We start from the raw sequence: 115315 nt of genomic DNA, 5'->3' as shown, positions 1-115315 counted from the left end.
TATTTGTGGAGTCTGAGTGTACGAAGTGCTATCAGCTCTAGTTTATCTTGGTATTGAGGCTCTCCAAAGGATATATCTTTCAAAACTTTGAAGGAAACTATTTTATGTAGCAGATGCAATCAGCCACAGCACAAAAATAGCACTTTTCTGAAGCTTATGACAGATTCAAATGCCTTGAATCAAAGATTCAGCTGAAAGACGCTAGAAGTAATTACCTGATATTATACAATTCCATTGATTCACCATTATTTGTATCCCGAAAATAGTTTGAGAGTAGAGATAAGGGGAAAAAGTTATGTTGGCAATTAATAAACAGTAGTAGTAGAAATCCCTAAAGAAGCAGATGTGAGTAAAACTGTGTCTTTATACATTGTAGGTCAGAAAAGAAACAACAACCCAATGCTTAAATTTTCATTCAAACTCGTATCCACAAAGTTTTCTCTGGGCCAACCAAATTCAATTATCTACTGGCCTAAGAGAGTCAAGGATTGAGCAAAAGAATGTCATTGTTAAAAATAGGTTGGTATACAATATAGAGGATTTTTTTTTTTAAGTTCAAGATGTTAGTTGCTTCACAGTTCTTGTCCCCATGGAAACACCATGTGCTTGGTATATAACTAGATGATGAGTGGAACGCAGCCTCGTTGCTGCGGCTGCATCCCTAGGGATGGTTTCACCAAGGAGCTCTCTTGATGGCTGCATTCTGGCTCATCTGTGGTTCTGCTGTTTCATTTTACAAGTTAGGGACTTTGCAATAGGTTTGAAATTGCACTTGAGGATTTCTATTTTTTTTATGTTTAACATCCACCACTCCGTCTGCCTGCCTGTGCTATTTGCTTTTTCTTCCCTGTACTTTTCTTCTCTAGTCTATAACATTCAATCTTTTTGAAGTCCTGTTTTAACACAAGGCTAATTTGTTCTTCTAGCATACATTTTTTGGTTTCCTTTGATTCTTGTCAAATGCACTGTTTAATCACTCCTAGATTTTTAAGATCCACAAGGACCAGAACTGTATCTCTTAAGGCACCTACAGGATTAGGACAATGCTTAACACACAATAAACCCACAATACCGGTTGATTGGTGTGCAAAGGTCTCACATTAGGGCTCCTGTTCTCTGTAATATGTAGGTGTACAGGTCAGCTCTCCTCACTTTTATCCAGCTGAGATTTGGAGATAAGCACTGGTTTCTCTTGATGGATTTTCCCAGATGAGATTGTCTTGCTGTTTGCACTCATCATGACGCCCAGGTGACGGTGAGGAATACTGAAGCCAGAGAGAGGGGTTGCAGTATCTATTATTGGCCCAATCCATAGCTGAACTTGTAGGGAGGACATCACCACTATCACACGGAAATAGTTAACATTAGAGTGAAGCTGAGGCTGTATCCACATAGCAGACTTTCTCAAGAATTCACTTGCCTTATTATATGCTGCTTTGTTTATTTTGTGTCACACAAAAGGGCATTGCCACAGCTGCCAGATTACGTAATGACTCAAAATATCAGTCTTCAAGGCCATACAAACACACTGCTATTCCTTTCTTTGGACAAGCATAAGGATTTTTACTCTGGTAAAATCCCCTATATACTCAAAAACACCCCTATATATACACTTTAATAGCCTTTCCATGGATCATCTCTTCCTCTCAAAAAGCATACTGAAGATATTTTCCTATTTTCTTAAAATTCCTAGCATGTCCCTGCTCTTTGAATTGCTCCACTTGCTAGGTTCTTAAGAACGTTGAGACTGTTTTCTAGATATTAAGCTTAGAACTTTGACTGAAATGAGAGCAAGTGAGGTACAATAAAATATTTGGAACTATGGTACCTTTAAAAATCTAGAATTTCTTAATGGGAATATTTTGAATATGCTAAAAATGTGTTTTAAAAATCTTATAACATTCCACAAGGTAAAGTCTGAAGGCTCCTTGCACTTCCAGTTACTGAATTAGTAATTTGCAATTCTTTACAATTTGGTCCTTTTTACTATTTTAAACTCTCATTAAATTTTTGAGGATTTAATGAGTGAAACTGGTTTTCAAAAGTACCCAGAGAGTCAGTTCTTCCCATGGATAAATACATTATTTCTCTTGTACATTTGAAATAAGATAAGTCTTCAAATATCAAACATACTGGCCTATTTTCACTAGTAGTATCAGTCCCTCTTAGGACATAAACGAGGCAGTAAGGGATTAACTCTTTCAAAACACAAGGGAGCCACTTCCCATACAAAGACATTGACTTACCGTACTGTCCTATATAATAAATGAATTCATAAGGCACCTTCACTGAAATGTAGCTATATAAATAATCCCTAGGCACCTAGTTTATTTTCAGAAGCAAACTTAGATTTTTAGAAAAATACAAACCAATGTAAGAGTACAAAGGAATTATAACCACACATTGTACAGCAAAAAGGGAGTATTAGAGGAGAGGTGGGAAGACAAATTTGGACTAAACTATTTAAACTAGAATTTTCTTATTTCCACCTCCACTTGGACAAAATGGATCTGAGCAATCACTGCCTATTAGGATTTTTGCCTTTGAAGCAAAACTATTGTTCTTCAGCAATAACTACATATATATATATACACACACACACACACACACACACACACACACACACACAAATATATATATATATATTTATAAAGTGTAGACCTGATTGTCAGACCTGATTCTTAGTTCCTTTGAAGGTAGTAAGCCAAGAATTAAAAATGACCCTTATCTTGTGTTAGATAATACCACAGAGAGTATTTCTAACTTCAGCTTTAGCTATTTAATTTTCTAACCTGTTTAATGAGCTCCAAAAATAAATGTATATTATAGAGAAAACTGAAGCACACTCCCTATTTACAGAGAAATGACACAGAGAGGGCATTCATATAGTTTGAGACCTAAATAACCCAAAGCAAATTTAATTCAATACAGGAACCTGGAATTCCACTGGAGCTTTTATCTGGGTCTACTGGTAACTGTAACAGCATCTTTAAAAGGTGGCAGTCTTGGATTGTCTGTGTCCTAACAAAGATTGAGTCCTCTGTGAGAAAAGGAACCGATTTTTTCTTTTTTTCAAATTTCTTAAAAACAAGTTAAGTTCCCTTAATATTTTAGAGCTAATTCTGAATTACAAAATAAGGCAGCAGAAAAATCATGCATTTCTGACAGTGCTCAAAAATAACAGAAAAAAAAATGTTCCTGATGATATCACTTCACTGCGCAGACCTAACACATAGGCTGAGTGGTACCTGGAAAGGCATTCATAGAAGCTTTGATTTTTCTATTACAGATTCATTCTTTAGAAATTCAAGTAATGCTGGTGAAGAGACTCACTGAGAGATACTAGTGCAAATGAGTTTATCCAAGTGATTTTTGGCAGATGATTCAAGGCAGCAAGAGAAAGAGAACAGGGAAAACGGGCTGAAAGGGAGAGGCAGGTAGGAATCATGGCCAGAAAGGAGACACCAGTGACAATTTCATAATAAAAATTCTTTCCTGGGCCAATTGTGGCTGTTCCTCTCACCCACTGCCACTCACTGAGATCTGAGGGTGGCCCTGAACCTGGAGATGAGAGCAATGGGCAGGGGAAGTGGAGCAAAAAGAAAGACTGGTAATGTTTTTTTTCTGATGTTGGACATGGTTAATATCTATCTGTACTATACGTAGTATATTGAAGACAGCATTTGATAGCATAAGAACAAATGTGTTGAGATAACAATGGTCTAAGAGGAGAGAAATTATGGTTCTAAGGAACTCAATATTTTTCATTTGTAATGAATTTTGTTTCTGAGCAATGTGTATAATATTCTCCTAGGAGTTATAGGCCCTGGGGGTTCCTGAGGTGGTTTCAGACACATCCAGGTTTAGATGGAAGAGTTGAATTACTTCTGAAAAGCAGCAAATTGCTCATCTGTCAGCATCCTTCCCCACTTCAATAAAGAATTGCTGTGATGTTGAGGATGTAGCTCATGCTGAAGAATTTGTTTCTTGCAAATTTATTTTTGCTTTTGCAGTGTGGGGAATAAGACTTCTGACAACAATTCTACTTTCAAATAGATGAATCCTTTTATGATATGTCTAGAAATAAGGTCTCGAAGAGATTTCGTAGAGTGTAGGTGGAAGAGATGTTTTCTTGAGGTGAGATCTGGTACAGCACAGTTATATTCCTTGGGTAGATTTTATGAGTGTCCAAAGGAAAGGAGGGAAACTCTAGGTGAACTTGGAGGACCATGTAGTGTCAAAACATTAAGCCCTTTCTTTTCCTCCTTTTTAAACTTTTCCTTCTTTCAGTTATTTTTTCTCTCATTGCCAGAAGTATGCCCCATATCTCTAATCATACCTTGGTAGAGGTCAAGCCATACGGAGGGGATAGAAACACATTTTAAATACTGGGATACCATAGAGTGCATGTGGCAGTGCATCTGGCATACCTTGTTTGAAACTGTCTCAGAGAATTTTGGCAGAGTGGAAAACTATCTAGTTTTCATTTCACATGAAAATTTACATCATTGGTTTCATTTCATAGGTCCATGACTGTATTAAGAGTCATAATTTTTACAAACACAACAATGACTCAACAGAGACATGTTGCAAAGCTGTAATCCAAACACTGACACTAATTTCAGAGGCCTCAATACTATTACGAAAGAAGTTTCATTAGCCAAACAATAGAATGCCCTTAATTGCTTTTCAATTTCTAATTTAGTTCCTGACACTCTGAACAAACCATTTTCTTTCCATAGAGACTATAGAGCTTGCCGGTAAGAACTTTTAATACTAAACTCCCAGGTATGACAAAACATCTCAGAATCAATCATTCCTGTAATTGAATGGTAAAGATTTGAGAATTCATTTAAACACAAAGGGATAAAATGTTCTCTGCAAATGCATCTGCTGTAGTTTTTCAAATCTGACGACTTAGTTTGAACCAACTCCTTTAGTTCTGCTTCTTATCAACACATAAAAATGACAAAAATAAAGGATAAGTTTTAAATCTATAATGAAACTTCTCCACCACCATCTTTATTGGCATATTTTTTAAGAAGTTTCCAGTTATTTTAATTTGTATGAAAATTATTAACAAGCAGTTAATTGTCTATGTGGAACTTATTTGGAGCCTAAATTTTAGAACTTGTATAAAAAGTAAGAAAGGTACTTGTGACTTTTATGAGACAATTGGAAATTTGTACCTTGACCCAGTATTTGATGATATTAAGGAATTTTTAAAATTACTTTTTTAGGAAACTAATATAATGATTTCTTAAAAAAAATAAAGAGTAGATTGTTTAGTATATTTCATTATTGTTTTAATTATCAAACATTTGTTGACCTTCTGTTGTATCTAGAGCTCTGTGCTCAAGATGAAGTATTTGATATTGGGCCATTACCAGGTAGTAATTATTCCACCTATGTTTGAAGATCATGCCCAGGACATTGAATGCTTTAAAATTCATTCTCAAATACTTGCCATTGAATTCCAAGCATTTTCAAATGATAAATGACTCTTTATAAAGTCAGTAAGAGTATGTATTAGCTATTCTGAAGTAATCCACTTGATATGACTATGTTATGTCAACTGTAATTAATCATTGCCAAAGGACATATAGTGAATGTAACATTTGGCCTTAGTTCATTTTTAATATATGAATTTTGTTTATATCAAAGTAAGACATGTATATAGTTTTAAAGAGTCAACTAGTGTGACAACAACTTTTTTAAAGAAAAGCAATAGGACACTGGCTCCCTACCTTTCTTCCCACCCAAGTATCCAAGCATCTGACGATGCCCAACTGCCAAAGGCTACCAGGAATACACCTGTAATTGAACAGGTAGAGCTTATTATGCATTATGGCAGAATGTTCCTATCAACCTGAGAATTACCTAAGTGATGAGAATGACTAGGTGTCTTTTGTTATGGTAATGAAGTGACTTTTGGAAAGCATCTAATGAGGCAGGCTCCTTCCCACAATCACCACCTCCAGAGAGGGAAGAGGAGCTGGAGGTTGAATCAAACACCAATGGCCAATGATGCAAGAAGTCATGCCTATATAATGAGGCCTCCATAAAAACCCAAAGGGACAAGGCCCAGAATTTTCCAGGTCAACAGAAATATGGGCAGAATGGTGGTTTGAAGAGGATATGGAACTTCTTTGTCCTTTCCCCATTCCTTGCATTTCAGTGAGGGAGCCATGGGGCATTTCAGTTTGAGTGTTAAAGGGACTTATTATAGAACTGGGCTTTGGTTATGTGATTTTAGATAAATTTCCTGCTCTGGATTGGATTCTGGCTAAAAGCAGGAACAATTCTACATTCGGTAACTTAGTAGATCTTCTCTATAGGGAGGAAAGACTAGAGAGATGCTAGAGCTACAGTTGGTAAGAAGCAGCTCTCACCATATCAGCTGGAGTTGGGAGATGCTTAATGTTTTGTGGCTTGGACAATGCTTGTGTCTTGTCTGTGTTTAGACATAATTATAGAGTGGTCTTCATTTTTGCCTGATTCAGCATAGTTACAGAGTGCTCTTCAATGATGTTGATGTTCTGTGAAAATCTTAATGTTTAACAGGAGAACACCAAGCTGAGCTTTAAGTATCAGGCCAGTCCTTGGCAAGACCAAGGTCTTGCAGGTGGCACTATAATAGCTCCTAGAGATCAAGAGTTGTTCTGGAGGCTATTAGTATCTCTCTCCTTGGTGCTTTGGATATTTGTGATTATATGACCAGTTAGAATTTTTTTTTTTCACAGGGGGAGGGCATGCATTGTTCTGGGCCCTTTGGGTCTGGAATATCAAGTCATTCAATTCTGGGAAACTTTCTTATATTATTTCTTTCCTGTTGTTTTCTCTCTCTCTAGTTTATTCCTATTAATTGGATCACCTGGATTGAACCATTCATTTTCTTAACCTCATTTATCCCCCCCTATTGCTTCCTTGTCTTTTTGTTTGACCTTCTGGGAGATTTACTCAACTGTGTCTTCCTACCCATCACCAGTGTAAACATTTATTGTTATCCAGTTTTAATTTCTGTAGTTCTTTCTTATTGTCCGAATCCTCCCTTTTTGAGAAATCTTTTCTTGTTTTGTGGGTGCACTATCTTTTCTTATCCCAGACTCAGAGTGTCAATTATACATTTATTTGATATTTTCTTCTCTTCCTTCTGTTGGCTCTATTTTTTTCAAGTTCTTTATTCATGTTTGCTTTTGTCTCCAGCATTATATTAGAATCTTTTCAAATGCCTGACCTTCTTGATTGTTGTTCTATACTTAAAACTGAGGCATTAGGGTCACTGTTTGGAAATTTTAGATGCATAGATAGGCTTATGACTGGATGCTTCATTGTTGATGATCTAGCAGGGGTGGAGCAAAATCTGTGGTCAGGGAGTAGGGAGATAGACACTAAATTTCACTATTGATAGATTTTTTCTTCTGGTGTTCAGTTACTCTACAAAGGAAACATTTAACCTTCTGCCAGAGAGGTAATGCTTGCTGATCCCTGTTCTTATTGCTGAGCAGAGTGGAGAGGGACCTCACTATTTAAACTGGTAGAATTTCACTTATTGTCAGCATGGCACTTTCTTCCAGTTCTCTGTTCAGTGCAGGCCTCCTGCCTTTCTGCTGCAGTTTCTTCATAGAAAATATCTATATCTTATGATGGGTGGAAGAGAGACTTGTCTGGCTGTTTGGGGCAGAGCAGAGAGAACTGGGGAATCTACTTGCTCCCAAAACTAAGTTTCAACAAAATCTTGTTTACAGCCCCAACTTTACTCTCCCTTTCATAGGTACTAGATTTCTCTAATTGCTGGTACCTTCTGAGATACTATGGCAAGAACTGGCCAATTTTCTACCATATAGTTACTCTATTGGATTGATTAAATCATCTATACCTTGTCCATCTGCTTTTGATCTTTCATAAGTTGTTGACATCTTTTATCTGCCTTCTTATCACCCATTCTGTTTTTCCTTTGGAGTTTACATATTGTTTTATCCTTTGCATTTCAGGAGGAAGCAGAGAAAGATGGTGTATCTAATCTATATTGTTAAACCAGAAGTCCTAGCTTTGATTTTTACCACTTGATCTTTCAAAATAGTGTTAAGTTGATAAACACATTGAGAATTCTGATATTCAATTTGTATTTTTCAGTGCAATAATCTACTGGGGAAAACAAAACCAAAACTATTTTTCTTACTCCTTTTACTCACTGTCTAGTTGCATGAACTTATCCTAAACAGGTCAAAGTGATCTGATACTCAGTAAGAGTTTTCATATGGGGCAAAATAGTCTGGGTTGACTGCACCAAAATTTCTGATGTAGGCAACTACAGGAACTTCAAGAAAATAACAAAATCAGGTAACAGAACTAATACTAACAAATAGTACCTCAAACATTTATAGCTCATTTACTTACATCTGACTTTTCCAACACTACTCATCATAAAGTCTATGGAAAGTAACACACTTGGTTACACTTTGAAATTTCATCATCCTTTCCTCCTGTGTAGCATCAGTGGGTTGTCCAGTCTATGGCAGTTTTATTTCTTTGGGGAATTAACAGGTGACTATCCTACTTACTGGAATTTTATCTCTATTTACATTGATACTTTTAATATTAAGAACTGCTGCCTTTTCAACTGAATGTTTTATATGAATTCAAGACCTCATAGTCATCCTTTTCATGTCAGTGGGAATACAGAATTTTCAAGAAGGAAACTAAAAGCAAGTGTTAGTAGTGATAATAACAAGGAGCCACAATGAGGATGTTAATTAACTGTTCAACCCATCAACATGAATTTTTGTAGTTCTGTGGGTGTCACAAATCTTAATGGCAAATATCAGTTCTTACCATGGTTAGTGACATCAAAGAATTGAAAACCAGACTCAGGAACAGGCAGATGCTTGCTTTAACATGTAAATGTAGCATGGCCTCTGGTAGATCTGACTTTGCAAATATTACATGTTCTTGGGAAGCCAGATGGAGAACAAGTTTAGACTTGAGGATAGCAAATGTCAATGAGATTAAGAAGAAATGTTTTGGGGGCTTTTCCCTGCCCTGAGAAAGAATTTTCCCGCATATCTAGAATGAAAAAAAAAAAATGTATATTTATCCAGTGATTCAGTATTTCATTATCAATTTTATTCGATACTTAAATGAGCACAGTGTAAATTCTCTACTGACCTCTTCTACTTCCAGGATTCATTCACCACCTATGTACTGATGACATTCAAATATGCCAGTTTTGTTCTGAATTTCCTTCTAAGTTTCTAATACATTCTAAAGAATTATCCTGAGCTATCTCAAACTCAACACATCCAAAAGTAATCAAATCATCTACCCATCAAAACTAATGCTTTTCCTAAGTACCTTAACTCAGCTCATTAACTCAATTAATTGTTTACCATCTGGTCAGTCACCTAAAGTACAACTTTTGGTCACATTTCATTACCAAGCACAGTTTTACCAAGGGCAAATATTTCTCAAATAAGTCAATGGATGGATTTTTAATACTCTCTGTTCCTCTCCCTCCCCCTGATGAATCAGTAAATTCTATTCATTTCACTTGAAATCTCCTCTGAAGGCATCCCCATGCCTTGCCTGCACTGTTGCTGCTTTACCATAGGCTCTCAAGACTTTGGTGTCTCTACCATCTAAGTATTTAATTTCTCTCTGTTGCAAAAACAAAATTCCAGCTTCTCCTCCAGACTCTCCACAATTATTGGATTCTTTCTTTGTCACTTCCCTTGACTCATTACTGAACCTTCCTAGAGAGAGCAATACTTTCCTATCTTTTATCACTATGTCATTTCATGCCTCCATGATAACATTATTTCCTCTGCTGAACTGTTCTTCCCCTCTATTGTCTAGCCTGCTCAAATCCTGGTTGCCTTTTAGCTCAAAATTCGTACATCTCCCAGGTTTCTCTAATAAGAATTAATTTTTTACCCCTCAGACTTGCATGATATCTTTTGTTCATACTTCTACTCTAGCTCTCAACATAAGTCTAATCTGTGTTTTAATCATCTGTTCTTGTATCTGCCTCTCTCCAAAGTTCTAAAAGGCCCTATTCCCAGCAATTAGATAGTGCCTGGCCTACGGTAAATACTAAAGAAAGTTTTCAGAATTGGCATTGAATTAAAGCCAAATATTCATTATTATTGAGTATTACACATATATTTCAGGAGTTAAAGGGAAAAAATGAATTAAAATGGAACCAGAAAGTGTTTAGTATTGAGAAGAGGCTGAAAAACATTAACAGAGTGTGATCCATGATGTGATACAGACTCAGACCTTAGAAACGGTCGCCTTTTCAGTAAACAGAAGCTTCCCTCGGAGAAGGAGACCCCGCCTCACCCCACCCCAGCCACCGCTCCTCAGGCAGCTCCTTTCCTTTTCCTTCAGTTCCTTCAGCTGCTAGCAGCTTGGGTGGAATTCATTCTTTACTTTATTCACAGGGTTTGTGTTTCTCTATCTCGCCTTCCAGGCGTCAGGAGTGTAGCTCTAAGAACTCCAGTGCTTAAGATGAGATAACGCAGTGCCTGTGGGAGGGAAGCAGTCCAGCCCCACTTTGGAAAGCTTTCATTTCATTCCAGAAGCTCTGAGAGCCCAGGAGCCTCTCTGGAATGCACTTTGCCTTCCCTCTGATGCTGTGCACTCCCTTGTTAGAGGAGGGGGGCTGGAGAGGAGGAGGCAGCCTGTTCTGGGTTCCTCTGCACACACCCAGGCTCCCCCTCCAAGTCCCATATTGCAATGGCTTCTTACATCCTGTGTCAATTGAGGGGCCAGCCGGTGGTAACAACTTGCTGTACCTAATTTTAATTTTACACGGTAGAGACTCCTTGCTAGTTCAGAGGAAGCTACTCCTCAGGTTTGCTTTCTTTTAGTGAATGCACATCTGACCCAATTAAAGAGAAATTAACAGTGAAGAGGCCAAAAGCCTGTCTCAATCTTGCTGCAGACTTGCTAAATAAAAAGGTACCAATTAAATTTACCCAACCAATGGTAGTAAAATCTGCACCAGATATAAAATAAATTATCTCTTTAATAAACTCTTTATTAAAAAATGATAAACATATGCTAATTAGAATTGTAATGACCCCACATGTAATGATATGCTGCTTCAACAATTACTAGTAGCCAATCTTGTTCCAGTTGTTCACCACTCCTACACTCCCAGATTGTTCTGCAGCAGACATATTTCATTCAAAAGTATTTTTAAGTGTCACAAAGGAATCTTCTTAACAATCTTGTTAAAACAGTTTACCTTTGATTAATAAAATTCTCATCCTAACACCTGGTAAGAATCCATATTTTGTTGCCTTTGAAACTTGAAAAATATATGTTGCTTCCATAGCCTCTTGATGTGTAAAACTTACATGGAAAGTGGGATTGTGCGAGCTGACTCTATCCTGTGATTGATCCATTCTGTACACAGTGCACCCAGGGTGCAGGAACGCCCCTCCTTTGGTCACCTAGTAACTTTTCACTGGTCAACAAGAAGCTGAATAAACTATTATGTGGCGAGAAAGTGCTTGGCTAGCCAACTTGGATCAGTTCCTAGATTTTAGGAGAAGTACCATCGCCAAGTTTGAATTTGCTAGACCTTTAGGCGTTGCTGGCAAGAAGATAGCATTCTACTCTTGGAGCATAAAATGGATACAGAAGACATGGGCTCAGGTAAACTGGGCCAGATACTGAAGCAGATTTGGAGACAAAACCTGATGCTGAAGCAGGCACTTCTGGGCAATGACCACTGTGAAGGGGCTGGTGAGGCCACTCGTATAGCCACAGTAGTCTTTCTGGGTCAAGAGCTTAGTAGGGCCCTTCACCAACTCATGGAGCACACAGCTGAGACTCTGCACTCTACCTGCCAGCAGCTGTATGTCCTGCTTGAGAAGGAGAATCAGTGTATCTGGAGACAAGGCAAGTATTTCTTTTATTTATTCTTTCTCTAAGATATATTGACTGGGTAATTACTTTGAGAGGGACTAAAGACCATAAAAAGAAGGCTAAGATAGTCTTTGTCCACAAGGGACTAACAATATAATATGGGAAGTAAAATAATACACATGCACAATAATAATGTGTTAGTTATATTTGTGGAGCTAGAAATTGCAAATCTTAAAAGAGCATTCCAAGCAAAGGTATTACTAACAGGATCCAAGACTTAGAGGTAGGAAAATAAAGCCCTAGTTTGAGGCAGATCAAGAAAATTTTCTATAGTGGAATATGACATTCTATTTTTAGACTTATTTGAGCTTGAACCTATTAATTGCAAAAAATCCTGTAGAGACTGGGATGGGCTGAGATATAGAGCTGGACTGCCTTCATACACTAAAAGGGATGCCAGTTCTTGGGAATATGCCCAGTTATGGATGCTGAGAAGTATGGCAGGAAGAACATGGCATTTGCTGAATATGATCTTTGACAATAGTCACTCTAAATAAGAAGAGGGATGGCATCATTAAATCCCACTCCAAAGAATATAATGTCAAGGAAAGTGGTCAGGTCTCATCAATCAGAATCCAGGGTAGGTAATGTTAAGGAATTCAGTCTAGAGGGCAGATAGTGGACATCAGGGAAATCTGTCCAAAGGCATCATGGCCCGGTGACCATATGCTAGAGCTTATAGCCAGGACTCATCTCCAGAAATAATGAATGTGGCCCGAGGCACATCAAGACAAATACTCATGTAAGATGATAAGGGCACAGCTACCTGAATAGAAGTTCAAGATAAAGACATGGTCTCAGGTACAAGACAAAATCAGGTTGTCAGAGTTGGAACCCAGAGATAAACCCAGACTAGTGAAATGATGATTTAATAATAACTCTAAAAACACTGAGCTATGGGTCTTTAAATTATATATTCCTTAGCTTAGAATTGAATTCTAAAGATTGGAGAGTTGCTAAGGCTGCAGGACGCTACCAAGTGACCCCAGCTATAAGAAGAGGAGAGATAAACAAATAGAAGAATGGTAAGAAATGGAGATGGAGTGAGAGATTATATCAAATCAGATCCTGGTGAGGGTGTACAACAAAGTAAATAGGCTTGACTTAGTTTACTAGTCCTTGAGCAGCCAGTGTGAGTTCTAATCAGAGAATAGGTACAATTAGAGCTGTTCTTTAAAAACACAATTTGAAAATTGCCAATCATCATAGGCTTAACAGGAGGAATAGCGTAAATCTAATCCAATTCTCATAGCATTAAAGTACCCAATGAAATATAGTGCAGTGTCCACATCAGTACAAGTAACATATTGTAGCTTTGATATGCCTGCTACCCTGCTACTATTCATCTGGAATGTGTAGTTAAATTTTAGGCAAATGATTATAAATGGATCATTGATAAAGTGCATAGTACATTCAAAGGAGAAGGAACAATTCTCAAAATCATATGGTGCAAAGAATGATTGAGAAAGATATTGACTCCAATTGAACCAGGTCTTATGGGAAGGAGGGGTCATGACATCTATCTTTAGATATTCAAAGCATTTTCTTGAGCAAGAGGGATTAGATTTACTCTTTGCTACTACATTTAAAAATATGTCACCAACTCCTAGGTGTGTTAAAAAAGTGACAATTGTACACATTATTTCCTTTAAGAGGAAGATAGGTTGAAATACCTGGTAAGCTTTCTTTAAAAAAACTTTATAAGGTAAGGGTCTTTATAGGCCCTTGTCATGCCTCATTACATGTCAATGGAGAAATGTAATTTGGTTTAGTTTTGTATTTATTCTTTTTTATGTGTCTCTGTTGTGTGTGTGTAGAAATCATTATTTTCATAGACTGTCTCATGAAAATAAATGAATATTTGGGGAGCACTGCTACACTTCTAAAGAAAGAAGAAAAAGAGATGAGTAACTTATGCAGCAAGCATGATGAATGTACTCCACTGCAAACAATGTCCACCATTCAAAATATCAAAGCAACAGACATTGCTGCAAGATGGGAACAAAATGTCATAGAAACAGCAACTGTTTCTCCTACAAATGGAGAGGAAAGTCATTACATAAGCCAGGTCCAGTTAAAAAAAAATAAACCACATACAAGTTCAGAATTAGTAGCAAAAGCAAACAATACATCATTGAACGGAGATATAACAGGGCGAGAGGAGTCACAGAACGAAATGTTCCCAGATAATGCAGAAAACGAAGATGATAAACAAAAAGAACACATGACTATTGAGAACATAAATGGAAACAGGGAAGAGATGCATGACATAATCCAGACAACAGAAAGAGAAATTCAAGAGACCTCAGAAAGCCAAAGAGAAGAGATTACTACATCCTCAATAACATGTGATATCTCCAATAAACATATGAATAGTCTTCCCAGTGACTCAGAGAGCTTAAAGCAAAACAATAACATAATGGAAAAGGAGTAAGTAAATGCAATGTGAGAGGCGCTTGTATATACCTACTTATATGGGCGTTTGTAGTTAGTATACACAGTATTTATGCATGAGTAATGTATTGCCATTTCAGGTCTCCAAAAGATATTGTAAATTAATATTTCAGCTTAAATTACTCCCATAAAAATGCATATGGCTGCTATTGCCAAGATTATTTGTTTCTTATAACTTTAGGAAACAATCACTAAATATTTCTTTAAAGAAAAAAGGAATTGATCATACAAGATAGTTAAAATGAACAATTGTCCAGAACGTGGACACTTTTCTAAAACACTCCTGTTTCAAGGACAATAAAAAACTAGGAGGCTGCACATTCAAACATCAGGAGAGAATTTTCTTGCCTCAGATTTATCTTATTTATATCCTCAATTAAATTCTCAGATTTATTTTATTTGTAAATCATCATGAATACTTAACCTGTGTCTGTAGAACACAGGTGGCTCATGGATAAACTTTTGAAAGTTCTTATAATTGATATGTATTTTTCTATTTATTTTATCTTATTAGAGATGGTCCAGAGATTTCATCAGATTTTCAAAGACCACATGACTTAAACACAATATATTGAAATTGATCTATTTTATGAGTTATTTCTCCTATATACAGGGATAATAACCCTATTTGTCCAAACAAAATAAAATATTCACAAGCCATATTTTCCCAGCAAGCATAACACCTTTAGAAGGCAATGGGGAATTATGAAAAAAAAAAAATTGGTTTGGGAGTCAGACTTAAATTTTATCTCCTGTTTTGTTACAAAATAGTTCTGTGACGCTGGGCAACTTGCTTCATTTCTTAGCCCCATTTTCTTTTTTTTTTTTTTGTGGAAATGGCATATAGTTTCTGGGATTATTGGTAAAGTCAAATGAGAAAATCATGTGAATGGCTTCAACACCATGCCATTTTGCAGATGTTTAAGCTCAGCTAAATGTTAGTAGTATGTTAATTTGTAGCCCCAAACCCCTCACTTCCTTCACTTCCCACACACTTCCAACTTTCACTTACCCCTCTCCGCCATGAAGTGTGATGCTTTCAGATGTACAACGCCATTCCTAGGACAACACAACTGCATCTGTGCTCTCGAGCAAGTCATTTTTCTCACGTTTACCTTACTTGGTGCATCTGTACAGTGAAGAGGTTGAGATAGTTTAGCTTTGAAGTCCCTATCGGTCTGAGAATCTAGTGGATTCTGTAGATGTCATAGAGTATGTTCAATGCATGAAAAACCTCCTTGGTGTGAAACAATACTGCCCCTGTAAAACGACTTTAAAGTAGTCAATATGTGGTTGCCCACTGCACTTGAGAAAACATTCATACTTCACATCTTCCCATTCAGAAATGACTCAAAGCATCAACCAGTTAGTCACTGCTGAACCACTCCCTCTAACACCTCCCTTAGGTGTTCCCTAGTTAGTGATTTCCTCTCTGTGGCACCCAAACAAATTTTGCTTGGCTTGCATATTTAAGAAGATGACTATTCATTTCAGCCTCTCAGGCTAGGAAGCCATCATACCGCATAAAAGACATGTGTCAAAAACAAAACCTCCTCAGAATCTGTTGTGATTCCTCCCTGGATAGCTTTCTGAGGGAAGTCTATCTCTTCTTGTGCAGTTGCCCTAGTGTGTATAGATTTAGAGGGAAACAAGACTAAAGTGAGCCAGTATGATTATTTCAGCTGCTGGACTAGGTCAATTGGATTAGGGCTGGGGGAAATGGAAGCATTTACAGGTCCTCTTGCGCTACTTCATCTGTCAGTGTTTTGGAAAAAAGTGTATTCAGATGGGTTCCAGGGCATAGAAGACAATTGTTCTTGATGTTATATAATGTAGGGTCAATGTTTTTTCTCTTAAACAATGTTTCTCCTTTTTCTAAAGTACCATTATCATGATCAGAGAATACACAAACAGGCCAATGTGCTGGGGAATTTTCTATTCTTTCTAACTTTATGGGTTCAGAATTATAAATAAATAACCCACTATTCAATTTCAACATTTTTTTTTTAGATTTCTGTGTTAAAGGTCACTATAAAATTCCATTTGCTAGTAATTGAAAAATATTTCAGACCTAATTATTCTAGAACTGGGTATTAATGCTGGATTTTATATAGATCCTCGTATTTCTTTTCTGACATTGCCTGTATTTCAATCACTTTGCTGGTATGAAATGAGAAGTAGACAGAAGAGGAGAAACTCAGGCTGATAATTTTAATGTAAGGATCTAACATTTACTGGCCATCCATTTTATGCTAACCCACTATTATACGAAGTTTGAATGTTTTGTCTCAATCAATCTTCACATTATTGTGGAGTAGCTGTTAGTTTCAGTTTGTAATGGATAAAGAAAGCAGTGCTTAGGAATGATTTGAGGAAGTATGGTATTATATAAGAAAGTCTGGGGCTTTTGTGCTAAAGAATGACTCAATTATTATAATTCTATGACTTAGCATTGGTGTGATCTACAGCAAATTAAATTTTCTAAGCCTATTTCCTTATCTGCAAAGTGGTAATGACAGTAATACCTGCCTGACCTCATGGTATGATGATTAAATGAAATAATGTATAGCCTAAAACCTGGTCCATAGGAAGAACTAAAATATTGGCTTTTTAAATAATAGTTGTTTATGTTTAAGCCAAACAAGTAGTGACTGATTTCAAATTGGAATTCAAATCTGTAAGACTAAAATCTTTTTCAAGTTTGTATAAAAAGCAAGACTAAACTTAATGGTTAAAATAAGCTTTTGGATTGATTCTTTGAGTATTGTAAATATTATGTTTCTAATTACTTTGATTAATCACAAGTTCAAGGTTAATGTGTACCTATTTCAGTTTTTCTAAAAAATGTAGTAAACATCATCATTTGATGTAATGTGTTTAGACAATTACAGTCCTAGATATATATTCACTTCCTTTACTCAAAATTTAGTAAACTATTCAAGTATTAATTAATACTTGGTTTCTCAAGAAACTTCAACAATCTTCAGATTCATATTGTGAAGTGAACAAAACTGAAGAATGAATCAATCACTTAACTAATAATAGTTTGAACAACAATAACAACGATACTAATGTATATAATACACATTGTGTTCCAGGCACAGCTTTTTAGTTACTTATACATTCCATTTGTGAAATATAAGACATATATTTTATAGTTCATTCATTTCTCATAGCCTTCCTGCAAGATAATTTTATCATCATTTTATAGTTGAGGAAACTGATACACAGAGAGGCTGAGTATCTTGCCGGAGGTCAGAGAGTCAGTAAGTGGAAGAACTGGGATTCACACCAACACAATGTGTCTCTAGAGCTTGTGCTGTTGTGCATTTAGTTACATAGTTTATAAATCAAGTAATTGGAAAAATGATGTCCCTTTTTTTTTCCTGCAGGTATCTTGATGTGCAGAATGATGATACTAGCCCCCAAGTGTCTTGCTACATTACAGCACCATCATGTATTCTACAACATCTAGAATGCCGAATAGTTAATAGCATGAGTTCTTTAGTAGTGAGCGATAATGAAGAGTTGGTCAGTAATGTCATCATCGTTGAGTGCTCAACTATGGAAAAGAGAATTCCATTTCCAATATGCATTGCCATTCCATTTACTGCACGTTACAGGGGAAATTACAGGGACATTCTGGTGAAAGTGTCTGATGTAAACCTTCAATCGAGTTACCTAATCCCAAATTCACTGGAAGGAATGAGAGGAAGTTACAAGGTGGATAAATCTTTGGCTACATCTACATTTCTATTTAGCTCCTCTTCTAAATATTACTCAGACTACCAGATTGTAGTGTAGATGTAACTGCTCCATCAGCAACAGAGTGTTGATAAGCTTAGTGCCAGGAAATTGACTTCCTTTTGTCATCCACGAAGATCTAGTATTTGAAATTATTGGTTAAATTTAGGAAGGGAGAATTTGGGACCAGGACCCAGCAAATGTTTTATTTTCACCTGGTAAATAAAACCAACATCATAGCTTAATTAGCTTTAGACTGACTGTAGACTTTAGACTAACTTTTAATGTAATGAAACTGACTAAATTTAAGAATGTCAGAATCCCCAGATGACAGTAGCTTTACTTCTATCATTCATGGGTTGGGAAAAATCCATTAAAAAAACACAAGCAATTGGGTGTGTATGCATGTGAGTGTGCATGTGTGTGTGTTGCATTAGCAGGTAAGTCTATAAATTGTTTTGTTTGTACACACAAGACAGTATATGAGGTAGGAGGTTGTGGGATGTGGAGGAAGATTGGTTGGGTTTGAAATCTCGTTCCTACACTTTCTTGCTATGTGAACTTGAGTAAATTATGTAACCTTGCTGTGATTCACTTTCATCATCCGAAAAATGCACATAATAATAGTGTCTACTGGCTGGATTATAAGGATTAAATGAGAAAATACACTACAGATGATTAAAAGAAGCTGATAAATACATGTTAGTAGTAAATTATCATTTTTCATGGTAGACCTTATTATAATAAATCTGAGGTCCTCTGAGATCACAAATTTACATGTTTAAAGAGAATATACACAATTATTTAATTTAGCCTAGAGTTGATTGGAACTAAGGTTTAACATAGTTCTGTGAGTCACTCAACTTATTTTTAAACAAAATACTTGTCTTTTTAGCTTTACTTAAGTTGTCATTATTTGAAGAGGAGAGCAAGGAATTCATGTTTAAAAATTCTATGCATACAAAAAATTCTTTATAATACATTTTTCCCTTTTCTGATTTGGGTCTTTTCTGAATTACAAAGTTATACTGTTGAATATGAAAACTAAGGCTGTTCTAATTATCTTCTCCAATTCATGAAACTAATACATTTTGCATTTTAGTCTAGGAAGCCTGCAAGTATAATAGTCTGGTCAGCATTGCCCTTGATTGTAGCTTTTTAATCTTGTCCAATCTGTGTGACTATCATAAAAGCAAAAACTGCTCATAGCACATGTGTTTTTCACAAAATGGGCATGCAAGATGTTTAGTAAGTGGATAATCAAGGCAGAAGGAAAAAGGAAAAGAAAAACACTGTCTACTGGAAAAAATATAATTTTATAATGGCAGTTATCTCTATTTTTAGCTCAAGAAAATTTAAATTCTGGATTCCTTCCAAGTTTTTATGTGGTTCATACAACATTTAAGAATTCTAATTCTGGAGTCAGATAAATCGTCATCTGAGTTCTGTTCACGACACTCCCCTGCTTACAAACCCTCCCTGTTCCCTAGTATCTGCCAAATATGCTTGCTCTAAATGCCTGGCAACCGCCATCCGTTCCCAGAAGACCTTCGTTTCTTACCTCCCACCATTTTCCCTCCAGCCAATTACAAACATTCATCATGTCCTGAATTTTCCCAGTGATGGATTCATGCAGTGACATTGTGAAATCTCTTCTTTAGTCAGTCTTCAAATGGTAGATTATTCTCCATTGTGATTGTCCCTGAAAGTTTGTGTGTGTGCCTGCATGATTATCGACTCATGCCAGGGTGGAGGCCAGCTGGTATTTGGGGAAGCATGAATAGACCAAATTACTTTTAAGTCTTCCTCCTCATTTTAAGCTTTGGTGATTATATAAGTAGATAATTTTGTTTTCATTTATGTACTCAGTTCCCTTTTGTGCAATAAAAAAGCTTAAATATGTGCCTGTATAAATGTACTATAAATTTAAATGTCACTGTATAAAAAAGAAACACTAATGTCTTTTAACAGTAATTTGTTCCCATTCTGTGGAGGAGAGAAATAGGTAAAATGTATAAAAGAGTGGGAGCTGTCTGAAGGAAGAATTTGCTGACAGTACAGGTGCTATAGTGTTTGCATAAACTACTGAAATGATAATATTTCAGTCCTGGGAATTCCCTGAAACAGTGTTGAATCTTCTGGATAAAGGTCATTCTGGTAAAGGAGAATAGGACTCCAAAAATAGTTATTACTTCTGGAAACACTAAATGTGGTTGCTCACTATACATATGCATTTTGGAAATTTTTAATTTTAATTTTTTAATTTAAATTTAAAAATACATTTATTTTTCTCTTTTCTATCATATAGTCCAACTCTGAGAAACTAATACTTACTTCTACTTCATCTCATGAAAGGATAATGCATTTGGGGTTAATTCAATCATTCTCAATCGTAGAAGATTACAGGGACAACATACCAATTTTTTTTCAGTCACAGAGTATGCATGTATAGCCTGTATTCGCAGAACAGTGCTGTATTAATGTCCTTGTCTTAATATCCTTCAAAACATACAGGGTACCTGTGCTGAAGTGAAAGTTTACAAGTTGGGCATCTTATCTGTTGTTTCTTGTTTAAAGAAAGAGTCCTTCATAGTAACAAAGAAAGGCCTTTCTCTTAAGCCAAGCATGGATTCCCGACTGTCCTTAAATTACCCTCCAGGGGTTTTCAGCTCGCCAGTGCTTGTGCAATTAAAGGTAAATATGAAAACCTGGTGAGTTCTTTCTCATAGCTTTTGTGGGTCATCAAACATGGTCCTAAAAGGATGAAGAAGAATCAAATGTTTGATATAATAATGGATAATTCTTCTCTTATACTGTTAATGACTGCCTAGAGTGTTATCAGCAATAGAGTAATGATTTGGACCATGTTGAACCTCATTCCAAAACAGATCCCTGCTTTATTTGAAAGGTTTTCCTAGCCAATTTTTGAGTTGTTTTGTTTATGGCATTTACTGACAAAAACCTATGTTGAACATCTGTGATAGAATTACGTCAGACATTGGGACATTCGTGATTCAAAATTTCCACCTGAGGGGATGACAACAAAGAGACTAATCAATTAAAATATTTATAATCATAAATATTTGGTTATATTTTATTATAAAACAGCCCTTTCTTGGGAAGAGGATTTAATATATACAAACACTATTTGCAAGGTGCATAATGATGTACCAATGTACATTTTAGAGACATACTTTGCCAATACTCCCTGTCCTTCAACCATCACTCTCCCCTGTGCTCTCCTGTTTCCCCCAGTGGTTTCCACAGGTGATAAGCAAAGAAGAAAAGTTAGAAGTAAACACACCATGAATAATTCAGTCATAAATATTTTCCATTAATTTTGAAATGTTGGACTCATGCTAGATATTTTTATTAGCTATTCTTATGTGAGAGGAAACAAATAAATATAGTCTTGCTTTTTTAAAGTTTCTGAAGATCACTTGATCTAACAATAGTTCTAATTAGAAATTACATAAAATGTCTATTTTGTTTTCTAGGTCATTTTGTTGCCTACAATTAAGAGTGTTTCTCAGTTATTTATAACATTAGACAGGGAACCTAGATTTTAGAAAGACTTTGTAAGAAGAGGACCAAATGCTGTACCTTTTATAAATTAATGCAGTGTTAATTTCAGCCAACAATGCATAGAGAAAGGTAGAAAACCATGTTCTAACAAATTTTCAGAAAATTGGCTTAGAAATGTGCTGATAGTTTGCATCTTAGGCATGGGTGTATATATATATATATTTTTTTTCTTTGTCTAGGTCCAACCAGTTGACCCATCTCTGGTGGCATATTTAAAAACACAGCAAGATACTTCCTACTTGGTACTATCTACAAGCCCTCTGATTCATGTTCTGCACCCATCAACTCATACTTTCCAGAAGCCAGTCACTATATTCCTACCTTGTTCTCCACACCCTGATAAAAAGAATCTTGGGTCTGAAATAGATCATAAAAGAGCAAATAGTGCCCCAGCAAACAGGATCATACCTTTTAACCTCAACAGGTGAGTTAGACCCTAATATCTCTAACTTGATAGTAAACAAATAAACTTAAATGATTAAAAATGTAATCAGGCAATTTTCCTTTAAATGTCAATGTTAAAATATTATGAAATATGTTTACCATAAAAGTAAAATGCTACAGGTCTGTAAAATTAATGTTTTTAGCTGTAATGGGTCCAAAAGCATGCTATGCGGTAAGACTGATACAAACAAGGTAAAAATAATCCTTGCTTTCACAGAAATTATATTGTTAATTTACAAAGATGTGTTATGGTGATTATAACTTTTATATTTAAGAGTGTTCTGTTAATGTAAAAAAAGATTAAATTGACCTCTTCCAAACAAATTTTCATCTCTATTTGCCACAGGTGGGGTCTTTCTTCTAATAATTTTTAATATTAAATAAAATCCCCACCAATAAGACAAATATGCATATGGAGTTATCAGCCAGAAATGAAATTAGAAATGAAATGCTAACAACAAATAGGGTACACTGAAAAATAGTAATCCTACTTTAATACCTGTCCTTTCATTCAATACTTGTTTTCTTTTCCTAATGAAAAACATAGACGGGAACCATCTATTCTTTGATTCTGAAGGTAAATTTATTTTATTTCAAAAACCAGAAGGGGAGAAACAAACTTTAGACATTTAATTGATATAATAACCACGATCAGCTGAGAAACTACTCTGTGCCAGATCCCTTCTGTGGCTCATCTCATCCAATCTCCCAGCTACCTTCTCTTTGTTTTCTTAGTGAAAAGTGTGGAACTCAGTAACATTAAGAACGTGTGTAGGTACATACACCTACCCAGTGATGCAACCTTGGTGTGGACTCACATACCTCTATTTCTAATCATAACTGTATACAGCTATCATTTATTTAGTTTGAGGCTGCAAGGCAAGAAATAGAGAAGTGGATTATTTGTTCTTTCCCACTACATTTGCAATTTAGAAAGCTGGCAATAGCAGAATGTTGGGTTGTGGCTGGGAGAAGTCAAACTTTCCCTACTGTTAGATAAGTGAGAGGCAACATAGAAATATAGACATGATGATCCAATTATACATACTTTTATTACTTGGGATATACATATATACATATAGAGAGAGGGAGAGAGAGAAAGAGATCCTGAATGGCAATTTAATTAATCCATGATCCTGTATATCATGGAGCTTCCAATTTAAATTGGAGAAATATCTTGGAGCTTCCAATTTAAAAAGTATCAGTCTAATAGATTAAGATATTCACTTTTAAATACCCCCTAAAATAACTATATATATGTACACACACATAAATACACATGCACACACACACATAAATAGATAGATAGATATAAAGATATGAACCCTAATGATTGATTCTGACTGGTAACCTGATGCTAGAATCTAATATTTCTTAGTGTCTACAGGGAGAATGGCAAAAGATTAATACAAATAATTTATGACTAACATGTACTTTATCTAATAAATTAAAACAGCTTCATTTGCCCTAAAGATGGTGGGGAAAAAAAATTTCCCTGTCTCTGATTGCCTAATCCCATAGTCTACATATACCAATGAGAATACAAATTAATCCCTGGAATAGACAGATATTGTTTTGGAAGTGATAGTGTTCCTTTGCCCCCTACCCCTTTGCTATATTTCTGCACCCCTCAGAAAGAACAGAGCAGAATGTAGACAGAAATTGGAGGCAGCCTATTGTATTGTCAAAAATGAAATTCCTACAAGTATAGGGATAAAGGTAGAGGCAATAAGAGCCCTAATAGAAATACATACTAAGGGTGGTACATTTTCATACACTTAATCCATTCAAAACATTGGAAATCCAGTTAGTACAGGAAGGAGGAAGTAACGCCGCAGTACAGATGAATTCTACTCATTAAAAGTAACTGGACACTGAAAATTGGTTTAGAAATTATGCACATGGATCTGCCTTCGAGATCTGGGAAAGAGATTCAAACAGCCACCAAACCGAAAGGGGTGGATGAATGTTCCTTTAAGGATAAGAAGATAAAATCTTACATGGTATCATAAGGAAAAAAACAAGTCAACACAAATCAATACTAAGATTTCAAAAGAAGCACAAAAACAACAAACAACAAACTATAGAAATAAGGAAAGAAAGCAACATCCTGGTGATGCACAGAAATTTTAATAATGAAAATAATTCGAATTTAGAAACTTGTGAGTTTCATAGTATCCAGTAAGCAAAACTTACAAGAAACAAAAAGCTATCAGGATAGACCAGCAAAAGACAAAAGGACAACAGAAAGAAATATAAAAATAACAAACAGATGAAAAGGGACCAAGGTAGGATAAGAAATTATTTGAAGTGATGTGACCTAATAATTATAGGTACCATCAAAACAGAGAGCAAAAAACCCATAAAAGGAGCAATAATCAAAGACACAGTTGAATTGAATTTTCTTATATTGATTAAAACCTTGAATTAGAAAGTGCTGATTGACCACCAGACAAAATTTATGGTGGAAAAAACCCCATACTTAGACAAAACATGGAAAACTGAAATGTACTTTTTCAATAAAACATACTTCTATAAGCATCCATTCAGCAGGAACAAATTAAGTAAAAAGGAATAAAATGAGTCTAGCCTCAGTCTCACTTCTTGCAGCACTAAATATCAAGGGGGAAAAATGGGCTAAAACCTTCGAAGTTTTGAAGTAAAGATGTTGTGGAATTAGGGTTTTCACCAAACAAGGAGTTTTTTTTTTAATATAACAACTCTCAAAAATGTAACACTCACATGTTATTAACAAAATAAACAAATAATATTAATAAACTCATTTGAGAAAGTAAAGTTTAACAGATTAAGGGAACTCATTACTTTTAAAAATCTGGTATTGAATATAATACAAACCAAAAAGAAAAAGGAAAAAGGGAATGTTCTATATGGCGAAGATAACAGAAAACAAGAAAAGAGCATGGTGATATTAAAGGAAAAAAATAAAATCATCAGGTAAATAAATATAAATGGGTTAAACAATTTATATTGTCCATTTTACTGTTACTTTTTAATATTTTTAATAGTTTGTATGATGTATTTGAGGTGATTTTCTTAGATTTATCACATATTTTACCAATTTTCCTATCAGTTGTTTAAATAAACTCTTCATTTTAATCATTGTAATTGTCATTTTCAAAAGGCTCTTGCTGTATTTTAAAGTTCTTTCTTTTTCCAAGCTGCTCTGTTTTTTCACTATGCTTTCTACTTCTCCCTTTGTTCCTTTAATGATTGTAAACATACTCATATATGGTCTCCTACGCGTTATTCTAACATCTGTCTATTAGCATGATGCTTATTACAGTATCTGTTATATTGGTGTGGTCTAGTTCACTGTCTATTATTCTAATTCTGTTATATGAATTCATTTGCAAGTATTAATTGTAATTTTTAAAAATCAAACCACCTATTCTCCCTTCCTTCCCCCCAGAGCAGCTTTTGTGTGTTTCTTTGTTGCTTTCTTGAGCTGATGTGCAAAGAGATTTTGTTTGTTTTTGTTGTTTCTGGTTTCATGGCCAATGCTACCCTTTTGGGATTCCAGTTTTATGACTGAGTTCTTCCAGCTAACAACTGGAGGCTGTATCTAATGCGTTCTGAGTGCACAGTAAACTCCAGCCCCCACACACCTGGCATGTGTGCCTGGCTCGGGGCAGGCAGTGGGGGTGGGGGTAGAGGGGTGGCTGATTAGGCTAGGAGTATCCATGGTATCAGTTCCTCATGTTCCAGAGGGATGGAAGAGAATTCTAGCTTTTCATTCTTTTTTGGTTGTTTACAGATTTAGGGGGTTTTCTTTCCAGCTTCTGTGCTCCTATAACCTATTGGGTGTTTGGGTGAGAGACATTTTGTCCAGCATTCCATGTAGTGGGAAAATAGCCATTTGTCATAAACTCAATTTGCCAAAGTGCCGATTTCTTTTTTTCTTCTCCACTTTTTGGCTTGGTCCATGATCTGTCTGCTGGGAAATCTCTCTTCTATCATGTTTAGGTGAAGAACCCTCATTCATGCTCTGAATCTTTCCGTATCTGTGAAGACATTCTAAGAACTCCAGGAAGGATTAGTTGCTCTTCTCTTTGTGTCAGACTCATTCTTTCTCTTTGTGTCAGCCTCATTCTTTGTGTACATGATTTATTACACTGTCATATGTTATTAAATTCACTTTTCCATTTATCATCACTCAGCACAATTACTGCATAGTAGGTGCTTAATAAATGTTGGGTGAATTAACCTAGTGAGTAAAAATTGTGGAAATGTAAATTCTATTACAAATTCCTCTACACTTTCTGACACTGCTAAATTGTTATTATAATATGTTCTGCTCTTGTTAGTGCTAAATATAGTAGATGCAGTTTCTCTATCCAGTAAAGCATAAAAGAATCAAATGAGAACCTATAGCAAGTGTTTATTTAATATTCTTACTTCAAAGGTGAACGTTGAACGTTTTCTGTGAGAATAGATACACAATGAGCAATTCATGCCTCATTAAAATAAAAAAGATAAAAACTAGTTGAGGCCAAAGCACAGTCTGAGTATGAAGAATTAAAAGTCTTTATTGAATTGTTTCTTCATATCTGAATGATTACTGGGGGGAAAAAATAACAGCTTTTTAATTCTGAGCCAGAGATTTATTGACAGTAAAGAAAAGGGAAATTTCTGAAATAGAAACTTATTCCCTAGATATACAAGAAATATTTTAGAGAGTTAGATGGGAAAATATTTTTGCTAATTAAAAAAATGCCATTTCTACATAATGGCATTTGTTTTAAGATTATCTTGCTCAAATGTAATCTGTGAGCCACACTCAAGAGATTTAAAATATTAATAACATATGTGTCATATCACACAATAATAAAATGGGCAAACTGGTAAAGTTACCACATAGTGCTCTTTGTCCTGGTTCTAAAATACTTCTCTCTTCTGAAATTAAAAAAAAAAAAAAGTTCTTTATTGTCTTATAAATTTTAAAGGTTTGAATTTCAGATATATCTTCAATCTATCTAATTATCTTTTGCAACAGTGTGAGGTAACAGTTTAATTTTTTCCCATGTGGATAACATATTTTCCCAGGATCATTTAGTGAGTGGTTTTCTTTATGAAATAATCTGCTCTATCTTCTCTGTCATACAACAAATGACTTTCTTCTGGCCTTTGCATTGTTAATCTTTGTATCAAGTTTTGAACCAATCTAATCTGTTTTAGTAATCACAGCTCTATAATAAATCAGTATCTGACAGGTAAATCACGTATTCTTCTTCAAGAGAACTTTGTTTTTCCCTTGAAATTTTCTCATTCATGTAAACAATAGAATCAGTCTGTCAAGGTCCATAGAACAAACTGTGTTGGGGTTTTGATTGTGATTTCCTTTGTCCTATAGGTGAATTGGGGAGAAAATGACATCTTTACCATATTGGATATTTTAATCTATTATTGTAATATATGTTTCTATTTGTGTGGCTCTCTAATGTCTTAATTAAGTGTCATAAGAGTCTCTATACATGTGCTACACTTGCTTTATTAGATTTATTCCTAGATACTTTATAATTTAGGCTGCTATTATAAACAGTGTTTCATTTTTTTGTTTTCTATTTGTTGGTAGATAGATATCCATACAGAGAGAAAGAGAGTGAGAGAGGGTGAGTGGGATTTTCTACAACAGAAGCCAGCCACCTTTGTAAACCCTTTCATTATATCGAGTATGTTTTTGAGAATCCCTTCATGTTTTCTAGGTAAACTCTTACATCATCTTCAAGTAATGCCAGTCTTGTTTTTCCTCCCAGTCACCACATTTAAGTCCTTAACCCATTTTGACTTAACTTTGGTATATGGTTTTTGAGAGGAGACCAATTACATTTTTCTGTATGTGGTTATCCAGTTTTCCCAAAACCATTTAGCAAATAGAGTATCCTTTTCCCATTGTGTGTTTCCATCATCTGTGTCAAAGTTCAGCTGATGACAGATAATGTGAATTTTTTTTCTAGGTTCTCTATGCTGTTACGTTGGTCTACATGTTCTTCTGTTTTGTTCTGCTTTGTTTTAGATGCTGGTCCCAACTGTTTTGATTATTCTAGCTTTGTAATATTTTTTTTTAAATCAGGACATGTGAGGCTTGCAGCTTTGTCCTTGTTCAAGATTGCTTTGGCTACACAAGCTTTTTTGGTTCTATATGTATTTTAGAATTGCTTTTCCTATTTTTGTGAAGAATGTCACTGGGATTTTGACAGGGATTGGAAGGAATCTATAGATCACTTTGGATAGTATGGATGTTTCAATAATTTCAACTCTTCCAACCCATGAGCAGGGGATGCCTTTCTGTTTGTCTGTGCCTACTCCCTGAAATTGAATTTTTCTGGGTGTTTTGGTTATCTATTCCTGCATATCAGATGATTGCAAACTACAGCCATTTTATTATTTGTCATGATTCTGTGGATTGTTTGGGGTCTCAGCTGGATGATTCTTCTGTTGATCTTGCTTGGGGTCTGTTATGCATTGCAGTAAGATGGTGTCTGAGGGTGGCCTTATTTACATGTCTGGAGTCTTGGCAGTAATAGCTGGAAGATGGGTACAGCTGGTATGCAGAAACGGTTGGGCCTCATTCCCTATGTGGTCCCAAGGCCTCTTTCTTTCCACCTGAGCTTTCTGTCAGATGGATTTTCCAGAGACTAGCTGGACAACTTACATGGAGCATCAGGACTTCTAAAAGTATAAAACAGATGCTGCCAGGCTTTCTAAATTCTTAAACCTGGAATTACCAGATCACCACTTCTGTAACATTCTTTTGGCTAACCAGTCACAGAGCCGGCTCTGGTTTAATGTGGGAGAGCATTACATAAAGGCATGAATATTGAGACATAAAGTTGGTGTCTTTGGAGACCAGCTACCACACTGGCTAAGATTCTAAATTCACAAAAATTTTGTTTTCTTATTTCTTTGGGGATATTATGCCACTGCTTATTGATTTTATTACTGATGTTGTAAAGACCACAGTGAATTTCATTTTCATAATTTTATGGATGATCTGCTTTATCTTGTTGGCTGCATTTAAGATCTTTCCTTTGTACTTCTCATTCTGCATTTTTCTGTGTCTCTAGATGTGAATTTAAAAATCTTTCTCTGAATGCAATATATTCTGCTTCCTGAATAGTAGATTTAGATGTTTTCACATTTCTGAAAAACTCTTGTGTTTTCTAGTTAAATATTGCCTCTCCTCTATTTTAGCCACTATGCCCTTCTGGATTTCCCATTAGATAGATATTAGGTCATCTCTCTCTAGAAGTCATAATTCTTTTCTTCTCTTTTATGGTTTCCATCTCTCTTCTTCTGGTGCTATGTTCTGTGTAATTTCTTCATATTCCAGTTCAAACACCACAAACATCATACACTTTTAAAATCTACTTTTAAAATCTATCATTGAGTTCTTGTTTTCAACAATTATGTGTTTTATATCTTAAGGTTCTATTTAGCTTTTCTTCAAATCTCCCTAATCATTCTTGATAGTCTCTTGGGGCCTGCTTATTTTCATGATTCTGCCTTTTATCCAGTTAAATTTTTCATATAGAGTTGTTTTCATTCTTTATCTACTAACTCTGACTCCTGCAGTCTTTTAGGGTATTGCTTGTTGTCCCTCTGACTGTCTTTCATGGTGTTTATCCCCTAATTTGTTCAGGGACTTTTGTTTGTGAGCAGCTGTACATGAGAATTTTGCCAGCATGAATGGAGCAGCCTTCCTCAGATGGCATTTGCTTCTGTCTCTGTCGAGAATCACGTGCTACTTACCTGGAACTATTTTTAGCTTCCTCAAGTGTCTTGCTCATGGTCTCAAGTTTAACCTTTTACGGATGGGATCCCAAGGTCACAATTTTTTGTTCTGCTCACTTGATAATCACTTACAGTTTATTCTCTTGCATCTATATTATTGGAAAGGAATTTCTTCTCAAAAGATGTCCATCATTCCTGTCTGGTTGTGCCCTCATCTTCAATCTTGGCTTCACACATGTTGTGGAGGAAAATTTGGGACTTTCTTTTAAGATTCTTCCTGCTTATACAAGCCAAAACATGTATTAAAAAGCATGCTTATCTGAATCTTTTTGTTTGGCATTAGGGAGGGTTCTAATGCCTTAGAGTTCTTATTCTCAGATTTGTTATTTATAATCCTGTATTTTGTATATTAAGTTTATAATATTTTAGAGATTCAATCTAAAATAAATGGTCATTTTATTTATTTGTCAGCTTTTTAATGTATAATTGACAAAGGAAATTATAAGATATTTAAAGTATACAACTTGGTGACATAATATATGTATAGTTTGTGAAAGGATTCCTTTCACCTAGTTAACACATTAGTCACTGCACAAATTTATCTTTTGAAAACTTCTTACTCTCTTGGGAAATTCTTTTATATATTCTACTCAGCAAATTTCAATTATATAAGGCTGTAATCAACTATAGTCACCATGTTTTACATAAAGAAATGGTAATTTTATCAATAGTAAAATTACACATGCCTCTTTTTCCTTTGTCCTGATCATTCTATTGTCAACACAGATTAATCTCATTTAGTATCGTGAAATGGTTTCAGCAAAATTTTGAAACAAATGCTTACTGAGCAAATGTGATTTTCACATTTACTAAACTTGGAGGTACTGGAAATATTTTAAATTTATTATGTACCATTGTACTTATGAGCATGTATTGCTACCTGTGGATTGGAAAGTGAGGTAAGGAAGACTAATTTTTATTTTTCAAATCAAAAAGAAACTGTAACCCAAAATAGCCAACATAATATTGAAGGAGAAGAACACAGTAGGAAGACTGACACTACCTGACTTCAAGACATATGATAAAGCTACAGTAATCAAGACAGTATGGTAGTGGAGGAATAACAGACAGATCAATAAAACAGAATAGAGAGCCCAGAAATAGATCCACATAAATACAGTAAGCTGATCTTTGACAAAGGAGCAAAGGCAATACAATGGAGCAAAGAGAGTCCCTTCAACAAATGCTGCTGGAATAATTGACATCCACCTGCAAAAAGTGAATCTAGACACAGACCTTATACCCTTCACAAAAATTGACTCAAAATATATTATAGACATAAATGTAAACTGTATAACTATAAAACGCTTAGAAAACAACATAGATGAAAATAAAAGTGATTCTGGGTATGGTGGTGACTTTTTCAATACAACACCAAAGGCACAATCCATGAAAGAAATGATTGATATGCTGGGCGTCATAAAATTAAAAGGCTTTTCTACTCTGGGAAATACAATGTTCAGAGAATGAGAAGATGAGCCACAGACTGGGAAAAATTATTTGTAAAAGACATATCTGATAAAGGACTGTTATCCAAAATATAGAAAGAATTCTTAAAACTCAACAGTAAGAAAACAAAAAACCTGCCTAAAAAATGACCTGAAGACCTTAATTTAACAAAGACCTCACCAAAGAAGATGAACAGTTGGCAAATAAGCAAATAAGCATATGAAATGATGCTCCACATCCTACGTCATCAGTGAGATGCAACTTAAACCAACAAGATACCAGTACATACCTACTAGAATGGCCAAAATCCAGAACTTACAATTTAAAATGCTGGTGAGGATGTGGAGCAGCAGTAATTCTCATTCATTGCTGCTGGAAATGCCAGATAGTACAGCCACTTCAGAAAACAGTTTGTTGGTTTCTTACAAAACTAAACATATTCTTCCCATATGATCCAGCATGAGCACTCCTTGGTATTTACCCAAAGATGGTGAAAGCATGTCCACACAAAATCCTACACATGGATGTTATAGATGCTTTATTCATAACTGTCAAAACCTGGAGGCAACCAAGATGTCCTTCAGTAGGTGAATGGATAAATAACAGCCATACAATAGAATATTATCCAACACGCAAAAGAAAGGAGCTATCAAGTCACAAAAAGACATGGAGGAATCTTAAATGCATGTTGCTGAGTGAAAGAAGCCAACGCAAAAAGGCCACATGCTGTGTGATACATACTGAATGACTTCCTGGAAAAGGCAAAACTATGGAGACAGTAAAAAGATCAGTGGCTGCCAGGGATTGGGGTGGGGGAGGCAGCATCCAGAGGATTTTTCTAGTGATGAAAATACTCTGTATGATACTATAATGGGGGATACATGTCTTTATATATTTGTCCAAACCCACAGAATGAACAATACAAAAGATGTACCCTAATGTAAACTATGGACTGTGGATAGATTATGGATTATGATGTGTGTCAATGCAGGTTCAACATGTAGTCAGTGACCCACTCTGGTGGGGGTTACTGATAATGGAGGAGGCTGTGCACATGTGCAGGCAGGAGATACATGGCAAACATCCGTACCATCCTCTCTAAAACTGCCCTAAAATATAAAGTTAAGGAAAAAAAACCTATCCTTGAAAAGTTCCCAGTAATATCTATTTCTACTTGCAGGGACAAAACACTGATGTATCTTGAAATAGATCTTTTTTAACTTGTGAAAAATCTTCTGAGTATCTTTTAATTGTGTGGCATTAAGGCATTTATCTGGAAAAGATGCATCAGGTCACTGTTAAACCTGAGAAAGGCAGCCTGGAGTGGGCACCTATTGCTTTGTTTACCCAGGCACTTTATTTTTGGGGAATTGTACCACAAATTCTGGAAACTGTCCTTTCTATCTACATGGACTAAATGGGAATTTTCACATTCTTCAATGTCCTTTCTCATTTTAATTAAGCACTTGACCTAAAATGAGCCAATTATAATTCCTTTAATGCCTAGAATTTTGGATATGGGAATAGTCTTGGACTCAAAAAATAGCAAGGTCAATTATTCTTGAATGAACAAGTTGACTTAATAAAGGTTGATTATGTTTTATGGAACTTTTAATACATCAAAATGTTATTATGTTTTGTGGAGTATGACTGATTACCATTCAATGCAAGGCAATGCTGGTTGTCAACGTTTGTTAATAGTATATATAAAAGGAAGAGTTTATTTCCAGAGTTGTTTACAAATAACTGGGATAAATAAGAATGCACTAAATAATTTGATTTCAATATTATGTGTATCTATTAACATGGCAAAGTCTAAATTTGAGGTAATGGATGCATTAAGCAACCTTATTATGGTAATCATTTCACAATATATACATATGTTAAATCATCATGTTGTACACTTTAAACTTACACAATATTATATGTCAATTATATCTCAATAATGCTGGAAAAAATGAAATCTAAATTTTATCTTTCCACCATTAAGGGCTATTTTGACTTTAAGTGACCAAAAAGCAAACCTAAAATTTTTAAGAAAAAAAGGAATTCTTTGGTCCTTATAAATAGAAAACTGAAGATACATTTATCTTTTCATTTTTCTGGAGCCAAAAATACCCAGTCTCCCTCTTCTTCCCTTCCTGCCTCCCTCTGTGCCAAATCCATTCACTGACATGCTTGTGCCTCATGCTGGCAACATGGTTACATCTGCATAATTCCAAGTTCAGTGGAAAAAAGAAAACTTCTTTTTCCTATGAATATACTTAAAGGCCTTGAGTCTTACTTTCACTCTAAGTCTGTCACAAACCCATCACTGAACAGAACACTGGGACCAGAACACAGATCTATTATACATGGCAGGCTAGATTAATTTACAGCATGCTAAAAGCAAAACCCTAAAATCTCAAGGACTGATGCCAACAGTCTTTATATCTTACATATGCCATGTTGCCTCAAAGGCAGGCAGGCTGTCGCTTGGCCATCCTCACGTGAAGACTCAGGCTGAAAGGAAACCACTATCCGGTTGCTGTCATGGTGGCAGAAGAAAGAGCTTTGGTAGATCCACATTAGCAATTAAATACGTGGTCTTCAAGGGACACATCTTTCCTTCGTTCATTATTCATTAACCAGAACTAGTCACATGGCCCCATTCAACTTCTAGGAGACAGGAAGTACAATCCTATCAGGTGGTCAGAATGGGGGGAAGTTGGATTTTTGACAAATAGGACCAGTGAATGCCAAATGCACTATTTGTTCAGCTTATACACCCATCTGGGATCTGGGAGAAGGGTCAGGCCCACTATAGTTGAGAACCCCACTACAGTGTTAGAAAATTTAGTCTATTGGTAGAAAAAAGTAAAAGTTTGTCATCAGAAAAAAAAATTCATATTATCGTTCATTAAGTCAGGTTCTAGGGAATGACTGAAGTTTTGGATTCAGTATGAATATATCTTCCTATGTTAATAAATTATTAACTACTCAGCATAACAAAATTTACTGTATTTGTGGTTATAAATGAAAAGCCAAAAACGAAATCTTATTTTTCCATCTCTGCTCCTTATTTGAATCTGGTTGATCCCCTGAAGGAATCAATCAAGTCTAACATTTTCAGATATACAGTTTAAATTGTTCAATTCCTAATTTATGGATCATAGATTAGCCTGTGAAGTAAGGTGGCTTTAAACCCATGACTAATTCTCTTCACACAAAAGACGTGTGATTCACACTTGGGTCTGTATTCTTACTACCAGCCAGAGCGGCTTTGTCCCCTTGTGGGTTGTAGTGTCATTAGACCAAGTTCTTTTTTTTTTTTTTCACCCCTCCAAGATGTTCAATAGCAAGGGTTTTTCTTACATTCATTGTGAGGAACAGATATCCATTTAAGTGAAGTCAAGAAAAGAGGAGTTTATTATAAGGCTACTCCATCTCTAGGACTACATGGATTCTTTTATCTTGATTTTCTCTTTCCTCTCTTAGACTCTGTTCTATTTTTCCTTTCTTAATAATTTCTCTGTTTATTAATTTGTATATCCCAGGGCACTGCAGCCACAGGATAATGACAAGTTCTGAGCTCTAGGCCTTTTACTTAGTTAAATTCCCAAAAAAAAGATCAAATTGGCTGAATGTTGGAAATTGGTCTTCTGTGAATCAAATCAGCTTTTGTCACATGACACATACAGCTGTTTCTTTCAGGACCTTTGGGTGGGACAGGTTAACTGAGAAGGAGAAATATACATGAAAGCTAACTGGTTATGCCTGCTTTAGGAATTATCAGGATGAGAATATTAGTACCATTTATGTTAACTACAATTTAAGTGCTTTACACATACCAGCTCATTTAATCCTACATGTAGATACTATTAGTACTCTCATAATATATATAAGAAAACTGAGATTCAGAGAAAACAAATAAGTTGTTCATGGTTGTACAGTTAGTGAGAGGCAGAGACCTGAAAGATCTGAAAGTAGCTAGTGTTGCTCCAGAGTCAGTGGTCTCACTTCTTATGCTCTACACGAACTCTTAGATATCCTAAAGCATTTTGATTTACACCAGTAAGTTTATTAAGGTTTTGGGTGTTTCTGTAACTCTTTTGCCAGTAATCAAATGCTTCTCTTTCTCCAAAGCTCATCTCAAATATCAGCATTTTCACTTTGCAAGCTTCCCTGAGCACCCTCCTTTCACTGCTAAAGTACCCTGTACATTCCCTTAATCACTATACATATCACCTTGTCCTGTAATTGCATAATACTGTAGTACTGTGATCTTCTGTAGAGCAAGCACCATATATTTCTTATCTTTGTATTCCTGGTGCATAGCATAATTGCTGTCATCTAGTATACAGTTAATGAATTGTTATTGGATTATTAACTTAATGAAAGAATGAAGGCATTAAATATGATTTATGTTATATAAATTTTCCCAATTTCTCTTATGCTACCACTATATAGGACCAAAAGTGCTTCAATACGAAAACCTGGGAACAATGCCTGTGATTCTTTGAAATTACTGGGATTCAGAAGCCGAGACAGTGATTGGTTCGGGCTTGATGATGTTGTGGTGAGAACCGTGCAGAGTGGCTTGATATCGTTTGAACTGTGTGAACATTTAGAGAGGTAATACAATAGTAAACTACAAAAGTTAGTGTCATTACATCTTGATGATTTATTACTGAGGTTTACTGAAATGGAATCGTAGGATTAAACTTTTATTCCTCAAATAGGAACATGAATAGTTCTTTAGGGTGTGCTTAAGATGCAAACCAGAATTGACATAAGTATGCTATCTATAATTTCACTCTTGATAGTTTAATAAGTGCTTTTGGAAACCACTCATAACAGATTTATTTCTACAGGTTTCTTCCAATTCCAAAATAGTGTTAAAATAGCACCTTCTTTTATGAAATTCCATGGAGTTAGTAATTAAGTGTTCATATTATGCTGATCTTGTAACTGTGTATATATAAACTGAATTGATTATTTCAGTGTCCTCATTTTGCTTTCTCATTTCCATGTTTTCTAGACAGCTCATTATGAGAAAAGTTTTAGACAGTTTTAAGCTTCATGCGTAGACATTCAAAGTGAGGGCAAACATATGTCTAAAAATAGACTTTATTTCAAAATGGAAGATCTTAAGTCTGCAGTTATCTTGGGCCAGAAACAGAAGCTAAGATAGGCAAGCAAATGGTTTATTAGAGAGGGTTCTCAGGTGAATTCTGTAAGGGAGTGAAAGACGCAAGTAGGGCAAGGGAAGAAAATGGGAAAACTTCCAGTTTCAACTGAAGTTTTACCTCAGCCTGGTATCTCAGGGGTGCTCTGGACTGTGAATACTAGGGAGGCTGGCTTTGCAGCCAAACATTAGTCAGTCTGTATCCGTGGGTGCTGGGATACTCTTGGTGAAAGGCCCCTGGGGCAGTTCTCTGGAGAAAAGTTGGGCAATGGGTGGTCCAGCTAGGAGCAGGTGTCTGTGTTAGTTTGTCACACTACCAGAACCAAGTACCACAAACAGCATGGTTTATACAACAGAAATTAGTCTCAGAGTTCCAGAGGCTGGAAGTCTAAAATTAAGGTGTTAGCAAAGTTCATTTCTTCTGAGCACTGTGAGGGAAAGATCTGTCTCAGGCTTCCCTCCTTGGCTTGTAGGTGCCTGTTCTTGGCCTCACATGGCATTCTCTCAGTATGTGTATATCTGTGACCAAATTTCACCTTTTTATGACATTAGTCATATTGCATTAGGATGGATGTCAATGACCTACATTAACTTGATTACCTGGGTAAAGATCCTACATCCATATAAAGTCACTTTCTGCAGTACTAGGGTTAGGCTTCCAACATACAAATTTGTCCCTTCAACCCATAAACAGGGTCTCTCATATCAATTCTTACCACCTAATGACATAGATGAATGTTTCAATCCCCACTTCATTATGACATATATTCTGTGTTCTTTTGGTAGTAGATGGATTATCTTGCTAATATTTCTCTCCTATATTTTGCAGTAATATTCTTCAGTAGAAGTACTTGAAATATGATTTAAAATATGCTGTCATATTTACAAGTGATCTGGGACTAGATGATTTCTTTGTCTATGAACAACTGTTTTAGAACTTGGTCTACTTTGAGCTGGTTTCCTGAGTGCCAACAGTTTCATTAAAGTCATCTGTGAGTCTCACCAGTTGGTCACCAGAATGCTTGTTTTTAAAGGATGTTTGGATGATAACAGCTCTTTCCTTGGGTGTTACTAATTATCGGTGATGCATTTGAGGTCGCGTTTTCCCTATGTCACACCTCCTGTCTTCCATGCAGGCTCATCGTGCTTCGGCTTTCCTCTGCTGTGGACAACAGCCACTTGGTGTCTTTTGTGAAGTCTCTAGAGGAAGCCATGCTCAGTACTACTGCCTGCATTGTGCTATATCACCACAAAGACAATCCACACAAAATAGTTCTTTTGGTGGTGCCTTCGAAAGAATTAAACCATGTGCTTAGGAACTTGCGTCTGGAAGCATTCAGCGGTCCTCCAGAGCCATCGCGCCATTTCCAAGTAAAAGAAGGAGAACAACTTCTTTTAAGATTTGCTGGAAACATATTTGCTTCAAGTAAGTATAAGGATATTTTGTATATTCTATGGTCTATAAGCCACACATTTCAGGAGGTCACTAAACTTGTATTAAGGAAAACAGAGAACTTTGGAAGGCTTTTGAAAAGTAGGAAGAAAAAAAGACTTATTTACTTCTTCCTTTCCAGGCTTTTCTCTTATTAGGGGATGCATGTGCCCCTTATAGGCAGACTTCAAGGGAAATTCTTTTAGGAATAGTCTTCTCCATGATTTCCAAATGAATCCAAGCTAAGACCATCTCTTTCCTACACAAACACACTTGCTTCCTAAATGCTCTTCTGCCTCCACCATTAGCCACATGAAACCTATTTCCACACAGTCATGACAATGATCTTTAATTAAATCATACTTTATTATGCCCCTGATTAGAACCTTCTAATTACCTTCTATTCCCAGCTCGTTACAATGTCCTACAAAGAATCCAACCTGGGGTCAGTGGACTCCAAAGAGATACATGGATAGAACTATATTCTCATATATTTGTCTTATTTATAATTCCATTTATTATATTTTGAACATTTAAAAGACTCCTGGGAAGGAATCAATAGGTTTCACCCAACTCCAAAGGGCCCATGGCATAAAAGTATTTAAAAACCTTTGATCTAGATTATGTACCCCTCTTATTTCTCATTCTCTTATCTATCTAGAGCGTTTTTGTTTCCATTATAAATCCTACCACAGTTTGAAACTATTTTACTTATTTATTGGTTTACTTCCTTTTTACTCATATGTTTTGTTCTTCACTGGAATACAAATTTCATGAGGGCAATGATTATCTCTCTCTTGCTACATACTCCTACGTCTAGAATAGTGCCTGGCACATCAAAGGCTTTCAATACATATGTGTACATGAAAATGCTGAGAAAAACAAACAAGGCAAATGAATATGCTATGTGGCAGGAGAGGTGAGAGAAGTGAGGGAATGAATGAGAAGAGATAAAAGGAGATGAGAGAAAGGGGAGCACAGAGTAAACAGCTATGTGAGAAAGGAGATAAAGAGAACTTCACGAGAGTTGCCGTTGCAATGCTTTCTTTTTTTTTTTTAGAAATTTTTTTTTTTTTGAGAGGGCATCTCTCATATTTATTGATCAAATGGTTGTTAACAACAATAAAATTCAGTATAGGGGGGTGAATGCTCAATGTACACAATCATTAATCCATCTCAAGTCTAATTCTCGTCAGTCTCCAATCTTCTGAAGCATAACGAACAAGTTCTTACATGGTGAACAAATTCTTAGATAGTGAATAAATTTTTACATGGTGAACAGTACAAGGGCATTCATCACAGAAACTTTCGGTTTTGATCATGCATTATGACCTATAAACAATCAGGTCAAATATGAATATTCTTTTGATTTTTGTACTTGATTTATATGTTGATCCCACATTTCTCCCTTTATTATTATTATTATTTTTATTTTTAATAAAATGCTGAAGTGATAGGTAGATGCAAGATAAAGGTAGAAAACATAGCTTAGTGCTGTAAGAGGGCAAATGTAGATGATCAGATGATCAGGTGTGTGCCTATGGACTAAGTATTAATCCAGGCTAGACAAGGGCAGCAAAACATCCACGGATGCAGAAGATTTCTCTCAAAGCAGGGGGGGTGAGGTTCTGAGCCTCACCTCTGTTGATCCCCAAATTCTCACCTGATGCCCCCCCTGCGACTGTGCCTGTCTTAGGTTGTTCCTCCCTTGAGGAATCTTACCCGTCTCTGGCTAACCAGTCATCTTCCGGGGCCATACAGGGAAATGTAAAGTTGGTAAGTGAGAGAGAAGCCATATTGTTTGAAAAGGTTAGCTTTTTACTTCTTTGCAGATTTATGCCCTGTGGCTTCTATGCCCAGCACTTGTCTCGAGGTATCTTTACCACCTGGAGGAATTATGATACTCGGTAAATTCGATATGAGGCACGAATTCTATTTAAGGGTTGTAATTAGGAAGAAAGAAGAAAAGCTATAGATGTAGCATATGGAAGGAAACATGGGAGGATTGATTATTTCTTTGACATATCTTCTTGTAGAGTACCTTAAGTATGTATAGGTTTTAAACTACTAACTAATTTGCACACACATATTAACATAATAGGAATACGGTGACATAAACAAAGCAAATCTGTAATTACCATCCATCTCCAGTGAAGCCAAGAAAACCATTTAGGCACCCTAGGCATTTGTGAAAATTTGTCTATGATATGATGGATATTGTTCAACTGTACTTGAACAGTCTGAGAGAAGTCAGACAAATTAAAGCAGCCCATTTCTGGGATCTGTTCACATCCCATATGTTCTTTTAACCTTAGATAGTCTATAGTCATAAGATTTTGGAGTGCTACAACTTGCACCCCTCCCAACTCCTGGTTGAGTTCCAACAGTACAGATCCAGTCAAATTTGTTGTCTCATTGTATGCACATGCCAGCCTAGACATCTCCCTCCTCATTCCTATGGCAAGTCCAGGAGATGGTGGGCTGGATGCAGCCACAACCGCAGCATCGTCCGGATCCCTGTGGAGGCTTTTTGATGATCATCCCCCGGCACAAGTCCTCCAGAGAGTGCTGATGCCGGAAGCTCCTCCTCATATCGTATCTTAGTTCATTTTCTGGGTATCCAAGCTAGGCCTTGATCTTCTGCATAGAAACAAACAGACCCTTTGCCCACACTTTGACATGCCCTCTATACCACTGTGCAGAACTCATTGGAGGTCAGCACACAGTAACTGCTTTTCTTTTTTTTTTTTAAGAGAAAGGAATATTATCAGAAAAGAGTATCTCCATAGCTGATCATCTGACACCCTTTAAGTGATCAACATTAAGGATATTTAAAGCATGTGTTGATCTTTGATTTACTAATAGTTTTATCCTATCAAGGAGTAATCCCCCTTTTCTTTCTTTCTTTCTTTCTTTCTTTCTTTCTTTTTTTTTTTTTTAATTTTTAATCTACACTTACATGAAGAATACTATGTTTACTATGCTCTCCCCTATATCAGGTCCCCCCTAACAACCACATTATGGTTACTGTCCATCAGCTTATGCAATGCTTTCTTTTTTAGTAGTTCAACCTCTCCCCCTCTCCAACTTCTTTCCTTGAGGTGGAGTAGAATCTAACAAGTATGTGTATAAATATGAGGTATGGGGGAGAGTTGAGAGATGGGTTTTATTGGGATTTCTAGCCCACATGTCCTGCCATAGACTTGACTTGAATTAGTATTCTCTGTTCTCTTACGAACTGATACAGATCCCACTGATTTTTAATGATGCCTATTTTCTTTTTGATTCTGAAAATTACTCCAAGCTCCACTGGCTCTATGTTGCTTCAAAAATGATGCAGCTTAAAGCTGAAGCTGTGCTTTCTCTGGTTTCTCAGAAAAAAATGAGACCCAAAAGTGTCCCAATTTGCGGTGTCTCTTCCACTTTCACATGCAGAGTCTCAGTCATCTCAGTCAGCTGACAGGATTTGTGAGTGGGTGACAAGGATGTTGGAGAGAGGGGAAGGGAAAGGAGAGGGAAGGCAGAAAGGAAGGTGGAAGAGATCCCTTCCTACTTGGCGTCCGGAGCAGAAACCACCGGATCCGCCCCAGGACAATTCCTCTAAGAAGATACAGTAAAAACTGGAAGTGTCCCACCCAAACAAATGATGCAAATGATTTTCTTGTCACGCCTGGGACAGCAGCTGTGCGTACCTAAGCAGGAGCGACTGACTGCACTCTTCACAGGCAGTGGTACCGATTGTGTTAGTGCCTGTAATGGGGAGTGGTGAGCAGATGCTAAAATAAGAGTGCTTGAGAACGCCAGTCTACATGCAATTCTTTCATGTAAGGAATGGAGAACTCACCTTCACTCAGGAAAGGGCTCAGGCCAGGTGCCACTTCTGCTTTGCTTTGCCTGGAGGCCTGTACTCAGATCTGGAGCCTCAGTGGATTTTTCTCTAAGTCCCTCAGTAAAGAATTGATACCTCATCCTCCTGTCAGGGCCATCTCTGTGAATCTCAAACATGTGCAGTCAGAGCTGGTCTGCAAGGAGGGTTCTCCTCCCCACCCATCTGCACCTCCACCTCCAGGTACCTCTGTCTGCATTTTCATATCTCACCTTGATGATCATACTGAGAGAAGCCTTCCCTGTCTTTCATGATTATGTCAGTCCTTATTTTGCATTTTCAGATCCTTATGAATTTCTCCTTTGTGGACGTGACCATGGGTACAATCTTCTATTTATTCATTTCATTGTTTGATCAATGTCAGTTTCTCTGACCACAGTCTCATGAGAAAAGGGCCCACCCTACTGGTAGGCAGCATTCAGTCCCTGGTCCCTAGGATGGTGCCTGACAGCTAGGAGTCTTTGTTAGAAAAATGAAGACAAAAGCTTGGGTAAGAACATTATATTATTATGTAATTTAAAGTGCTTAGAACTTTAATTAATACATTTTGGTGACTGCCTTTTGGGAAATGTCAAAGTCTTAATATTCATTTATGTAGAATAGAGAGGAATCTTTTGAGTAAGGTCAAAGGACATGGACTATATTTCTACTTCTAAGAGGAAATAAGACTTATAGGTGCTCCTCTTCATTTTTATATTGGCCTTTGGCATTCTACTGGATATAAGCTGGAGTATGCTTTTATTTTCCAAATTAGAACTATTAATTCAGTACTTAAGCTATCTATTGCAAAACACCTAAGCCCCTAATGCTCACAAAATTCAGAAAGTCCTGGGAAATGGTTAGACAAAATTTTATAAAATGACACCTTATCATCACCCATAACATCCAGTAATTCCCTGAAGAGGTCTGTGTGTGCCAAAGTTGCCCTGAGCACCCTTTGGCCCAGGGAAGAGATTTTCCAAGATATATGCATAGAATGTTAGAATGACCATCCTTTTATTTACCCAACAAAATTTCCCTGTCCCTATGTATGTTATATCCTACCGTGGAGAGACAGAGAAGAGGCAAATAAGTAAATAAAACAGCTTGATGGCAGTGAAAAGGGCCTTAAAGAATAATGAAGCAGGGAAAGGGTATAGAGAGTCTCAGAGGGAGTGGCAGATTTGCAATTTTAAATAGACTTAACCAGGAAAGACCTTTCTGAGAAGGTGGCATTTAAACAGATACTTTAAGAAGGTGAGAGAGCAAGCCATACGCTTAACTCAGGGGAGTTTGTCCCAGGCAGAGGGATAAAAATGCAAATGAATTGAGGCAACACATGTCTGATCAGTTTGAGGAACAGCAAGGAGGCTCAGATGCTTGGATGAGAGGAAGTGAGAGGACATGAGGGGAGTACTGATCATTCCTTGAAGGCCTTGTAAGGACTTTGCCTCTAAGTGAAATGTGTTGAAGGGTGTAAACAGAGGAGCCACATGATCTGATTCAGAGTATAACTAATCTATATCTATCTACCTATAGAATAGAATAGAACATCATCTAGTCGCATCACAGTTATAATCTAATTCATATGCAAAGGAAGAATCAGGGAGACCAGTTAATGAGCCATTGCCATAAACCAAGGGATGATGATGGCTTAGAGTTAGAGGTAGTAGAGATGTGTTAGCCTACAGAAATCCCCTGGGCAAGTGGTTCTCATAGGATTCTTTTGGTTCCCCCATAGCGCTAGCTTTTTACCTTTTCACCTAACTTCTCTAAGTAAGAGCCTATATGTCTTCATTTATATTTTCCATGTTGTCAGTGAAAAATATCCCAATATCTACTGTTGAGAATAAAATGTATTGCTATAAGGAACATTTAGTAACTCACAAAATATAAATTCTGTATTTCTTTGTATGACAAATATTTATCGAAAAGTTACTATTCCAAAGCCCTGCTAAGAATTATATACATAATATATTGAGGAGAAAGAATTTCTCAAAAGGTCAACCAATTGTTGATTTCATAATTTGGGTATTCAATGAATGCCTTTTGCTTTTACTTCGCTAAGTATATCAGTGTGGGGAAAAAAATAGTATCATTTCTTTGTGCTGTTTATTCTTTTTATGGTTTTATTTTTTTCTGTGACAAGGGACCTTTAAAATACAGTGTTAGATCTTGGCAACAATGAAATTCCAATGCTAAAAATCTTCATAATGCTTTCTATTTATAACACTGAGATCATGCTATTTATTACTAGTAAGTCCTCAATAATTTCATCCCTTTCCATATAGAAATGTGACTTATATAGATTTGAATGACAATCTGTATTTATACAAATGAACTGGCAATAAGAGATAGGTAAGTTCCAAATCTAAATGGAGCCAATGTAACTATGCTTCACCCTCAATCCTTATATCCTGTATATAAATTACTCCTTAGGAGTAATTATGTACCTGGCAGGGAGTATCTTTCAGGGATTCTGAAATTTACTGAATTGTATTCTCCTGAGACCAAGGTAGCAACATGTTTCTTGATAATGCTCTAGCGGAAGTAGAAATTTGCCAGGACGTACTCCAGTGATCAAGAAACTCTACCTAATTTACTATTAACTAAATGACATTTCAGTGGCTCCAAATAATTAACCATCTTTTTTTTTTCAGGAGTGAAGCTCTTTTAAGAAGGCAAATCCCAGTTTATCAATCCTGTCCTAGGATGTCATATGCATCTGTTTTGTTCAAATAGCCAGGTTGTCCTTATATATAGACTTACGCAAAGGGACATACTCCTGCACCGTCCATAATCTGGAGTTCTTCTATTTCTAGATTAAATTGTGCTTTAGAAATTCACAACAGGGAGAAAACTATTGATGTCATCTATATCTGTCACTGAATATAGGCAACATAAGAAGATTTTTCATGAGCAACGGCTCTGGGCAGTTAACTCTCAGGCTTCTAGGAGCAGCAGGAAGTTGCAACTTAGATACAAAAGCATCCTATTGACAGGTCTTTGAAAAGTTTATGTGGGTTGCTTTTGGTCGTGTAAATTCAAAACAACGAATCCTGCTTCTTTTTCATCATTTGCTCCATTGCTCATTTAGTGAGCATTTATTATGTGTCAGGCCCTGCGCCAGTCATTTTATCCATATCATTTCATTTCATTCCAGAACAATCCTAGGGGGTAAGTTTTATTTCTCTGGTTTTAAAAATAAGGAAGTCAAGGCTCCAAGAAGTTCAGAGATATGAAAGAAGTGGATAAATATTACAGCCTAGGTAAATAAATGCTCGGGACTGGACTTGGATCTAGATCTTCACATACAGCACATGTTAACCGCTACGCTATAGCTCACTCTTCAGTTTTGCTAAGGGAAATGCAAACATGCCTTAGGAAACATGGCAGTGTCTGTTTTACCACTGCAATAACAAGGCAAAATATCCTGATTGTCACAGTAAAGCCCTGTGAGTGAAAAGTTGTGTTCACTAAAACTCCAGTATTTTCAGTGAGTAGTTGAGAGGACGTATCATTATTTTGGGGGAACTCATCAGATTTTCATAGAAATTTCAGTAACATGAATCCACAACTATTCCATTTGGAAGTTCTAGAACTGCACTATTTCTGTAATGGTGGAAATGTTTGATATCTACAACTTTCATGTGAGATAGGCACTGAACATACGTGGCTATTGCTTGAAATGTGTCTGGAGTGACTAAAGACAAGTGAATTTTTAATTTTGATTGATTTTAACTTCAATTTGAAAAGCTACATGTTGCTAGTGGCTACTATATAGGAGAGTGCAGTTCTAGAATGTCTATTGTAAGTTCATGATAATGTACAATATGATATGAATAATTAGGGAAAAGGAAAATGATGAATATCAAATTATTGAATCTCAATACAGAAAGAGCTGAATGTTTTCAAATTTCTGTAGCAAAATGGAATAAAAAAAGAAAATCAAATATTATTGGATCTACAAGTAGCCAGAGAGCACCTGGTCCGATTACAGATAAGGAATCTTTTTAGTAATCTACACAGTCTCAGCCTATTGCTCCTCTGTCAGGTTATATAGTTTGACAAGAGGCAATGACCTCCAAAAAGCTTTCTTAGCTGTATTTAAAAAAGGAAATGATTATTTGGAATTTTTAAAATTAAGTAGGACAAAGTACTATATCTGAATAGTAACAAATGCATTCTACTACTACTTAGGCAATGGGAAGGATTATGGAAAAGACCACAAGCTTATTTTTCATTTACAAAGAAAACCAAGGCTGGAACTGCAAATCAAAGAGGTGGATGAATTTGGAAACTACAGCTGCCCTCATTATAAGGGGACCATTGCTGTTTATAAAATACCTAAAGAAAAGATAGTCCACAACTTGGATCAACCATTTACACTTGATGGAAACCATAATCAGTTGCCAATTTGCAGATTACCATTGAAATTGCCAAAGGTGAGTCATTTTATTTCCCTAATTAACATATTTTGTTAGTTTTTTTATAATTATCTACCACGGTCAATAGTTCAGACATATGGATAATTAAGGTTTAAAGGAAAGGTAGGAATTAAGTTGCTAAGGAAGTGGGTAGCTACAATTTTGGAGTGGTAGAAAATCAAGATTTTCACTTTTCTTTCATATCAACTTTCTAATAAGAACCATTCAAGTTGATCTGACCTGACAGCATGTTGCTAATGATTATGCAAATAATATCATTCATATTTTGTAACTCTGAGTAATAGGAAATCATTTATGAAAGCATTCAATACATTTCAGAGCACACTTTAAGGAAGAGTCCTATGGTGAGCATGAAAATGACATCAAAACATTTTCACCAAAATTTACCAAATCTTCTATGTTTAAGACTTACTTACTCTTATCTAAAATTCTTATCAGGAAAGTAGGAATGAATTGTTTTTTCAAATATGTCAAACAAATAAATAATTTTATTGCTGTATATACTATTTCAGAAATCCAGGGCCTAATATTTCTTAGCTATATTCTTAAGAGAAATATAACTGAAAATTTTATCACTTCAGAGAAAGAACTTCTTATTCTTTAAAGATGCCAAAATTGCTTTCCCATGTTTTTACTTTTTGTGCTGTGAATAGCAGAAATATGATTTACAATCTAGCAGAATATGCAAAACCTGTTTACAAAATCACCTTGTAAGGTAGTAAATGAGTAGATTAATGGTATAAACAGTGCACTAGTCGTTTTTTAAGTGGCTTTTCTGGAAATGGAAATCAGTAGACATTTCATGGTTATTGTGGCATTTTATCTGAGCTTTGTAAGTTGGCTGTAACTGACCATTGGAAACAAAGAAAAAAGTAGGTTACGAGGAGGAAATCTATGCTATTAGATTTTGAACCAATAATAAATTAGTAAAGCAATTAATTTGACCAATAATCAAAGTTATTAAATAGGGACTATGCTATGATAGGCATTATGATAAATACGGGAAAATACATGCCCTAAAGCTGTGTTGTCCTAAATGATAGTTAGTATCTACATGTGCCTGTGGAACACTTGAAATATGGCTAGGCAAATTGAGATGTGCTCTAAGGATAAAATACACACGAAATTTCAAAGACTCAGTACTAAAGAAAGTCAGTAATCATTTGTTTATATTGATATAATAGTTATAATATTTTAGTTATGGGGTTAAATAAAGTATAGTAGTAAAATTAACTCACTTGCTTTTAAATTTTTTAGTGGCTAACTAAAACATTTTAAATTACTTATGTGTCTCAAACTATATTTCTGGGGGGACTGCTGCTCTAAATGATTTACAATCTAGCAGAATATGCAAAACCTGTTTACAAAATCACCTTGTAAGGTAGTAAATGACTAGACTAATGGTATAAACAGTACATTAGTCGTTTTTTAAATGGCTTCTCTGGAAATGGAAATCAGTAGACATTTCATGGTTATTGTGGCATTTTATCTGAGCTTTGTAAATTGGCTGTAATTTGACCTTTGGTAACAAAGAAAAAAGTAGGTTACGATGAGGAAATGTAATGATTTTGAGTGGGAATGGTGGGCATAGCTGAGCAGGAATTCATGACTCATATCATAACCATTATAAATTCTAATGTACCTAAAGTCTTTCAATGACTTCACGTGCATTGTATCATTAAATCCTCACAAAAATACTATGAGACATTATTATCACTGTTCTTATTTTATAGGAAACTGAGGCAAATAAATTTTATTTAAATTGCCCATGTTCCCATAGTTAAATAAGTGTCAGAGCTAGGATTCAAACCCAGAAAATCTGCTTCCCACATGTGTAACCACCATATGCCCCTGCCTCTTTAGCAGATAGCTAGGATTCTTAGTCATGTATATGGGAAGATTTTAGGACTTCCAGGTTCACCTATGAGTTGTATGACAATTGCATATCTACTATGCTTTAGTGTACAGGTGCTATTAAAGATATCTAACACATGATATGACATGCGTTCTGGTTCATAAAACTGAAATGAGAGCAGAAGACCAGGGTGTAAGGATATTAACTCTTCCTGCTGGATCCTGGGGTTCCAGGGAGACACATATAGGGTAGCAGTCTATTAAACCACAGATACTGAAATTTGCATTTTAAGAACAAGTGCATATAGGTGCATGCCCGCTCTCAGCTTTTCCTCTGCACATTTTCATTTCCATCTCAGGGCCTCTGTGCATTTTGCTCCCTATGCTGAGGCTCTCTTCCCTCAGACAGTCACACAGCTGGGTCTTTATTATTCAGTCACAGCTCAGACATCACCTCCTCTCCTTAATCCTGTCCTTTTCTAAAATTACTTGTTAATTCATTAATTTAAAAAAATTTACTTCATAACACTTAGCCTTAAAAGAAATGATCAGATTTAATTCTTTGTTCATGTATTTCCTATTTGTCATAGGTCCCTGAGAAAGCAGGCTCCGTGAGTGAGGTACCCTGCCTGCCTTGCTCTGTTCTATGGTCAGGGGTTAGAACGGTGCCCGGCATATTGTAGGAACTCTACAATATGTGTGACTGATGAATGCAGAGAGGTTTGTAAGCGTTCCTTGGATTCTAAAAGTTTAAGAGTCATTGACTTGAAGGAATGCTTGAATTCTCTCAGAGCAGTGGTTTAGAGCCTCCCTATAGAAACACATAGTTGGCAAGCTAAGGAGTCGATTTGGTTCAACAGGAAGGTTTGAGAGCAGAGGAGGAATACAGCAGGGGCGCTGTCCAGGTAGTCAATTTCGCACTTGACTTCCTAAGATCACTATGTTCTTCTGCTGCTCTGGGGTGATTAGAGGGAGACAGTAAGGGGCTCCTGGAAGTCTCTGGCAGGAGGTGGTGAGATTATTAGTGACGATGGCAGACAATGGAAAGAAAGGCCCTTACATAAGAAAGGACAGATTTTAGGTCCAAAATGTGACCAACTTCAACTTCCAGTTTTCTCTGTGACCTACCTGACTTCAGGAATTAATTAGCCAAATTAGTCAAGCTAGATAATTTAGGGGTTTATATAGATTTTGCTCAATAGAAGTCTGTGCTAGTGATTCTCCCTGTCTTCTGAATGAACTCTTCCGCCTTGATTCTGACACACCGTTCCCCTCCCGCTTGCCAGAGCAATTCCTAAGGGTCATCCTTCCAGGAGGCCTTCCCTGACCTCCCACTCTGTACCAAGATACGTGTTCCTGGTGTGTTTCCACAACATACTTAATCATTTGTTATATTTTATTATTATCATTTGCTTCTCAACAAATTTTTCTCAATCTTTTTGTTTTTGCTCTCCTAAGGAGTCTCTTTAGATATCTTTTCCCCTTATCATTCCTCCCATCAAATTTTAATATTACAAATATATTGTATGTCTGTCCTGTATGTATATTTGTATCTTAAACATTAAAAGTATATACTATTTTTATCTTGCCCAAGAGCAAATTTCTTACCCCAGTTGGGAATGCATGCAGTCAACTGTGTGAGCCTATATATTGTCCTGCTCAATTTACATTGCCTGTGCCATACAATGTAATTCTATGTATGTATGTATCTATGCTTGAAATTTTTTTGTGAACGTATCTATGCTTGAAATTTTTTGTGAATAATTAAATGAAATCAGTCAATTTCTTCGAACCTTAAAATTGTCCAGCCTTGACACTGATAATCTTAAAACTATATTGGCACATTTTAAACATCTGTTCCCTTTCATATATGAACCTACTGTCAATATCCATCTGTCCTTTCTTTTTCATCCAGGTAGGTTTGTACAGGGCTTTCCAGATTTTGCTCTTTTGGCCTTTTCTCATGCTTCAACAAAGTCTTTACTGCTAAGTTTGTTGGGTTGAGAAAAAAATCTGTGTCTGTAGAAACTTCTTCCCTTTTTCAAACTAACGTACCTAAATGGCAATTAAAACCATGACCTTGGTTTGTGGGGGGGACTTGGTGGTGGGGGGAGTCTAGTAAACATAATGTTCCTCATATAACTGTAGATTAATTATACCAAAAAAAAAAACCATGACCTTTATTTTTGTGAGAACAGGTTTCTTCCATAAAGTTCAGAATTTTTTTGAAAAAAATCACCCTCAGCTAGACAGTTTTAGAATGAGCTATTTTCAGGAAGTGGAAGTAGCCTTATATGGAGCATGACATCAGTGAACACTACATTATGCATGTGTTTATATGTGTAACATAAATTAGGTGAAGGCATTTATCAGAATTAAAAGTGCTTTCCACACAGAATATAAACAGTAAATATTTATATGTATGTGTGGAGATACAAACATACACATATTCAAACACATACCACTGTAAGGTGGGTTCTTAATAAACCACGTCTGATTCCCAAAGGTGTGAAAACACATCACCCATTACTTCATGCCTGTGAGGATTTCTGTGTATCTTTTTCTTCAGTCTCTATATTCCGTTCATTCATATATTAATTCATTCAACAAGCACTTCTCATAACCCTTGGGCCAGGCATATAACGATGTTCCTGTATGTTTATTTGTTTTTCTCTTACCTCTCCACAGACTATTCAGAGGCAGAGTGAGCCTTTAAACCATCAGTCAGATCATCTCTTGCCTCTGCTCCAAACCCTGCATTGGGGCCTGGTTTCACTTAAAGTAAAAGACTCTGTATGAACTTGGTTCCCATTGACTCTAGGACTTTTCTCCTTATATGCTTTTCTTCACTTATTCAACCGCAGCCACAATGCCCCTTACTGTTCTTGGAACTTTCCACACATGCTTCTGCTTTAGGTCTTTGTAGTAGTGGTTCCGCCTGCCTAGAATGCTCTTCCATCCATCAGATGCTTGCATGGCTAACACCTTCACCACCTTCAATTCTTTGATCAAATTTTACCTTCTTTATATTGAGGCCTAATCTGATTCTAATTCTTATCACAATCCACTCCTGACACTGCTGATCCTCCGTAACTTGCTTTCCTTAACTTTCTTCTAAAGCATGGTTACCTTCTAGCATTGATTTCCTGACCTACTGTGTTTGTCATTAGAACACCTTCACTCCACAACTGGAACATAAACTCCTTAAGGGCAGGGATTTTCATCCGTTTGTTCATTGCTGAATCACAAGGACCTAGACTAGTACCTGCATATGTTAGTGCTCAATAATTATTGTTGAATGAATTCATAAATAGATCTTGAATTTAAAGCGCCAAATGTGTGAAGAGGGAAGTGAGAAGTGTCAGGAAGTAAAATAAATTAACCTCAGGAGGTCGACAGAATTGGCAAATGGGATGGCCAGTAATGGCTTCCCTGTGGAGGGTCCTTCTGGGCTGTGGAGCAACAGTGACAGGAAACCCACCTGCCAGGAGAGCACCTCTGTGTGGGAAAAGGAAAATACCAAGAGTGCAGTGGCCATGAGCTTCTAATCAGGACTCAAAACAAGACCATCATGGTGAATGTATATGGGAGGGGCAAAGAAATATGATGAGGTATGAAAGAGAAAGAGGGTCCTGGTGAGAGCTTCCATTTCAATATGATCTTCTGAAATGGGCACAGAACCAACAACTGTGAAACATATTGCTGAAAAGAACAATGATTTATCTCTAAATCTTTCCTAAGCCATGCTTCAAACTCCCTACCAACAATCAACTAAATTCAGTTCACACTACGTCTTCTTGTGCTTTGGCAGAAACAAAGCAAGTTTCAAAAACTCTCAGATGTTTTAAGTGGAAGGAAGTGGTATCGTGTGCGCCTCTGAAATCACGTCACATAGGTGACTATCTGGGCCTTTTGGGTATTTACACCAGCTTGGCTTGTGGCTGCCTGGTGTTCTTCCTGTCTGCTCAGACGCTTTGCCCTGAAGGAGGGAAGGACCAGGTCTGGTGGCTGTGTCTGCAGGAGTCTGTTCCAGGCTGCAGTTACCAGTCATACCTAACCTACATGTTTACGTAAGTCATCTGCTGACCCAAGTTTTGCTTAGCCTGAACTTCCTTTTTTTTATATTGAACTCATGACATGTGATTTCTAGTAAATAATGATACTGCTTCAACACTTAACTTTCTCACCACATTAAATGACTTGTATCAAAGGGAGGAAGCCTGAAGACGCTGGTGTAACCGTCAGTTCATCAGAATTACCACTTTTCACCACCATGTACTTTCGTTGCCTCCTCTCTGCCCTGCCAGGGATGATGTTTTTCTATGTGTTTTTTTTCTCCCCTCTAACCACATTAAATTCTAAAGCACAATCTTGACTAAGTAAATGAGAAGATTCCGAGCTATTGAAAATGTTTACATTCACAGGCACTACCATTCTACTTAGGTTTTTCAGTTTCAATAATTTACAAAATTATATTAAGGTTCAAGAACGACATGGAATTATGATCTTAATGCTAGCTGTTAAGAAAGCAGATTAGAAAAGCTGTGTGCTTTTTTAAAATTAAATCTCTGTAAGAGAAATCAGGTGATTTTTTTGTGTGAGTGTGTTTGTGTGTGTGTGTGTGTGAATAGTGAACCTAATGGTGATTTAAAAATTTTCTGTAATGTAGTTTCATGCTTTCTACATCAGAGTGAATTCCAGTAATATGTATGTTGCCTCATGGTCCACTCCCTACCAACTATAAAAGAAAGTCACTAGAATCTTGGTAAATGGAAGTATCACCACAATTGTCTTTTCACCTACATATATCCCCTTGTGCTCCTACCTCCCAACCCCATATATATTCACTCTGTCACCAAGTCCAGTTGATCCCAAATCTGAAATCTCTCTAAGTGTTTTTTTTTTTAAGCCTTCTCCCTCTTCCCAGTGTTTCCATTCTCCTCTCTTGGGCTCTTCCCTGCCATGCCCTCCAGGCCTGCTGTCTCGCCTTTCCCTAAGTCATTAGAATGACCTTCAAAGATGGTTTTGACCATGTCACTGCAAAACCTACTTTATATTGTACATGAGATGCAAAAGGGAGAAATTGAGCAAACCTAGTTTAGTCAGAAGTAGGATCCCATATTCTTTTCAGAAGAGAATCTTTCCCTTCTCCAGCTCTCTCCTTCCTCTTCATCTACCTGTTCCCTTTTCTTTTTCCTCTCCTTTCTCTGCCTCTTCCCCTTCCTGCTTCTCTGTCCCTTCTCACCCATCTTCTTCCTTCTTCCTTCACTCTCTGTCCACGAAAGGGACACCTTTCTCCGCTCAGCAGGCAGTATAATGAAGTCAGGAACTGTACACTCTGTGGTCATATGGCTTTCCAGGATTCTTTAATACAGGAAGCACATATATTCTTGTCTGTCTGGGAAAATTTCACAAAAAGAGTAATTGGTATGTTTGTATTATATTCTCTTAAAATCATAACATTTAGTAAAAAATGATTTTCATTAATTCAAACATTTTTCTAATTCATGGCCTCCAACTTTTTTCAGTAGTCAACATGTCAATGAACAAATACTGATTAAGTGCCTACTATATATGTAGGGCCTAGAAAAATATTAATACAGGTCCAAGTTATAGCTTTCAATGAAATTACAGTTCAGTTCAAGAAATAAAGCATAAATACTTTGAGTTATAAAACAATGCAAGAGATAAATAAAAATTTAATACAATAATATAGTAATATCTTAAGACAGGAACTGATGATTAACTGCAAATGAATGACCCAGATGATAAGTTCTAGGACATTCCAGAGAAGAGAGTGATTCCCGTGGGCTGAGAGGACACGGGACACTTCACATAGCAAGGGAGATGTAGAGAATGTTTAGGTTCTGGAGAGGACAGGAGAAAGAGGTAGTGGGTTCCACACAAGAGGGTGGGTATGAGCTGGAACTGAAAAAGTAAAGCACAAGGAGTGTTTCAAGAAAGGACAGTGAATAGATCTGTGTGGCTTGAGGGGAAGATTTGAAAAGAAAAATCATATCGGAAATAAGTTGGGGAAAGATTATGGAAGGCTTTGAATGCCCTGTTTAGGCCAGCAAAATGTCTCTGAAATTGTTATAGGTGGAGCCTTTAGTCACAATTTGTTAGAGGAATGTGATTGATTTCATGAGCTAGAGATCATGTGCAAAGATTCAAACCAGAGATCCAGAATGTATAAGTAAACAAACAAAATCTCCCAGCCACTGGTATTCTTGGAATGAATGTGGCTATAACTGAGGATGGAGAAGTAGGTCTCTAGTTCATTTGCAATTATGTTTATTTTTTATCTTATAGGTAATGGCAAGCCATTAACAATTTTAATCAACAGGGGGAAATGATAAAATTTTTTTAGCATATAATTGTGACAGCCTAAAAGGATAAATTAGAAAGAGATGAGCTTAACAACAGTAAAATAAAAGGCTAATGAAGTAGTCCATGGAAAAGATGATGATGGTCTGATGTTAAGACCATATCAGGAAGGCCAGCGATTAAAGAATAGAGCCGGAGAGAGCTGGGATCAACTGGACTTGGTGATAGGATGAATATGTGTGGGGTCAGGACGTAGGGGGATGGTGGGATATTGAGGAGCTGTGGAGAGGGGGCTTCTTGGATGGCTGCCAGGACACTGGTTTGAGCTGTTGTCCTATGATATGACCCAAGGTTTCACTGACATTAGTTTGGAATTGTGTTTAAACTTATGTTTCATCTCTGTTCCCCCTAATATAGTCTGATCCAATAGATGATTGCAACTGCCTCCTAGAGGCCTATCACCAGTCCCCTCATCTACACGAGGCCACACAAGTAATGGTGGTTTATCTCAAAGACAAATATGATCTTGCCACTCTTCTAAAACTTCTCAACTGGCACTTTATTGATCAAAGTCCAAGCCACCTATCCTAGCATATAAGGCCCTTCACAAGCCTACACAACCTCTTCCTGTTGCATTTACCAAACTAATATATTTTGCTCAGGTTCCACTGAGGGTCTCATTTCCATTACATATGATGACCTTAACTGCTACAGAAGCTCCTCCCACAGCTGCCCTTAGGATACTACTGATTCCATACTTAGCTATATTATCATCTCTTTAGCAGAAGTCTAAATTTTTCAGGCAGAATTAGGTAACTAGGCTGTATCTATAATCAGAGAAGTTTGGGCATATACTAATGTACATCTGTTAAAATCTTTATTCATGTGATAACAATGGTAATGATAATAAATACTAATATTTATTAAGTTATTCCCTGCTAGTAATTTGATAAAGCATATAAACACATTTACTAAAGAGGTAAGTGGTTGAAGAAACTGACACACAGAAAGGTTTGCTTAAAGGGAAATAGCTAGAGAATGGCAGAGCCACTGTTTGGATGCAAGTTTGTCTGATTCCAATGGTGGCACCCCTAGTCATTATACCTAGTATTTCCTTTTGTCACTGATGTCCTCAGGGCTGGAGGCACAGCTCATTCAATTTTGTAATCTCATCTCCTAGTATGTATTCAATAATGTTTTGTTGAACTATTTAATGAATAAATGAATGTATGCTGAGAAAATTGATACAACAATTGAAGATGGAGTTTGAATAGCTGGCAAGAGCTTGACCTGTTTCCTTTCCAAGCTACCAGTTACATTTAGCAGAGGCCTTTCATGCCTTCAAAAAGAATGACTAATGAGGAGACTTCACACACTGCGGCCAGACATGGGAAGATGATTGTGGCTATCTGGGCTTTTCCCAGCAACATTCGTATCTCTCTTTCTGTTGGAAAAGCTGTTAGCTTCTATAAGCCAAAATACAAAACAAATCGGGAAAATAAACAGTTTGAATGTTCTAGAAAGAATAATGCTCAAAATTGAAAAAGGTACCTTGACAGGTCTTCAGAACTGACAAAAACTTGTCAGAATTATAATTTAAAAGTGGACTAATAAAGAGAGGAGATAGAAGTTAATGCAAGTTCTAACAATGTTATGTATCTTTGGTTTGTTGAGCTGCTTTTAAAATCAATAGTGTCTCCCACATAGCTGTAGATATGGATCAAAGACATCTGCTTTCGCCTGAATTGCTTGGAATACTGAGCAAAGCTTTCGGCATATTAACAATAGTTAGCATTTATGTAGTGCTTGCCAAGTGCCAGATACGTTTGAAGTGCTCTCTATATATTATGTTATTTAATCCTCACTGAAACTCCATGTGGTATGTCTACTGCTTTGTCCTTTGGTAGATAAAAAATGAAACTAGAGATAAAAATTTAAAATTAGATTTATCTATTCTAGAATGCCCTTGACAACTTTACTTTATGATGTCATGTATATTCCATGTAATTGCCTGCGTTATCCAGAACATTGCTAACTTTATGTCTGCAGTCTTTCCTGAAAGCACTTCCTTTGGTCCCACCTCCTCAGATCAGTTGAGGTTTCTTGAATGGTCTGTGGCTACCAGGGCCCCAAAGCTGTCTCCTTTTGGGACTTCTTCAAGGCTGGGGATATTTAATCCCTACCTCTTGACAAAGGCTTGATCAAACTGAGACATTTTCTAAGAAGGAATTGAAAAAATAATGAAAAAATAAAACATAACTTTGGCAACAGTAAAATGTGAATAGGATTAAAACTAAGAAGAATTTGAACTATACAGAGATATGGATCAGCCTGATTTCATTTCCAAAAGTCTTAATTTCTAGATTTATCTCCACTGAGATCACTCTTGACTTAAACTAAGTACTTGTTTTTTTCCCCCAGTAATCTTACTTCTCTGTGGGTTTAGGCTGGTCGTCAGATATCTCTCTATGTAGAAGCCCTTCCATTTACTCTGTGTGTCAAGCATTTCTCCTCAAGCCTTCAGGAAGTGCTACACTGATTATGCAATTATAACAACATTCATGACGAAAATAACAACAATAGTATATTTATTGACTGATACTGATGTCTTTTAATTTATTTATTTTTATAATTTTTTTTTTTGCATGTGTGGAAGTTTACAAAGGCACACAAATACAGAGAAAATACACAATGAAATTACACGGACCCATTACCTATCATTCTCTGTCATTCTTGTTTCACCCAGTATCAACGGGATTTTTGTTTGAGTATTTTAAAGCAAGTCACAGCTATTTTATCTCTTTACTTATAAATAATTCTGTATATTTTCCTAAAAAGGACTTAAAAAAGCACAATACCATTGCTACACTCAATAAATTAACAATTAGTACTTAATAACATCTACCACCCAGTCTATGTTCTCTCTTCACCTACTAACTCAATTTTCTCTTTTTACAGTTAATTTCTTCAAAAACAAGGTCCAGAAAATGTCCACACATTGTATTTAGTTTGTGTGTCTCTACCACCATTTGTTAAATTTTGAGTGTAGATCATGCCCTTTACAGATATGATTTCCATCTGTCCTTCAGGGGTCTGAACCATCATCTCTGTTTCACTTGTTAGCATAGTAAGAGAATTTAGATGGCTTGCCTCAACTTACATAATTTCACAGGTCCAGAGGCTGTGCTGGGACACAGACTTCAACCTCATTCCTCTTTTCTACTGTGCCCCCACCCCTATCCCACCTCACCATACTCCTTAAGCAAGCCAAACCCTTGCTTTCTTTATGTCTGCCACTTTTGATATTATGTCATGTTGCCTCTCATATCCTTTGCCCCTTCAGGGTGCTTGGCAAATATAGAACTTTCAAAAAGGCAGACTCCATTGCTAGGATGGTAGTTTCTATTGTTATCTGGAATTTTTCAGCTTCTGATGCAGAAGCAGTCTTCCTCTACCATCTTGGTTTAAAATGCATAGTCACTATGAATAGCCAAAATAAGGTCCTCTGCTCTATTCGTGGTGACATCAGCTCAGAGCTCCTTACTCTCAGGGCAGAGATGACTGCCATCCATTTAACATAATGAGGACTCTAGCTTTCTCTGGCTTAGGTTAGGAGTTCCCATTCCTGGCTTTTTGTTAATGACTTACTTGTAACTCTGATGCCCTCAAGATACTCTCTATGGTTTGAAAAGAACAAGAATACTTTCTATGTATGTTTAAAGTAAAACGTATGATTCCTGGGAATAAAAGGGGACATTTAGTTATATTGCTTTTTCCCAAATTTTAAAATTGCAAGTGCTTTTCTTTAGGGCAATAACATATCAGTTTTAAATATGGGTTCATGTGATGTGGAAATTGTTCTCTTTTAATCTTTTCCCTGTTTCTCTGAGTAGATCTCAGGTTTGTGTTACCATGTATTCGTATACAAAAGCACCCCTGTTGACAAGCAGAGAACAATTCTCAGGTTCAGAGATCTTGGCTGGCAAGAGAATTTAATATTGTTTTGTTTTAGTTGTATGTATTTTTAAGGTTTCATGTATTTATACAAATGAAATCATTTTTCTACTTATGATTAAAATACAAGAGTTCCTTTAAAAATATACTTGTGTAGGTTAAAAACTTTAGAAAATATATATATTAAGTAATAACATCTTTTTGAGCGTTCATTGCATAAGATGCCTTGTTCTAATTTACATGATATTAATTCAGTGCTTCCCTCTATGAAGCAGGTACCATTTTGTAAATGAGGAAAGTGAGACACAAAGAGAACACTTTCAGATCACAAGTTTAGTAGGTAGTATGGTTAGCAGTTGAGCTCTTTCCCTCCATTTCATACTGGCTACAAGTCTGCATGCATAAATGGTGAGCTTAATGCAAGACAGACTGGGGTGGCTGAGTGAAAGTCCTGCCTTACAACCTTCACTTTACATACAGGCTTTAACTTACAGGTTTAAATAAAAGGTCATTTTATTGAAATGAAATAACTTGGATAATGCCCTTTAGTTGAAATAAAATGGAATAGCTTAGTTCAGTTCCTTGCACATAGTGGGTACTCAATAAAAGCCACTGAATTATTTTGTTACACATGTCTTGACAGAACTAGCATCTCATTTTGCATGCAAAGAGGCCTTCTACACCTTTCATATTCCAATCCATAGCTGACCATCCAAAGATCCATCTGTCACTAATGCTAATCCTGTAAGTATAGCCTTATGTATAGAAAGATGTGATCTGCATGTTTTTGGACATGATAGCCCTTCCCTATCGTCTCAAGCTGAGTAGGGCTCAGCCTCTGATGACCATCTAGTCTCTCACAAGACCTAGAAAGAAGCAAAATGTTTCAGTCTTTTCCTGGACTCCTCTATATACTAATGCACTTTCACGGAGCGTAGGATGGTGGTGGGTTCAAGTTGACCTCATTCTTGAAACGTACATATGAAAACAAAAGTAAAACACAGTGCAGTGGAAACAACTGTCATTATGGGCTGGCTTTAGGGCTGATTTGTTTGATACCACAACGAGGTCATCTTTGTGCAGAACTCCCCACCGAAGGCCTGAAAGGGCAAACTTAGGTCAAGTCAGGGAATTCAGCAAAGATGATGGGTTGAAATTCCTGCAGGGGTCACCACAATAACCTATAAAAACTAACATGAAAAGTAACAAAAAATGAAGTTAGAAAAATTATAAATCCTTCTATTTCACACATATTTTGAAGTACTAAGTAGAAACAAGGACAGACAATGGTATCTTTAAACTCTATAGCAATATCCTATTTTAAATTGTAGCAGGTGCTCACTCATTCCAAGGGCACCCACAAGAACACTATTGCTATTTGGCAGATGCAGAAATAGCAAGTGGTAGAATTTTCCTCTTTAATTTCTATGTACCTACTAGTTCTTGGGGTCCCAACTGCAGAACCAGTTTTTGTGTAAAGTAACATGCTAAGGACTTTCTGACACTTGAAGCTTCATCTAATGTGATGCCTCAGGTAAACATCATGGCATTACAGGGAAGCGTCAGGGTAATACAACCAATGAAACAATTGAGATGTTAGTGGTATTATTGCTTATCATTTACCCTAAGGCACTTCTGCCTAAAGAGATTTTCACAGGTAATTATTATAGTATCTTGTGGCAACAATTCATCCAGTCTTAACCTCCACACTTCCCAACCGCACACATCTATTATACATTTTTCTGATAAATTGGTCATTTATTTTGCAGTGAAAGTGGTATGAATAATAAAAGCTCAAGGAAATATATTTTAAGTATATTTCTGTGTGCTGTTAGCAAGGATTTTAACAGAAGCCTTGTAAGATACAATCACTAAGTGTGGAGAAAGGGGAACCCTCCTACACTGTGGTGGGAATATAAATTAGTTCAACCATTGTGGAAAGCAATATGTAGGTTCCTCAAGAAACTAAAAAAAGAAATACCATTTAACCCAGGAATTCCACTCCTAGGAATTTACCCAAAGAAAACAAGATCCCTGATTCAAAAAGACATATGCACCCCTGTTCATAGCAGTACTACTTACAATAGCCAAGATACGGAAGCAACCTAGGTGTCCATGAGCAGATGAAAGGATAAAGAAGATGTGGTACATATACACAATGGAATATTTATTCAGACATAAGAAGAAAATAAATCCTACTATTTGCAACAATATGGATGGAGCTAGAGGGTATTATGCTGAGTGAAATAAGCCAGGTGGAAAAAGACAAGTAACCAAATGATTTCACTCATTGGTGGAGTATAACAGCAAAGCTAAACTGAAGGAATAAAACAGCAGCAGACTCACAAACTCCAAGAAGGGACTAGCAGTTAACAAAGGAAAGGGGTTGGGGATGGTGAGTGTGGAAGGAGGAAGAAGGGGATTAAGGGGCGTTATGATTAGCACACATAATGTAGGGGGTCCTGGGGAAGACAGTATAGTGCAGAAAAGACACGTAGTGACTCCATAGCATCTTACTCTGTTAATGGACAGTGACTGCAATGGGATGTGTATGTGGGGGACTTGATAATATGGGTGAATATAATAACCACAATGTTGCTCATGTGAAACCTTCATAAGATTGTATATCAATGATACCTTAATAAAAAAAGATATAATACTAAGTACTAGTTTTTCATATAAACCTCTTCAATTAAGTAAAAGTTGTTTGCTATAGGAGTTCATTTATTATATCATAATAGTATACTGTATATTCTCAGTCTTTATAATGTATGACTCCTATTTCTGAAATTATGAATGGTTTTACATTGTAAACAAGTTAGACAGAATATTGATCCAAGAAGTAATCTGGTACAAAAGATTTATGTTAGTATAAAAGCTTTGTGTGCAGTTAGGAGTCTAGCAAACTACAAATCAAATCAGAGCTTATATCAGTGCTGAGTGAGGACATACAGGTATGAAGAACTGAGGTGGACTTCCAGGTTTTCAGGCAGGCTTGTATGAAGTTGGAAGTTTCTATTCAGTCCTAATACTAAGCAAAGAGTTGAAGAAATAAAAAAATCATCTCTTTTTAGATCTGTCAGAGAAGTGAGGTCACAAAGGTTTGCTTCTGCCTCCTAAATTGAAGAAACTAACTGGTGAATACAAAGAATCATAATTCAGCAGAGCAGGAACCCACCAGCAGAAACCTCCTCCAGGGCACAGGCCAGGGTAAGGAAACCAGAACTGTGATTGACAAACTGGGGGAGGCTCACTGTGGACAAGTCTGAGAGCCGCAAACACCAGGGGACCCAGTCAAGGGGGACTCACATACTGTTACGAATTTTATCTCCAGGAGCTCAACCAGGTCTCACAGTGAATAGTTGAGAAAAATCCCCTTGTACTTCCAGCAGAGAGAGGAAAAAGGAAATATTTTGAAATAGGCCAGAGAGTTTTGTTCTTTTTAACAAAGTCTGTCTTCAAGAGAAACTAATCACAGCCTAACTTGCAGGGGAATTATCAGAGCCTTACTGATCTGGGGAAAGGGAAATACCCAACTGTGGTACCCTCTAACCATCCCTGTCCACAGAATGGGATGTTGGGGAACTGAAAAGCACATGTGAAGTTCACAGTCCAGAACTACAAGCTCACAGAAGACTGAGACCTAATCATAGAACACTTCCCCTCCCCCACAGCTCACCACAGCATAACTAAAAACCTATTTACAACAGTTCCTTTCATGCAGTACATCATGTTTGGCCATCAAGGAAAAATGACAAGACATACAAAAAGGCAAAAAACATAATTTTAAGGAACAGAGCAAGGACAAGGACCAGACATAGATATGGAAGAGATATTGGAATTATCAGACCAGGAACTTTTAAAAAAACAGAAATGAAGAATGCCTTTGATGGGCTTATTAGTTAGATGGACATGGCTGAAGAAAGAATTTGTGAGCTTGAGGATATCTTCACAGAAATCCCAAAATTGAAAAGCAAAGAGGAAAAAGAGAAAAATAGAACAGAACATCCAGGAGCTGCGGAACAACTACAAAACATATGGTGGATAATAGGAATTCCAGAAGGAGAAGAGAGTAAGGAACAGAAGAGGTATTTGAAACAATAATGAGTAAGAATTCCCCCAAATTAACGTCAGACACCACACTGCAGATCCAGGAAGCTCAGAGAACATCAAGCAGGATATATGCCAAGAATTGGGCTAAATGTAACTATATTATTTCATTTCAAACCCATAACAATAGTTTGAAGAATTGTTATCCCCCAGTTGCAGATGTAACTTCTCCAAGGTAAATGGAACTAATCTTGAAATCCAAGTCTGTCTAAAGCCCTAACTTAAAAAATAAATAATATTGCCTCCAAATAATGATTATTAACACTACTTTTAATTACTGACCTTGTTCTGGTATGACTACAGCAACTTGAACTTTATTATATAACTTTGTGCTAGTCTAGTGTATCTATAACCTTGTGAGGTAGTTATTATTACATCTACTTTGCAAATGAGAAAACTGAAGTTTAGAGAGGTGAGATAATTTCACCAAAAACATACATACTAGGTGATAGATTTTGAAAGTAACATTTGTAAGATTCATGACTAAACTAGGGTGTAGATAAGATAATATAGTGTTTTTGTTTTTTTTTTGAGAAGGCATCTCTCATATTTATTGATCAAATAGTTGTTAACAACAATAGAATTCTGTATAGGGGAGTCAATGCTCAATGCACAATCATTAATCCACCCCAAGCCTAATTCTCGTCAGTCTCCAATCTTCTGAAGCATAACGAGCAAATTCTCACATGGTGAACAAATTCTTACATAGTGAATAAGTTCTTACATGGAGAACAGTACAAGGGCAGTCATCACAAAAACTTTCGGTTTTGATCACGCATTATGAACTATAAACAATCAGTTCAAATATGAATATTTGTTTCATTTTTATACTTGATTTATATGTGGATCCCACATTTCTCCTTTTATTATTATTATTATTTTTTTTAAATAAAATGCTGAAGTGGTAGATAGATGTAAGATAAAGGTAGAAAACATAGTTTAGTGTTGTAAGAGAGCAAATGTAGATGATCAGGTGTGTGCCTGTAGACTATGTGTTAATCCAAGCTAGACAAGGGCAATAAAACATCCACGGATGCAGAAGACTTCTCTCAAAACAGGGGGATGAGGTTCTAAGCCTCACCTCTGTTGATCTCCAATTTCTCACATGATGGCCCCCCTGCGACTGTGCCTGTCTTAGGTTGTTCCTCCCTTGAGGAATCTTACCTGTCTCTGGCTAACCAGTCATCTTCCGGGGCCATACAGGGAAATGTAAAGTTGGTAAGTGAGAGAGAAGCCATATTGTTTGAAAAGGTTAGCTTTTTACTTCTTTGCAGATTTATGCCCTGTGGCTTCTATGCCCAGCATTTGTCTTGAGGTATCTTTACCACTTGGAGGAATTATGATACTCGGTAAATTTGATATGAGGCATGAATTCTATTTAAGGGTTGTAATTAGGAAGGAAGAAGAAAAGCTATAGAAATAGCAGACGGAAGAAAACATGGGAAGATTGATGATTTCTTTGACATATATTCTTGTAGAGTAACATAAGCATGTATAGGTTTTAAACTACTAATTAAATTGCGTACATACATTAACATAATAGGAATACAGCTACATAACAAAAGCAGACCTACAATTACCAGCCATCTCCAGTGAAACCAAGAAAACCAGTTAGGTACCCTAGGCATTTGTGAAAACTTATCAATGATATGATGGATATTGTCTAACTGAATTTGAATAGTTTGAGAAAAATCAGACAAATTAAACCAACACATTCCTGGGAACTGTTTACATCCCATATGTTCTTTTAACAGTAGATAGTCTGTAGTTGTAAGATTTTGGAGCACTACAACTTGCACTTCTCCTTATTCTTGATTGAGTTCCAACAGTATAGATTCAGTCAAATGTGTTGTTTTACTGTATGCACAGGCCAGCTTAGATATCTCCTTCTTCATTCCAATGGCAAGTCCAGGAACCAGTGAGATGAATGCAGCTACAACTGCAGCATTGCCTGGATCTCTGTTGAGGTTTTTTTTGATGATCATCTTCTGGTATGACTCTTTCAGAGAGTGCTGATGTTGGAAGTTCTTCATATCATATCTAAGTTCACTTTCTGGGTAGCCAAATTAGGCTTTGGTCGTCTGTATAAACACAAACAGACCCTTTGCCCACACTTCGATCTGCCCTTTATACCATTGTTTAGAACTCATTGGAGGTCACCACACAGGAACCCCTTTTTTTTTGTTTTAAGAGAAAGAAATATTATCAGGAAAGTGTACCTCCGTAGCCCATCATCTGACACCCTTTAAGTGATCAAAATTAAGGATAGTTAAAGCATGCATTAATCATTGATTTACAGTCAGTTTTATCCTATCATGGAGTAATCCCCCTTTTTATTTATTTTTTGTTATCTTTAATCTACACTTACATGAAGAATATTATGTTTACTGGGCTCTCCCCTATACCAGATTCCCGCTATAAAACCCTTTAAAGTCACTGTCTATCAGCATAGCTAAATGTTGTAGAATCACTACTTGTCTTCTCTGTGTTGTACAGCCCTGCCCTTTCTCCCACCCCACCCCATTATGCATGCTAATCATAATACCCCCTTTCTTCTTCCCCTCCTTATCCCTCCCTACCCACCCATCCTCCCCAGTACCTTTCCCTTTGGTACCTGTTAGTCCATTCTTCGGATCTGGGACTCTGCTGCTGTTATGTTCCTTCAGTTTTTCCTTTGTTCTTATACTTCACAGATGAGCGAAATCATTTGGTATTTCTCTTTCTCCACTTGGCTTATTTCACTGAGCATAATACCCTCTAGCTCCATCCATGTTGTTGCAAATGGTAGGATTTGTTTTCTTCTTATGGCTGAGTAGTATTCCATTGTGTATATGTGCCACATCTTCTTTATCCATTCATCTACTGATGGACACTTAGGTTGCTTCCAATTCTTGGCTATTATAAATAGTGCTGTGATAAACATAGGGGTGCATCTGTCTTTTTCAAACTTGAGTGCTGCATTCTTAGGGTAAATTCCTAGGAGTGGAATACCTGGGTCAAATGGTAAGTCTATTTTGAGTATTTTGAGGAACCTCCATACTGCTTTCCACAATGGTTGAACTAATTTACATTCCCACCAGCAGTGCAGGAGGTTTCCCCTTTCTCCACAATCTCACCAACATTTGTTGTTGTTTGTCTTTTGGATGGTAGCCATCCTTACTGGTGTGAGGTGATACCTCATTGTGGTTTTAATTTGCATTTCTCTGATAATGAGCGATATGGAGCATCTTTTAATGTGTCTGTTGGTCATCTGTATTTCTTTTTTGGAGAACTGTCTGTTCAGTTCCTCTGCCCATTTTTTAATAGGATTAAATCCTTTAATAGGATTGTTTTTTGTTTGTTGAGGTGGGTGAGCTCTTTATATATTTTGGACGTCAAGCCTTTGTCAGATCTGTCATTTACAAATATATTCTCCCATACTGTAAGGTTCCTTTTTGTTCTATTGATGGTGTCTTTTGCTGTACAGAAGCTTTTCAGCTTAATATAGTCCCACTTGTTCATTTTTGTTGTTGTTTTCCTTGCCTGGGGAGATATGTTCAAGAAGAGGTCACTCATGTTTATGTCTAAGAGGTTTTTGCCTATGTTTTTTTCCAAGAGTTTAATGGTTTTATGGCTTACATTCAGGTCTTTGATCCATTTTGAATTTACTTTTGTATATGGGGTTAGACAATGGTCCAGATTCATTCTCCTACATGTAGCTGTCCAGTTCTGCCAGCACCATCTGTTGAAGAGCTGTCATTTCCTCATTGTATGTCCATGGCTCCTTTATCAAATATTAATTGACCATATATGTTTGGGTTAATGTCTGGAGACTCTAGTCTGTTCCACTAGCCTGTGGCTCTGTTCTTGTGCCAGTACCAAATTGTCTTGATTACTATGGCTTTGTAGTAGAGCTTGAAATTGGGGAGTGAGATCCCCCCTACTTTATTCTTCTTTCTCAGCATTGCTTTGGCTATTCAGGGTCTTTGGTGTTTCCATATGAATTTTTGAATTATTTGTTCCAGTTCATTGAAGAATGTTGCTGGTAATTTAAGAGGGATTGCATCAAATCTGTATATTGCTTTGGGCAGGATAGCCGTGTTGATGATATTAATTCTTCCTATCCACGAGCATGGGATGAGTTTCCATTTGTTAGTGTCCCCTTTAATTTCTCTTAAGAGTGACTTGTAGTTTTCAGAGTATAGGTCATTCACTTCTTTGGTTACATTTATTCCTAGGTATTTTATTCTTTTTGATGCAATTGTGAATGGAATTGTTTTCCTGATTTTCTTTATACTGGTTCATTGTTAGTGTATAGGAAAGCTACAGATTTCTGTATGTTAATTTTGTATCCTGCAACTTTGCTGAGTTCCGATATTAGCTCTAGTAGTTTCCAGTGGAGTCTTTAGGGTTTTATATGTACAATATCATGTCATCTGCAAATAGCTACAGTTTAACTTCCTCTTTACCAATCTGGATTCCTTGTACTTCTTTGTTTTGTCTGATTGCCATGGCTAGGACACCCAGTACTTTGTTAAATAGCAGTGGGGAGAGTGGGCATCCCTGTCTAGTTCCCGATCTCAGAGGAAAAGCTTTCAGCTTCTCGCTGTTCAGTATAATGTTGGCTGTGGGTTTATGATATATGGCCTTTATTATGTTGAGGTACTTGCCCTCTATACCCATTTTGCTGAGAGTTTTGATCATGAATGGATGTTGAATTTTGTCAAATGCTTTTTCAGCATCTATGGAGATGATCATGTGGTTTTTGTCTTTCTTTTTGTTGATGTGGTGGATGATGTTGATGGATTTTCGAATGTTGTACCATCCTTGCATCCCTGGGATGAATCCCACTTGGTCATGGTGTATGATCCTTTTGATATGCTGTTGAATTCTGTTTGCTAATATTTTATTGAGTATTTTTGCATCTACATTCATTAGGGATATTGGTCTGTAATTTTCTTTTTTGGCGGGGTCTTTGCCTGGTTTTGGTATTAGGGTGATGTTAGCGTCATAGAATGAGTTTGGGAGTATTCCCTCCTCTTCTATTTTTAGGAAAACTTTAAGGAGAATGGGTATTATGTCTTCTCTGTGTGTCTGATAAAATTCCGAGGTAAATCCGTCCGGCCCCCGGGTTTTTGTTCTTGGGTAGTTTTTTGATTACTGTTTCAATTTCTTTGCTCGTAATTGGTTTGTTTAACTTTTGTGTTTCTTCCTTGGTCATTCTTGGAAGGTTGTATTTTTCTAGGAAGTTGTCCATTTCTTCTAGGTTTTCCAGCTTGTTGGCGTATAGGTTTTCATAGTAGTCTTTAATAATTCTTTGTATTTCTGTGGAGTCTGTCATGATTTTTCCATTCTCATTTCTGATTCTGTTGATTTGTGTTGATTCTCTTTTTCTCTTAATAAGTTTGGCTAGAGACTTATCTATTTTGTTTATTTTCTCAAAGAACCAGCTCTTGGCTTCATTGATTTTTGCTATTGTTTTATTCTTCTCAATTTTGTTTATTTCTTCTCTGATCTTTATTATGTCCCTCCCTCCGCTGACTTTAGGCCTCATTTGTTCCTCTTTTTCCAGTTTCGATAATTGTGATGTTAGACTATTCATTTGGGATTTTTCTTGCTTCCTCAAGTGTGCCTGGATTGCTATATACTTTCCTCTTAAGACTTCTTTCGCTGTGTCCCACAGAAGTTGGGGCTTTGTGTTATTGTTGTCATTTGTTTCTATATATTCCTTGATCTCTATTTTAATTTGTTCATTGATCCATTGATTATTTAGGAGCATGTTGTTAAGCCTCCATGTGTTTGTGAGCCTTTTTGTTTTCTTTGTAGGATTTATTTCTAGTTTTATACCTTTGTGGTCTGAAAAATTGGTTGGTAGAATTTCAATAATTTGGATTTTGCTGAGGCTTTCTTTGTGGGGTAGTATGTGGTCTATTCTGGAGAATATTCCACGTGCACTTGAGAAGAATGTATATCTTGTTGCTTTTGGATGTAGAGTTCTGTAGATGTCTATTAGGTCCATCTGTTCTACTGTGTTGTTCAGTGCTTCTGTGTCCTTACTTATTTTCTGCCCAGTGGATCTATCCTTTGGGGTGAGTGGTGTGTTGAAGTCTCCTAAAATGAATGCATTGCAGTCTATTTCCCCCCTTTAATTCTGTTAGTATTTGTTTCACATATGCTGGTGCTCCTGTGTTGGGTGCATATATATTTAGAATGGTTATATCCTCTTCTTGGACTGAGCCCTTTATCATTATGTAGTATCCTTCTTTATCTCTTGTTACTTTCTTTGTTTTGAAGTCTATTTTGTCTGATATTAGTACTGCTACCCCTCCTTTCTTCTCGCTGTTGTTAGCATGAAATATGTTTTTCCATCCCTTGACTTTTAGTCTGTACATGTCTTTGGGTTTGAGGTGAGTTTCTTGTAAGCAGCATATAGATGGGTCTTGCTTTTTTATCCATTCTATTACTCTGTGTGTTTTGATTGTTGCATTCAGTCCATTAACATTTAGCGTGACTATTGAGAGATATGTACTTATTGCCATTGCCGGCTTTAGATTCGTGGTTACCAAAGGTTCAAGGTTAGCCTCTTTAGTATCTTACTGCCTAACTTAGCTCGCTTATTGAGCTGTTATATACACTGTCTGGAGATTCTTTTCTTCTCTCCCTTCTTATTCCTCCCCCTCCATTCTTCATATGTTGTGTGTTTTGTTCTGTGCTCTTTCTAGAAGTGCTTCCATCTAGAGCAGTCCCTGTAAGATGCCCTGTAGAGGTGGTTTGTGGGAAGCAAATTCTCTCAGCTTTTGCTTGTGTGGGAATTGTTTAATCCCACCATCATATTTAAATGATAGTCGTGCTGGATACAGTATCCTTGGTTTAAGGCCCTTCTGTTTCATTGCATTAAATATATCATGCCATTCTCTTCCTGCCTGTCAGGTTTCTGTCAAGAAGTCTGATGTTAGCCTGATGGGTTTTCCTTTATAGGTGACCTTTTTCTCTCTAGCTGCCTTTAAAACTCTTTCCTTGTCCTTGATCTTTGCCATTTTAATTATTATGTGTCTTGGTGTTGTCCTCCTTGGATCGTTTCTATTGGGGGTTCTGTGTATTTCCATGGTCTGTTGGATTATTTCCTCCCCCAGTTTGGGGAAGTTTTCAGCAATTATTTCTTCCAAGATACTTTCCATCCCTTTTCCTCTCTCTTCTTCTTCTGGTACCCCTAGAATACGGATATAGTTCCTTTTGGATTGGTCACACAGTTCTCTTAACATTGTTTCATTCCTGGAAATCCTTTGATCTCTCTCTACATCAGCTTCTATGTGTTTCTGTTCTCTGGTTTCAATTCCATCAATGGCCTCTTGCATCTTATCCATTCTGCTTATAAATCCTTCCAGAGTTTGTTTCATTTCTGTAATCTCCTTTCTGGCATCTGTGATCTCCCTCTGGACTTCATCCCATTTCTCTTGCCTATTTCTCTGCATCTCTGTCAGCATGTTTATGATTTTTATGTTGAATTCTTTGTCAGGAAAACTGGCTAGGTCTGTCTCCTTCTCTGGTGTCTCTGTGATCTTGGTTTGCCTGTAATTTTGTTTTTTCATGGTGATAGGAATAGTTTGCAGAGCTGGGACATGTGACGGCTGGAAGAACTTCCCTTCTTGTTGGTTTGTGGCCCTTCTCTCCTGGGAGAACCGTGACCTCTGGGGGCTTGTGCTGGGTAACTGTGCATAGACAGGGCTTCTGCTTCCTGCCCAGCTTCTATGGAGTTTATCTCCGCTGTTGCCATGGGCGTGGCCTGGCTCCAGCTGCTGCTCCAAAGTGGTGGAGTTGCGTTGGAGGGGGAGCGGCCAGGAGGCTATTTATCTCTGCAAGGGGCCTCCGTGCTCCCTGCAGCCCAGGGGATTAGAGTGCTCAGAGATCCCCAGATTCCCTACCTCTGGACTAAGTGTCCCGCCCCGCCCCTTTAAGACTTCCAAAAAGCACCTGCCAAAACAAAACGACCACAAAAAAAAAAAAAATGGCCACTCATTTTTCTTTATTCTCCGGCGGCAGCCTCAGGCACCCACTCACCTGTCTTGCTGCCCTGTTTCCCTAGTATTGGGGTCCCTATCCCTTTAAGACTTCCAATAAGCGCTCACCAAAACAAAACAACAACAAAAAAAAAAAAAAAAAAAAAGAAAAAAGAACAAATGGCCACCTGCTTTTCTTTTGTTCTCTGGCACCAACCTCCGAAACCTGCTCACCAGTCTTGCTGCCCTGTTTCCCTATTATTGGGGTTCCTGTCCCTTTAAGACTTCTGTAAAGCACTCACCTCAACAAAACAAGAAAAAAAGAATGGCTGCTCACTTTTCTTATGTCCTCTGTTGTGGGCCTCCAGTGCCTGCTCACCATTCTTGCTGCCCTGTTTCCCTAGTAAGCAGGACCCCACGCATGCACTGTGTCTGCCCTCTAGTGCGGATGGCTGGGGCTGGGTGTTCAGCAGTCCTGGGCTCCTTCTCCCTCCTGCTCAGATCTCTCTCTTCCTGCTGGGAGCTGGGGGCAGAGGTGCTCGGGACCTGTGGCCGGGGTTTGTATCTTACCCCCTTCGCGAGACACTGGGTTCTCGCAGGTATGGGTGTGGTCTGGATGTTGTCCTGTGTCCTCTGGTCTTTATTCTAGGAAGAGTTGTCTTTATTATATTTTCATAGATATATGTGGTTTTGGGAGATTTCCGCTGCTCTACTCATGCCGGCCATCTTGGCTCCGCCTCCTCCATGATAGTGTTTTTCAAGTTTAGAAAACGAAGTCATGAATTGACTCAGGAGCCAACGATGGACAAATTGGGGTTTGAACACAGTCATACCTAAGAGTGCACATGCTCAAGCAGCCCTGTATGAGGGTGAGCACAGGATGCAGATTTAATCACAGTGGAGCTCCACCCCTCACCTACTTCCTCTGGGGCCTAAGCTATGAGACCTTACTGTTCTTGAGCTTTATATTCTCACTCATCAGAGAGGAAAACAGTAAGAGCTATGCCATCTTCCTCACAGCATTTTCAGGAAGGACAGATAACATCCAAGAAGAAAACTATTTGAAAATAAGTCTAAAGCAGGTTGAATCCTAAGACTTCCAAACTTGCCTGATAAATGCGTACTGAGGGCCTACCAGCCCAAAACACTACTTGCGTGGAAGGTGCGGTACTTTCTGGGCAAGAAGTTAGCCTCACCATTTAATGTTCACTGTTGGGTTGAATAACTGGGTATATGAGATATGACTTGACAGAATTCTATTTGCAGGGGGTCAGGGTGGGCTTGCCTAAAAATACACTAGTATTCTACTTTAAATATACAATATATGCTTAAAGCATCAGAAACCATCAAGTATTTAGAATAGAGCACTGTAGCTATTAGTGACATCTGTTTCTCAGTTCAGCCCCTTGGATGTATGATTGTGTCCTAAGGGGAAATATTTTAATTTAAAAACAGAAGACCTATTTCACTGAGTTCTGTAACACATCAGGGCACAGTAACTATTACTCTAATGTCATGTAACACAAGGGATAGAGGGCTTCATTCTATCACATTTACCACACAGCTTATGTGTCATGAGGGCAGTCACTAGTGGAGAGTTGTTTTGTTTACGAAAAAAGCAGAAGGGACGATGAGCTCCCTATGGGGCAGGTCAGGATCCAGCAGAGCAGTGGTGCGGCAGCAACAAAACAAACCTGTGCAACCACTGATACCAAACAACTGGGCTTATATGGTGCCTCTGGAGCAAAAGCACAGTATGCGGACAAACCATCAGGATGGTGGTACACGTGATAGATTACATGACGGATGCAGAAAGGGAAACTGTTGTGCCCACAGAAGGATGGATTGCCTTCCTGAGCATTGTGGGGTATCTAGTGAAACAGCACATCCACCAAGAGAAAGCAGGCCATGGGATGGTCAGAAATACTTGTAAAGGACTTTACTAGAAGCTGGAGTCTCCATATGAGGAAGTGGGCACCAGAGCTAGGTCACCTGAGTGACACCTGGGAGATAATTTATGAATTAGAAACAATTATCACTGTACCTCTACAGTGTTTGGTGTATAAGAAACAATCAGAGTTTCACATTGGTCCTGATAAGCTATTGGAAATTTTCATCACTTTTCAGATAAAGATTCTTTCATTCTTCCATTCATTCATTGGGACACATTTGGAGGGCAAGTTGATTGTTGATATAGGTCCTACTTGAGTGTTTTTCTAAGTGTGGCCACCCTGCTTCAGTATCAGAATCACCCAATTTGCTTATTGTAAATGTAACCTTATTTGAGATCAACTGAATCAAAGTGTGAGCTTACTTTCTTGCCTTTTCCTCAAGATGCATCTCATGAACTAAGGTTTGAGAACCACTGCTTCCTTTTCTCAGTGAGTAGAGGATAAAACTCCTTCCTGAGACAGTGGTGGTCAGGGGTGAGGTGGAGGTCTTGCAAAGAATATTAAAAGATTTGAAATACCTCTGTAGAGAATGGTGGAGGAAATTCTCAGGGATACATAAAAACATTGCTGAGAAGCGCCAGTGGCCCACTGAAACTTCAGACCTTAAATCTGTGGCAGTAACAATCCTCATGATTGTTCATGGTACAGCCCCACGACCATCATGCATTTACTCGGTTAGGCCATGGTATGGCAACAAATGTAAGTACTTACACAAAAGAGATAATGAATGATGATACAATAGATTCTACAAGCATCATGATATTAAAGATATTAAAAAGATATTAAAAATGATTAAAGAATTGAACGAAGGTGATACAGACTTTAATACTTCATGAAGTGGACAATCTCCTCTCAGAGAACTACAAAGTGGGACAGAAGGCAAAATGCTTTTTTATAGGATGAGTAAAGAACAAGGAAAAGACAAAAAGTATCTGACTGGCTAGAGCTCACAGTTAACCTTGTTTGATGCAAGAAGGCCCAGATTTGGCTTGGCCTTTGTAATTGACTGACTGTATTGTGTTTTTTGTCAAGCAGAGCGTTTATAGGGACAGGGATGTTATCTAAGTTTCAGTTTGCTGTTGAGAGGCCCCAGGCAGGAGCAGCTCTATCTTGGTTCTAGAAATTTTTTCAACAGAAGCATGGTCCTGTCTTGAAAGGTGTACCAACATGTAGAGCTCTGGTTGATGGCTGGGTCTCCCTATTGTTTGTTGCTTCTCTACCTACATCAACACTGTGGCTCTGGAGCACCAAGAAAAGTGCAGGCCTTGGATGTCCCTGAGCTGGCAGGACCAGAGGAAATGGAAGTACTGTAGCATGGGGAAGATTTCAAAAGGCTTCTGCTTCCAGCCATCAGAAGAGGGAGGACATTGCATATCTCACAGGAAAGCTTATATGTGCAATAGGAGCAAGTTGTGGGAAGAAGGACAATATTCCCATTCAAATAAAAACCCAGGTGGAGGCCTTGTAGGAAAACACTCTCAAATCACCGTCAGAATCCAAACAGTAATGTTGAGGATGGACCAAATGGTGTGAGAAAAACCAGAAGGAGGCCGAGATGGCAGAGATGTTAGTCAACCTCGTCCAGGGGACAGAGAAAAGCAAATCATCTTGAAGGTGGGAGAAGTTTATAGCCAGTGGATTCTGGCCAACTGATGAAGATTGGCTGACATCCTGGATAAGTTGAAACCAGAGAGAGAGCCTTTTGTTTTCTCTCTTTTTTTCCTTTGTCTACACGCTGATCTTGCTTACACCGGTTTTGCTATGGTCTGTGGTTGATAACCGCAATATAAATTTTGACTTTAAATGCTTTTCTTTGGTGACATAAGTATTTTGGAAAATACTGTCACATATGAGAATTAGGACCTAGATTTATTTATTATTTTTATTTTTTTGAGAGGGCATCTCTCATATTTATTAATCAAATGGTTGTTAACAACAATAAAATTCTGTATAGGGGACTCAATGCACAGTCATTAATCAACCCCAAGCCTGTATCTCAACAGTCTCCAATCTTCTGAAGGATAACAAACAAGTTCTTACATGGTGAACAAGGTAGGACCTAGATTTTAAGCTTTTTCAACAGTCACATTTGTCCCTGGGCTTTGGTATTTCTAAATGTTTAGGTCCTTCACTCTTATGTGACCAAAGAACTCCCTGGAACTTTGGGTTTCTGTGTGACACTGGAGACTCAGAGTTGAAGTTCTCAGCATCTAGAGATGCTGAAGGAGCAGCATTTCTTCTAGAAGGTGACTCCATGCATCTACTGCTAAAAAAAAAGAATAAGGAACAAGACTTCAACTGGAAATATGAATGGGGCTAATCTGGCTCAGATTGATAAAGCAGAGAAAGGGGTGGAAGATGGTGCTGTCTGTACCTTGGGACTTTAATATCTATGTGAGGCTAAAGGAGGAGGGATGTATTTTGTTCAAAATTTAAATTTTATATGGCACACTATCTGATACAACCTGTTTAGTCAGTTTATTTGGACAACCTAACTTGGCTTTATTTGACATGGAATCTAGAAGAGGAGATGGGATCTTGATATGTACAAGTTGATGTAATACTCTGATGCTTTTCAGATTATTCTGGGCATAAAATGAAAGAAATGTCTATAAAGGACCTTGAGATTTTTGGTAGAAAAGCAAGGATGTCTACTTTGGCCCCTAACCTGGACAGAGGATAGGTATCTTCAAGGTTCCATGAGTTGTTCACCTGTAAATTCATTTGAGTAGCACATGAGTTGTTCAGCTATAAATTCATTTGAGTAGCACACCTGACAAATATTTGAGGTCAAAACCCTGCCATGAGGAAAAAAAAAATTACCATGTTTTTGGTAAAATATTTGTTTCCTTGAAGAAAAAGGATGCAATAAAGTACTAAATGCCTAACTGGGATGAGAAAACAGGCATACATGGTTGGTATTAACAATAATTCAAGACAATATTAAAACATAAATTTAGTGATAGTAACATGTTTCCAAGAAAGAAACCAGGGAGTAGAGCAGTTGATAAGAGGTGTAATTTAATCAATGCCTTGAAAATATGGTAGGCTTTGAAGATCATTCAAGTCAAGAGAAGATATCATCACATAGTTAAATAGTTTTTATCACTATGTGTAGACAATGCCGTGTCCAGCATTGTGAAGAGTATAGGAACAAGATACCTTATTAACCCTCAAAGAGATTACAGTCTAACAAGTAGAGCCATGGCCGATGATGCCTGATTCTTGGAGTGGTGAAAAGATGCAACAAAGGAGAAGTTTTGGAGGTGCTGTGGGAAATAATATTGAGTAAAATAATGGATCAATAATAATGTCCAAGTCCAGTTTTTGGACTGCACAAATAAAGATCAAACTGCCACACAAAAGACCTGAAGTGAAAAATGGTCTGTTTAGTTGTAAGAATTCAATGACTGGATTGTATTTAGGCAGCACTGAAAGAATAGAAGGCAGTTGAAGAAGTGGCCCCTAAAACTCAAGACAAAGTGTGCCTTTCCAGTGTGACTGGCTGTCTTTGGTTCTAGCATTTTGAACCACTTCCAAGTCAGTGAGGCCTGCATTGTGCTTAGCAGTGTAAAGAAGACACATCTGTACAGATATCCATTATTTATATTTCTATACTAATGCCCTTGAGAGGCTTACAGCAAAAGAAAACATAAGATCCACTATATCCTTTTACAAGGTAGATATGTATTAGAGAGAGCTTGAGAGCCAGGTTTAGATTCTTTCACAACAGTTCCAACAATCCTAAGCAATGACATGTTGATAGTGGCAGTTAAGAAATTGTATTCTGCAAAATAAAATATCCAGTACTAATATAAAAGCAAGTTGCCTTGCAAAAACAACAAACCTTCCTTTAGCAAATAGTAGAACCTGAGAAGATGCAGCAGAGCAGAGAGGAAAGCAGTGCACAGTGAGAGCTGGTCCCACCAAGGGAGGAATCCAGGAGCCACATGGTTACTGGGAGCCAGTGGGAGGAGACACCACACAGGACGAGCAGAGGCTTCCCTGTTGGCCTGGAGCTGACCCAAGCACCAGTAAGATTTGAAAAGTAAGGTGCAAAGCAAAAACAGTACACAAACAAAAAAATCATAGAAAAAAAAGTAGGGAAAGGGAAGGAAAGAAGAGGGAAGAGGACACTGAAAATCCTTGATGAAGAGTCCATGTGAGAGACTAGCACAGTGCCTAGATGCCTGGAAGAGCCAGGGATTTCCTGTGCTGCTGTGATCCACCACTTGTATGGTGGTGTGACAGATAAAGGACTTGGCTTGCATTTTTGTGTATGTGAAAAATACATATATAAATACATAGAATAAAAATACACATATTTAACACTAGTATCATTCAGTGGACTGAGATGCTCTGAGATATCTCTGAAGAATGAATGACTGAGAGGGAAAATACTTTATTCAAAGAAAAGATAAAATCAGTGTGTATTTTTTTTAATTTTCATTTATTTATTTATTTATTTTGAAGAACATTATGTTTACTAGGCTCTCCCCTACCCCAAGTCCTCCCACAAACCCCATTACAGTCACTGTCCATCAGCATAGTAAGATGGTGTAGAATCACTACTTGTCTTCTCTGTGTTGCAAAGCCCTCCCCTTTCCCCCACCCACCACATTATACATGCTAATCATAATAAACCCTTTTTTCTTCCCCACCCTTATCCCTCCCTACCCTCCCATTCTCCCCAGTCTCTTTCCCTTTGGTAACTGTTAGTCCATTCTTGGGTTCTGTGATTCTGCTGCTGTATTGTTCCTTCAGTTTTTCTTTTGTTCTTATACTCCACAGATGAGTGAAATCATTTGGTATTTGTCTTTCTCTGCTTGGCTTATTTCACTGAGCATAATACCCTCTGGCTCCATCCATGTTGCAAATGGTAGGATTTGTTTTCTTCTTATGGCTGAATAATATTCCATTGTGTCTATATGTACCACATCTTCTTTATCCATTCATCTACTGATGGACACTTAGCTTGCTTCCATTTCTTGGCTATTGTAAATAGTGCTGCGATAAACATAGGGGTGCATCTGTCTTTTTCAAACTGGAGGGCTGCATCCTTAGGGTAAATTCCTAGAAGTGGAATTCCTGGGTCAAATGGTAAGTCTATTTTGAGCATTTTGAGGAACCTCCATATTGCTTTCCACAATGGTTGAACTAACTTACATTCTCACCAGCAGTGTAGGAGGGTTCCCCTTTCTCTGCAACCTTGCCAACATTTGTTGTTGTTTGTCTTTTGGATGGTGGCCATCCTTACTGGTGTGAGGTGATATCTCATTATGGTTTTAATCTGCATTTCTCTGATAACTAGTGATGTGGAGCATCTTTTCATGTGTCTGTTGGCCATCTGTATTTCTTCTTTGGAGAACTGTCTGTTCAGCTCCTCTTCCCATTTTTTAATTGGATTATTTGCTTTTTGTTTGCTGAGGAGCATGAGCTCTTATATATTTTGGATGTCAAGCCTTTATTGGATCTGTCATTTACAAAAATATTCTCCCATACTGTAGAGTACCTTTTTGTTCTATTGATGGTGTCCTTTGCTGTACAGAAGCTTTTCAGCTGGATATAGTCCCATTTGTTCATTTTTGCTTTTGTTTTCCTTGCCCAGGGAGATATATTCATGAATAAGTCGCTAATGTTCACATCCAAGAGATTTTTGCCTATGTTTTTTCTAAGAGTTTTATGGTTTCATGACTTACATTCAGGTCTTTGATCCATTTTGAATTTACTTTTGTGTATGGGGTTAGACAGTGATTCAGTTTCATTCCCTTACATGCAACTGTCCAGTTCTGCCAGCACTTTCTGTTGAAGAGACTGTCATTTCCCCATTGTATGTCCATGGCTCCTTTATCGAATATTAATTGACCATATATGTTTGGGTTAATGTCTGGAGTCTCTAATCTGTTCCACTGGTCTGTGGCTCTGTTCTTGTGCCAGTACCAAATTGTCTTGATTACTTTGGCTTTGTAGTAGAGCTTGAAGTTGGGGAGTGAGATCCCTGCCACTTTATTCTTCTTTCTCAGGATTGCTTTGGCTATTCGGGGTCTTTGGTGTTTCCATATGAATTTTTGAACTATTTGTTCCAGTTCGTTGAAGAATGTTGTTGGTAATTTGATAGGGATTACATCTAATCTGTATATTGTTTTGGGCAGGATGGCCATTTTGATGATATTAATTCTTCCTAGCCAAGAGCATGGGATGAGTCTCCATTTGTAGTCTCCTCTTTAACTTCTCTTAAGAGTGTCTTATTGTTTTCAGTGTATAGGTCTTTCACTTCTTTGGTTAGGTTTATTCCTAGGTATTTTATTCTTTTTGATGCAATTGTGAATAGAATTGTTTTCCTGATTTCTCTTTCTATTGGCTCATTGTTAGTGTATAGGAAAGCCACAGAATTCTGTGTGTTAATTTTGTATCCTGCAACTTTGCTGAATTCCGATATTAACTCTAGTAGTTTTGGAGTGGAGTGTTTAGGGTTTTTGTTTTTTATTTTTGAGAGGGCTTCTCTCATATTTATTGATCAAATGCTTATTAACAACAATAAAATTCTGTATAGGGGAGTCAATACTCGATGCACAATCATTAATCCACCCCAAGCCTAATTTTTGTCAGTCTCCAATCTTCTGAAGCATAACAAACAAGTTCTTACATGGTGAACAAAATACATAGTGAATAAGTTCTTACATGGTGAACAGTACAAGGGCAGTCATCACAGAAACTTTCAGTTTTGATCACCATTATGAACTATAAACAATCAGGTCAAATATGAATATTCATTTGATTTTTATACTTGATTTATATGTGGATCCCACATTTCTCCCATTATTATTATTATTATTATTATTATCATTATTTTTAATAAAATGCTGAAGTGGTAGGTAGATGCAAGATAAAGGTAGAAAACATAGTTTAGTGTTGTAGGAGAGCAAATGTAGATGATCAGGTGTGTGCCTGTAGACTATGTGCTAATCCAAGCTATACAAGGGCAATAAAACATCCACGGATGCAGAAGATTTCTCTCAAAACAGGCAGGGTGAGGTTCTAAGCCTTACCTCTGTTGATCCCCAATTTCTCACCTGATGGCCCACCTGCAACTGTGCCTGTCTTAGGTTGTTCCTCCCTTGAGGAATCTTACCCGTCTCTGGCTAACCAGTCATCTTCCGGGGCCATACAGGGAAATGTAAAGTTGGTAAATGAGAGAGGGGCCATATTGTTTGAAAAGGTTAGCTTTTTACTTCTTTGCAGATTTATGCCCTGTGGGTTCTATGCCCAGAATTTGTCTTGAGGTATCTTTACCACTTGGAGGAATTATGATACTCGGTAAATTTGATATGAGGCATGAATTCTATTTAAGGGTTGTAATTAGGAAGGAAGAAGAAAAGCTATAGAGGTAGCAGACAGAAGAAAACATGGGAAGGTTGATTACTTCTTTGACATATCTTCTTGTAGAGTAACTTAAGCATGTATAGGTTTTAAACTACTAATTAAATTGCACACGCACATTAACATAATAGGAACACAGTTACATAACCAAAGCAGATCTATAATTACCAGCCATCTCCAGTAAAACCAAGAAAACCAGTTAGGCATCCTAGGCATTTGTGAAAATTTATGTATGATATGATGGATATTGTCCAACTGTACTTGAACAGTCTGAGAGAAATCAGACAAATTCAAACAACCCATTCCTGGGAACTGTTCACATCCCATATAATCTTTTAACAGTAGATAGTCTGTAGTTGTAAGATTTTGGAGCGCTACAATTTGCACTTCTCCTAATTCTTGGTTGAGTTCCAACAGTATAGATCCAGTCATATTTGTTGTTTTACTGAAAGCACAGGCCAGCTTAGATATCTCTTTCTTCATTCCCATGGCAAGTCCAGGAACTGGTGGGATGAATGCAGCTACACCTGTAGCAGTGCGTGGATCTTTGTTGGGGTTTTTTGATGATCATCTTCTGGTATGAGTCTTCCAGTGAGTGCTGATGTTGGAAGTTCTTCTTCATATCACATCTTAGATCATTTTCTGGGTAGCAAAATTAGGCTTTGATCCTCTGTATAAATACAAAAAGACCCTTTGCCTACACTTTTATATGCCCTTTATACCATTGTGTAGAACTCATTGGAGGTCACCACACAGGAACTGCTTTTTTTTCTTTTTTAAGAGAAAGGAATATTATCAGAAAAATGTACATCCATAGCCGATCATCTGACACCCTTTAAGTGATCAAATTGAGGATATTTAAAGCATGCATTAATCGTTGATTTGCAGTTAGTTTTATCCTATCAGGGAGTAATCCCCCTTTTTTTATTTCTTTGGGGTTTTTTATGTACAATATCATGTCATCTGCAAATAGTGACAGTTTAACTTCTTCTTTACCAATCTGGATTCCATGTATTTCTTTGTTTTGTCTAATTTCTGAGGCTAGGACCTCCAGTACCAAGTTAAATAACAGTGGGAACAGTGGGCATCCCTGTCTTGTTCCCGATCTCAGAGGAAAAGCTTTCAGCTTCTCGCTGTTCTGTATGATGTTGGCTGTGGGTTTATCGTATATGGCCTTTATTATGTTGAGGTACTTGCCCTCTATACCCATTTTGCTGAGAGTTTTTATCATGAATGGATGTTGAATTTTATGCTGAGATGATCATGTGGTTTTTGTCCTTCTTTTTGTTGATGTGGTGGATGATGTTGATGGATTTTTGAATGTTGTACCATCCTTGCATCCCTGGGATGAATCCCACTTGATCGTGGTGTATGATCCTTTTGATATATTTTTGAATTCAGTTTGCTAATATTTTTTTGCATCTACGTTCATCAGGGATATTGGTCTGTAATTTTCTTTTTTGGTGGGGTCTTTGCCTGGTTTTGGTATTAGGGTGATATTGGCTTCATAGAATGAGTTTGGGAGTATTCCCTCCTCTTCTATTTTTTGGAACACTTTAAGGAGAATGGGTATTATGTCTTCTCTGTGTGTCTGATAAAATTCTGAGGTAAATCCGTCCGGCCCCGGGGTTTTGTTCTTGGGTAGTTTTTTTGATTACTGCTTCAATTTCTTTGCTGGTAATTGGTTTGTTTAGATTTTGTGTTTCTTCCTTGGTCAGTCTTGGAAGGTTTTATTTTTCTAGGAAGTTGTCCATTCCTTCTAGGTTTTCCAGCTTGTTGGCATATAGGTTTTCATAGTAGTCTCTAATAATTCATTGTATTTCTGTTGGGTCCGTCGTGATGTTTCCTTTGTCATTTTTGATTCTGTTGATGTGTGTTGATTCTCTTTTTCTCTTAATAAGTCTGGCTAGAGGCTTATCTATTTTATTTATTTTCTCAAAGAACCAGCTCTTGGTTTCATTGATTTTTTTCTATTGTTTTATTCTTCTCAATTTTATTTATTTCTTCTCTGATCTTTATTATGTCCCTCCTTCTGCTGACTTTAGGCCTCATTTGTTCTTCTTTTTCCAATTTTGATAAGTGTGACATTAGACTATCATTTGGGTTTGTTCTTCCATCTTGAAATATGCCTGGATTGCTATATACTTTCCTCTTAAGACTGCTTTCACTGCGTTCCACAGAAGTTGGGGCTTTGTGTTGTTGTTGTCATTTATTTCCATATATTGCTGGATCTCCATTTTAATTTGGTCATTGATCCATTGACTATTTAGAAGCGTGTTGTTAAGCCTCCATGTGTTTGTGGGCCTTTTTGCTTTCTTTGTACAATTTATTTCTAGTTTTATGGCTTTGTGGTCTGAAAAGTTGGTTGGTAGGATTTCAATCTTTTGGAATTTACTGAGGCTCTTTTTGTGGCCTAGTATGTGGTATATTCTGGAGAATGTTCCATGTGCACTTGTGAAGAATGTGTATCCTGTTGCTTTTGGATGTAGAGTTCTGTAGATGTCTATTAGGTCCATCTGTTCTAGTATGTTGTTCAGTGTCTCTGTGTCCTTACTTATTTTCTGTCTGGTGGATCTGTCCTTTGGAGTGAATGGTGTGTTGAAGTCTCCCAAAATGAATGCATTGCATTCTGTTTCCTCCTTTAGTTCTGTTAGTATTTGTTTCACATATGCTGGTGCTCCTGTGTTGTGTGCATATAAATTTGTATTGGTTATATCCTCTTGTTGGACTGACCCCTTTATCATTATGTAATGTCCTTCTTTATTTCTTTTTACTTTCTTTGTTTTGAAGTCTATTTTGTCTGATACTAGTATTGCAACACCTGTTTTTTTCTCATTGTTTGCATGAAATATCTTTTTCCATCCCTTGACTTTTAGTCTGTGCATGTCTTTGGGTTTGAGGTGAGTCTCTTGTAAGCAGCATATGGATGGGTCTTTTTTTTTATCCATTCAGTGACTGTATGTCTTTTGATTGGTGCATTCAGTCCATTTCCATTTAGGGTGATTATCGATAGGTATGTACTTATTGCCATTTCAGGCTTTAGATTCATGGTTACCAAAGAATCCAGGTTACTTTTCTTACTATCTAAGAGTCTAACTTAACTCACTTACTATGCTGTTACAAACACAATCTAAATGTTCTTTTCTATTTCTCCTCCTTTTTCTTCCTCCTTCATTCTTTATATATTAGGTATCAGATTCTATACTTTTTCTCTATCCCTTGATTGGCTTTGGGGATAGTCAATTTAATTTTGCATTTGCCTCGCAATCAGCTGCTCCACCCTCCCTACCATGATTTTACTATCTCTGGTGACAGCTATTCAACCCTACGAACACTTCCATCTATAGCAGTCCCTCCAAAATAGACTGCAGAGATGGTTTGTGGGAGGTAAACTCTCTCAGCTTTTGCTTATCTGGAAATTGTTTAATCCCCCCTTCAAATTTAAATGATAATCTTGCCAGATAAAGTAATCTTGGTTCCAGGCCCTTCTGCTTCATGGCATTAAACACATCATGCCACTCCCTTCTGGCCTGTAAGGCTTCTGCTGAGAAGTCTGATGTTAGCCTGATGGGCTTTCCTTTGTATGTGATCTTATTTCTGCCTCTGGCTGCTTTTAACAGTCTCTCCTTATCCTTGATCTTTCCCATTTTAATTACTATGTGTCTTAGTGTTGTCTTCCTTGGGTCCTTTGTGTAGGGAGATCTGTGGATCTCCATGGCCTGAGAGACTATCTCCTTCCCCAGATTGGGGAGGTTTTCAGCAACTACCTCCTCAAAAACACTTTCTATCCCTTTTTCTCTCTCTTCTTCTGGTATCCCTATAGTGCGAATATTGTTCCGCTTGGATTGGTCACACAGTTCTCTCAATATTCTTTCATTTTTAGAGATCCTTTTTTCTCTCTGTGCCTCAGCTTCTTTGTATTCCTCTTCTCTAGTTTCTATTTCAATTATTGTCTCCTCCACTGTATCCAACCTGCTTTTAATACCCTCCATCATGTTCTTTAATGATTGGATCTCTGACCTGAATTCATTCCTGAGTTCTTGGATGTCTTTCCATACCTCCATTAGGATGTTGATTATTTTTATTTTGAACTCCCTTTCAGGAAGGGTCACCAGGTCCATATCATTTAAATCTTTCTCGGGAGTTGTATTAACTCTTTTACTCTGGACAAGGTTCCTTTGACATTTCATGTTTGTATTTGGCGCCCTCTAGTGTCCAGAAGCTCTATTCTGGAGCTGCTCAGCCCCTGAAGCAATGTTGGGGGTTGCAGGAGAGGGGTACTGGGGGTAGGAAAGAGCTATTCCCCGCCTCCTGGCTGCTGTGCCTGTCTCCACTGCCTGAGCCAGTGGGCCAGGCACACAGGTATAAGTTTTTGTCCCAGAGCAGCCAGATATGGATCCCTGCTTTCCACAAGCAGCTGGAATCCCAGTCTCCCCAGGAACTCTGCCTGTATTAACTTTCCAACCCGGTAGTCATGCGAGTCTCATGAAAGCACCATGAAATGTAGGTTTGTGCTCCCACTGCAGATCTCTGGAGCTAGGTATTCAGCAGTCCCAAGCCTTCCACTCCCTCCCTGCTCTGTTTCTCTTCCTCCCTCCGGTGAGCTGGGGTGGGGGAGAGGCTCGGGTCCCGCGCAGCCACAGCTCTGGTACATTACCCCTTTCGGTGAGGTCTGCTCTTTTCTCCAGGTGTATGCAGTCTGACACATCTTCTTTCCTGTTGCTCTCTCAGGATTAGTTGTGCCAATTAAATTACCTAATTGTATCCAGTTTTAGGAGGAAGCCACTGTCTCTCCTCTCACGCCGCCATCTATGTGTGTATTTCTTGACCCAGCCCAATCCAGGGCATATGCTCTTTGATGGAAATGATAGAATCTGCTGCACTATTTAAATTAGTATTTCTCTCTCAATACTTGAGAGGTTTAAGCACATAGCTGATGTCTCAAAACCTCTATGCAATGTACAGTATTATTATACTTATGTTTATTTATTAATATGTATTTTGCAATGTACACTATTAATATATGTAATTGTATGTTGTTTTTTAATCTCCTTCCATTAAAACTTCATAAACTTTATATACATATTTATGTAATGTCTATAGCAAGAATAACTACAAAATATGTTCAGCTTTAATCAACTTGTACTGAATGCTCTTTACCAACCAGTGTGCCACACATTAGCACTGAACACTTAACAACTGTGTATCGTTGTTGTGAAATAGGCTTTTTTGAAAATATTTTATTTTGAAATGATGATAGATTCACAGGAAATTGCAAAATAGAGTACAGAGGTTCTGTGTATTCTTCACAGTGATTACATATTTGATTAGTTATATAACTTCAGTACAATATCAAAACCAGGAAGTTGACATTGATACAATGTGTATGTATATAGCTCTATGTCATTATCTCACTTGTGTAGATTTGTGTTAACTACCACATTCAAGATACAGAGCTATTCTACGACCAAACAGATTTCTCTGTGCTACTTTTATGATCATGCCTTACCATTTCTAACCTCTGGCAATCTTTAATCTGTCTCATATCTTTATAATCTGTAATTTCAAGAATGCGATATAAATGGAGTTATAGAATTTGTGACCTTTTGGGACTGGAATTTTTCACTCAGCATACTTCCCTGAGGTCCTTGCAAGTTGTTGCATGTATTGATCATTTGTCCTTTTATTCTGAATAGTATCGCACAGTGTTTATGCACCAGTTTGTTTAACCATTCATCAGTTGCAGAAAATTTTAATTGTTTCCAGTTTGGAAATAATTCTATTACAAATAAAGCTGCTATGAATGTTTGGATACAAATTTTTGTGATTTAAAAAAAAATAAATCACATCTCAGAGCTGAGACTGGAAAGGCAAATAAATTGTCCAGAGCACTGAATAGGTTTCCAAACCCAGATGCTTTTACTTTATCTCCTGTGCTGTTTCAATGATTCTATATTAACTGGGAACTATTCTGCAGACAGTACAGAAAAGTAGTGATTATATATTTGATTACTTATTGATAAAATATTTTGATTTTAGAATAATATCTGCTCAAAGACATGATTGGATTTTAGCATTTATGAACATTGATTCAAACTATTGCTTGAGGATTGACCACCAAACCTATTGCTTGAGGACCACGAGCTGCCAGGCCCTGTGCTGAGTGTTGAGGAAAGGCGTGTCTCACAAACACTTTTACAAAATACTGCATTTATTGCATAGAGTAAAACCATGTTTGTTAGTGTTAACAGTTTTAAATTTTACTTGGAAAATATTTATTCTGAGTTAATGTGGTGGCTGTAATATTTAAATGGATATTAAATTGGTATTATAAATTTAAGTTTGCTGAAACATTTGGGTTAATATATTTTGCCATATCTTAGGAAAGCAATTGCTGAGCATTGCATAAACAAATAGACAATCTAATTCTGCAAGGCATGCAGTTTGGTATTTCTTTCAAATAGGGGTGAGGTTCAGACGGATTTTTATTTGTAGCTTGCTCACAAATTAATTATTTCTTCTGCTTATTCTGTATCTCTTCCCACCAACAGCGTGAAAAATTAATCAATCATCCACAGAGCACCAAAAGAATCTCTACAGATCCTCTAGGTAAGGAATATTTGTTCTGTCCTTATTGCAGTGATCCTATTTGTCCGCTTACATTATATATATATGAATCTTTTTATAAGAAAGAATAGAGACATTGACTTTGCAATTAAACAATCATTAGATTTATCAGCCTAATAGATGAGTTTTCCTTTGGAAGACATGCAATGTATAAACCAAAACATTCTCGAGTATAGATGTAGGTAAAATTGTTAAAATATATGAGAAATATAAACCCTAGTAAGTATTATGTTACTAATAAAACTAGTAAGTACTTAGTTTGGTAAGTAGACAACTACAGTTTTTTCTAAAATGTTAACTATTAAGCTGTGAATCTTAAAATGTGGTCACTTCAATTCTTGAGGGCAACTGATTTTGAGTGGAGGTATATTGGAATCACAAAAAGGTAACATTTAATATCTGACTGTGGTTATGCACAATTCAGTTACGTAAAACAATGATGAAAATATCAACATAGAATTTGGTATTTATGTTCTATTTCAGCCTTTAAAACAATTCATTTTGTGATGTTAATGTTCACTAAAACAATAATTTGTTGTCTCCACATTTGCTGGTCTGAGTGTGTTTTGACTACTGTCTCAGGCAAGCCACTGACAGCATAGCATTCACGGGTGGCCTTTACGGATTTTTACAGAAAATGTGCAGATTTTACTGAATAACTTTAAAAGTGAGGAGGATGGAAACAAACCTTATAATGTTATACATCCTCTCAGAGGCACTAAAATGGTTTTCAAAGACAGAGAGCAGATGTCAATGCAAACCAATCCCAACCCCAAAAAAACAAAACCAAAATCAGAACAAAAATCAAACCCCAAAACAATGACAGGAAAAGCCACAGGTAAAAACCTGGCAAATTTAATCTTACTAACTTTTGAGAAATTTGATGTTCAAACAGAAGCATTCTTGCACCCTTGTCAACAACCACTGGAGAGCACAGAGGGGTGGTGATCTTCCCCATGCATGCGAGGACGTCCTAGGCTGCCACATAACGTGGTCTCTCAGGACCACTGCCATCCGAGACGCTGCAGGAAGGATGAGGGTGGGTGAGAACAGAGCAGATAAAACTAGGAAAGATTTTAAATGCCGAATTAAGAAGTTCAGACAATGGGAGGAACCTACAAGAGAGTTCTTAATAAGGGGCAGATAAAATCATATTGGATTTTGAAAACTGCCCTTTGTTAGTGGGGTGGAAGACTAAAGTGGGTCAAAACTGATAGCAGGGATATGAGTTAGAATCCTCATTCCAGCCATACTCCAGAAAAGTGAGGTAGGACAGGGTTAAGATTGTTGGTGAGGCTGGCAGGCAGGGAAAATATCTGAGATATGTTTAGAGTGAGGATCAACAGGACTTGGGTGCAGGGAAGAACTCATAGGCTTTAAGAAATATGAATAACATTGCATGTTTTTAGCTTATTCAGGGAGTGGTCACATTTACTAAGCAAGTGAATATAGTAAAGGATCAGGTGCAGGGAGAGAAAAGCCAAAATTGATTTTAACTTTAGAAATATGGCATTTGAATTGGCTGTGGTATATACTGGTAAAGATAATTAGGAGGTGAATACTGCAAATGGTCTGCCGGGATTTAGAAAAACAGAGACAAAATTGGAGATACAGATTTGGGATATTTCACAAAGAGGAGATGGTTAAATCAGTAAGAGTTGATGAATTCAGTGAGGGGACAGACCAGAAACAGAAGAGGCCTGAGATTAGAAGTAGTAATTCAGCAATATGTCAGCCATGGGGAGAGGGAGGAGGAGGAGAACCAGGGCAGGACACGAAACCCAAGGGAAGGAGGAAGATGTTCTGTGGAACTCAGAGAAGATGCAAGCTGACAGTCAGTTGCTATAAGTGGTAATAGAAGAGTTTTAGGATGATTGAAAAGAAGAGCTTCCAGCGTTTTAAAAGAGGGGATATAACCCCTGAGTTGACAGTGAACTTGAAGCATTAAGTTACATTAGGCATGAAGAAATTGTATGGTAAAGGGAAGGGGAGAGAGCCCAGTAGTTCAAAACAGTAGGAGAACCAGAGAGAGGGGAAGGGGAGGGGTGCTTGTGGTGAGGAGGCATAAAGCAACAGGTGTGAAGGGGGATTACCTGATGGAAAACACTGTGGGGGATGGATTCCAGCAAAGCCTGAGGAGGCAGATTTTGTAAGGAAGTGATTTGGAAGTGAAAACAAAGTGATGAGAACTCAGGTCAAATGGCTTTGGGGATGGGAGGAGAAACAGACATTACCCAAGTGAAACAGAGTGCGAGTGAGATTGGGGCTTATGTAGGAAAGTTGTGGGTCCTTGCTCTGGAAAACTTTAAATGGAATACAGGGAAAATATTTTTTATTGGATGTGTAAGCTGCGAAAAGCTTAAACAGTGTACAAAGCATAGGTTTATTGATCACATTCAGCATAGTTTCCTAACTCAGGACTTGCCAGTAATTGAGTGCAGGCTGAATAAAACAGGACTGATGATTGACAAGTTGAAAACAATAAAGATGAAGAGGACAACAGATTTCAAGGTAGATGCATGACAATCACTGACATATGCATCTGATCATTAGAAGCAAAATGCACACAGTCTGTGGACCCGGTAGACATGACTGAATGACAGGGCATCAAAGGAATTGCTGTGTTGGTGATGGAGCCAAGAAGCACATTTAGCAGGAGCAAAGGAATGGAAGCTGTACAAGTTTGCAGGTGGTGGTCACCAGAAATACTGAGAAGCTGATGCCATGGAGGTGGAAGAAGCATGAGGACTGGCCAGGAAAGCCAGTTTCCAATATGGAGTCACAGTGCCACTCATGACGATGACCACATTAAAGGCTGACGTGGTCAGAAGGGTGACCGCTTATCAACAATGTTTCTGCTGACACTGCCAGCCAATGCCAGGAGATAGATGATGTTGATGGGGACTGAAGGCCTACCCATGTGGCCTGGACATTAAAATGAATGTACTGTTTGATGGGGGAAGCCAAATGTTGGTCTCAAAGTGAATGGAGAGTAAGGCTGCATTGACTCTATTTCCTGAGTAGCTTTCACAGAAAAGTGGCATGATTCATAGTATGAAATCACATGCAATTTACATGAGTGGGTAGATGGAAGGCACAGCTGAGTAAAACATAGGAGACATAGAATTCTTTCCTCATACCAGACAAGGAAAACTGGTGCAGGGGTTGGCAGAACAGTGGGACAAAGTCCGGTGATGCAGGCTAGGGCTGGTGTTTGGAGGGAGATGGCAGGCGGAGGGATGGATCCGAGTTACCCAAGGAAAACAGAAACAACCAAACAAAAACAGAAAATTGAAATCATGAGTTTAGGTGGTGACAGGAGTCACAGGGTAAGGGTATGCTGAGCATACAGGATATGTTCAGAGGAGATGTTTGTGGTTCTAACTGTCCGGAGGCCAGGGAAAGTGTTGGTGTCTTCCACAGAACTGCTCTTTAGGCGGTGGACCTTGGTAAGCTTGCGCCTGCTTGTAGCTGAGGATGTGTGTGAGGACTGCCTAGCTACTGGCATGGCTTATACCCATCAGATGAGAACTAATTAAGGGAAGTATTTTGAACCTAAAATATCCTTAACATAGTGTGACTCAAAATATGGTTGGGGACCCTAGCATTAGCATCATCTGAGAGTTTGTTATGAATGCCAACTTTTGTTCCCACCCTAGTCCTACTTAATGTTAAACAACCTGGGGTGGGGCCTAAGAACCATTTCGACAAACCTCAGGGAAGTTAAAACTTAAGAGGCATTTCTAACCCTCCGCGGTAGGTGGTTCCCTCAGAAGACCCCAGAAATGGCAAGATTCAAAGGCTGCCAACTGCCCACCTGGGTGGTCCCAAATCTTTCTACTGCTCAGAGGCCCAACCAGGGAGCATCCAGCCTTCCTGTGAGCAGGAGTGGAGGGCTAGATGAGCACGGGCCCCAGGAGAGAGCCCTAATGCGTTTCCATGTACTTCCAGAAGCTCGGTGGGACAACCTGCTCTGCTGGCTGGCGGAGGAGCTCTCAGAAGAAAATGCTGTGCGCCTCTCCTCATCCCTCCCTGTTCGCCGCGGCACCATTCAGCTCATCAGACTGCAGAACCCCAATGACCTCACAGAACAGATCCACAAACTGCTTTGCTTCTGGAAAAAATCGCTCCCACATTCCACCGATAAACTTCGCCTTCTGGCTCGTCACCTCCGCAAGATCGGCAGGAGTGATCTCTCAGAAGAGCTCAAGTTCAAGTGGGATAAAAAAGTGTTCACCACACCCCAGCAGCAGTTTGAAGTAGCAGAGTAAAGCCGGTTTCTTCTTTCCTTTGTCCTAGAAGAGGGTCGTTGTTGGTTGCACAATTGTTTGTCAACATTTTACTAGCAGTTTCCAAGTAACGCTGTTTGAAGTGAATATTTTGATAGATGTGCTACTGAGACAAGTGGAGAAGCATTAACCAGACAATAAGAAGCGTTCCTCCATTTGGTCTGAGTGCTCCTTCATGGCTCAGAGGCGAAGGTTCTGCAAGCATGCTCTTCCTGAGTTCAGCGAAACGTAGTAGCATTTATAATTGTTTGCCCTGTTTACCTTTTAATTGCTGAGGTTGCTTTCTAAGTGCAAAGGAAAGATATGATTCACTGAATCCCCCTTTCTATTGTTATCTACATAAAAATAACCTAGTTGTGCAATGCAGGACTCCAAGCAAAAATTTCACATTATACACATGCCATGGGCCCCACAGGTAGCAATACAAAATAAATTGGGCTGCAGAGACCTGAGTTCAGAACAGCACTCACTTCAAGAAAACAGACAAGCTTGAAATAAATTAAAAATAGAATAACACTTTAGCCATTGAGTGCCACAAACTTTTATTAAAAGTGTGTCTTGGATTAAGTAAAACCTCATATTTTATCATTAGCAAAATAAAGCAGTACAGAGAAAATGCAGTATCATGTGAAAAAATTCAGGGCATTTTCACCTACTTTGGAGAACAATCTGCTTGTAAATCAGTTTGACAGAAACCTTATTACATATGCCCTATGTACTCATCATTTAAAAAAACTCACCTGTAAAAAAACACAAAACGAAAAGAAAAAATAATAACTACCAAAGCCCCTCTATCATTGATCATCCCTATTAATGTCCAATGTATAAGCTTTGAGGCTTTGGAAATCTTAAAGCAACCCTGAAACAGTGGGATATGATTGGGGCATTACATTAATATTACCAGTTCATTGGTGCAAAACCATCAGGGCCTTGGATTGCAAACATCAGTAGTGATTAGTTTTGATAACTGAGAACCTGAAAATTAATGAAATTACATGAAAAATTAAACATTTATATGGTTCTGAAATTTAAAGACACAATTTCCTTCTAGAGTTTAACCAAGGACCTATGTATCTTTGGTTATATATTGAAAGAGAGAACTCTAGTGTTCAAATATTTTCCTATTAAGAAAGATTTTGTTAGTCAAGATTTGTATTATTTTTACATGTTTCCAAGAAGGTCCAATATTTCTCATGTGTTCTTGAATATATAGAAAACAGACTGAAATGGTCATTGTTTTTCTTACTACAAATAACAAACAGGTAAAGAAAATAAAGTTCACCTATTATTCCAACACTAAAGATCACTATTACAAACATTTTGGCATATTTTCTTCTAGTTTTCCTGGAAGGAAATGTTTCTATTTCTTTGTGTATAGATGTATGTAAACATACTATGTGCCCATATGCACACACAAATATATAAATCCCTGCACATACATTGCTTCACTCATCTCCTTGCACCCCCTCTCCATGGCCTCCCACTCATGCAGACACACACATCCTCTCCCACACACCTCTCCAAATACACCTTGAATATATATACCTGTCCCTTACACAGTCTTACATTCACTTGTACATCCTCATGTGCATGCATATACTGATGCATATACTGTCACAAATACACATCTTCCCATCTCACTCTACCTTGCTCAGTCCTACACACACACACACACACACACACACACACACACACACACACACACACACACACACACACACACACTCATTCATGAACTTTTCATACATACCCTCACAGGAACACATCTCTTCAAAACACTCTGCCACACTTTTTCCCACAATTAAAAAGAAATTGTATATATCATTGCACCTGTAAAACAATATTGAGGTATATGAAGAAAAAAGTGGATTGCCTTTTGGCTGCTGCCTCTCCCTTGTGTAATCAAAGCAATCAGTCCAATGTGTGATGTGTGCCTGGTGTGTTTAGCATGCCACACACCCCATGCATCCTGGCGGGCTGACCTGTATGGAGCACACATCGATGCCTCTGGCTTTGCGTTGGGTTTGGGGAATGGGGAGCCTCAGCAGGAGCCTGGGAGTAGGGAGGAGAGTGATTAGACTGTTTCCACCGTGGAATTCACCTGCACAGGCTCTGCCCCTCTCCCAAAGGCCACTACTACTCTCCTCTCAAGGTGACTATCTCCTGGATTTGGGGAATTGCACCTCCTCATGTCTTTTGAGGTCTGGGGGAAGTACCAGCTCTATTGCTGCCCTAACCTCATGGTTCCCCTATGCCCTGCCTACCCTTTTAAGATAAAACCTCCTTCAGTTATTCTAATGTGAGTGTATCATATGTTTTGTATTGAGACCCTGACTGATGCTTCTCATGGCAACTTAAACATATATTTTCTCAGCATGGGGTCATATATTATACATACAGTTATAAATATTTTATTGTCTTTTATTAAATTAAGAGCATTTCCAACATCTTTAAATATTTGAATATCTGTATAATATCCCATTTAATGGTTGTACCATAATTTTAGTACTACCTATTTTTGAAAAATGTTTAAATGGAATGATGCAGTATATATTCTTCTATTCAATTTATGTTGTTGGAATCATCCATGTTGTTGGTGTGGCAATAGTTCATTCCTCTTATTAATGTATAATATTCCATTATATACATATACTACACATTACTTATCTATTTCACTGTAGATAGGCATTTCAGTAGATTCCAGTTTAGAGCTCTCATGAAGAGTATTTTCTGAACACTTTGTACATACTTTTTAGTGAACATATAATTGATTTTTTCTGGGTACATACATAAAAATATGATAACTGGTTACTATAATTAAGTTAAACTTTCTTTTTTTACTGTATATTCAGGTGACCTCCTTCTTTCCATAAAAATAATACGGTGGTGGTGATTTTTCTAGTATGTGAATAATTATTTCATTAGGATAAATCTTTATAAATTTTTACCAAAATTGTCACTTTTATTCTAATCATCAGGCAATGAACATTCTTAGGAAAACAATGTTTTTAAGTATATGTGAAAATGAATTAACTTGAGGCATATAACACGAAATTCTACATCCTAGGGTAAGCCTAGATTGTCTTCAATTGCTCTGTTGAGTAAAAATAAATAAAAGATACTGGTTAAAAATTTTTGTAGCATTCTCTCTAATAAAGAATATATTCCATTGGCATTCCTATTTTAAAACCATTAGGAGAAATAATGTAGCAGACATGTGAACAGATTCCAGGATGTCAGAGGTCTTGTGATATCAAAATATATCCAGATTTCAAAGAAAGGGATGCTAAATTCATTTACTCAATGGATATATACTGAATACAAACTGGATGAGGCAATCTGTTCAATGCCAAGAGCACAAAAATGAGTCAGTGACAGTCCTTTGGTATTATGATTTCTGTTTAAAGAAACAGTGAATGAATGAGATCAACATATTGTTTATTGCCTGTAATGAACTGAGCTCTTTCAACTTAGATCTTTATTAGGCATTCACTTATTTAATCCTCCTGGCTGCCCTGTGGGGTAGGTATGTTAGGTAGGAAGATAGACGTGAGCAGCAGGGGAAGGGGAAGATAAGTTTCAAGGAAAAACTGTCCAAAGTCTGTCTAGGTAGGGGGTCCCACGTGAAGACAACAAAGTCTTTGCAGGAAAATAACTTCTTTGCCCATCGGGACCAGACCAAACTGCTCCCAACCTGATCCCAACGTGGGCACAACCGAACAAAACAAGGACTGCCCAAACCACGCCTCATCATAGGGAAGGACATGCGCACTGAGAAAGATGGTTATACAGGAGGACACGCCAATCACATAACCCCACCTTGTCAATCAAAGAGGCGCCTCCTAGCCAGAATGTAATATATAGCATCCTGCCTAATGGACTTAGGACTTTGTGTACCTTGACTCTGGCCTGCTCCTCTCTTGGAGTGCATTCAAATAAAACTCCCTCTGCTTCATTGTTGTGTCTCTGCCTTTCAATTCTTTGTTGAGGCGGGGACAAGAACCAAGGAGAACTAACTCAACCTGTAACAGGTACACTCTCCCATCTTACAAGAGAGCAAACTGGGGACTAGAAAGATCAAGTGCCTTGCCTAAGGTCACAAATGAGTGACATAGCCAGGATTCAAGTGTGGCTGTTGGTTTGGATCCCACCATATCTTACTGTCACCATGCTGAGAAGAAAGAAGGCTACTGCACATATCTACTTTTTCCATATCTTAAACTTTCTCTACTCCTATTTCTCACTTTACAAAACAAATCTCTACTTCATGCTATTGGTACAGATAGATCTTAGTTTTAAGGATGGGAATGGCAGGAGGTAAAGTGGTAGGAAATGAATATGATGTTGAGTTCATTGATATTTGTCTCAGCTCACTTATTTAAATTTTCCCTTGGACTTGTTTAAGAAACTGACAGGTTAGGATAACACTGCATTTTGACCTAACACACATTGGTGATGCATAAGTATTGGGTTATTTGCGGCAGATATCAGTAGCCACCAATATTAAGAGCTAGTTTGCTACAACTTGACTACTTAGTTTCCAGCTCATCAAGAACACTTCAACATCATGCCTGCAAAACAGGACCATTTAGCAATTAAGCCTTGGGCATGATTGCTAAGGTGCCTCTTTTAAATTAAAGAGGAGTAAAATGTTTCTACCATGTAGAGCCAATCTATATATCTTAGTAAAATCAATTTCACTAATAAAAACCCATTACAACCATCATTTTGCTTATTATTAAGCACCACATTTTACGAATTAGTTATAACAGTTATTATTCTAATTAACAAAAAACAAATTGTTAAACCATAGCTTTCTTGATCAAATACTTTATCTATCTGTAGTATAAGTTCATATTTAGAGCAATTGATTATTCCTGAAGCATTTAGCTTAAATAAACACATATATGATATCACATTTTATATTCTGAAGTATTTTACAGTAAAATTGAAACATGTTCATAAGTAAGGCTTTGAGGGTATCATAATCCAATTTTCAAAATAGCTAAATTTTGTCATGTGGGTAAAATTGTAATATTTCCAGAATATCTCACCTGGCTTTAGTGCATCTGCATATCAATAGGCATTACTCAGGGGTGGATAGATTTCATCTCCATATCAGCGGGTTATTACCTGGGCAATCAGGGCTGATCTGAACCAGAGAGGTTAGGGGGGTGCTGGTTTGCTTCTGCCAGAGCAGAAAGAGAAACAGCCCTGGGACGCAGTTTGTAAGCAATAAACGGGTTTTAAACTTTATTTTCTTCCTTTGGCTGATTTCAGTTTTGGAGGTATTTTGCCCTGGGATATTCTTTCCCAGACTTACATGTGGTTAAAGTTCTAGTTCCCTTACCCCATTGTTTCCCAGTGAGGGTGTTATTGGAATTTTGAATGGAATATATTTTTTAAGTAACCTGAACTGGCTCATACACTGGAGGCCATTCAGCATTCCTGACCTCCTCCCACCAAATGAACAGAGCGCACACCCCCATCCTGTTAGGATGGCATTGTTTATTTTCCTCAGTTCTTGTCCTCACCGCAATAAAGAATTGAAGGGAGACACACAGTAGGGAAGCAGAGTAAAAGTTTTATTTAAAGTTACTTAAAGAAAGAAAAAGTGCAGGCAACCTCAGGGAGCAGGGGAGGTGCCCTGAAGGTTAGAGAGAGAAAGTTTAAGGCTATGCACTTACAAGGTGTGGGTGACCTCAAAGAGAGGAGCACCCTGAAAGGCTGAAGAGAGAAAGTACACACTCAGAAAGGGGAATGTGGGCTGCCTCAGAGAGAAAGGCTCACTGAAAGGTTGGAGGCTCCCCCCTTTAAAGATTTTTCAGAAAAGGGCTAGGGGTATGGACTTGTTAAGTGGTCTTAAGATGCCAGAGCAGAAAAGAGAAACAGCCCTGGAATGCAGTTTGTAAGCATTGAAACATTATGTTTCTTTTCTTATCAGTCCTCCGGGTAATTCTGCAAAATTAGCTTAACACAAGAAATTACTGCTCTGATTCCTTCCCAGAATAGCAGCTTCCTGGTTTAAGAGCATATCAATCAAGACTGCCTGCCCTGCCTCCAAGGTGGGATGAGTTATTGTCTGTTTGCTGAAGAGTATATTAAGAATATTACTTCTTAATTTCTTGGGTTTTAAAATGTAATTTTAGCTTTAAGGTGGAATCTTCCTGTCTTTTTTACGCAGTTTATAGCTAGGCCTTTTCTCAGGCTAAAGTAAATCTTACAATGGCATGATCTAATGGACACAGTGAAGACATGGGCTGTGCTTGGATACTTTTCTTTATTTGGGGAATATTCAAACATTCCAGGCCAAGTTGCTCCTGGCCTTTTTGAGCTTCAACTGATTAACTCATTAACTCGGAGTCTTTTCTGGGTTTCTAGTTTTAACTGGTTAACATTTTGAGACCCTTTTAGTGGGCTTTACTGGCCTTAATTCTCTCTCCACCCTGCTCATATCTATTTTCTTGCCTAAAAATCCTAGTAAATGTAAGAAGCAAAGTTCCTTCCACATAGTTTCAGCCAAGGGCAGGTGATGGAGAGGTCCCATAGCTGCACTTAATAGGGTGCCATTGACCTTAAGGGAGGGGGTTAAAACCACTGTTTTAATCAACTTTTGGCTTGAAGTAGGATATAAAACAAAGTGGAAAGAATAAGCTGAGGGAAATTTAGAACATTATAAGGAAGAGATCATAAACTTAAACTCTCCAACTGCAAGAAGGTTCTTGCAAACCTTGTCTGATGACTTGCCCAAAATATTCTCAATGAAATTCCCTCTGAGCTATAATCCACAGGTGTACTACAGAATAAGAAGGTTGCCTGCAGTACCGAATCAGGCTCTCTGAAGTTAGAAGAACAACAGTTCAGAATACAAGGGAAATACTGAGTGAGTCAAAATAGTGGCTGACCCAGGTGCTGGGTTTTCCCCATAGCTTAACCAAGTCCGGCTACTGATATTTAACTTCATCAGAATGCCCCAGTGCTATGTCTAGGCATTTTGAGAGATGTCATTTCATTAACCCTCAACTTGTTCCTTCTCCCAGGTTTCCTCCACTGGCACTTCCAGTTTCCCCCACTCTGCATTTATTACCTAACTTGCTAACTAATTTTATTTCAATTATAGTTATTATTTTTTGAAAACCTCACCTCAGTGCATGCTACACAAGTGTGGGAGAGTTTGTTTCTTTTGTTCATTGTTGTAATCCTATTACTTAGAACACTGTGTGGCAATCAAGGAACATTTCTGTTTTGTTTTTCTTACTTAACATATGAGAAAACTGTACCTCAGAGTTACATGACACACAGGCAGTGGCAGAGTCTGGATTCTGTTTGCAGTGTCATTTTCCCTCTGCTTTCAGCCTTCTTCCCCTGCCAACCTTCCACCTGCCTTCCCCTACCCTCAGCATAGTCCTCTCTCTTCCATAATCATATTTTTTTCCCTCAGTTTCCTGAATACCTGAAGCTGGGTTCATTGTCCATGGCACCCTAATCTGAAGTCTAGTTATAGCACTTATATACTGTGTTGTAAATGCCTATTTGTATTTTTCTCCAACCAGTTTGCAAATTTATTGAGGGCAGAGACTGAGTTCTGTTCATCACTGGATTTCCAGTGCCCTGCACAGATCCCAACACAGTAATTACTCAGTAAGTCTGTGGGTAAAATTACAGTATTTCCAGAATCTCTTACCTGGCTTTAGTGGATCTGCATATCAATAGGTGTTTCCAAGGGATGGAGAGTTTAGTCCATCTCCATATCAATAGGTAATTACAGGGGCAAGGGGGGGCTAATCTGGACTGGAGAGGTTGGGTGGAGCTCTCTTCTGCTGCAGCTGGATCTACAGTGACAGGACGACTGCTTGTAAGAAATAAATCTCTTTCTTAACTTTATTTATCCCTTTGATTGATTTTGATTTTAGAGGTATTTTGCCCTGGGATTTCCTCTCTCCATAGTTACAAAGTCTTTGTTGAATTAATATGTGAATAACATCTACATGCTGACATTCTAGGACTCTGTTTTCTTGTTCCATCTTCCTTCTGGAAGCATCCCTGTGGGGGCAGATGCCATGTAAAAATTTTCTCGGACTATAAATATCTACCCTGCTGTTCATCAGGTTGGAAGAACAGACACAAACGAAACCAGCTGCAAAGTTAACAGGCTTCAATATTTCTCCCAAGAACACAGTACAGCTGTTAGGTGTCTCCTTTGAGTGACTGCTGCCTTTTTACACACTGAGAAACTTCTCCACTATCACAGACTATCACAAACTTTGCTCTTTGAAATTATATCAGTAAGAAAGAAATATCCCTCTGTTTCTTGGAGGATCTAAGTCATTTTGGCGCAGAAAAGCAGTCTTGATTGACAGTCCAGGAGCAGAGCTTCAGATAAAGGGTTTCTGGCTATTACATGGCACATCTATGTCAACATTAATGCTTCCAAGAAAGCAGGACTTGGGGGTCCACTTTGCAGTATAGACGTGACGTTCATCTCTTTACATAAGCTCTGCTTTGCTTTGAGCCCATCAAAACACTCAACTTCACTCTGTTCCTATATCCTAAAATAACTGTCTTTGCTTTTGTTTAGTTGGACACGACTGTTCTTGTGGCATACAATCTCCTTCACTGCAGTGAATGGATAAGTCTGACTTTGTTGTGTTTTGGGTGTGTCTCTGGTGGTTGCAGGCTGATTGGGCTCTGACACTTGATGCTTCTGTGCCCTAGCGCAGTCATCCTCAAATGGGCTGCACAGTAGGATCAGTAGGGGTGCCTGCCCATTCTGAGAAATTCTGAGTGAAGCCCTCTGGGGTGGGGGATGGAGGTGGGGTCCTGGGAATCAGAATTTCAAAGCTTCCCAGTTGATTCTGCAGCCAGAGTAGGAATAATTTTTCTCGCCAAATGGATCCAGAAGAACTTGGAAGGGGTGTTAAGGTTCAGTTTTGTAGGACCACAGCTCAGCACTTTACATCAGTATCTTTGGCCATAGACCTGAGGAATCTGGTTTCTTAGCAAAAACCTCCAGAGATGTTTATGCCCGTGGAAGCTTAACGACATTGCCTACTGTACTTGCTGCCTGTGCAAAGTACTCTTTCAGTTTATCTTTTTCTTTTTCACGGTTAGCTCAGAACCAACAGTAACAGGAGGGAAAGTGAAGAAAACAGAGCAGGCTCTGTGCTGTGCTGAATATAAATGATTTTTTCTATTAGTGTATTGTCATCTTTTGAGACAATTTATCTGTTCCCAAGAATAAGCAGGGTGGCATCAGGAGCCGAGGCAGGGAATTGGGATCGTTGGGAATGAGGAACATAACTCAGGCCTCCTAGTAACAGAGGAACTAAGAGAGTTTTACTAATCTCTCTTAGTGAGCACAGCCATGCAACAGTCACAAAGATGAGCTGACCTCCCTGGAGCTGATTATTATACATTTTTAAATCTGGTCCCATTAATAGACTGCATACCTGGTCATACACTATGAAGTAATATTTTTTAATCTTTTCTATCATTTTAAAGAGCAAAAGTATATTCCATTGTATTTTTTGTGCTAAAAACATTTAAAATGCACTATATTCTATTCTTCCTACAGTTCTTTTTGGTCAGTTTTACATATGCTGAGAACCTCAGAAATTGAAAGTGACAGGCTCTGCTCCATCCCCCTGAAAGGCCTCGCCTGTGACAAATTAAAACTTTAGAAAAGTTACTGCAAATGTGTAGATGCCACCACAAGAGGGCCTCTGTGTCTTAGATAAAACTAAGGAAAACCTGAAGACGACACAGAATTCCTGTATGTTGTCAAAGAACTATTTTGCGTGAGTAGTTTAAAAAAAATCATGAAGTTCTTTTAGGCCTGAGACCATAATTTGACCTATTGTCAATACACTGTTAATGTTATAGTGCATCCTTTAGTGGCTTTCTGCTCTAATATTGTGAAATGTCTGATCCCCATTTGATATCAAGAAACAAAATATAGAAACTTGCATTTCTCTAGGTCTTTATATTATACTGTACCTTCTGTTTCTTCAGTTGAAGCCATAAAATAATAAGGCAATCTGTTATTGATTATTGGAACTGATGTACATAATTTATTTGACATTAGCTGGGAATAGAAATCGATAGTATAAACTATTGAAAGTCCTATGGAATAAATGTACTTTTGGCTCAGTGCACTTTCCAATAAATGAATAGAATTACCTTCTAATTGTTGAAAGGTTCTAAATGGAGTGTTGCTGTGGGTTGTCAGTAAATAAAAATGGTGAACACACTGAAAAATGGATCACTGAATTAATAGGTAAAAATTATCAAGTGATATTTTTCAGAATGTTATTTTTAGTTGTGATTTTATTAAAATAACTTATTTCCTGAAATAAATTCTAAAAAACAACACTGAATATCACCCCTTCCACAAAGCATGGCAAGCAAACAAATCAACAACGTTGTGTTGTGATGGCACTAGACCAGCCCCTGAACACAAAGCAAAAGCGAGTCAGCACCCTGAAAGCACAATAATGAGGACTAAGGAGTGCCCGAGGCAATATGAATGCATGTTTGAGCAGAAGCTTTCAGAGCCACTGAGAGGACCCACCATGTTTCTTGTCTCTCTGCCTTATGAAGGCTGTTCCATCAGCCCACATTGTGGAGTATGGACGAGATCCACAGCCTACTTGTGAAGACAGAGTATGAAAGATAAATGTGAAAAATATATTTTTTTGGTTTAACTCTATTTTCCTGATTGATACAATTAATTTTCAAGCATAAAGAAGAAAACACTGTGGCTATCAAGGCTTCCAGATTTTAATAAAAGAGTAGAAGTATGGGCTCTATAATCAAGGCAAAAAGAAGAAACAGTGATTAGAAGGGTAGCAAATCTGCAAAGGTTGGAATGTGGTAGGCGGAATCTAAAATGACTCCCAAGATTTCCCACTGTCCTATCATACACACTCTGAATAAGCCCCAGGACTATGAATATAATAGATTTAACTTTCAGGACTAAGTTATGCTTCATGTCACAGTTGACTTTAAGGAGATTATCTATACTTTAATAAATAAAAATAAGGAGATAATTCAATTGGACCTGATCTAACCTCAAAATCTGGTCTCAGAAGAATAAATTAGAGAGAAATGAAGCATAAAAGACATTTGACATGAGAAATGTTATCAGATCCTGAGACAGACAGCCAGGACCATAGGGCAAGGATGTAAGTGTAGTCTCCAGACAAAATCAGTCTGTGGTGACCACTGGGTGTATCAGTCCTACAACCGCAAAGAAATTAATTCAGCCAACAGCCTGACGGGGCTTGGGAGAATATCGCTCATCATATTTCCTGATGAGGACACAGCTGGCCAACACCTTGAATTCAGCTTTCTGAGACTGAGCTTGAGCAAAGGACTCACTAAAATGTGACAGACTCCTGACTCATAGAAACTATGAGCCTATAAACAGGTGTATTTCCAGTCTCTATGTATGTAACAATCTGTTACACAGCAACAGAAAATTAATGCACTCTCCTTTAGGCTGACACCTTTGAGTCATTAACAAGAGTATAATTTATGTTCAGAATTGTTCACTTGAGAAGGTAGGGAAGTACGATGGTAGAGTTTAGAAATACGTTCAGTCAATAAAAACTAAGGCAAAAAAAAAGGGGAGAAAAAGCAATGAAAATACAATACAGGATCACTAAGTTTCCTTCTCAGTACAGAGCTTATCATCATATATTCTATGATTTCATGATTTTCAAGACCTTGTCAAAGTTATTCTATGGAATTTACTAATTTTGCCAGATATACTAGTTATTTGTTGACTCTGGGTGAAGGTTTGTGGCAGTAGTGGTCCACCCATATATAGGGTGTGAAAGGCGAAATAAAATGGAGTCACTTATGTCAAGGGGTTTTAAAATAGAGCCAGGAGGCCATTAAGGAGATGAGCCTATGCACATCCTCTCTGGTGGAACCATGAACATTTGAACTGGTCCCAACCGCAAATATTCCCGAAGACCTGCAACCTGCTAAGGTACCGGAATTTGCTTAGTAACAGCCTTAGCAACCAATTATATTTAGTAAAGATAAGTTGTCTTCCCCCAACACAATCAAAATTCTTTGGAAACAAAGTATACAAACATCCCTGTTCATCTTTAAAAATCTCTGCCCTTTGTTCCCTAGTGTGATGGACACAGTTTGGGTTTTAGTGAAATCTGTGCTCCCTGAATTGCAATTTGGAAACCCCAAAGAAATGCTTTTGTTTTATTTTAGTTCTGCCTCTTTTTCTCAGTCATCAAATGACTTTGAACATGAGATATTTTTCAGGGTCATGAGTCATTTAATTTAGGTATTTCCATTAAAAAAGAATTGTTATGATCACACAAGTCTGCAGCAATTGGACTAGACTTCTTAATTCTTTCCTTTAGGTGAGACTGAGAAGTCTATTCAAGGCTTTCCCCCTGCGAGTAGCATGAACAAATATAAGGGAACTTCCATTATTATAGTCTTTTATTTCAGTGGACTCATTTCCTGCAATAACCTTGACCTCTCCACACTTACACTTTTCCTCTGTTCTTATTTATGTAGCATAGGTTAAATATTCCTTAATCATCTGAAATATTTTTGATAAGTCCCAATCATATTGTGCAAGATCTTTTTTTTATTTAACCTTACTATTGTGTGGCAAATGATTGATGAATATGGCTAATTATCCTACTTATAATATCTATAACAAAATGTCACTAAAAAATACATGTAAAATAAATAACCTTTATTTCAAGACAGTTCTTTCCCTATTTCAAGATCTGTATGAAATGTTATGTGCTGTTATTAGAGGATTTTGGACAACATGCTATATGAAAGCGCAACATGAGGAAGTCACAAAAATAAAACACAAAAGCAGCAAACTGGTCATAAAACCTATAGCTTTATATAATGAAATCTTGCCATGAAAAATTATTCTAAGTAATACTAAACAAGCTTCCTAAGTAATGGATCTTTTTCTAGTGTCTCTCTTGAGGTGTGCTCCATTATCCATTAGTACTGTCAGGATGCCCTCCATCAGATTTAATTTCCTTTTCTTTCATTCTAACTTGTTACATTACACATCTCCATTCAAGAAAACTGTCTCTTTCTTTGTTCTTCCTTTGTTTTGGGGAATGGGACTGTAACTATCTTTGGATTCAGTAATATTGCTTCAACTAATGTCTCAGGTTGTCTTCTAGACAAGAATTGTTCACAATATGTTTGTAGCTTGTACTATTTTGAATAGCATGTAAAGAATTTAAATTCCCATAATCCATTACTATTCATGAATAGAATAATGGAGGTAACTCTAAAGGAGTTACTTACCTAGTCTATAAAACCTTGTTGTTGAAGGAGGTCATTGAGAGGATGTGACCGCCAGTTGACCCACGAGCTGGACCCAGGCAGCTGGAGGCTCCTCACCCCTTGCATCATCCTTGGAATGTGCTCTGTGCTTGCTCTCTGCAAGCTAGAAGCTGACCCAAGGACACAGCTGGAGATAGTGGTGGCGTTGAGACCATCTGGACAGTATATGGGACTGAACCCCGTTAAGGCCTTACATAAACTTTAAGATTCTTGGTGGGGGGAGATCTACTCAAGCCTTGCATCAAGACAAGTGTCATATATAAGTTCCCTTGCTTACTACATCTGCCATCTACCAAACTGGAGGCCTGCCTGTTTCCTGGGTCTCTCCTTGCCCTTTGTATACATTTTTTTTTTACTAACCTACTCTGAATGTAGGCAACAAATCACAGAAATAGTTGTAGTGCCTGACTTTGTCACAATAGAAATCAGAGATATTTACATATCATCTTACCATTGTTTCAGATCTTTTGAAGTACAGTTTATGTACCTCACTACTTTGACATGATATTGGTTATTTCCCTCTGAGATTACTTTATGAGTTGTTAAAGGACCAGATACTATTACATTTCCATTAAAATATTGTATATTTAAATACATTGATGCTTACATTTAAATATAATTTCTCTTTTGTCATTTTAAACCAATTTTAATTAATTTTAAATGTTCTATTTTAAGCACAGAAAACATTGTTCTGAATAGAATTTATATTGGATAAATTAAACTCTACATTTAATTTTACCTTTCCTATGTCATTTTTGCTATAGTGAAATGCCGCTGATATTTCTTTTAATATAACTATTGTTTCGGGCAACAGTTCTCAAAATGTGGTGGTAGTGGTAGGGTCCCTGAAACTCTCTCAGGGAATCTGAGAAGATGAGGTAAAAACTCTTTGTAATATAATAAACATGTTATGCCCTTTACATTCTTATTCTCTCATTTGTATGCAGTGGAATTCTCCAGGGACCACCTGACAGCTGATGACTGAATGTAAAAGTAGATATGAGACTCCAGCTATTCTTTTTTTAATCAAACTAAATATTCTATATTTTATTTTGTTTTGGAAAATATCTTTAATTAAAATATTGTTTATATTAACATATAATGGGTTTATAGTTGTTACTTTTAAATGAATTAATAAATATTTCAAAAAACTTTTTAAATTTACAATACAGTAAATATAACTAAATATAACCAATATAAAAAAAGCATTTTGAGGGCTTCCACTTTTATGAGTGGAAAGGGGTTTTGAACCAAAAGGTTTTTCCTTAGATAATTTATAGTCCAAAGAATATAATTACTAAAATATCAGAAAGTCTGTTTGTGACTGTGTGCTCTTGCCAGGTCTTGAGCCAAATACATAAACACTGGCTTTTTTGGGGAATTTACTAAGACCTTCTACATTGACAGGGACTAACATCAAAAACAAAGAGAACAGATCAAACAGGGAGATGAGTGATTTAAAGAAGGTAAAAAAAAAAGAGTCCAATATCTTTATGGCATGACAGGCTTAAATGGAAGCATGTTGCAATGTACAGGTTGAGTTGGTGGCCACACCCGTAGCATGTGACAGCATGCCAGGATGCTCTCCTTATTTACCTGCTTGCCGTTTTTACTACAAGAAGAAATAAGACAAAGTACATATACTCCAGAGTGTATGATGCACTGAGTAAAATTCTTACTAACATTTAAGTAATAGCTATTTGATCCCTTTCTTGGGGCAGGGGAAATTCACACATTTGAGGAGCCAGGCAAGAATAGAGAAGTACAAAGCCCCAGTGTGTTGGAAGTATGGGATTGTGAGCTAGACTGGGTTTCATTCAGATAACCAAGTGAAAGAGACCCTTGCTACCATCTTGCCACAGGGCAACCCATCTTTATAATCCCTGCCTTAGAGGAAGTTTTGACAGTAGTGTTGAGGATGACCTAATGGGGGCCCAAAGGAAAAACCTGCCAAAGGGAAAAGAGTGGAGTCCAGTACAACCTTTATCCACTTCAGAGTAACGTTCTCTCTAAACCCTGGTAAATCTCAATCATGACTAAGGGTAAAAATGATGTCTCTCCTTTTATACTCGCAGCAGGCAATTTTCTATAGGAAGTTGAAACATGTAAAACTCTTCATCCTCATCTAAGTTCCTCCTAGAAGCAAAGGCATTTGAACTGTGTTAACAATAATCTGTTATCTGGAAAAAGGACCACATTTTCCCAAAAGTATACTAATATGGATTAATTAACATGACTAGTTCATAAATTATTATTAATGAATAAGCATGTTAAACAAATGCCTAGACTTATCAGCCAGTTGCGAACACTATAGCAGCCCCATCCCCCTAAGAGCAACTATGCAGTTTCTCCAATTGTTAGTAACTTGTGGTACAGCTGTGGTCAACTGGTCATCAAAATACAGAGAGGTTCTCTATTTTTTTCATTTATATTTCCCAAGTGCTGAGAACAGGATGTAACTGACAGTTTGTGCTCAATAAATATTTAATGAATACATCGATGAATGTGGCGTAAGTTGCAAGGAAGACAAAATTGAACTCAAACTACATTAGATAATAGAGTGAATTGGTATTATTTCACATACTGATAAGTAGATAGGTAGAGAGATTTAGAGATCCTCCCCTATACAAGGAGGGCTTTTGAAAGCTGATTCGCAGTGAGTTTTCAAACCCACTTTTGTCAATGAGTTGTCTTTGTCCACAGGTTGGCTTTGCCCATGTCTGTAGGATACTAGCTTCTTTCACATACTTTTAAAGGGAAGGAATTTCATCCAGAACCACAGTACTAGAGCCGTCCTGAACATATCCTCATGATCAGGGAGTGCCAGGATCTAGAACACTCATGGTAACAAGGGAAAAGCAATCGATACCCCAATCCATGCTAATGCTGATCATCACCGTTTCTTCCGCAAAGTTCTGGTACCATCAGGCCTCCAACCTTGAGTGAGAGACTCACTTTTCTCTACACTTAAGCATTATTTAAGGCATTTTTCTCCATACAATTACGGTTATTTTACTGGAAGAAAAGAGTAGATGAAACAAAACATTTTCTGCCTTGTTAAACCCTAAAACAGTGGCTACCAAATCCTGCTGATCATCAGTCATGGTTGCGTTTTTTGAAAATTCAGGTTCCTGGACCAAAGCTGGTGATGATGATTCAGCAGGTCCCTCAGGTAATTCTGACAGTCAGATTTCAGAATCATTGCTATAAAGGACTGCAAAAAATGTACTGTACAATATTTGAAAATGCAGAACTTGTTTGCATTGGGTTTGACAGTCATCCTTGTAATGTTGGGTATGTACCTGTCATTGTTTTCTCTGTGATTATTAACACATTAAAAGCAAAAACTGTCTTATTTATATTTGTATATGCCTCACTGTATCATCATACTTGATCATAAATAGTGTGCATTCAACAAATTTGATTGGATTTGGCACACCACCACAAAGGAAAGGGGTAGGGATTTAGAACCAGCACATCTGGAAGGTGCACCTGGGGTTAAATCTGCTTTTGGAAACTGAGGAATTTGGGCCTCACCTTTCACCTAGAAACTTCCCTGTGGCTCAGTCAGTAGTACTGCTCTTTCAAATAACTAGGGAACACTCAGTATGATAGGTCAGCTGTGTGGTCAGTACAAAGCCTGTACTTTACCTACATCAATGAAAATATTTCTAACACGTAATATTTGAGACTCACAAATTCAATGTCAACATTTATCAAGTAAACTTAGTGAATAAGAAGAGATTCAATATAAATTTAAAATTCAGTATTGTTTCTAGAGACAGCCAATGAGATGACAAGCCAACAAATAAATATGCTAGCACATATTTTCCATGATTATAATTATGTTAAGTCTTGTGTTTTGTTACCATAGTAAAAAAACTCAAGTAATTTTTAATGTCTTAAAGATTTGAGTTGAAATCTTGAAAAGATTAACATTAACACTTAAATAAATGTATTTATCTGAATACTCCCTTTAATATAAGAAATAAATAATAAAGTGAAGACATAAATGCATAAACCTTATGAAAAATTGATATTCTGGATAATCTAATCTTTCTGTATGAACAATAAATTCACCTTCTTGGAAATTTAAGGTGAATTCTATGGGTATTATTTCTGGAAAACTCAAAAATTTTTTTCTATTTGTGCAGTTACCATTGTATACATTTTGCCAAAAATCTGATCAATTGTTGAAACTAATGGGCTCCTCAGCTACTAAAGCCCAGGCATTCTTTGTGGTCTCCTTAATATCTTCACTTCCTAAAGTAACACTTATCATTCAGTGCAATTTATCAAGTACCTAACTTGCTGCCAGCAGTAGTTTGCTTAGAGGAAAAATTTGTCTTTCTGAGTTCTAAATTCAACTCTCTTTTTAATAAACAATATACACACAATTAAAAGCAAGTAAAAATATATGTTTCCTTACCAAGTACATGAAATATAACAAAAATTAGAACTGGAAAGGATCTTAGAGATGAATGTGATACGACACCTTTATTTTGCATATAACAAGACTGTTAAGAGCGTTTAAACAACTTTCCATAGCCTGGCCACCTATATTGCCATGGCAGGAATAGAACCCAGGTTTCTTGATATCCATCCATTTATCTTCCAGTATAGTAGCATCTTTCAAAGTCTGCTATTTATAATGCTGATGGAAAACTAGATGATTTCACATGGATAGGATGAACATTAAAAAATTACTATGCATTCACTTTAAAATGTACTAGGGACTCCTGGTTTCTGCTTAAGATATAAAAACCTGGGAGAAGCACTGCTTATACCTCAACAACTAGAAAATGCAAGATAATCTACAAAATCACAAGTTTTCTTGACTCCAGCAGAGAGATAAGGTTGCAGGTCCACCAAGTAACCTGAAACCAATGGAATGACAAGTACCTTCAAGGAAATACTGGTCACATGCACTGACCCAAGTGAAATATCACAGGTGGAAGATGGGGCTTCCATGCAAGTTAGTAAGAAAAACTCAACAAAAAATTTGAATGAAATGTTGCTAAAAATGGAGTGTGGGCAAGTGTGAGACTGTAGAACTACGAGGAACTGAAGATGAAAGGGGAATTTGCATCCACCCAGAGGTTCTTCTCCATCGCTTTCTACCAGGTGCTCACAGAAAAGTCAGGGGCTCGTGGGAAAAAAGAGACAAAGCTTCCTTCATGGTCCAGGTATGAACAAGGGGAGGGCCCCCTACCACAGTTTTTGTTTTCAAGATCACACTCTATTGTGGGAAAATTATAATACAATACCTCTACTTCAGTTTTCTGTAGATAGATCAGAAAAGCACAGTGTCTGCCCAGAGTTCAGGGAAAAATTTTTTTTGAATAGTAAAAAATCTAAACATCAGTGGTTTTATAAGAAACGTGATTTCTGGGCAGACATTTCCTCTAAATTGGGAGTCAAAATACAGGGAACTTACTGCTGACTATAAAGAGCACCAGAATTGAATGATTCCTATTCAATGGGAAGCACCTGGATCAAAGCTGAGGCCAGGTAGATAAGGACAGACGAGCACTTTGCCCTGAGTTCTGGCAGAGCATAGGATTGATGGATGTGACCCCTGCTTCGGAGATGGACACTCACTCTATCTTTTCTTTTTGCTTAGTAAAAATGTCTGCACCATTCATTACTCTGACAATTGAACACCAGAGACATGCTTGAAAACATATCCATCTCTCCCTGGACTCTGCAAAGATTCTTTGGCAGCTGAAAAGTCAGCAAGTGTACCTGTGGTGACACTGGCACCATGAGCAACAGTAACAGATGCAGAGCCAAGCCTGCCATGCACAGTTTGCAAGCATTAATGGGAAAGTACTTCTTTATTCATCAGCTTGCAGCCTGGGACATCCATTGTACTCTGCTCACCAGGCAAACTGGACGATATTCATCTGGGTATATTAGGATGATAGAGTCAGTGTATAGATTAACATTTTGGGATACTTTTATATTAGAGAAAAGCTCAGTAGAAATTATGAGGCAGTAGCCATCCCTTTTGAACAGCTATGTATTTTGTTAATGGAGATCATTTTAGTCAGTCATTAGTGATGATTTTTCATTTAATCAGTTACTGAATCCCACCCAGCTCAGATCAGTAGAGTACTTGAAACTGAGACCTCAACTTGACAACGTGCCTTTCTTTTGAAGTTTCTTGAGTTACTTTCATTCATTACTCTTTCATTCAACATATATCATTTGAATGTCTGCTTTGTGTTAAGGTCTGAGGATGTAATGGTAAACAAAACCAGACCCAGACATAGCAAGATCTCTGTCTTTATTATTTTGGAGTGTTCCTCTTATTATGTCACTGAGAATACTAATAAAATCTATTGGGTTTTCTGCCTGCATTGGGTGGAGGAGCAGGCTTACTACTCCCACTGGCAACCTGTCCTTTTTGCACTGAAGAATCAGGAAGAGTAAGAAGCTTCTTTACTGCATGGCAGGGGAGTCACAGTTGATCTTGACCTTGAAAATGAAGGTTGTTAAATAAACTGATTAACCTGGTCTATATTTACCATATCAATATATTATGCTGAACCATATATTAGGTTCAGTGAGAAATGAATTTTGGAAAATACAATTACAAACATAAAATGAACAAACTTAGAGAAGGTAAATTTTTTTTACCCTTTAAGCAGTATATTGTTTTCCAGACACTGTTATTCGCATGGAAATGACATGAAAGAGTAACAAAACAGCCTAAAAGATACAGAACAGTGATACAGCTGGGTTTTTTGATACAGAGACCTCCTTACAGCAGCCTATTTTATGCTCTGACATTTGGTATCTCTAAAAATATGGGCAAGAGGTTAGAATTTAGGTTTCCTTTATTTCACACTGCTAGTAGAGGATAGAGATTTTGAAATGTAATGAACAAATAAGCCTTAATAAGGTTTTAAGTAGAGGCTACACCAAGAAAGTGACAAGGAAAATAAAAATGATGGATTTTTATGGCTACTTGTGATATTTTTTTTTCATAGGAAAAGCTATAAAATGTAATGTGAAATTACCAAAATGAAAAATCTATTATGTGGGATTGAAAGGGGGAAAATCCTAAGTAAGAGGAGTGGCCAGTCCACTTGCTCTCCTCACTGCCCCCACAAACCCATCACATACAACACTACGTGCTCTATGTTGCACACGGTAAGTATCTCTACTTGGAGTAAACTTCCCCCTTCAGACCTCTAGCCAAATGAAATACTTCTCAAATCTTCCCTCTTCCTGGCTTTTCCAAGATGGAAATGAACTGATTTCCTCTGAACACAGTGCTCTTAATTCTATCACCCATTTCTCTGTGTAACCATATGCTGCCTTGCATGTTTTTGTTTTTGTTTGTTTTTAGATCACTCATTTGTTATCACTGTTAAAAGTGTCCAGACTATGCCTATTAGAGTCTTAGACTAACGTCTCACATTAGCAGAACAGAACTTAACTAAATATCTAAGTGTGGTTCTCCCAGCAAAGTAAGGCTCAGGCTAAGCAGTTAGCACGTGCCTGCTCAGCACAGGTCACCGAGCGGCTCCGAGACCTCCCGCTTTGTACGGGGAGGGTGACCCTGCCTTCACCAAACAGCAAACGCCCAGCGTAACTTCCTTGTTCCTGCTCATTTTGGTCTATAAAATTCTCTTGCTTGGTATAACTCTTTGAGCTCTTTTCTGTTTTCTAGACTGGATGCTTTCCAATTTATGAACTGTTGAATAAAACCAACCAGATCTTTTCAAATTTTATGATTTTTGGTCTTTTCCTTTAACATTACTTAGCTCTGTCAGGTGTACATATCTCATGTATTTTCCTATCTTAGTCAGGAACTTTAAGGCCACTTCCACATCTTTCATATCTGTTGCCTGGATTAGGCAGAGAATCAATAGCCAAAGTACCCCATGACCTCAGGGAACTCAGAGCTACTCTCCGCATTTGGATCAGGTGGATACAGGAACCAGCTGGAGCAGCAACCAATCTTGCAGATACCCTCTGGGCCTCATACATCCTTTGTCCTATTTTGGCTTCTTTTCTGAGTAAGTTCTGAATCTTCATAATAAATATTTGTTAAACAATTAAATACATGAGTGAGTGAACTGTGTCCCATCTGGCAGTTGTGTTACAGCTCCAAAGATATGGAATATATTGTCAGATGAGAGAAAACCTTTGGGGAACCTTTATTTGCTCAGATGTCTTGAGCGAGACATAGTGCAATCTCTCCAACTTCTTGTCAAATAAGCAAAATGTTGTAACTTAGCCTTCCCTCAAGGTAATGCCTTATCAGAATTTTGTAGACTCTAGAAGAGTATTCTTTTCTGGTTCCTTTAGACCCCACCACATGTTTCACCCATGTCTTTACTGTGAGGAGTGTACTCTGAATAAATTAGGTTTTTCTCTCCTACAAGGCTATACTACATGAGCATTTTTACTCCAACTTTACTGTCTACATTAGGGTCCTTTTCCTAAGTCTTAGTATTAGTTACTATAAAATTCTAATAACAGTATATCCAAGAACATGGCTAGAAATAGTAGAAATAACACAAACACTGCCAAATTGATTGCATATTTCTTTAAAATTTCAGAATGCCCATGATCCCACTGACACATTTTAGAATAATTATGAACATAAATTACATGTATCTTGGGAAGAAAACAACTGTTTTGAGCTTTCTATTTACTTGATTACTGCATGCATAGGGATTTAATACTTGAGTTCACTGGGATTGTGTACATTTATTCTTCTATTATAAATTGAAAAGATGATACAAACCAAAAATTGTTAACATACATCAAGTACCTGTGTTTTCTATTCATATGTATTAACTCTGTTGCAAATTCTCACAAATACCCAATGAAAAACTCCTTTTTTATTGCTATTATATAGATAAGGAGTGAGCGATAAAGAAGTTAAGATGTAAGAAGTTAACTTTCTCAGTTACATAGTTTGCGTATTGCAGAGTAAGATTCAAATCCAGGCATTCTGACTCTGAAATTTATGCTTTAAGTTCCTGTAGGAGGATCAGGTTCCGTCTGGCTCATGAGAGCCAATTGCTAAATTTTCAGGAATTTTGTGAGCCAGTTGATATCATATTGGTGGCTTGAAATAGGCTACAGTGAGTATAATAGGCCGAATAGTGGCCTTTCAAAGGTATCCACGTCCTAACCCCTGGAACCTATAAACATGTTATTTTACATGGCAAAAGGGACTTTGAAGATGTGATTAAGGTTAAGGACCCTGGGGAGAGTTTCCTGGATTATCCAGGTGGGTCAATCTAATCAAATGAATCCTTGAAAGTGAATAATCTCCCCCAGCTGTAGTCAGAGAGTGATGTAAAAACAGAAACAGGATCTGAGAGATGCAGTGTGAGAAGTTGCTCTGGCAGCAATACAGAACTAAGGAGTTTAGTGGGAGTATTTATGCCACCAAAATCCACAAAGGGTATACATTAGTTTTTATGTTTTATTTCTGGAGAGGCAGTTTTACATGCTTACCAGCACATCATTGGCCTTAACCATCGTATTATGCTGTATCCTATTAAATAGATGAAGAAATAGAAACAGAGAGGTTAAGTAACTAATCTAAAAGACAAAATAGAGATTCGAGCACATAAGAAACTTTGTTGTACTATATAAGTATGTTTATTCTTTGCAGTAACCAGGAAGTTTAATTTCTTTCTTTCTTACTGTACAATGTATTTAGCTTAGATTCAAGTTCACTCCTCTATCATAGCACGTCTTTCAGTTCCCCTATTTCCCGAGTGCACCGTAGTGCATGCCACTGTGTCTCTGAGAAATAATCAGAATAGGATCCTAGGATGTGTAGGCCACTTAAAGAAAACAGAGAATCAGTCAATAATGATCCATCTGTCTATTAATTTATGTACTCAAAAAATAATCCAGTCAATAATTCTTTTTCAACTTAACAAATACTTATTGATGAGCTACTATAAGCTCCGTTTTAAATATTTGGTCACTAGTAGACAGAACAGTCAAAAACTAATAACAAGAAAGCAAAAACTACCATGCTTTTATAAAGCTTAGGTTCTAGTGGAAAAATACACAAAAACTACCCCAGGTACAGAATATTAATTTGGAGGGAAGGGACCTTCACATAGCTAGGTGTTGCAATTTTGGGAAAGTCCATGGCCAAATACGATGGTTTCCACCCTTGCAGCCTCCTGGCCTTCCACTGCCCTTCTCCCTTCTGATGCTAAGCCTCCCCTTCTTTTGTTTCTTCCCCTTTATATAAAGTGCGTCTTCTTTGAAAGGTATCATCAAAGGTCTTGGCACATAAAGAAAGGGTTCAAATAAAGGGCCATTGTTGAAGCCACTACTTAAAGAGGCATGATTAAAGCTGAGCATGACAAAAGATGGTGGGGGCACACAGAAGTTAACCGCAGCCAGCTCCTGAACCTTCCAGGGAGAGCCCCCGAATGGGAGCTCTGCTCCTGGGGAGACACAGCTCCTGCTAAAGACACAGAACCGGGCAGGGGCTAGGGAAAACACACGATTTCTCACACATCCTGCCACCTGCTCTTATGCCGAGGCCTCCTACCAGCTCATCAAACCAGGAGCCAGCTGGTCACCAGCTAGAAGCCAGCCGGTTGCCCCACCAGAAGCCAGCCAGCAAGAGAGCCGGGTGGACTGGTGCAGTGAATAGCTGGGGCTGCAGAGGTCAGAGATTAGAATTTCATACTGCACTGATTTGGGAACTTTTCCACACTGAATCCTATTTTGTTCATTCTGGGTGGGTGGCAAATGGAGTGATCAGAACAAAACAATAATTTAAATTTTGTTGCAAATGGATAAACTACATCATTTACATATTCATAAGCAAATATACCTTAAACTAAAGACATAATCTTCTAAGAGTAAAATTTAAGGTAATGTTAAGAAATATCTTGGGCTGAGAAGATATCTTGACCCTCAGATTATTATCTGTCTCTTAAACGTTGCCACCCCTACCACAGGCCTTTTGTATTACTTCTCTGCTGTTTTCAGTAATTCACTAACTTTCAAGTCAGCCTCATTTGCTAGTTCAGTAAATTAATACGTTTCAGAGGAAATGCCACAGCACTCAAGAAAATACTCACGTAGAGGAGATGAGGAAGTTAGGATGTCACAACCAGACTGTCTCTTATCCTCTGATTTACTAGTGTTTA

At 37.5% G+C, this 115315-nt stretch overlaps 1 protein-coding gene across 3 annotated transcripts; it reads left to right on the top strand.

Moving 5' to 3' along the window:
- Window positions 1-11517: 11517 nt before the first annotated feature.
- DTHD1 (death domain containing 1) lies at window positions 11518-92426 on the top strand. Of its 3 annotated transcripts, XR_012131771.1 has the most exons (11): window positions 11518-11910; window positions 13755-14367; window positions 17784-18114; window positions 20650-20829; window positions 21900-22144; window positions 35875-36039; window positions 37729-38018; window positions 46090-46334; window positions 61547-61682; window positions 86442-86499; window positions 90469-90507. XR_012131771.1 is itself a non-coding variant. In XM_073237746.1 (10 exons), the coding sequence occupies exons 1-10, from the start codon at window positions 11640-11642 to the stop codon at window positions 90786-90788; spliced, it is 2715 nt and encodes a 904-aa protein (XP_073093847.1). In that variant the 5' UTR covers window positions 11520-11639; the 3' UTR covers window positions 90789-92426. The 3 variants fall into 3 exon arrangements, 2 of the variants coding, with proteins under 2 accessions (XP_073093847.1, XP_036858944.2); XM_073237746.1 differs by lacking the exon at window positions 61547-61682 and having other exon boundaries at window positions 11520-11910; window positions 90472-92426; XM_037003049.2 differs by lacking the exon at window positions 61547-61682 and having other exon boundaries at window positions 11522-11910; window positions 90469-92425.
- Window positions 92427-115315: the final 22889 nt, after the last annotated feature.

The sequence above is a fragment of the Manis javanica genome, chromosome 5 (genome assembly GCF_040802235.1).
Source record: "Manis javanica isolate MJ-LG chromosome 5, MJ_LKY, whole genome shotgun sequence".
In the NCBI taxonomy this organism is placed as follows: domain Eukaryota; kingdom Metazoa; phylum Chordata; class Mammalia; order Pholidota; family Manidae; genus Manis; species Manis javanica.
The sequence above is the reverse complement of the archived record's forward strand: the minus strand, read 5'-3'. Positions and strand labels throughout refer to the sequence as shown.

Coding starts and splice junctions, on each gene's coding strand:
- DTHD1 (XM_037003049.2), top strand. CDS start 11,640: ATGGATACAGAAGACATGGGCTCAGGTAAACTGGGCCAGATACTGAAG. Junction 11,911..13,754: donor TCAGTGTATCTGGAGACAAG/GCAAGTATTTCT, acceptor GTGTGTGTGTAG/AAATCATTATTTTCATAGAC. Junction 46,335..86,441: donor TACCATTGAAATTGCCAAAG/GTGAGTCATTTT, acceptor TCCCACCAACAG/CGTGAAAAATTAATCAATCA.